This window comes from Lissotriton vulgaris, chromosome 8, assembly GCF_964263255.1.
Source record: "Lissotriton vulgaris chromosome 8, aLisVul1.2, whole genome shotgun sequence".
In the NCBI taxonomy this organism is placed as follows: Eukaryota; Metazoa; Chordata; class Amphibia; order Caudata; family Salamandridae; genus Lissotriton; species Lissotriton vulgaris.
This window is the reverse complement of record NC_141696.1, coordinates 1,553,975,261-1,554,119,439: the sequence shown is the minus strand read 5'-3', so window position 1 is coordinate 1,554,119,439 and position 144,179 is coordinate 1,553,975,261. Positions and strand designations below refer to the sequence as shown.

Genomic DNA, 144,179 nt, shown 5'->3' with positions numbered 1-144,179 from the left:
CGGCGGCAAAACAGACGTCGAGGTGCTGGATGGTGCCTGTGTTCACAAGGTGGCCCCTCCTAGGCCACAAGGGAGATGCTCTTCAGTCATCTGTTCATCAGAATGTCGAAGTCCAGTCGTCTTCTTAGTTTAAAGGTGATTTCAGAATGATTTGCTGTGCTAGGGCACTGCTTCCACTCTTATTCCAATCTGAGGGGTGGATCTCCTGCTAGGTCCCTCCCTATGGGTGGGACCAGGAAGGGGGGCGGTTACACCCCCTTTCCTTTGTCCAGGTCGCCCTGGAGCTGGGGCTGGTGTGCCCCAGAACCGGTTTGACCGGATTATGCAAGGGGAAGCCTTGTGCTCCCCAGGCACTGTCTGGTTTCTTTCAAACCTCCCTGCTACAATCCACTATCTCCTGTCTGGGGTGGTGTGACACCTCCCTGTGACAGGAAAGCCTTTGTCCAGGCCTCCTCTGCTGAGTTTCGGTCAGCAGCAGGAGGTCAGACAGGTGTCTGTGGCAGAAGCATCCATTTTGTGGATCTGAGGCTCTTTTAAAAATCAACCGCGTTTTAGCAAAGTAACATGTCGTCTCCCTCTAGAGGGGTGGAATGCTACCCCCATCGCCAGAACTGGCGAGGGGGTAGTATTCCAATTCGTATGACACCTTACACGACATATTTTGATAAAGCCAAATCAAAGTTGCTATATAACTGCGAGGATTATAATGCACTTAATAGTATATGGTATGGCATTATCCCGGAACAGCTTAGGGAGTTGTTCCTGACAGCTGCAGACAGGCTCAGCTCATGCTAGAGCTCCATCTCACATTAAACCACGCACTCTGCCTCCTGGATTGATAAGGCCTTCTATAGGAGTGGCTCACAGGTTTATATGTGTCCAGATATAGGTTTAGATATAGGTATACTATATCTAAGCAAGGGGTGATTACACCACCTTGCCCCAGCTGAGTGATCAGCCAGTTGTGTCAATTTGAGATAGCCAGCCAGGGGTGGCAAAAGATATGCTGCAGCCCCTGGTAGGCCTTGGATGCACCTATGCCCTGGGCACCTATAGTGCTCTGTACAGGGGCTGATAAGGTGACCCAAGCCAATCTAGTTATGCACCTAGGGTACATGGAATCCATTTTACAGAGAGAGAAGATAGTTGGCCTGGTTCCCTGCTAATCAGGGCCTAGGCTAAGTCGAAAACCAACTAAACACAAGGCAAAAAATCAGGGGTAACCATAGTCACCAGGTCCTACATTTACTACCCCAAATTTACCTTGTGACAATGGCCTGCAAGTAGCAAAAAAAGGCTGACTGGAAGATGCAGGGATAATTCTGCAGGATGGACCGAAAACTAATATAAAGCCATCCTTCTCCCCATATGGGTAAGGAGGACCATATTGCCATATTCCCACAAGAACCTTTCAGCACAGTACCATGATTAAGGTCCCAGGCCCTTTGCTGGTCCAGGGTGACTGATGTACTCATGTATTGAAACTGATCTTCTGATACTCAGTTGGGACGAGTGTTTCTAGTTATGGAAATAGCAATAAAACTCAAAGCCATGGCAGAGTCTGCAAAGTGGTCAGTCCCACTAAGACAATCCAAGTCCACGAAGCAGACTACATGGCATCCTTGGACCTTCAGGACGCATATTTGCCACCTTTCAACTGTCTTTAAGAGTAATTTGCTGCACTTCATTATCCTAATTACTTCAACGAGCCTCCACAGAAAGAACCTAAAAACCCTTGAATACATGTGCCTCTTCATTTGTTTTGTTAACTGCTTATTTCCCCAACGCCTGGCTCCTCTTCATCTGGTGCTTCCCTTCCTGCATCTGTAAGAAGCTGTAGTTCCTGTGAGAGAGGCACAACACAGAAGGTGACTAGTGGTTATCCCATGCTCTGCACGCAGACTGCAGACTTCTTTCCTCACATGATTATGGTAACAGATTTAACCTCAGAATATATTACAAGTATTCCTGCAGTGTTTAGCCTAGCCTGGAGAGGAACATATATGGAAAGGAAGTCCATTCCATGCCTTGGTCGTGCAGGTAACAAAACTTCTTCCACCCCAGTTAGCTCTTCTGAATTTGGGCACTACCATCATCTTTGTTCATAGGGAGCGGAGAGTTCCAGTAGGGATATACCATATAAAACACTGCCTGAGATTGGATGGTCCGCAATCATGAAGAGCCTTGAAGGCAGTACAAAGGGCTGTAAATCTAACACTGTGCCTGATTGGCAGCCAGTGGAGCTTTCTGATTTCAATTGAATTCAAAAAGCTTTATTCGACAGTAAGTCATAAAAGCACGTATAATACTAACAACTATCACAATACACGATAAATAATACATATACAATACACATAGTTAAAAAGGTATTAAATTCCATTTAGTTACTGTCGTATAAAAAGAACGGATACAATTCATTTATGGTATACTAAAATTAATTCATGAGTAAAAACAATTCTTGAATACAAATGAGACCTTATAGCTAGCTGGCAACAATTGGCAATAAAGTGCGTGGGCGGATGATCCAAGCCCAACTTAAAAATTTGGCTAATGCAATAGCTATATGGGGAGAACAATCAGATCCTAAAACCCTAAAGCATCAGTACACCCCCGAGTGCCCAGGGAGGAGCAGATAGGTCTCAATCATTTACGACGTGGAGCAGCATATAAAGGACATACAAAAAATAGATGAGATGTGGTCTCCGCCATGGCTGGACAGTTATGACATTTTTCATCTGAAAAAGGAGCCCATTTATAAGTAAAAGCTTTGATTGGTAGGGCTCCTATCCTAAATTGAAAATACAATTTTCGATCAGAAGGCCTCTCAATTATATCCCAGTATGCTTCACAGGACGGCCATGATTTATGATCTAAAAATCGGCCTGTCAGGTTAGTATTCATACCGGACAAGTAGGACCATTTCCCAGTTTTTTTGTTTCAATTGTTTTTTGTGGGAAAAACTGCAGTACCTGGTTCGTCCCACAATGATTTTAGATCCAGCTTTACCAACAGAGACCTTAGTTCATTTAGCCAATGTATTTTGTGAAAGCGATCTACAAGAATAACGTCCTTCAGACCCTGGGCATAATGTATAAGTTCAGGGGTGGTCCAGATTTGCCTCCAATACAATAGTGGGCGTAACCTTGCCATATCCACCACATTTTTCCTGCCTAGATCTAGTAAAAGAGGGGCCATGGAAGTACTTTGGGGGACACCTATTAAACCACGTAGAAATTTGTTTTCAGATTTTAAAAGGTGACTCAAGTTATTAAATCCCCATAACTCTGCTCCATAAAGAGCAGAGCTTATCACTTTGTGTTATATATTTCCAGAAATATGCAAACAGAAAATGGAAGGTGCACACAATTAGAGTCAAAAAAGGCAGTAATATGTTAAATATCTTCTTCTTTATTTAGTGGTATTCATTAGACATAGGCACAGCCAACGCGTTTCGTTCCATTAGCCTTTAAGGAACTTCGTCAAGGCTGTAAAAAGTGACAAACATATATATATACATAAATATACATTGATATAGACACAAAAAACAGAAATTATTAATTTCACACTAGACCATAAAAAACCTCAGGCCCAAATACACATATTTACAACACTTATTTATAGAGACAAAAAGGAGACAAAAGACGGTATTAAATCACAACAAGTCCTAATTAAAAATATACAGCAACTAAGCTAGCTGTATAAAGTTTACTACATATGTTAAAAAAGTGTACAAACACTTATATGAAAATAGCATTCTTAATGAGTTTATTTCCAAGCATCGCCACCTATAGTGGATCATCGTTAACAACAAGACCATCCCCATTGATTAAAAGGAAGTTCAGTAAGAAAGGAGTGCCCCTAGGATGAGGTAGTCTTCTACAAAGGATGGAAGGTCACATTGCCAAGTCTACGCGCATCGGAGTCAATCAGGGAGAATTGGCGTGGACCAGAGCTCAAAAGTTAGTAGCTATCAAGTGCCATCAATTCAGATGGACAGGAGTTCATAGTTACTCAGTAAGGGTGGAGAACTTACCAAAGAGATATGATGTATAATTCAGTGCTGTCATCAAAATTGGACAAGGATATGAGGATCAAAAAGAACAGCTACCAGTTGTGGGTCAAAATAATGTGACCTGAAGTGAGAGAGCAAGCGTAGCTTAAATTTATGAAGTAATATGAAGATAATTTTTTGCACTATTTTATTTGCTATAGGTTTTAATGAAAAATGCGTCTATAGGGGTACCTGTAGAGACTGTGTCATCACTGAGTGAGAAGAGTCCAGTTGCGATCCTATAGATGTATTCCAAGTACGCCAAGGCTGACTGGTGTTAAATAAAGGATCAGATGCAGAGTATAGCTGAATTGTCACTCCATGGGAGGTCTATAACGTTAAAAGAATGAGACCAATGGGTGGTTTGTGAAATATAACAAGATCTGAGGTATAAGGCAGGATCATTGTGTATCCGCTCTACAAATCAAAGCGCGAAAATAACCTCTTTTTGTTTCATCAGGGGATGCCTAGTGCTTACTGTATCTAGGTCTTTTGAAAGTCATTCCAGGCAGACAAGGTGGTGAAATAAGTTCTGCAAGCATTTTTATGACAAACCTCGAGTAACTATTGAGTCACCATCTAATGATCCTGATTCTTAATTGTAATATATCGAAAATATGTAAAACATCTCAAAAACTCATAAGTCATGAACTCTCTATCCTTTTATATTACAATAGACAAGGTAAATTCAAGTCCTCGTTTCCGGGTTGCTGCTCACCATTTCAAACATTAGTACCAGAGAAAATTCATGTGTCTCCTAAAGCACAAATTCACTTCCATAGAATGCCCAGTTTTACTCCGGGACGCCACGAAAAACGGATTTACGGGACTGAAGCACCTTATCAGAGGTAAGAGCGATACAGGCAACATGAAGGGAGGGTTGCTACTATGCAGAATATTTAATTATTTATCTCCAGTATGATGGCTCGCCCAAACATTTGGCATAGTATACGAGTGTGCTCAGTTAATGGGAGAGCGGCTTGTTGTACGGCCATTGCATACCACATTAAATACTTACTTGCTATTAAAGAAATGGGTACCACTGAGGACCAATACTTCTAAATGCCGGCACCTTGTTTTATTTTACTTTAAACGGCTCACCCTAACTTTGGACTTTATACACGATGTTGCCTAAGATTTGCAACACACGTGAATGTGCATAGTGAATGGATGCATTCGGCGATATTCTTAACTATCGATGTGAATTAATGGGTTACCAAGGCTCGTCGCACTACAATGTTGGATTTAATATATGATAGCGCCGAATTAAGAATATGTTTCGGAGTTTGGTTACATTCATTCATAATGCACACAAAGAAGTGAAATAGGGGGTTTTACGCTCTTCTATAGACACTATCATGGATGCTTTTTTTCTATTTTTTGAGTCAAAAAAATATAGGATAGAGTGCGCTCTATATTAATTAACATATGTCTATCTCTGTTCTCAGGTGCTCCGTGGTTATTGCCACGAACACCGTACTACTATACAGAGTGGTGGCGGACACGCCTCTACATTTGGCCCTTCCCGGAGAACAAGGTTTAGAGAAATAAAGAAAAGTTCCCAATGGGACCCACTAGGTAACTTTCTGATTTATGCCGATATTTGTTTCTCTTGCTGGAGTTTTGTGATTTTGAGGAGGGAATAGGAAGGATGGAAGAGGAGTCACCTTTTTCTTGATTTGCGTGCATATTAATGGAATAAGGGATAACGCTGTTTGGGGCTACATCCTGAGTGGGTGGACTGACCACAAAAATAACTAACTAAATAAATAAATAAATAAAGATAAGCTACACCCTTGTGTGGAAACACCTGCGAAACCTGGCCCTTCGGCATAGCTATCTGTCCAGGGAGCTCCTGTTGTACTGGGGCTATAATTAAGGGATGATCATTCGAGAGAACCGAGCCACTAGTTTTCTCGAGTACTGTAACCCTTTCCTCAATAGAAGTTAGTCTGCTCGTACTAGGAGCCAAAATTAATTCTAGATTCTCTATTACAGTTGCCCAAAGAGAATTGGATATGTCCTCCATAGATGACTGGTTATTAGGGACAGTTTGTTTAATCAATTTGGGCTTTGGTTTCGGGTGCCTTGCCACATTCTGCTGCTTAGTTTTAATAGGAGGTACCAGACCACCAGCTCTAAAACATCTCTTCGAGATCGGAGCAAGCAGCAGGGAATCACAAAATGAAGCGACTTCAGTAAGACCTAATGGAGAAGTATTTTGGGGACGATCATAACAGCTTGTAGAAGGGGGAGGCGTCGGTTCCAAATCTATCAGATCCCGTGGTACCCCTGGAGTAAGTATTAATGGCTGTGAGACAGTCTTCTGGATCAACATGTACGATAGCAGTAATAGAATGACCTGGGTCCATGGAAAGACGCCTTTCAGTTCTTTCAATCTCCTCAGTTAGCATGCTGGCTACTCTCACTAAATAAGAGTCTAGAGTGGCCCCTACCCCTCCATTTGATTTAGATCCGGTGGTTTTCTTTTTTACCATTGTCGGGAAGCAAGTAAAGTGACACAGTACCTTTCCTCAGGGCAAATGTCAGAGGGGGGCTCTGCCCAGCCTTCTTCGGCCTCTGACGACCTAAGATGGTCCCGCCCTTGTATTGGGCTTCTCCCGGCGCCGCCCGCGTGCGTCCCGCGACGCGGGAGCTTAACCTGCCTTTTGAGCGCCGCTGGGCGCGGAAGTGGGTGTGTGCACCACGTATGGGCGCAGGGAGTCCTGGTGCCCGTAGTCTCTCTCTCTCAGCGGCCGCACGGATGTCAGGAGCAGCGGCGGCGGGTGAGACCAACAGGCGATGTCATCAGGTGACAGGTGAGTTTAGGCGAAATGAAGTGCCCCACAGTAATGGCTGTTGCTTCGGTAGAGCCCCCCTTTCTGATTTCATTTTGTACTGTCTTTAACTTAGGTATGCCTTTTAGTAGCCTAGCTGCCGCATTTTGCAATAATTGCAATTTATTCAAATGTTGCTGCCACATGTTCATATATAAACCATTGCAGTCATCAAGTTTTGGCAGGATGAAGGAGGTTATTACTATTTTTTGACAGTCATGAGGCAGTAGATGTAATATCTTTTTCATCATCCTTACAGTCAGAAAGGTGGAAGAAGTCACAGCATTCACCTGATCCCCAAAGGTGAGATTACGATCGATTACTACTTCTAGGTTTTTTGCTTTCTTAACTAGAATTGGTAGAGTACCTTACTCATCTGGCAACCATCTAGGTGACCAAAAGGTGGCGTTATTGCCATAAATAACCACTTTGGTTTTACCGAAATTCAACTTTAGACAGTTTTCACTCAGTAAGTTTTTACTGACTGCATACATTCATGGAATTTGCCGCCTGTATCTGTTTCCTGGTTTGGCAGCCGTGACATCACTATTTCTGTTTCATCTGTACAAGATGTTAATTGAAATCCAAATGTTCTTATCAATTGCGCCAGAGATGACACATACACATTAAATAGAGTAGGGCTAAGCAATGAGGTACCCCGCACAGAAAAGAGAAGGGTTTGGAGACAAAAGTGTCTAAGGCCACCGTTTGCTTCCTTTCCATGAGAAAGGAGTGTAGAAGTTTCCAGGCCCTGCCCTGAATACCACGAGCATTCAATTGGTCCATTAGCAAGCCATGGAGGAGCCTGCCGAAGGCTGCTGAGAGATCTAGCATTATTAAAGCAGCGTTGTCCGCAACATCCAAAGCCTCTCTGATTTCTTCAACAGACTTGATAAGGGCTGATTCTGTGCTATGGCCTCCTCTGAGGCCATATTGTGTTGGATCAAATGAGTTGTTATCCTGTATAACTCTGGTTAGCTGGGAATTCATGGCCTTTTCTACCAGTATTGTTGGGAAAGGAAGCTGTGAGATGAGTCAAAAATAGATTGATATCCTTTGGTTCATAGTTTTGTTTTTTCAGAAGGGGGAGAGTAGATGACTCCTTCCATGCTTTAGGAAGGAGCCCTGATTTGAACATAGCATTGAATGGGGAGGTAAGTATTTCAACTATTGGTTCAGGAGTCAACCTAATCACTACTACCAGACAGGGATCGAGGGGACATCCTGATTTAACAGATAGAAAGAAGTCTAATGGTGGTTTTTGTGAGAGTGGGCGAATTCTGTAAAGAGTGTCATGGCACTGAAGGACCAGAGCCAATATGCGTGTTCTGGCTGTCAGAGATCGATGAGACCTCTCGTCACCACCGAAGAGCAACTGAAGGTGTGAAAAATGTGTTTCACTTTATTTAAACACCTTCTATGCTCATGACGAGCTGAGCTCGTCATGAGCCTTGAAACGCTCACACGCGGGGATAATTCTCCTGCTGTGCTGAACGTTCCACGGAAACGGGTGTGGCCGTGACGAGCTCAGCTCGTCATGAGCACACGAGCACTGTGACTCATGACGAGCTGAGCTTGTCGTGAGCACGGGGGCGTTGTGCGCGCCCCCCGCCCCCCAGCACAGCGGGGGAATTACCCCCGCTGCAAAGGGGTTAAAAATAACAATTCAATTTAATCACAAAGAGTATGGGTACTAGACATTTTTGAGTGCAGAGAGGCTAGTTTGGATACTGTTCTAAAAAAGTTCTTTGGTAGCGTGTTTTGCAGCAGTTAGCGGACTGGCAAAGAAGTCTCTTTTAGTTATTATTAACAATGTCTTATATAAAGACAACTTTTGTCTTATATTTTTCTCTTTCTGAGCTGTTATAGCTCTTTATCCAATTGTGTTCTTGGTGCTAGCAAATTCGCTTTTGCTCCCTAAGTTCCTATGAATACCAAGGTGCGGTAGGATAAGAATGCTTAGGTTTGGATGTTTTTTTCAGGTGCTAAAATCCTGCAGGCTGATTGGACCCAATCAGTATACTAGGCCGTAGATGCCTCTATATCCTTGGGCAGTGGTGATATGGAAGTGGAGAGCTGTTCTTCTGATAGGGGCCAGCTGATTGCGTTCCATGCCTGAATGGTAAGTGGGCTATTGGGGGCAAAGCGATCGTGATAACGAGAAGGGGATGCTAAATCAAATAGAAACGCTGAGTGATCAGACCATGAGAGAGGTAATAAACCTGTATAAGCTAAATGCAGATGATTGCATAAGATGCCGTCCCAGGTGTGGACTGCATTGTGGGTAGGGTCTTACACTAATTGTACTAAACCAGTGATCCTCATGATGTCCTGAAGGACAGCGGTGTCTGAATACTAAGTGCATTCTGGATGGAAGTTAAAATCACCAGGTATTGTGACATTATTTGAGCAAAGACCCATCTTCTAATAGGGTACCTAGGTTTGCCACAAAAGCACTTTTGGGACCAGAGGTCCAGAGAGTAATATTCCCTTGGAAGAGTGATGGCTCGAATATTGGAAGCAGAAGTACAGGGCTTCGCAGGTAGTAGCAGTGACCGTAGCGAAAGAAGCTGACAATCAGTTATGGTAAATACCTGCCAGGCCCCCACTCCTCCTAAAGGCCCATTCAAGTTGTGACAAATGAACCCTCTGTAGCATTGACCATTCGGGGCCCGCAGTCGCATCCATCCAAGATTCTGTAACAAATGCAATCTTTATATTATGACTTTGAATTAGTTCGGCACGCTCTAAATTATGTTTCACTAGAGATCTAGCGTTTAAAGGGTTAAGAGCAATAGTTAGTTGCTTTGCTTGGAGCTATAATAAGGATTGGCGAGTGTATTTGGGTTAATTCCTATGAACATGATCTTGGGTAGGCTGGCCTTACACTTGTGACAGGTTATTTGAGACTGATTCGGTGCTGTATAAAAGTTTAAGCATATGCGGGCAAAGTTCTTACCTCTGGTGATTAAGGCATGTAACTCCGCCCCAGTATACATTCTTATTTGCATTGTCTCGATCATTGGCGATGCAAGGGGGCTGGCCATGAGCTCAGTCCGAGCGCAGACGGGATTGTCATGTGCGCGCCAGCAGTGCGACCGCTAAGCGGATGTGCTTTAGCTGGATTTAAATAAGCCCCCATGTGAGGTTAGGGGGGCCAGGTGGACGTGTCCTGATTAGCGCGGATAGCATGAAATTCAAATAAATGTGGGCAAAGAAATGGGCTTTCCGACCAGGGTCCACCAATCCCAGACTCTGAGGAGAGGCTTCCCTGCTCCCAGAGTCGTACTGGTAAAGAAAATCCAAACAAACTAAAAAGGGTGCAATAAGGAGCACATGAAAGAATAAAAATACTGCAAGTGGGCGCCTTTGCAATAAGGCGCCCACTTAGTAGGAGCCAGGCACCTCCCAGAGAACACAGCAGGCCCTGCTCCAGGATTTGGGATCTGGGTAGGCCATGAAGAAGAATGGGTGGGCCATAAAGATAAGTCGGCTTGTCCAGTGTCTCCTTGGTGTCCGAGAGCTGGGTGTGTGCATGTTGGGTGGTCTTGCACGGATGTGAGCTGCATACCATATGTATTGCCGGGTTCTGACTGCTAGTTTTAACTAAGTATTGTAGAGGTTTAAACCCATAGGTTTGATCTCTTTTGCTCTCGGCATCTCGCCCTCTTGTCTCTCCATGTCACCCTCCTCTCTTCCGCCTTCACCCTCCTTTCTCTCCAGTTTACCTTGCTGTCCTGTTCACTTCACCCTCTACTTCTTGTCACCCCACTCCTTTCTCTCTTTACTTCATCCTTCTCTCTCTCCACCTTAACCACATGTGTCCGGACATCCCTTCACATTCTCCACTTCTCTTTCATATTTCTCTCACCTCACCCTCTCTCTCTTTCCGCACAACATGCTGGACAAGCAAATAAAATGCTTTCACAAGGCAGGTCAATAACCCTGCGTCCATCTGTGTGAGCTGGCCCACTAAGACAATACAAGACAAGACAAGACAATACAAGTCCCTGTTAGGCCTGATGTCATCCTGTTTGCAGGTTTGGTATGAGATTTGTCCAAAACAAACTGGGTATTGAATGTAAACACATTGACAGCTCATGGGGCAACATAGTGCAAGTCACAAAAAACTGAAGCAAACACTGTTGCAGTGTAGCAGCCCAACAAATTAAAAACCATGACTCTTTCCAAATTTTAACAGAAAGATTTGTACTGAAAACCGATGCGTCCATGGATTGCTTGAGACAGCATCTCCAAACAGAGGTCTTTGTTCGGATGCAGAAAAGATGTTTCACATTACATCTGGGCCATGCAATTAGGCCTAGAGGCGTTCCTACTAAGACTAGCAGGCAGATACCAGGATTCCTGCATGTGGACCCGTTAGTCCTGCATCCTCGGAGCTGCAAATCACAACTACAGCCAGTGTGCTAACTCTCCATTCACTGTAATAAAACAACCCCAGAAGGGGAACCTTCCAGTTTCTCTCTTGGTGACAATTGGTTGCTGGCTGCTGTTATCCAACAAGTCCTGGAGTTTGCATAGCGACCCAGACATATTTTTAAACCAATTTATGCTAATCTAGCTAAAGGAAGTTTGGAGGGGGGTTTCACCTGCATAAAAGGGTAACGCTTCCCTCAAAATAACAGTGTTCCCCAAGTAAAACACCAGCAGGGACACTAACAGTAAAATCATGAGGGGTGTGGCCTGATCGGCCAAGATGGCGGACGCGCCTTGAAAAAGCTCTGATCCAGGCTCCGTTAATCTGTCACAATCCTGCTGTGCGCCGCACTACCAGACTGCCTGGGTAAATCCCCCTGCCACCCGAGTCCAGTGCATGGTTGAGGCATATGTGTTGAGCCCAAAAACGACTTGGCTCTCATCCTGTAGGTGCCATAATGAGTAACGCTGGACTGGGCCTACCTCTGTGGTGTGGCGTGCCCCTACCCATAGGGCGAGTCTCCGAAATGAGTTCTCCGGAGGCCGCGGTGAAGAACAGCCAAGAGACCTGTCAAGGCGCCTCGGTAGACAAGACTATGGTGGTGAGGTCTACAGGTGTGAAGTCTGCGGGCCCACGACGGGGCCATCAGAGACAGGAGGGGGCGTGCATTGGCCGGCGACACTGCTACGAAGACTGTTGGGAGCTGTGCCATGACGATTCCTGAGCATCTTGAGTAGCCCACTGGCCTGACAGTTGATCGGGCGGAGGCCTCAGAGCTGAGGGGTTTATGCTGCAGCAGCGCCGGACAGGCATGAGACGACATCCCAACACTGGGAAGCTGTGGCGGACTACCTGATCCTTGGGCAAACGCTGATGGTTGCATGAGGGAAACACGACCTGCAGTCTGGTCGGAGGTCCCAGAGGACGGACTGCGAGGCGGATGGTAGGCAGTGGGGGCTGGGAGTCCCGGTGCCGATCCCGGGGAGCCCTTGAAAGTGTGAGCCTGGTGGGGGGTGGCTGCTGATATAGTGAGGCGGCAGCTCATTTGAGGGCCGTTAGATGCTCCCTGGGTCTGAGTACGGTGCCCCTCGCTGTTTGGGAAGCAGAGAGCAGAGCCTTCAGTCTACAGAGCGCTGCGTGAGCTAACAGGGATCTGGCATCGTGGTGGTTGCGCTGTGGCGGCCCCGGCCTGACTGTGGTTACCTGCTACCCCTTAACACACTTAGCAGACCCATGTGGCTTTCCATTGCCAGAGCACCTGAGGACTGTGGAGATGCTTGGAGGCAAGGGAAGAGTGCGATGAGACTTCTGACTCTGTACATAGCCTGGCTTGGCTGGACCGAGCTGCATTGGGTCTCAGTGGACGAGTGGAAAAGACTCTACCCTTGCTTGACGCTATCTGTGAACCTGAAGACAACATCCTTCTGGCAGGGTACTGTGGGTCAGTAATTGTAATTGTGCCTGAAGGGTGAATTTGACAGTACACAGAGGGGCCCTGAACTTGGCCAACGACAGGGCCACCATGGGGAAAGATAAGACCACCAAGACTACACAATTCAACAAAATTGACAATTATACCCAGGCCGTTGCACGGGAGGGAAGCACTGCTGAGGTGCATACTGACTGTCGAGCACTCACCTGTGACAGTCCCACCAAAGGAGCCCACATTATTTGACCTCTTGGCGGATATCCAGAGCACACGCATGGAGCTAGTTACTAAAATAGACTCTGTGGCCATCGATGTCACCTTGCTGTGGGCGGACCTGCAGGGTTGGCGGACCTAGTGAGCACTGCAGAGGAAGACGTGGCGGACCAGCAGTCAGAGGTGGTGACTCTTCGCGAAATGGTATTTACCAACCGCCTGGAAGTCCGAGTCAAAGATGCAGAGGGCTGGTCTCAGAGGAACAACCTCCGCTTTGTGGGATTTCCTGAAAAGGCAGGAGAGCAGTCGGGGAAGCTGGTCCTCGGGGAGTGGATCAAAGAGATCAAGCACCCACAGACATTATCAACATTCTTCACAGTGGAACAAACACATAGGGCGCTGGGCCATGCCCCCGTCCTGGTGCGCCGCCAGGGGCCATTATCACCTGGATGTTTAATTACAGAGATAGGGACGCTGCAGCGCATGTGAGTGAAGGGCCCCCGATCTCTGTGTTCCCGGAAAACACCATGAAGGTCCAAGAGCAGCGGCAAACTTTTCCAGCAGTCAAGGGGAGGCTCCGCAACCATAATCTACACAATAAGTTTGATGTTCCCGGCAAAGTTCCGGGTCCTACATCAGGGAAAGGTGCATTTCTTCTGCTCAGCGGCTGAAGCTTCAGACTCGGTGGACATGGTCCTGGGGCCCCCTTTTCCGTGTTCGGGGAGATCAAGGCCACATACCTTAATAACTAAATGCAGATCATCACGACAGACGGTGAGCAGCGAAAACTGTACGGCTTGGCTCGCAAACTGGACAGGGACGCATAGAAGTTTGCTCTGATGGAACTCTGCGTGAAATAAATGCCCAGCTGGCAACTCCAAAACTTCATTTGGATAGACGGGATGGCCCTGAGTACTACACTGACAGCACAGACGACGGTCATCCATGATTTTCTCCTGACAAAATATGGTCATTTCTACAGACCAGAGGTTGTGATGGGTGGTGGCACAGACAGGAACTTCTGCAAGGCCCCTACTAATTAAACTTCCTTTACTACATCCTGGACTTGCAGAATCCGTTTGTATGCTTCTGCTGTTGTGGAACCGGGGAGGGAGTTGCTATCTGGATCTGGGCCCCCACATACTTCAATTCCAAAGTTTGTGTGTACTTTCTAGTAAGCATTGGGGCTTGGGCGAGAATTTCTTCTAGATAATACTGTATTAAGGTGCACAGCTTTCACATGTAGGGACAAGGAGTCGTTTGGCTGCGGCAGGGTAGCGAGAGGGGGAGTTTTTTCTTCTAGTCCTTCCTTACCTTGGTGCCGGTCGTGGGGCACCGACCCCTAGTATTGCACAGCAGTTATCTCAAGTTTTCGATTTGATATACTCATGAGTACAGAATTGGGTATGGGGTGGGACCAGCAGTTTTTAGTGAGCCAGACCGGCTTGGTGGTACTACCCAGGGGATGGGGGGAGTTGTGGGCATGGGAAGTTCTTTTCTTGTTTCAACACAGGGTCGGGGTAACTTAGAAGGATGAAAGGGTAAGGGTGTGACGAGGCGCTACCTGGAACTTTGTTCAAATATAGACCAGCTTCTGCAGATAAACCAGAATGGTAGATAAGACATTTGCATTCCTGATGTGGAATGTCAGGGGATTAGCACAGCCCAGGAAAAGTCAAAGAGTGAATGCATACCTTAAGAGATATCCTAACTTGTTTGCCTTTCTACAGGAGACGCATGTCAGGGGGAACTGTCTCCTGGCGCTTTGTAAGCGATGGAGGAGTCAGCTGTATGCAACATCGTACTCGCGGTTACGCACGGGATACCTTCATCTGGGTGGCTCCGGGGTGCCGTTTCAGCACAGGGGCCATGTAGTGGACACTGACCGCCGTTCCGTGATCTTGTTTGGAGTTCTAGATGACAAGATCTCTGTCTAATTTTGGTATATGCTCCAAATGCAGATCACACTCGGTTCTTTACTGAGTTGTTAACAGCAGCGACTCCATACCTAACCAATGACATATAGCTCGCAGGCGACTAATATTATACTAGACCCAGCGCTGGACCGAGAGCCTCCCAGAATACACACAAAACCCCACATGATGTCATAATTGCAGACATTGATGCCAGACTTAGGGTTAAAAGATGTATGGAGGGAAAGGCACCAGACTGCTAGAATATTCTCTTGCTACACACTGGCAGCGGGTACATATAGCAGACTAGACTATTATCTATCGACTCCAGGCCTCGCAATTCTGACTTGCGAAGTGACATATCTGGCGAGGTATCTTTCTGACCATACCCCCTCTTGCTCTCCCTGGCTTGGTAAGTACCGCGCCTAGTGGTGCCGCAATGGCACCTACGTGCGGAGGCACTGGCAGACCTGCCAGTTTTGGCCACGGTCTAGAATGCAATAGGACATTATTTCCACAAAAGCTGGGGCAGTTCTACAAGTAGGGCTCATGACTCGGAAGCAATGAAAGTGGTACTCCGAGGAGTGTGTACTAACACCTCATATGGGGTGCGGAAACAATTGATAGGTGACCTGGAACGAGATGAATCCAAATTATTACAGATAGAAAAGATGCTCCCAACTCAACCTTCCAGGCTAGAAGAGTGGTGACGCTTGTGTAGCGCCGTACTCGATGACTGGCGTAAACTGGAAAAATACACTTATATGGCCCACAGGCAGAGACTACATGCTGAGAGGGAACAAGATGGGGGCTCGCTTAGTCAGATTGGTGAGGCAGCAGAACTCCTGAGTTCCCATCTTGCCGTTGAGCGACCCAGGGGTCACATTACTTACAACACAGGGGGGTACAAATAAGCTGATATGACCATAACTAACTGACTTGTATGCACTGGAAAAGACAACGCCAGACCCCAGTAGGATGTTCTATTTAGCGGGACTCGTCTTAGGCCGGAAGATAGGACTATAATAGAGGCAGTCCTGACTCAGGATGAGATTCTTGCCTCGTTGAAAAATCAAAAGCGGCAGGTGACGGCTTTCCTTCAAAATGTTATCATAAATCTGCAGACTTAATTGTATGTAGATAGGCTGTTGAAGATATACAGCGAGGCTTACCAAGTGTGGTGCCTCCTGGATGCTATGCGAGAAGCACTTGTGGTGTTAGTGCCCAAACCGGGCAAACCAGAAGATGAGGTGAAGTCTTACAGAGCTCTCTCGATGCTTAATGTGGATACCAAAATACTGAGTGATCTTTTGGCATCCCGAATGCTTCCCTACCTACCTACACTTCCACATGAAGATCAATGTGGGTTCATCCCTACGAGGAGCACCATGTTAAATCTTCAAAGACTCTTTAACGTCCTCCAGGCCCCTGAAATACAAGATGGCCCATATGCGGTTGCATTCCTCGATATAGAACGAGCCTTTGATTTGGTAGTGGGGGCATACATATGGCAGGTCATGAGGAAAATGGTGTTTGGGCCCAAATTTATAGCGTAGATAATACTACTGTATACTGCACCGACCGCCAGAGGCCGAACTGGTGGCTATGTGCCGGAGTCCTTCCCTCTATGCCCGGAACGATGCAAGGGTGCCCTCTATTGCCGCTATTATTTGCGGTGGCAATAGAACTGCTCGCAATGTGGCTACGACACAGGCTTATGCAATGGGGAATCAAGGTGAGGAGAACTGTGCATATAATATCGCTCTACTCCGATGACGCCATGGGGTATCTGCAGGACCCGGCAGAGGCACTGCCGATACGGCAGACAGGACTGTCTGAATTTGCGTAGGTATCCGGCCTCTCGATGAATGCCCAGAAGTCACAACTCATGCCGCTAGGGACACTGACGGATATGGACCCCATACTACTCTCGCAACTTCCACTGCTGTGGCGTCTAGAAGGAGTCCACTACTTGGGCATTAGGATAACCACAGAGAGGTAGAGATTCCTGGATTTGAATTTAGGTAGGGTCTTGACAGGAGTACGTGCGTCGGTCCAACTTTGGAAGGACCTTCCTCTAACACTGATGGGGAGATCGGCCCTATTTAAGATGGTGATATTGCTTTGCTGCCTGTATGTCATGCAGGGTTGTTTGCATGAGATCGCCTGACTGTACTTTCGAGAGTTGGACAGCCTCCTCGTGGATCTATTATGGTCCACAAAGCGGAAAAGAATTGGACTACATATGTTGAAAAAACCCTGGGAAAGAAAGTGTATTGAACACCCCAATCTAGAGTTCTATTATAGGGCAGCAAACCTCTAGCATGCGATACATTGGTTTGATGAATGGGATAATTGGGAGAGCTACTGGATGGGAGTTTGAAGGTACTACCCGCGAAATGTTGTTAGGCCTTCTCCCGGCTCCTGCCAAAAGAAAACATAGCCGTAAATTTCTGAGCCTGGGACTAGTGCTTGCCAAGCGACAAATTGCTATTAAATGGCTGCATGCATGCCCACCGAGTCATGGGAAATGGTTGCGGGACATGCTGAAGTGGGTAACTGCGGAAGAAATCAGAATGAGGCATGTTAGGCGGGACGAGAAGCTAGAAGATAATCTAAGGGCGTGAAGACAGATGCTCTTGGATCTGCTTATGGGGGAGGGTACACCGGTTCGGTATGACATAGTCGAATATCCAATAGCAAAGATACATGGCATATGCACTGTAATCCTGGGAGGCCCAAGAACCACTCAAGGCACAAAAAGTGTTGTTTTGCAAACTGTTCATTGTATACTGTGATCCCGCCTTGTTACATACCTATATCTATACTAAAATGTTGCTAATATGTTATCACACCATAGTTCCTCCAGTGGGGGTTAGTGGGAGGGAAACTAGTTGGTATAGTCTAATCACAATGTATCAGCACATTGATGCAAGTTGCATGATGTATCTGCCAGTTGATGATTTCAATTTAATAAAATGTTTTTTTAATCTGTGAAATCATGATGGCCCCCTCCAGTGACTCTACACAGAGTGAACAGACTGTCATCTAAATGAGACTTCAAGTTCATTATTTTACTTTCCACAGGAGAATTAACTGACATGACCCTCAGGTCTAAATGGTTGAGCATGTACCTTTGGTGTCTCATTAATCTTCTAATCTTAATGTAATAATAAAATAAAAAATGAAGGTATTGAATGAGAATGTTACTGTGAATAAATACTGTTAATGAATGGAATTAGCCCATCTGCAAAGTTTATATTATTGTCAATTCTGCCAGTGGTTATAGTTACCAGAGGGGAGCAACTCTTGAACTCTAATTAAAACACTCTACTTTGCCTGAAAGTTTAGGTTTTGTACATATGGATTTGGCGTTCGTCATGAGAAAGAAGAACACGTCCACACTGATAACTAGGCACTAGTATTGTGGATAAGCTTAACTGAGAATTATGTGGTTACATTTGAAAGTGGTGTACATATTAATCCTCGTTTTCAGCCTTTAAAAGTTCCCATTATTATTGTGACACATTTGCCGGGGATGCAGGTTTGCTATCCCAGTCCTGAGCTCACACCCTTTCAAACCTGCAAAATGCAAAAACGATGACAACATTAAATTGAAAAAGGAAACTTCAAGGGCAAGTTCCAAGTTGTGAATGTCCTCTGTTTGAGAACAAAAGCGCCCTTGCACATTTGATTATAATAATGATTAAAAAAGTCTAATAAGCTACAGAGAACCGTTGGATCTAACGTTAAAAGGTTAATCTCCCAACCTCTTCCAAAGCAGTCTCTGTGAGTTTGGGCAGCAATGCACTGGCCTCCGTCATAGTACATAAATGACTAAGGTCTTTGAAACAGCGCGTACACAGGATGACAGACAGCTGATGGTTCCGCATATGGTCCAGACATTTCGCACAAACTTGAGCTTGCTCATACACAGCAAGCCCTAATGTGATAGCCAATGAATTTATAGCAGCTTTAACTCGAATAATGAGGAATAACATTCACCTACAAGCGAGTGGGTGGACAATCACCAGCCAAGAGGCAACACTGGGGATAATACTCAGCCAGTAATGCATGCTCTAATAAAATGTTTTATTGTTGGGGGTTGCCGTAGGAGAGAGCATGATATATACAGCAGGCCAAAGGGTGCCAGTGACCCAGCAATCAATCAGTACCACTGCAAGTGTACAGCATTCTTCAGAGGCTTGTTTTAGATCACATAATTGAGTCCAGAGAACCATATGATGAGTTGTACAGGGGATAATATTTTAAAGATTATTCTTTTATGTCACGATTTGAAGCATTCAAAAGATATGGAGTCATTGGGTTCAAAGCGGTTCTAAGAAATGGCCAATGCATCAAGAGGCATGGCCTGGGACACCAAAGAGGACAATTTAGTTAATTTTCCTGTATTTGTATTTGCAGTGTTTCCTTAAGCTAGTCATTGCTGTCTGTCACGAGTTATCTACTGCCTTGTGATCAATAACACTTGTAATGTCATACATGCAGTGAGAATCATAACACTCATACCTCCCCATCTCAAGTTCATGTCCTCAAACCTTTAACTCATTTTCTCTTGATCCTCATTCGGGGCTTCAACAAAGATGTGTTTAGGAGGACACCAGATACAAAGCTGTTCTCCACTATGTAGCAGCTATTAATAGGGCACAAGTACAGGGTTACCAGCCAAGGACTTAAAGGGTTCCCGTTACACCAAGGCGTTTGGCACCAAGACCTAAAGAGTGGAGTTTCTCTATTCTTGACCTAGCTGATAGCTGAAGAGATAGGTTTCCTTCATGAGGTGAACTAATCAGTAAAATAATATGTCTCCTTTGTTTACTGGGTTGGGGTTAATGTACCTAATTATATAACCCAGTAAAGAAACTACAGTGGACCATTTTCATAATCCCGAATCATGTTACTGTATTCAGTACTATGTACAGGACTGCCACCAGACCAGTGAATTAACCAGGATGACCAGTTTTATCATTTCAAAGCCAGTAAAAAAACTTTGAAATGTGTAAAATCAGTAGTTTCCCTCTTTCAGAAATGTAAAACGGTGAATAAAAAATTAAATTCCTTCAAAAAGTTATTCTAAACTGCTCTTTTTACAAACGGAGCGAATAGAGGCAGAATTCAGCTCTTTCTAGACTCAGCCCCAGCTCGGGGGCCTTAAATCAGCCCCAGCACAGGGTCAGCCTTGAATCAGCCCCAGCTCAGGGTCGGCCTTGAATCAGCCCCAGCCCAGGGTCCGCCTTGAATCAGCCCCAGCACAGGTTCGGCCTTGAATCAGCCCCAGCTCAGGGTCGGCCTTGAATCAGCCCCAGCTCAGGGTCGGCCTTGAATCAGCCCCAGCTCAGGGTCGGCCTTGAATCAGCCCCAGCTCAGGGTCGGCCTTGAATCAGCCCCAGCTCAGGGTCGGCCTTGAATCAGCCCCAGCACAGGGTCGGCCTTGAATCAGCCCCAGCACAGGGTCGGCCTTGAATCAGCCCCAGCACAGGGTCAGCCTTGAATCAGCCCAGGGTCATAAGGAGCTGGAGAAGGCCAGGCGGCCATTTTGAAGTCATGCAAATGTAAATTTATTGGCATTTATATAGCGCACTACTTACCCGTAGGGTCCCAAGGCGCTTCGACCGCTGCGAAACCCTTCTTGGCTTCCCTGAGAGATGGTCCCTTAATGGGTATCTCCAGGGTGAGACCAGGCATCCCCGGCAGTCTGGTGGGGCCGTTAGTGAAGATGAGGCAAGCTAATGCCCAGAGTTGCCGAGTGTGATCGCTGATCAGAGTGGGAACCGAGGCGAGAGAATTATCGAGTCCGCTGACCCTGGTCCAGAAACCTGCCGCGCCGGGAATCGAACCCTGGTCCCGGGCCGTCCTCTGCTTTCGGGTCTGCCGCCTCTAACCAGTGAGCCACACTACTTCACAACACAACACAACTGCAACACAAAAAAAGGCCCAAAAAAGAAGAATAAAGGAGAAATAAAGAGAAATTACAAGAAAGAAAGGAAATCAAGTACAGCAAAAGAAGAAACTACACACAGAGTAAGGAGAAGAAGGTCTGCACAACAACAAAATGACAGAAGACGCAAACTACAGGAATAGCGCAAACACAATTTTCCGCAGACCACTACCGTTCTGCTTGTCAGAACAACAAACAATACATGCGTGCCAACTGCAAGGCATACACAGATGACCAGAACATAGACTTGTTCCTAAACTTTGTAGGTGATGAGGTTGAGGACCCGCTAATTACATTGCCCCGAGATCAAACAGCAACATACAAGGTAATAATAAAGTGTCTCGCAGACTAATGTAGATTATCAGAGGTGCACGTTCAACACCACATGTCACCTAGCAGATGAGTCATTCGACGATTTCGCAACCAGACTGTGGAAATTAGTAACCTATTGCGAATTCGACAAGTTTGACAAAAAACAAGCGATACGACTGTGCATCATTGAAGGCTGTCAGTCAGTGGAATTCCGCGCACAAATTCTGAAGGAACCATCCTCGCTCGAGAAAATACTGACCATGGCTCAAGGGAAGGCCAGAGCAACAACTCATGCAAGACAGATGGAACTGGGAGAGGCAAGAAGAGTGGAACAAGCAAACCGCGTAACTGGAAATGTCAAGAAGAGAGACAATACACCACCAACAAGAAAGAAGCAAGAAAGAACATGCTATTGATGCCACATACCGGCGCATGCCTGGCAATGGGCCACAGATGCAGAAATTGCAACACAGAAAACCATTTTGCAGCACCGGCATGAGTAAACAATTTAAAAGAGAGCGAGGAAGACCACTAATGCACCCTTCTTGGGCATGGTTGGTGCTTCACAAACTTAAATATGTTTCTTAACGAGTTGCCTCAAGTCAGCCCTGTATAGACTCTAGCAAACAACAACCTGAAACTGGAACCTAATTAAAGGTAAGACATCTGCATGTCTCAGAAATGCTTGACTCTCAACTGGTCTCATGTCAACTAAAGTTGTGAATACGTGTCTTGAAGAATACCGTGGGTCTTCTAAGCAAGCTGGTGACTGTTATTTCCACACTTCTGCGGCCGGCAAACAGGCCTTCCTATCAGCATGTGTAAATGGCAACACTGGCTTACTAACTGGGAATACCAGAAAGAATGCAAACATGAGAGTTGCTTTAAACAGCAGAGTCTCAAATTCTGCATATTTTTTATGGCCTGGTTTAGCAATGCAGCTGTCGCCAGAAAATTATGTGAGAACTCCAGGAGAGGGGCTTTGGCCCCGCCCACATGTAGGGAACCAGGAGTATATGTTTTGATTAGGCAAAATTAGTGCACTTCCACAAAAAGAGCTTGCTCTCAACACAACTGTGATCACTGTGTTTATCCAGCTGCCTGAGGTTGAACTTTCAAGAGCACGCACATGCATTTAAATTGTCTTAGATAACTAGATACTTTATGGTGTTTTTCTCTAACAGCAGCACAGACGGGAGGAGAGCAATCATAAAACTACATGGATTTTTAGGTCTGGCTTGACAGTCCAACTGGCAACTGACCTTTTAACCTCCATGAATATTATTCTACAATTATTTGCTGCTAAATTATTACATATCCAATCCCATATTATCTACTTGTAATGCTTCACATTACCGTACGCAAAAAGAACAATTGATGGACAAAATGCTGAACAATTTCAAACATTCACCCCACTACAGAGATCTGGATCTAAATCCATAGTTTTTTTACTCGCCATTCCGTTTTGGACCCAGCCATAAGTAAATCAGTCTCGACCCTGTTCCCCATGGGAACAGTGCATCCGGAACTGCCAGGCCAGGTCATCCCTGGGGAGGAAACAAGCATGCTGGTTTTCTGAGTGGCTAATCTGGCTGATGAGGGGTGATACCCTGAAACCGGTCCCAGGATGCTTGTGGAGCAGTGACAATGCTGATTTGCATATGGCTGGGTCCAAACTGGAATGGCACGGTGAGCGAAAAACTATGGCTTCAGGCCAAGATCTCGGTACTGGAGGTGAATATTTGACATTGTTCAGCATCTGTCCATCAATTGTTCTTTTTGCATTTGTCACCCCAAGTGGGACGGGTATGCCCAGACGTGGGTCCCATGCTCTCCATGCCACTGGAGTCAAGCTATCCTGGCTGATGAGGGATGAAAGCCCAAAACCAGTCCTAGGATGCATGTTTCCAGGCCAGGGAGGACCTGACCTGGCAGTTCGGGCTGGACTGGTCCCATTGGGCACAGGGTCAAGACTGATTTAACCCAGATCTATTGACTGGGGAGAATGTTTGATTTTCTCAGCATTCTGTCCACCATCTGTATGTCTTTTGCTTTCTCGCCATAAGTGCACCGGGAATACCCAGACGTGGGCCCCAGGCTTATTGTGCCACTGGATTCAAGCTAGCCTGGCTGATGAGGAGTGTTGCCCTGAAACCTGTCACAGGAGGCTTGTTTTCAGGCCAGGGAAGAACTGGCTTGGCAGTTCGGGCTAAACTGTTCCGATGAGGCACAGGGTCAAGACTGATTTGCATATAGCTGGGTCTGAACTGGGGTGGCGAAGTGAGCTAAAGAACGATGATGGATGGGTTCAACCCAGATCTGTGACTGGGGGTGAGTGTCTGAAAAGTTTCAGCGCTCCGTCCATCATCTCCTTGTGTTTGCTTTGTTCGCATTAAGTTGCCAGGGTATGCCCAGACCCTTTACTCACTTTGCCACTAGATTCAAGCAAGCCTGGCTGATGAGGTGTGCTAACCCGAAACTGGCCCCAGGATGCTTGTTTCCGGTCAAGGGAAGACCTGGCTTGGCAGTTCGGACTGGACTGTTCCCATGAGGCACAAGGTCAAGAATGATTTGCATATAGCTGGGTCTGAACTGGGGTGGTGAAGTGAGCTAAAGAACGATGATGGATTCAACCCAGAGCTGTGACAGGGGGTGAGTGAAAAGTTTCAGCGCTCCGTCCATCATCCCCTTGTGTTTGCTTTCTTTTAAGATAAGGGCATGAATTGCTGTCTTGATGGCTGTAACATAAAAGCGATCTTGACAATGATTCTCTTAGATGGAGGAGGAAAGAGATTTCAACAGTTGCAGCCTTCCTCTACTACTTCCAGAATCCAAGAATCTCAAATAGATTCCTCCTATTGTTGAAATGCTTTATCCTTCCTCCAACTGGCTGCTTTGGGCCAATTTCAGCATAATCTGGAGTGCTGAGAATTCGTTAGGGAAGCAGGCCTTCTGTATGGTTTAATACTTAAATCTTCTTCCTCTTTGTTTCTTCGAGTTGTAATTAGATTCCATTATAGGGAATTGTCTAAATGAAGATTTAGATCCACTTAGCCTAAAAAGAAGAGGAATGGACTGATGGGTGGAAGAAGAGTGTTTCTTTTCCTTGAATATTTTATGTAGTCTTTCTTCAAGCTCAAGAACAAAAATATTGTTTTCTTTGAAAGGTAGATGCAGGGCTGTATTCTTTTGTGCTTAAACAGTTTGCCAGTCTCTCAGAAATATGTTTCTACAGGCACTACCATAGCTGCATCAGAAAGAACTGCTGCTCTAACCACATGGAAGGAGATATCCAAAAGAAAATCATACGGTCCTTCCAGGTTTTCTAAAACAGCTGTACTTTCAGATCCTCCTTGAACAGTTCTTTAACCCATTGGCTGCTTTGAACGTTCTGCGCCAGTTGAACGTTTGAAGAAACGGGTGGGGCCGCGTCGGCCAACAGATGGGCGCAGCACTACCAAGGTAGTGCTCGCGACGACCGTTGGCCGACGGCAGCAGCCAACAGGTTAAAGCCTGATGTATAACTTTGGCTCATGCAGTCAAGTCCTGCATCATGCCCCTGAACACAGTGTGCATAATGCCCCCGATGATACCCCTGAACGCTGTGTGCATCATGCCCCTGATCATGTGCCTCTGAACATAGAGACTCACATCTCACTCCAGTACAATGTTGCTTCTGCTCCCTAAACACTCTCTTCACTAAGTGCTAGATAATATCCCCTCAAAGCACTACCGAATACCCCCGAGCACGGCGTGAATGCACTCTTCGCTAACAATGTAAGTATGCCTTTGGGTGCAGTGTGAGGGTGCTCCATTGTTTTATATTTTTTTGTACCTTTGGTATGATTGGTAACATGCTCCTTCTGTTATTGCAGAGCACGGGATGCTTCCTTTGTTTACATGCCGCTCTATGTACCGATCAAGCTGAGGGGCCGATTCACAGAATTAACTTAAGACAAAATCCTAAACTTACTACTTTTGGTATTCACAGAAGGCATTTAGTAGTAGTAGAGTTAGGATTTTGTCTTAAGTTTGACTTAAGACAAACTTAAGACAGACTTAAGACAGACTTAAGACAGACTTAAGACAGACTTAAGACAGACTTAAGACAGACTTAAGACAGACTTAAGGCAGACTTAAGACAGACTTAAGGCAGACTTAAGACAGACTTAAGACAGACTTAAGACAGACTTAAGACAAAATCCTAACTTAAGTCTGTCTTAAGTTTGTCTTAAGTCAAACTTATGACAAAATCCTAACTTTACTACTACTAAATGCCTTCTGTGAATACCAAAAGTAGTAAGTTTAGGATTTTGTCTTAAGTTAGTTCTGTGAATCAGGCACTGAGATCTTGCGAGATCTTGGTGGCCATTTTGAGTGAGGCTGGGTGCTGTCACTGGTGTTCGCATTCTCACAAGGAGGATGTTTTACCTCAAGGGCACCCGCCTGAGCTGAACTCAACGTTGGAGCCCAAGCCTACCAGAGAACAAGTATCATCATTAGTGTAGCATCCCCCCTAGACTGGTAGCATGCAATGAATCACGCCACACACAGAGCTGGTTATTACACGTCTTCATTCTTCAGAGTGTAACCGTAAACTGAAACGTAATGCGTCATGAATTTATCAACCCCACCCAAACACTTACGTCATTGAGCTAAGGAGTCCATTTGAAACAGTAAGGGTCCCGCGCTCTATAATGCACAAGACACTACACTTACCTGACCATGGAAATGCACCGTTCACCCCACAACATCCAGATAACTATTTTGCTAGAATCTGAAAGATAAAAAGACAACCAATTAAAGTCAGGTAAGGTACCACGCACCGCGCATACATGCACACTAAATTAAGTTGCAAAAAACTATAAAAGCAATCAAATCATCAAGATGGTAGCCAGTGTCAGATCAAGGACAGTGTTTCTTTGTATTTTAATGTTTTTCTGTCACCAAAAACATATTCCGCTACCAGAGGCTAACGCTGCAAATAGAGACTAACACTGCTTCCAGCTGCTACCAGTGACTAATAATACCACTTACTTCGTTGTGCACCAGTGTGCTTAACGGTCTATTTGTTTACAAATATCACAGACATTCCTAAATCAACAAGTGGAACTTCGTGAGATAATAGGTGATTGATCTGTTAATGGTTGTTCGGTATTTGGCATAACCACCTATTGTATTAGTGGAAGGTTATGCATATGACATACCTCTGTTTCCTTTTGTGCAGACATTGTGTACAATAACATGAGGAAACAAAGATCCTAGAGTCCCCGGGTGAGAAGTAGCACCGTATCCACATACGTGCACGACGCACCACTTCAGAAGACAAGACTAGCTGATCACAGGTATCTACAGTTGACATAATGATTTCCTCAAACAGGGTAGAGAGAAAGACATTCAGAATGGAAGATATAAGGTATTCATGACTGTCTTATTGGGCTTTCGGAGTTGATCCTCATCATCAACATGGGGCAATTCAAGGGCTTCTCAAGTAGGTCAATAGCTCTGCGAGGCCTTGGGCTTCTAAGGTAAGTCCACATCATCTGATACATACATGCTGCATAGATGCCAGCCCTCAAGTCAGGATTCGACACAGAATATAACTTCTTTAGAGCTGAGTCTACTCTTATATCTGTGGAATCTGAATCCTTCAACATTTTCATCTCTACATAAGCATTCGTAAAAGTTATCTCTGGATCGCAGACAGCAATACCTCTCCAAAAGAAAGATTCTCAGTTATTCTTGATCAACTACCGTCATATTTCTCTTCTGGATGCATCAGGAAGGATCTTCGCAGCCAGCATATTAGAACATCTTTAGGACTGAGCTTTGTCTAAAGGAATTAGACCATGCGAACAGGCTGTATTCCGACCAAACCACTCTGTAATGGTTACCATCGCAATTGTACAGACCTTAATATGTACAATGTGTGGTTAGAAAATCGCAAATTCTATAGCGCTTTTATTGACTTCTTGAACGTTTTTTGCAAAGTCGACACGGCGACCCTCTGTGAGAAACAGATCTCACTGGGCATACCGTCGGATTTATTAAAACAATTTTTAGGATTGCATTACTCCACTACTGCAGGGCATTAATGGAAAGGAGTAAGGGACTAACACGAACAATTCAGACAAATAACCGCCTAAAAGAGAGCTGTCTGTTGGCCTCACATTCTTTTTTTATATATCTTCATGATCTTCCCACTCAATTTGTAAATATTAGGAATATTCCTCCACGGTTTACATTTTATGATCTACTAGTATTACTGTATGCAGGTGATGATGTTTTATTTGCTCTTACATCAGCAGGCTTAAAAATAAATTAAAGCTTTGAATGAATATGCAGGAAAAAACTGTTTACAAATTAACATCACTAAGGCCAAAATAAGGGATTTTAAGGGAAGAAAGTTGGTACATAGGTAGAACACCAATTGAAATGGTAAAATCATACATGTATTCAGGAAAAGACTCCCAGAGCCTCGATAATATTCATTTTAAACATTTAGGAAACAAGGTCTTAGGGTATATGGCAGCATTAAATCTGTTTATAAATTTTCTGGAGGGAGACATTTTAAACACTTAGTAGAATTTACAGAGTAAATATCCCTCTGGTTCTTGCACTGAAGTATATAACCATTTAGCAATGGTACTTTTTAAACCAATACAAAGGCACAATTCTTCGTAACCTGGCTATGATAAGCCCAGGAGTCCCTTTGCCGGTGTTTCTTTTGATAGTCAATATTATCGATTTTGTGAAAAGACAATAATAGAACCAGAGTATAAACAGCACAGCATTTCAGCCAGCATAATTACAGATGACATTAGGCGAGTAAAAGATTATTATGTTGGTAGACATTGCCGTATCTATGCCCGCCGAATTATACATAAGAATGGACCCAGAAAAGACGGGGGGGCTGATTAACCCACCATTCCCAACCATTTGCCCCAAATTTTCTGATGCTTGGCCGGGCATCCACTGGCCTCGTACAGTGGAAGTTCTTGTGTGGCGCACCAGTCTACACCTTTGCGCCATTTGGTTATGTTAGGCGGGAGGGGATTCTTCCATGCCATTGCAATGTATCGCTTGGCCACCACAAGGGCGGTGCCTAAGAATAACGTGTCTGCTCTAGGTCCATCCAGCCCGTCTGTGACCCCTAGCAGTATATTCAAGGGGTTGTGAGGTACGTCCCAGTAGGAAGCTATGAGGGGGCAAGACCATACCATATGGAAAAAATCAGCATACTCAGCCCCACATCGTGTACAAGATGGGTGTGGCATTAGGCCTGCACTATGTACGCGGACAGGGTGAGATAGGTGAGATAATAGATATGTAGGTAGTATAGGTTGACCAAGCAGAGTCTGGCTGAGACAGTGATGGTCTTGGGGGCCATCAAGGCATCTCTCCAGTCATCGTCTTCCAGAGTACCTAGCCAGGCCTCCCATCTAGTTCTCAGTGGGTCAAGGGAGGTGGGACCATTGTTAGTTAAGGAACGATAAATGGGTGATAACCCCCTCTCCCCAAGTCCCCCATTGTGATTTGAGCCTCTAAGGGGCTGTGCTCTGGAAGCAAAGTGGCTGTTACTATATGTACGCTGAGTGCGTGGTGGAGTTGTAAGTAGTTATAAAACTGTGACGGGTGGAGTGAGTGTCTGGTTTGAAAGTCCGAGAAGGTACGTATATGGTCGCCGATCCAAAAGTCGCTGAGTTGCGAGATACCAATAAGATCCCGGCCCTGGAAACCCTCTAGGCCCACCACTTCATGTAGCCATGTGCCTTGCCAGAGGTGTTTACTGGGTCAGCCTATTCCCCCATTGGGTATGACGCAGGGAGGCACGCCAGGCTAGCAGATCTGCGTGGGTTACTGTGGGTAAGGTCTTGGGGATGGGTCCCCCGTAAATCACGTTTTTCTCCTTCTTTCTCGTCTGCCTTAACACAATCCCCCCTCTGGTTCCCTCCTCTCCCCTCACCTTCTCAAAGAACACTATTCCTGTCCCCCTCTACCTTCTCTCCCCCCCTATGATTTTTCCATTTATGTTGTAATGACTGTGCAACAAATGTTTAAAATATTGTACCTTGTAACGCGCTATTTATGTTCCTTATGAAAAGTTCTCTGATACCTCCGGGTTTAGCGCTATATAAAACTCAAATAAAAATAAACAAACATCATAGTCTGGACCCAAGAGAGTCCCAGATCCCTCAACCCGGTCCTATAGGCGAGGTCAGACCAGCCCCCATTGAACCAATTGTGCAGTAATAGGAGGCAGATTGCTATGTAGTATGGATACAAGTTTATCATACCCATGCCTCTGTCGATGAGTGGAATTTGGCAGCGGAAGAGGGCCATGCGTGGTGTGAACCACTCCAGAGGAACCTTGCTATCAAACTGCCCAACTCCCTGAACCAGTGCCGGGGAATATAGAATGGGGTATTTTGAATGACGTAGAGAAATCGGGGACGAATCATCATTTTAAAAAGTGCTACTCTACCTAATGGGTTGAGCGGTAGGGTTTGTCACTTCTGGAGGTCTTTTGGCTTTTGTGACTAGTGGGGTGATATTACACACCCAGGCCAGCTCAGGGAGCAGGGCGACCCAGATTCCTGAATATTTAAACGATTTTCGTCTGATGGGGATGGTAGACTGCCAATCGTAGCACTCCCTAGATAGATGCAGGGGCACCAGGGTTGATTTTACGGAGTTCCAGCATAAGCCGGAGACTCGCTCGAAGGTACGGAGTATTTGTAAATATCTGGGGCCAGATTGGGCTGGCTCTGCGAGGAAGAGTAGGTCATCGTCTGCGTATAAGGCAATTTTGTCCTCATGAGAGCCTTTCCACTTCCAGCCCTGGACCCGGTCATCAGAACGAATGAGGGTGGCAAGGGGCTCCATTGCCAGAGCAAAAAGGAGAGTCGAGAGGGGACATCCCTGTCTCGTCCCTCTCCTGATTGGGAACGTGTCTGAGAGCGCTTCATTGACAAGGACCCTTGCGGTCGATTTGGAGAACAGGATTTGAACCAGAGGGCAGAAGTTGGGCCCATGCCCATCGCTGCCAGGACATCGTCCAGGTATCGCCAGTTGACCGAGTCAAGGGCTTTCTTGAAGTCTACTAGGAGAAGTGCCAAATAGGGTGTCAGTGACTGTCGGTTGGCCAAGGCTAGGTGGAGGCGCCTAAGGCAGTGTCTGGGACTTCGTGCCGGCATGAAGCCACACTGGTTGGGGTGGACCAGCCTGTTTAGGTATGACCTGAGACGCTGGGCTAGGACTGTGGTGTAAATTTTTACCTCTGTATTAATTAGGGATATGGGGCGGTTGTCGGTGTAGGCTGGTGATGGCAGCTGTGTTTTGGAAATAATGACTATCGTTGCCGTGTCGGTCTCTAAAGGGAGTGAGCCCCTTTCTACGGCTTCTGTATAGAGGGTCTTGAGGTGTGGGACCAGTATGTCACAGTAGGCGGAGTAGTACTCCTGTGGGTAGCCGCCGGGGCCAGGAGTTTTCCCAGCTGCTACGTGCGAGAGGGCGTCTTGTATTTATACGTGTTTGATTGGGACATCCATTCTAGCTGATTTAACTGCATTAAGTTTAGGAAGATGGAGGTTTTCTAGGGTGATAAGGTCTGATAGTGAGAGTTCAGGCCTCTGGGCCGAGTAAAGATTGGAGTAAGCGAAGGATTGGGCCATAGCTCTGGGTAAATGGTGGGTAATCCCTTCAGAATCTCAGATTTCTAGAATTATCCGGTTCGTAAGGGGTATGACACTAACCTATGCAGTATTCTCCCATTTTGTCATCCCATCCATACACGCGAGCATTGGAGGGCCTCCATAGGAGCTTTGCCGAATCCAGTTAGATCTGTTTAATTTAACCAATCACCAGTGCCAGCTGGCGCAACTGGGGCTCATTTGTTGCTCCGGATGAGCTCCTTTCAAGTCAGGACCTTGGGCCTCAAGGAAGGCGAGCCTGCTATCCTGGGCTGCTCGTTGGGCTTTAAGGTGACCATTGGCGAAACCACGGATGGTGGAGTTACCTGCCTCCCACAGGGTACCCGGAGAGGAGACAGAGTCTTTATTAGTGAGAAAGTACTGTTTAAGTTCCCCTTCAATTGCTTCTTTGTATTTCCAGTCTTGGAGAAACCAGGCATTCATCCTCCACAACGGGCTGAGTGTACCAAGGGGGTCACCTATGGTTAGGAGCAGAGGTAAGTGATCCGAGATACCTCGGGGAAAGATACGTATTTCTCTGACCTTGCGTCATTCGGGGGCCGGCATAAACATCATGTTGATGCTGGCCTGAGTGTGGTGCGCTGCTGAGGTGTGGGTGTACTGGGTGTCTTGTGGGCTCCACGACCCCCATACGTCACAGATACCCATGCCATCGGTCCAGATTCCCAATTACCTGGCATGTAGGATGCAGGAGACAGAGGGGTCCCTTTGGTATGAAGTCTGTGTTGCATGACAGCATTGAAGTCTCCTCCCAACATCATTGTTCCCAGCGGTAAGGAGCTAATCACCTCCCCAATGTTGCTTAAAGTGTGTATAGGCATGGCACCATGAATATAATTGGAGAGGACGTTGAAGGTGTTGTCGCCCATTGTTAAGGAGAGAGCAACAAAGCGACCGTGGGGATCCCTGGTGATTTGAGTAGGTACGAAGGGCAAGTTGTGCTTCAGGAGGATCACCACCCCGCGTGAACCCCTTGTGAAGCCTGAGTGCCAGGATCTGTTGAACCCGTATCTTGCGAGGAAGGGACAGAGATTACCCATGAGATGTGTTTCTTGGAGCAGGAGTATGTCGGGGTGTATCTTTGGGCATGCCGCAGAACAGCGGTTAGCTTGATTCTGTCCAGCAGGCCGTTGACATTCCATGACATTCCCCGGAGAGAGTCTCCTCTATGTATCGCCTGTGCCCACGGGAATTCCGGGAACCCGACATGTGGTGGGAGTGTTTGGGTGACGGGTAGTGTTGGTTGGAGGCCTTGTCTGTTGGTATGTAGTTGTTGTGTAAGGTTGTGCTGGTGTAAGGCTGAAGTGCTGTGAACTTTGAACTATCATAATAGTGTGGTTTTGGTAGGATAGGGTTTTCTGAATGCAGGCCTGCCGTAGGCGGGATTCAGTTTCAGTAATGCGTGCTGACGCATTACGGAGATCCTGGCGAAGCAGAGCCTTATGGACCTGGACCACCCCAATCTTGTTTTGAACCGAAGCCTGTGAAGCACTGATGGCTTGCAAGATCGTATTAAGGTCGCATCCCGCCGGTGTGGGTCCCCCCATGGTCCCGAACAGGGCTCCAGCATCCCTGACAGCGTACTCTTACTAATTGATTTTGGTCTGTGTTGCAGGCGGTTTCGGACCATGGTCTTTTGCCATGGTTGGTGGAGACGAAAGGTAGGCAGTGGATGTTGGTGGCGCTGTTGAGAGTTGGGCGGTTTTACAGTGATTCTCGCAGTCGGCTTTGTACAGACATCCCAGGTTCACGTGGGCATTTGCTGATCTCTTGGGGCGGCGGGGGGTGGGTGGGAGTCTCGGTATCTCTCTGATCAGGTCGATTACTTGTGTCGAGATAGGATTGCGACTTCATGCAGAGCAGGGCTCCACCGTCAATGCATCAGAGCCACAGTAGTGATGAGGGTAGGCAAGTCTCTGGGACACGGCCACTTCAGCCTGAAGTTTGTTCGACTCCCTGATACGTTGTGTGCAGGGCAGATCGGGTTGGTAGCGGAGTGGGGCTAAGTCAGGTGATCACCCTGTAGTCCGTTTTCCTTGGTAGTTGTTGTCCGTAGGATGTAGGGTTAAGGTCTACCACCTATGCGGCGCAGAAGGGATGCACTCGGTCTCCCTCAGGCGTCTAGAGTCCAGTTGGGGTTTTCCGATGGAGTAACTGAGTGGGATAGCAAGTGCACCCCATAGCTCAGTGAGGAGGCCATAGAGTGGAATCCGGGGGGCCCAGCAGGGAAGGGAGGAGGGACAGAAACCCACCGCTGCGTGAATTCACAACCGATCACCCTACCTGTAGGCATTCAGTGTCAATCCGCGTTGCTGCTCAGAACTATGGTGAATTTGGATCTCTTCCTTCAGTGGAGTCAAAGCTATGCACTCCACTCCTAGGTCTCACCAGTCCCCCAGGCCTAGGGTGAGCGCCTCTGCATCCAGGGCTCCTGCGATTCAGGAAGCGAGCCACCACCAGGCTCCGAACCGCCTCAGAGGCTCAATAGTCAGGAGGGAGGGAGGGGGTTTAGGCCTTCATTGGGTGCGGGATAAGCACGCACTGAGATCCACTCTCCTTCAGGGTCAGCCCCAGTGATTGAACAGGCATCCAGGGCCCAGATGCAGGCCGGTCCACACAGGCCTTCAGTTGTGCTCGCCTCAGATGTATGAGAGGCTGTGCCAGGCGGGGTGGAGAACGGGTCCAGGGCTAATCATCGCGTTGTTGTGTTGGTGGCACCCTTGGACCTCTGATTGCTGCCACAACCCGACGCGGGTTTCACAGGAACGTGGCAGGCACCGCCAGGTTGTTTTGAAGTGGGAGGGTGAGATCAGGCCCCTATGCTCCTGTGCGATGGGTGTGGCCTGCCATTTTATCCGAGGTGCAGCCGGAAGGCCCAGGCCCACCGGGGAAGGGAGGGGGGACCGTGGCCCGCTGCTGTGCAAACCTGCCGCCAAACTCCCCACCCGAGGTCAGCCAGGCGCCGCCCGAGCCGCCGGATGACAAAGCCATTTCCTCTCCCTCTGCGGTGTCAGGGCTCCGGCTCTCCCTCCCAAGACTTGCCAGTCCACCAGGTCCAGGGCGGGTGCTCCGCACCAGAGGCTCCCACGGCCCAGAGAAGGGGCTCTCCCCACGATCCACGCCCCTTCGGAGCAGGAGGTGGACACAGAATAGTCCTGCAGAGACTTAATGATCAGGATGGAAGGGAGTGGAGGAGAACTCCAACAGAGGCCCCCACTACGAAACCACCGCAGCCGATCCCCGCCGGCACGGGTTCCGGCTGTCGTCAGGGGTGGGATAGGCACGCCTTCGGTCTCCACCCTCTCTCAGGGACAGCTCCGGTGCGTGACTCAACACCCAGGGCCCAGATGCACGCCAACCCACGCGGACCTTCAGCTGCGTCCACTCCAGGCCCCGGTGGCTCCTTGACGGAGAGCTCTCCCCAACCCCCTCTGGGGTACGCAAAAGTCTTCGTCACTCACTGGTCCGCGCGGGAGACGCCGCCAAGCAGGTGGCTCCCACGCCACACCAGACCAGGACACCGGGTAAGTCTGCAGGCCAGAGTGTGGTTTCAGGGCCAGGCGCCGCGTCTTTACATTTATGGTTTTCCCGGGCCCTCTGATTGCTAGTCTTACTTGATGTGAGTGTCCCAGGAATGCAGCGGGCCGCCTTTACACCATTACAAGGTGGGAGGATGATCTCTGGTCCTTATGCTGTTCTGTGGACCCACGGGTAGTTTAACCATGCGTTTTATAAATGGAACTGAACTGAGGCGAGCGCAAGCTGCCATTTTGTCTTGGATGAAGTCGGGAGTCCCGGGGCGGATCTGATCGATGCACTTCGCGCCTCATGGTTCTGCTTCACGCCAATGTCCACCCCTGGCTGCAGCGGAGTGGATGCCAGTGCTGGAGGGGAAGATTAGCTGCCGATGGTGGCGGATGACAGAGGGGTCCAGAGCACTCTCAGAGTGCATCCGCCATCTTGATGCTCCAAGCCACGCCCCCCTGCTGGTTTTATGACCAGAACTTGATCTTACTAGTTCATATGCCGTGGCAATGGCAACAATAGTTTGATGGGTATATAACTGTAACGGGGAGGTCCCGGATCCGCCAGGCTTACCTGTTTCACCTCTTTCTAACCAACACACAGGGGCCTGGAGAAACACGGATGTCCTCGGCGACAAGGAGCCCGAAGAGAGTGGTGAGCCCTGTTTCTTTAATTGGGCGGAGCTAGACCAGGACTACGTCAACTGGCACGCCCCCGTGCCACAGGTAAAGACAGCACCAGAAAGCACACAGGTGTGTGTTACACCTGGAGGCGACGGAGGTGAGAGCGACGGAAGGCGAGGCGGAGAAGAGGAAGAGTGCGGAGCAGAGCGGAGATCAGAGAAGAAGTCGGAGGAGAGGCGGAAGCAGACGGGTGGAGACGAAAGCGGACCGGAGCGGAGTCTGGAGGCGGAGTGGAGACCAGAGGAGGAGAGAGACCATCGGAGGAAGGAGGTGACGGCCGGAGAAGGGGACGGAGAGAAGGGCGGCGGGATCAGAAGATCCGGAAGAGGCGAACCAGACAAGCCAGGAGGCCAACCGGAAGGCGCTTCGCCCAGCCACACTTCATGGGAAGTGTGGCTACCTGAGGTACGATCAAGGCTTTCAAGTTGGGCGGGATTCAAGAGGGCTAAACCCCCGTAGAGGCACCAGAGACGCCTCCTGTGCACTACCCCTCCTTCACTACCCCGGCACTGTGGTCCATAGCTGATTTTCGTGCACGTGTGTTCCCTCACTCCCTTCCCTGTGCCTTTCGGCAGTACACCCGTCTAAAGCTGTGCTATCCTTTTTTTCATTCGGATCAGCGAGACTTCACGACATCGTGGAGGAAGAAGCACGGACCACAAGTCCCAGAAGACACCGGGACGACCGCCAGACCGCTGTGGAGAAGCGCCAGCATAGACAGACTGAGGAGACCGAAAGCCCCCTGCCCTACTACAGAAAGACGATACACAGGAAAAAGACATTCAAGTTAATAAAGCCTGCGTTACCTAAAGTTCCTGTGTCCGTAAGTCTATTTGAGGAGCAATTGGCAGCGCTTACACCGACCCCATTGAGCAGGGGCGAACCACAATAACTTATTTCATGCAAAAGAAGGTTCTCTCAAAGATATATTGAGGCAGGAATCGCTAGAAGTACACAAAAAGAACATACTTGTATGGAAAATCTAAAATTGGTGTTAAATCAACTGGAATGTAAGATGGAATGTGTGTGTGTCTAGACCGTGCACAACTTACATTTTTCTTAAAACCTTGATTCCAAGATGAATTCTCCCTTTAATGATGTGTGAACTCTGGAAGTGCATACTGTTACTGTGTAGCGATGTCCTTTTTTAACAACGATGGAATATCTCTTGCTGCTCAGAATATTACAGTGTTACTGCTCTCCCTTTCACGATGTGTGCTCTCTGGCAGCTCAGCCTGTAGTCGTGTATTGATGTCACTTTCACAATATGTGATCTGTGGCAGCTTAGAATATTTTAGTGTTACTGCTCGCCCTTTTCATGAAGAGTGACCTCTGGCAGCTCAGAATGTTACTGTTACTGATATCCCTTTCACAATGTGTGATCTCTGGCAGCTCTAAATGTTACTGATGTCCCGTTCACGATGTGTGAGAATGCTACAGTGTTACTGCTCACCCTTTTCATGATGTGTGTTCTCTGGCAGCTCAGTCTCCTAATATCTTGATGATGTCCAGCTCTGGATGCTACTGGTCTCCCCTTTCACAATGGGCGATTTCCTGCCTCTCAGAAATATAAAATGCCCATAACACAACAGTTACAAGGCTGTGTTGGCTGGTTTTAAGAAAACGGGTTGCCGTTCATGCCTCTGCCCTCTGAAGGCTGGCCCTAGGCTTTGCACATCAGAGATGGACGAAGCTCGCAGGTGTAATGCTGCAGAGGGATCTCAGCCTGGCTGTCAAACCCCTGGTGGCTCGAGCTAAGACCCGGTAAAAGCCTCTGGTCTGCTGAGGTCTTGGCGCCCCTCATCCTGAGAGATCAAACTTGATGGCCCGAGGTCCCCCGCCCCTTGGCCCAGCAGGCTCTTTTTAATGTTATTTAATGCACCCGACAGATAGGTTCAAGGGCCCCAGAGAGGTTCAGTGACACCAACCCGGAACAGCTTCCGGTACATGAAGGACCAACCAACCCTGGAGAAATCCTGCACTCTTGGGACAGCAGAACTGTACACATGTACATTGGTGGTCACACACTGGAGCAGGAAGAGGTGCAAACGTATAACTCTGAGTGAACTATACTGCACTAACATCCAAATGCGCATTAAAATGTGCCTTTAAATGCACATTTTAATAATATCCTTTTTACCCTATTATGAATGCATGTAAAAGGATGCCTTTTAAGAAAACCTTGATCTCAGATCCTACAAGTGACCACACATCACAACCTATAAACAATGATGACCTGTAAACAAAGCCCCCCACCCCCAATAAAAATCACACTCAAGATCTATAATCAATATAACCTTTCACAGGTGTACTTGACCCCTAATGTTTTCCTAAATCTCAATTTTGTGCATCTTCCTGTGATTTAACAATATTTGTTTCTGTTAGGTTAACATTACGCTTCAGTGATGTCAGTTTGTGTTATATCTTGAGGGTTACGATCAGGTGACATACTTCCTAGGATACAGGGTCGAAGATCATATACCACTTCCTATGATGTCAAAGGGTCTGTGATGTCACTTCCGTTACCTCTGGCAATTTAGTGAATTGTCCTCTGCCTCTTCCCTCCCTCCTTTCCTACGAATGACAATGTCCTGCTGACATGATAAAATTTCGTTATTTTACCAAAGGCCAGGGGTATGTGGGCCCAGCTCTTTCGTCCTTCTTCACGATCATAGAAGGTTTTCATGTCCCTGATATAATCAGGGGAGTAGTTTCAGGGGGTGTTTGGGATGTTACACCCCCCTAAGAAATGGATTATGTAGTAAATAGTTGGGTAAATGTGCATACTCGGGTATGTCGAGGTGTTTGTCGCGTTTCACTTGAAACTTTGACATACACAAGCAGACAAAAACACACACACATTGTCACCTTTGATTTAAAGGTCTTAAAAATTGTTATTATACAAAAAAAAAAAAAATTAAGAGCCCCTCTCAATCCGCCCTCCTCTTCCTTCCTACTGCTCCTTAACTCCCCCCCCCCTCGCCCCCACCTGCCCTGCTTCTCATATAATGTCCAGTGTGATTGTTGTCAAATCTGAAGCTCTCACCCCCTCAAACATACTGACCAAGCTACACCCTGCATACAAGGCATAAACATGCCACACTTTTATACACAAACGTACAGCTGTGTCACATTAGCATTATCAGCATAAAGACGTATGTACCTCACCTGCAGAAGCATGTCTGGTGGCGCTGTACCAGCGAGAGACTGCACCGTCCAACTGTGACAGAGCAGGGATGATGGCAGACATTACAGCAGCACGACGCATGCGCAGACACAGGACTCGGTGGATGATATGCTGTTACTAGGCAAACTGCAGTGTGTGGCGTCTCATACATGCGCATGCGCAGGCCGTCTCCCTAAGAATGCACCAATGAGCAGTGTCTCATCCCTGCGCGCACTTTCGTAAGCAACTGACAGGTGTTATGTGCGCATGCGTATATAACACATGTCACACTGTTATCCCCGTCGTGAGTTCGCCTTTTCAAACCTTCTATATGAAAAAACTATGAACAAATTAAACTGTAATCTGGAAATTTCAAGGGCAGTCACAAGATGTGCAAGTCTTCCGGGAATAAAAGCGCCCTTGCACATTTGATTAAAATAAATGTGCTGTCCCAACATTCTTCCTCTCTTGAACCTAGAATATTTATATACATATAACACTGATTTAGAACAAAAAAAGACTAATAACCTACAGAGAGCAGCTGGGACTAATATACAAAAAAAATCTTAAACCTAAACTCCCAACCTATTCCAAAGCAGTCTCTTTCAGTTTGGACAGCAATGCACTGGCCTCTATAGTAGTACTTGAAATAGCTCCTACACAGGATGGCAGTACATTGGATGGCTCCACATATGGTCCAGCTATTTCACATTAACTTGGGCTTGCATTGTCTAATACAAAGCAAGCAATAAGGTGATATCCAATTAACTTATATCCACTTTTTAGGTCTCGCTCTCGAGACCTATTGTTCTTGAGATGCCTCTCAAGGGAGACAGACCGGGGCACGCGCTGATTCTGTTATGTGGACGGGCTTCCCAGAAACTGTGCACAGCAAGTCAGCCTCTCGACTCTCAATCACGCGCGCACACACACACAGCCACACTCACGCATGCACACACACGCAGGCAATCACACCCCCTACTAAGCCCTACCCGCCCCACTGACCGGGCTACAGGCTCCGTCACATGGGGCTTCCCTCCCTTGCATCGGCGGCCTCTGCTCCTCCTACGTGCCTACAGCGTTTCACAGCCTCCCCTGGGGCGGGACTTCCTCCTTTCTGCCCTTCTCGTCCAATCACTTAGTGGGCGCGGGCCTCCCTCAGAAGGCGGAAGGCCCTCCCTTGGGGAGGCTGTGAAACGCTGTAGCGCCCTCACTGATGCATGCTGTCGCTAGCTGCCGTGATTCACTGGAGTGCCGGTGAGTTTTAGCAATGTGCGTGAGAAGGAGAAGTGGGCAAGCTTAACATCCCCTTGTTGTCTTTGTTCCGTGCCCACTACGAACTCAGCCCTCTCTGGGAACAGCCTCCCTCTACATCTTTTCCAAATGCTGTCTATATCCGCCCGCGTGCCAGGGTGGAAGCGGCCACTGCCTAAAGTGCTTTAATCTGGATTGTTCCTCCCTAAATACAGCCTCTCAGCGTGGGCTAGCGCTGCTCCTGGCCATCATTAGGCTGCCAGCAGTGGCGCGGCCGGCGCGCGCCGAGCGCCTACCTTATTGTGTAATGGTGGCATTAGCAAAACAAAGTAGCCGGCTCGGCCAGCGGCTCATACTACCGGACTGCTGCAGTAGTGTGGGAACCTGCTAATTATGCACAAACAACCACAGCATTCTGCTGAGTGTAAAGTTACTGGAATGTGTGTGCTGTATTTTTTCTTATGTTTTTTTTTATCACAGTTGAGTGGAAATGCGATGTGGACGGCGGCGGGTATGATTCCTCGTGGAGTCACAGTGACCCAGTTTTGTCTGATAATCCCTTTCAGTGATGCAGGTTTTGACGGCGTATCTCCGCCTGCCTTTCACCTTGCCTGGTTTCTTTTGGTTTTAAAATGCGCAGTTATTTATATAATATATGGCAGCAAATAGCCGAGCGTTCTCATCTGCGAGACAACATGAGTGATCGCCCCGGCTTTCGCCATGATAGGAAGACCACCATATTTTGGCTTATATCCGGATGTTAGCATCACTGAGGAGCGCTTTCTCCAGGCCCACTGTAGGCTCCAGCGGTTCAGCCTCTGTGACCCACACAAAAAAGTACCCGTATTCAGACACAGCACATGGCGCAGCATGACAACCGTTCCAACTCCAGCTTAAAAAACAGATATTTTGTATTTATTTTATTTTGGGGTGCTCTATGTGTGTGGCCTACTCCTCACATAGTATGGCACACTCTACATGGTCTACAGGGGAAACAGCATTGTCATTAGGTGTACAGTATGAGGACAATTCAGCAATTCTGTATGAATGCATGTGTTGAGTAGGGGTGATCAAGAGGGTAAGGGTCGTAAGGATGGAGAATCAATTATTTCTCATGACCTTCTCATCACTTCCGCCTCCCAGCTCTTACAAAATGAGATGTTTCACAGGCACCCAGTTACCTATCTAAAAGAAATATATATTTAAATTCTTACCCCTCCGTATAAAGGTAAATTTCTACTCACAAACCTCTTGTTTTGTCTATCGCCTTTAGGAGGCAGCTGCCCTGTTCCTCATTTCTCCCAAAGGAAGCTCTTGCTTACCTTTTGGGCACTATTTGAACTTTTCTATGCTCTCTGTGGATCGTGTTCTTGACTTTTGCTGGGATTGTGCCCTAATGTGTGTACATCCACATATCTGTGCTGGGTGGTACTTCCCCTGTGCTTGGCCTACCCTTCACTAGCTCATTGTGAAGCCTGAGGCCTGGGTTGTTGTTTCTTTTCTACCTGTTGGTGTCAGGCTCCCTTTATTCACATGGACTCCCTCGCCCCCTCCCGGGCTATTGGGGTTGGGTAACTAAACCACCCCGTTGCCTACTCCCTACCAAGCTTACACAAGGTGGTAACAAGACAGGCAGTCATGGTATTTGGCTATGGACTCTAGCTTGTCTATTTATTGACAACATTACATTTTAGCTATTGCCCTTTTAAATCACAATGCATTTTTATTTATGTTTTACAAAAGCAAAACAAAATCAAAACACAATGTCATTTACAATGTTAATAGCTCAAAATAATGTCATTGCGAGACCTATTGCATTGTAAATGCTTGTTATCGAATATCGAGCAACATTATTCACCTACAACAGAGTGGGGTACATGCCAAGAAGCAACAAACTACTAGGCCAATAATACACGCTCTAATATAATTTTTCCAACACCTCGTCATGGGGTAGGGAGCTGTTTGCCCAGAGGGGTTAGCATCTGCTGAACACTCTTTTGGGATTATTTTCAGGCTCTAAATTGTACAGCCTGTAAGGAACAACAGAGGACAAACCAAATTTTACATTGCCTGAATACAATTTTAATAGTCCACCCTCCAGTCCCTTACTTTTCCCCTATGATTACCGCATAGCAAACCCTTACTATTCTTGATCCCGTACACCAGGACTTTAAGTGGGCCGGGTCTCACCGGGTCTGAGCATCAGCAGTTTTTTAAAGAGGGCCTCGAAAAGGGTCTCTATCGGGCTCTGTTTTGTGCCCTGGCACAGGCGATCCTGCAGTGACAGCGGGCACATCGATGTGCGTGTGGTGAGTGTTGTAGGGGAAGGGAAATCCTTTAAAGAGAGTCATTTTCTCTCTGGATTTCCCTTCTCTTTTTGAAACTCAGGAGCAGCAACATTGTTGTGGTGTTACTAGGGCTTCAAGTGGAAGTGTTTTCAATATTATATACAAGCCATAGTTGCTGCTTATTTATCTTATGACACTGGCAAACATTGACAAAGCCAATAGTCCTGACTTGTAGGTGTGATGTGACTTGTTGTATCATATATCTGAACGCAATTACAGGAACAGCAAAATACAAGTCGGGCGGCACACTATGCTAAGCACAGATTTTTAGTTTACGTGGTTTTAAGCCACGCCCTTAATTACATTGACCACGCCTCTTTAAGATTCTGTATGAATGCATGTGTTGAGTAGGGGTGATCAAGAGGGTAAGGGTCGTAAGGATGGAGAATCAATTATTTCTCATGACCTTCTCATCACTTCCGCCTCCCAGCTCTTACAAAATGAGATGTTTCACAGGCACCCAGTTACCTATCTAAAAGAAATATATATTTAAATTCTTACCCCTCCGTATAAAGGTAAATTTCTACTCACAAACCTCTTGTTTTGTCTATCGCCTTTAGGAGGCAGCTGCCCTGTTCCTCATTTCTCCCAAAGGAAGCTCTTGCTTACCTTTTGGGCACTATTTGAACTTTTCTATGCTCTCTGTGGATCGTGTTCTTGACTTTTGCTGGGATTGTGCCCTAATGTGTGTACATCCACATATCTGTGCTGGGTGGTACTTCCCCTGTGCTTGGCCTACCCTTCACTAGCTCATTGTGAAGCCTGAGGCCTGGGTTGTTGTTTCTTTTCTACCTGTTGGTGTCAGGCTCCCTTTATTCACATGGACTCCCTCGCCCCCTCCCGGGCTATTGGGGTTGGGTAACTAAACCACCCCGTTGCCTACTCCCTACCAAGCTTACACAAGGTGGTAACAAGACAGGCAGTCATGGTATTTGGCTATGGACTCTAGCTTGTCTATTTATTGACAACATTACATTTTAGCTATTGCCCTTTTAAATCACAATGCATTTTTATTTATGTTTTACAAAAGCAAAACAAAATCAAAACACAATGTCATTTACAATGTTAATAGCTCAAAATAATGTCATTGCGAGACCTATTGCATTGTAAATGCTTGTTATCGAATATCGAGCAACATTATTCACCTACAACAGAGTGGGGTACATGCCAAGAAGCAACAAACTACTAGGCCAATAATACACGCTCTAATATAATTTTTCCAACACCTCGTCATGGGGTAGGGAGCTGTTTGCCCAGAGGGGTTAGCATCTGCTGAACACTCTTTTGGGATTATTTTCAGGCTCTAAATTGTACAGCCTGTAAGGAACAACAGAGGACAAACCAAATTTTACATTGCCTGAATACAATTTTAATAGTCCACCCTCCAGTCCCTTACTTTTCCCCTATGATTACCGCATAGCAAACCCTTACTATTCTTGATCCCGTACACCAGGACTTTAAGTGGGCCGGGTCTCACCGGGTCTGAGCATCAGCAGTTTTTTAAAGAGGGCCTGGAAAAGGGTCTCTATCGGGCTCTGTTTTGTGCCCTGGCACAGGCGATCCTGCAGTGACAGCGGGCACATCGATGTGCGTGTGGTGAGTGTTGTAGGGGAAGGGAAATCCTTTAAAGAGAGTCATTTTCTCTCTGGATTTCCCTTCTCTTTTTGAAACTCAGGAGCAGCAACATTGTTGTGGTGTTACTAGGGCTTCAAGTGGAAGTGTTTTCAATATTATATACAAGCCATAGTTGCTGCTTATTTATCTTATGACACTGGCAAACATTGACAAAGCCAATAGTCCTGACTTGTAGGTGTGATGTGACTTGTTGTATCATATATCTGAACGCAATTACAGGAACAGCAAAATACAAGTCGGGCGGCACACTATGCTAAGCACAGATTTTTAGTTTACGTGGTTTTAAGCCACGCCCTTAATTACATTGACCACGCCTCTTTAAGAGACCCCCCCCCCCAGTTTTTTTCATCCCACTTAAAGCCCTGCAGATCACAGCTAAGAAAAGTTCACCAAAAAGCCTCAGGAAGAGTTAACTCTGGGAGGGAGGGACGCAGAACGTTAGTTACTGTGAGTTAGAAGAAAGGTACAAAGGCATTGAGAAGTATGGTTTAAAATGTTAGAATACAAGAAGTCCAAGAAAAGTATGGATGCTACATTATAATGGTTTTGATAATTCAGTCAGATAGCTCAATCTACCTATGTGGATGGATTTGAATGTCTGATTAAAAATGTTTTATTAGATTTTAGCCTCAAGTGGTAGCCAATGGTAGACATGGTAAAGTGTTCTTTTCTCTCAGACAGTCCATGCTGTAGAGTGTATGGCTGCTTTTGGGGGTTGCAAGGTTATTGGCATTAGGCCAGATAGGATGATATTTTCTGCGTCTAATCCAGATATTATCTTTGAATAAATGGCTGACTTGAGTCTATTGTTACAGAGCTGAGATGTTATTCTTTGTAATTGATGATGGAGGATATTTGTGGTTTGGGCAAGTTTATTTACATGATGCTCAGATGAAAGTATATTGCCTGTATAAAGGCCTGTAATCTTGCTGATGTTGATGGGGTGGGATGGCAACCATTTTCAGTTTAAACATTGATTAAGGTGTCCAGGTGCTTTTGTTAGAGTTTCGAGATAGTGCATTGAGCTTTAAGAAGTTTTCTAATGCCCTTTAGAAGATCTTTTCCATGCAGCTTTGGGAGGTAGGCTCACTTTCAATCTGACAGAGATATTTCATAGCTCGGGAATTAATTTATGTAAGTTGCTCCTAAATTATATATAGCAATATTAGCTAATAGACAAATGATCTGGACAGGACGTCAATCCTCATACCTTTCTGCCACTGTAGAAGTCAAATGTTCTCCTGGAATGTTGTTAACCCCATAGTTGTGATCTTGACAATGCCAACACCCAAGAAAGTCTCGCAAGAGTCCCAGGTTGAGGAAGTCATCAACAACAAAGTGAGCCAGATTTTCCCCCACCGCAGGTGAGCACAAATACTAGAGAGAAAAAATGAAGTGTGTTTTTATAGATTCACATCTTAGCTTGTAGCATAACTATATTGGAGAGAAGTTGTGATTTTCTTTTGGCTGTAAAAGTGGTAATCAACAAGAGAGTTTAAAGTCTGCATACCTTTTTTTAGTAATGAATGCATATAGAAATCCCAGTAGTCCTTTTGGAAAACCTCATTATGTGAATTTGCTACTATTATGTGTCTTATTATTTGTAAATTCAATCTTTGGGGTCTAATCCCAATTTGAGTGATGAATGTATCAATACAGTGGAGTGGTGTGGCTCACTGATTAGAGGCGGCAGACCCGGAAGCAGAGAACAGCCCGGGACCAGGGTTCAATTCCCGACGCGGCAGGGTCGTGAACCAGGGTCAGCGGACTCGATAATTCTCGCCTCGGTGCCTAATCTAACCAGGGATCACACTCGGCAACTCTGGCCATTAGCTTGCCTTATCTCCACAACGGCCCCCCACTAACGCCAGGGATGCCTGGTTTCACCTTGGAGATACCCAGGAGGGAACATCTCACAGGGAAAGCCAGGACGGGTTCCCCAGCGGTCTATAGCGCCACGACGCCTACGGGTAGCAGTGCGCTTTACAAGACACACTCATTTACAAGACACACACATGCCCACATCCCATGACGCTTTCAAACCAGCCCCATCTGAAGAAAATAGAATTCCTCCTTATAAGCGGCCAGCTGAAGACCACAGCTGGATTGATTATTCATTATTATAGATTGATGATCTGTAGAATTGAAAGAGAGAACACCATCCTCTCTGCTCTACCAGCTAACTCCATCCTACCCCAGTCCGTTGGTCTCTGCGAAAGCAGACAGTTGTTGATTTACTGCTTTCTTCGCGATTTTAGCAAAGTAGGGGAGGAGGGAAATAGGTCGCAAGTTGTCTAGTTTTGCAAGGCTGATGTTGGGTTTTTTCCTCAAAGGGAGGACTATTGCTCTCTTCCAGGCAGCAGGTACTTGGCCTGATGCAAATGAGAGAGTGAGTAAGTGGCTAATGTATGGTTCCAGAGTGGTTAAGCTACCATAACGTTTTTTAGGTGGAGCTGGGTCATTAGGTGATCCTGATTTAATGCTGCCTGCTATATGGCATATTGATTCCCGTGAGGGCACTAAAAATGCCGAGAGGCAGTTGTTATTTTGTATAGTAGGGGTGGTTTCCGTTCTCCCACACCCTACTTTAGCTGCCTCTGGAAACGCCATATATATTTTGTCCACTTTGCTGGCGAAAAACTCTGCTATTTGATTGCAAGCTCTGACTGATCCATCTATCGGGGCTGTCAGTGGGGTGAGATCAGATAGTTCCTTGTATACTAGGAACATTTCTGTCATGGAATTGCTCGCATTCTTAATTCTGAGACAGTAATAGGTTCTCTTTGTTTTCCGGATGGTGGCATGATATTCTTTTAAGCCTTTCTTATATTCGGCTTTGTCTGTCTCAGAATATGACCTACGCCATTTCCTCTCTAAATTTTTGCATGAGGCTTTTAGTTCTCGTAGTTCAGAATCGAACCAGGGGGCAGATTTAGATTTCCTTACTGGCGCATTCAGAGTCCATGGGGCTGTGCGATCTAGCGCTTTTTGGATTCGTAGGTCTAGGATTTCGCAGGCAGAATCAATTTCCTCGACCTCGAGCGGGCCTTCAGATTTGACTATTTTATTAAATTCCTCTGGGCAAAATTTGGCCCATTTCCTGCGTTTGTTAGTAGTGGTGTTCCCATTCTGAAGTCCGCTTTCCGGGACCGCTACCCGAAATGGGACTAGAGAATGGTCAGACCAAATGACAAGCGTTGGAGGTGCTACGGTCAGAGTATTCCAGTTGGCGTAGATAGGGTACAAGAGATGGCCCTGGCAATGAGTGGGCATATCTGATTTTAGCAGCATCTGTATGCCTTCTAGTTCCTGTCTGAGTTCCTGCTCTTCGTTGTTTAGGGGATCGTCAAAATGATAGTTTAAAACCCCTAAGAGGAGGAGTCTCTCATGAGTGAGAGCAGAGAGTGTGAGAGTGTCCATCAGTTGCGTGGGAAAGCTGGCTCCAGGTCCCGGTGGGCGATATATTAAAAATCCCTGGAGACCGTATCCATGAGGCACTGCTAGGGAGAAGAAACCAGTCTCGCTTTTTCCAATGTATCTCTCTTCTAGAGTGCAAGTCAGCTCTTGTTTATGTATAATCGCAATCCCCCCCCCCTTTCCCCTTCTTCCTATCAACTCTCTTGATATCATATCCTGGTGGAAGCACGGCCAGTACATTTGGTGCAGACGCGGAGTGTAACCCTGTCTCCGTGAGGAATAGTGCGTCTGCCTGGTGATCCGTCAGATGCTCGTATATTTCCAGCTTGTGTTTCTCTAAAGACCGGCAGTTTAGCATGGCAAGATTTAATATTCTACCCTTGTGTCTCGATCCTAGTTGTCTGTTGAGAGTGAAAGGGCAATGTGCGCATGTTTTGTCTCCATAGTTAATATTTAAGCTGTGCCGGCATATATTGTCAATGGGTGGACACAGGTTTCTAAGTTCCAGGGAACTATAGTGTTTCCGGAACGTAAGGCCCCCAGGGGTTGCTGCCCCTGGCCCCGGTCGGTCACAGACGGGCTTGCCTTTGGCGCGCTTCCGGCGAGCCCGCTGTGCCCGTCCGCTGCGCCTCCGGCAGAGGTCAGGCATTTGTAGCGGAAGTGGACGAGGGAGGGAGGGGCCAGGCAGCTGGAACGCTCCCCTTCCACCACCCCCAAGATGGCGTGTGTTGCTTCAATGCCGGGCCGTGTCAGCCCGTGAATCGGCTGTGGGGGACCAGCAGAGGTCTGTGGGCAGTGGGCGTCATTCGTGCATAGGTAAAATTCAAATTACAATTTTTAAAAGGCTTTCCGTCCAAAATCGACCTTCAGCCAGACACACACTTTAAAAAATAAAAACGTGCTCTGTACCTCCCGGCTATACGCCTCAAGAGGACAGTCTCAGCATTAAGAGCTACGGAGATTAAGTGGTGGTTTATGTACTCGCCAGAGGGAGGGAGGGGCCAGGCAGCTGGAACGCTCCCCTTCAACCACCCACAAGATGGCGTGTGTTGCTTCAATGCTGGCCCGTGTCAGCCCATGAATCGGCTGTGGGGGACCAGCAGAGGTCTGTGGGCAGTGGGCGTCACTCGTGCACAGGTAAAATTCAAATTACAATTTTTAAAAGGCTCTGCGTTTCAATTAGAAAACCTTCTTGGCTCTGTGTCACCAGGCAGAAGTCCAACATACGGCTAAGGACCTTCCTTTCTCAAGCTTGTTTCTGGCCATCACACTGATGATGAAATAGTAAAGATGAAAGAAAAAGCTGAACCTCTCAAGGCAGTAGAAGTAGATATACTTCAGACAGCTGCACAAGGTTAGGTACACCAGGCACTACCAATGGAGTTCAAACCCCATCCTGGCTCTCCCACCTACAGCAACAGTATCCCCAGAGCCAGAGATTTCCATACTAAAGAAAATCATCTAAACCCAATATAATGTGAAAGCCTACAACTTTCTAGAATTCTTGAGGGCGTAGGTCATGGGAACCTTGTAAACCCCCAACTCCGTTTCCCAATTCACTGGGGAAGCTGATACTTGGCGCCCAGAAGTATGGACTGCAATATTTAGCATAAATGGGTGCTACATATTGTATTTCTTGGAAGGCCATTCCTCTGCTAATTCTTCCAAAACCATTGTTAAAGTACCGACCCTGAGAAAACAAATGTCTGTCCTACTAGTAAAAAGGGCGATAGAGCAGGTACCACATGAACAAAAGGGCCTGGGAATATACACCAAATATTTTTTTGTGCATAAGAAAGGTCCAGTCGGAGAGGTCAGACTAATATAGATCTATGATTCACAAACAAATTCACTGATAAAAAGACATTTCATCAATAAAGAGAAATTTGGAATGCTCGTCCTATAGCAAACAATTCAGCATCTAACATGAGCCAATTGAACATGCATGATATAGCTTTAATAAGTAGGTTTTCACATACCAGTGGCTCCCTGACACAGGAAGTACTTGATAGTCATGGTAACAGAAAATCACTAACTACAGCCAGTATTGCCATTTAGTCTGAAATCTGCTCCTTGCTCCTTTTCTAAATATTTGAAAACATCAATTGAAACTAACCGCTGCATCGAAACAGTCTTTAGCACTGGGGGAGGGGTTGCGACAGTCAGAATCTTGTGCAAGGAGCTCCCTTCCAGAGAAGCTGTTACAAACAACAGTCACGGATTCATCCAGCGCAGGGTGGCGTGCTCCATTGGTACAAGGACAAATTACTAAACCACCTCCAGCTGAAAGCACTTTAGTGACCATTATAGCGTTCCTTCTATCCCTTCAAAAAAAGACAACAATCCCGATTAGGACTTGTAGGAAGGGGGAGGCTCTAGTTGGCGCAGTGCAACACTAGCGACAAGCAGGGACTCTCTCTTCCTCGTCAGGGCTGAGGGTTACCTTCCAGACAACCTCTGCTTACCCTCTAGGTAGTGTGGCTTAAGCAGTCGTAGGCTAATCTTTGGGGCACATAGGGTTAAACACTTGCAACAGTACACCTTCACGACCAACCCACCACACAACGAGACCAGACTGTATTCTTGTAAAAATAGATATCTTTATATAGATTTTACGCAGGCTTGGGAATACAGTCAATAACTTTACGGATACGGTTGCAGGATATTAGATTCAAGTTACCACAGTTCTTATCGTAGTTCTTGTGAGGCCCGTAGGCCGGCGTTAAACAAAGTTCCTCGTGGAGCCAGCGGCTTCCAGGGGATCTGTCCCACGTCGCGTTGCCTTCCCGGTGTCGCTGATCGTTGCGGCTCTTCGGCCGAGCAGGTCACTGGTCGTCCGGGGCAGCGGTGCTCTGTGGCGGCACGGTCCTTTCCTTGTTGCCTGCTCCGACCTCGGAGACGGCGGCTGTGCGGCGGTGACAAGTGGCAGTACGGTCCCCAAGTGCAGGACGTACCCAGCCAAATGTCGGTGCAGCTGTGGGCTCACAGCTGGGCTGTCGGGCAGACTACCGACCTTGTGGATTCTCGTAGGGCAACTGTCTGTCCTTGCAGGTGAGGGGCTGCTCGCTATGCAGTCCCCTCGATAGCTCGGACCGGACGGGTCCTCCTTTGCTTTGCTCTCGGGCTCCCGGTGCAGTGGCGGTCACGGTGTTCGGGCCAGCGGCTGCTGGTCCTCACTTTGCTTCCGCTGTCGCTTTGGGCCCCGGTCACGGTGGTCGGGAGGGTGTGGATGCCTTAGAGGAGATTCCTCTCTGTCGGTGCTGCGGCGATGGTCAGCACCCGCAGTCGCTTTCTTCCAAGGGGGGTAGCGTCCACTGGTCCTGGGACGCTGGTCAGGGGGCAAGTTCAGTTCCAAGCCCTTGGAGATCTCTTTGCAGAGTTTGGCACAAGTAGCACAAAAGTCTTTTCGTAGTCGTTTTGTCTTCCTCTCCTTCAGCAGCAAGGCACCAGACACAGGCAAGAGTCAACACCCTTCCTTGTCTCTCACGGTCCTTCTCGTAGGGCAGAGTCGTTCTGTGGCCCAAACTGGATCTAACTTTCAAGGAGCAGGGCTCCATCTTTTATAGGCCAATTCTTTTGTTCTCGCAGGCCAGGGGGGCCTTTGCATAGCCACTCTCAGTTCTGGAGTACCCCGGCGGGTGTACTCCGGCTTCTGCTTTCAGTGTGAGGAGCAGGCGCATCAGACGCCCCACAGGAGGTGGAGCCAGCATTGTCCGGACAGGGGTGGCCAGAGTACCTTGTTGATGGGGCTTCGCCCTTCCTGGGCCAGGTGCCGGCAGAGTCATCCGCCGCTCCCCAGGAGGGTGGAGCCAGCATTGTGGTGGCCGAGCACAGTGACAGTTCGAGTCAAGAGGCACTCCTACCTCCCACTAAGGGTTAATCTGCGCATTCACCACCTGTCATCCCTCCAGCCCTGTCACTCACACATCCCAGACAGTCGGATACACATACTGGCAGAGGCAACTGAAATGGTTAAGCAAGCAAATGCTAACTTTCTAAAAGTAGCATTTGCAAACACAGGACACTAAAATAAACTTGACTACAAGAAATATCTCATTATCCTGAGTTCAGGCATACTAAACAGGACTCACTACCATGCTCCTTGAGCCTGCGGGGGTTATAGGTTGTAATAATCCTCGCAGCTCAGTCTGGCCTAATGGAGCCGGTAGCCTTCAGTAGTGAAATACGGTCTTCGTTGTAAGTCACTACCAGGACATGCCACGCACATCAGGGCTTGTCCTACCTTGTACCTACAATGCACCCTGCCCGCAGGCCTACCATAGGGGTGTCTAATATGTAGTCAAGGGAAGGGTCGGTGCTGGCAAGTGGGGACACTTGCCCAGCTAGCGCGACAGTACGAGACCGCACGCGGGTTCTGCGGTCGCAGTTCCCAGACACATCTTTACGGCTGCTTGGGTGGGTGGCGCAACCAGCGCTGCAGGCCCACCAGCAGTATTGGCATCTACAAGCCCCGGCACTCTCTAGTGCACTTTACTAGGGACTAACAGTAAATCCAATGCACCAATCATGGATACCAATCGTATGTACAGTTTACAGTAGGGAGCACTTGCACTGCGGCACGGATCAGCCGTGGCGCAGTGCCCTGAGTATCGGAAAACCAGCAAAACATCGGAGGCACATCAGCAAAAAAGTGGCAGGGAGACTCAAGCCAAGGTGCCAGGTCTAACATGTGTCCCCTCCAGCTGAAATGTGGGGGGAACTACCCTTCCCCAGGGAGTTCCACATCACTAAGGCGGAAAAATCTGGACAGACCGTCAGCGTTGGCGTGATCGGTGCCAGGGCGGTGTTCCACCGTAAAGTCCATACTCTGTAGAGAAATGGACCACCTCAACAGTTTCGGGTTCTCACCCCTCATTTGCATCAACCATCTGAGGGGCCTGTGGTCCGTCTGAACTCGGAAGTGAGACCCAAACAAGTAGGGTCTTAGCTTCTTCAGCGCCCAGACCACAGCAAATGCTTCACGCTCTATTGCACTCCACCTACTTTCCCGTGGAAGTAACCTCCGACTTATGAAGGCTACGGGTTGGTCAAAGCCCTCCTCAGTCATCTGTGAAAGAACAGCCCCTACACCATGCTCTGAAGCGTCTGTTTGCACAATGAACTCCTTGGAGAAATCTGGTGCCAGGAGCACGGGCGCCGTGCACATGGCAGTCTTCAGGGTGTCGAAAGCTTTCTGACAGGTGTCAGTCCAAATCACATTCCTGGGCTGCTTTTTCGAAGTCAGCTCTGTCAAGGGGGTCACAATCGTGCCATAGCCCTTGACAAACCTCCTGTAATACCCAGTGAGCCCCAGGAAGGCTCTCACTGCAGTCTGGGTCTTGGGGGGTTCCCAAGCCAGGATGGTTTCGATCTTGGGCTGCAAGGGGGCTACCTTGCCACTCCCAACTTGGTGTCCCAAGTACACCACGGAACCCTGCCCAATCTGGCACTTGCTTGCCTTGATTGTGAGGCCTGCTCTGCGCAGGGCCATCAACACTTCCCAGAGGTGTCGCAGGTGTTCGGGCCAGGTGCCGCTGAACACCGCGATGTCATCCAGGTAGGCGGCACTGAACTCGTCCAGTCCAGCCAACACCTGGTTGACCAATCTCTGAAAGGTGGCAGGGGCATTCTTCATTCCAAATGGCATGACCCGGAACTGGAAATGCCCATCTGGTGTAGAGAATGCCGACCTCTCCTTTGCCCCATTGGTCAAGGCGATCTGCCAGTACCCAGACGTTAAATCAAACGTGCTGAGGAACCGGGCAGCCCCTAGCCGATCAATGAGCTCGTCAGCTCGGGGGATGGGGTGCGCGTCAGTCTTCGTGACTGAATTGAGTCCTCTGTAGTCCACACAGAACCGGAGTTCGGGTGTGGCTCCCGGCGCAGCAGCCTTCGGAACCAAGACCACGGGGCTGGACCAAGGACTGCTGGAAGACTCAACCACCCCGAGGGCAAGCATCTTGGAGACCTCCTCCTTGATGCAGGCCCGTACCCTGTCAGTTACCCGGTAAGCCTTATGCTTCACCGGTAAGCTGTCTCCAGTGTCCACATCATGGACGCACCAATCCGTGACACTCGGAACCAGGGAAAACAGGTCTGGAAACTGCCCCAGCAACTGGCGGCAATCCTCCTGTTGTTCGGCGGTCAGGGAGGGTGAGAGGTTAACTCCATCCACTGACCCATCCTTCTCACAGGCCACCAAGAGGTCCGGGAGAGGCTCTGACTCCTCCTCCATTCCGTCATCGGTTGCCAACAACATGCCCACTTCGGACCTTCGTAAGTGGGGCTTGAGGCGGTTGACATGTAGGACCCGCAAAGGGTTCCTGGGCGTCTTCATGTCCACCAAGTATGTCACGGGGCTCTTCCGCTCCACAACCTCAAAGGGTCCTGTCCACTTATCTTGAAGGGCACAGGGCTCCACTGGGGCCAGGACATACACCTCTTGTCCAGGCTGAAGCTCGACCAGAGTGGCATTCTGATCGTACCACCGCTTCATTTCTTCCTGGCTCGCTTCCAGATTTGCCTCGGCAAGTTGTCTGAAGCGTCTGGTTTGATTTCTGAAGGCCAGCATGTAGCTATATACATTCTGGGGAGGTTTCCTGGGAGATTGCTCCCAGCCTTCCTTTACCAAACTCAGTGGTCCTCTCACGGGGTGACCGTACAGCAGTTCAAAGGGGCTGAACCCTAGGGACTTCTGTGGTACCTCGCGATATGCAAACAGCAGGCATGGTAAGAGGACGTCCCACTTACGCCTCATCGGACCGTCCAGGCCCATGATCATGCCTTTGAGGGTTCGGTTGAATCTTTCAACCAACCCGTTACCTTGGGGATGGTAGGGTGTGGTGAACTTGTACGTTACGCCACACTCCTGCCAAAGGGATTTCATATATTTCGATATGAAATTGGTCCCCCTGTCGCTCACTACCTCTAGAGGGAATCCTACTCGTGAGAAAATTCCCATCAGTGCACGCCCCACCACGGGAGCCGTCACTGTCCTCAGAGGAATGGCTTCAGGGTACCGGGTGGCATGGTCCACCAAGACCAGGATGAACCTGTTGCCCATGGCTGTCTTGGGGTCCAGAGGCCCAACGATGTCAATACCCACTCGCTGGAATGGCGTACCGACCACAGGGAAGGGTTGGAAGGGAGCCTTGTTCTTCCCTCCAGTCTTCCCACTTGCCTGGCAAGTCGAACAGGTTCTGCAATAAGCATCTGAACTCTTATGCATTTGGGGCCAGTAAAAGTGGGTGACAAGCCTGTCATAGGTCTTGTCCATCCCCAAATGTCCTGCTAAAGGCACATCATGAGCCAGACCCAGTAGGAAGGCTCTGAACTTCTGGGGTACCACCAGCACACGGGCTGACCCAGGTTCAGCAGCCTTAGGCTCCGAATACAGGAGGTCGTTCTCCCAGTATACGTAATGTGTTTTGGCCTGAACACCATTGGCCTGGTCTGCAGCCTGCTGCCGCATACCCACGAGAGAAGGGCATTCTTTCTGCTCCCTGCAGAATTCCTCCCTGGAGGGTCCTCCTTCTTGCTGCCAATGGGTCAGCTCAGGCAGGTCCCCCAGTTCGGCGATCTGTTCCCCTGTAGGCTCCAGGGCATCCCCCTCAAGGTCTGCCTCCTCCTGGACCGTAGGAACTTCAGGGGCCGGCTTCCCGCGCCCCCTGCGCCTTCTCCCTAAGGCCGGTTCCTGGGCCTCTCCATCAGGCCCCAGGACCTCTCGATCCCCCTTACTGGCTGCCATCGACCGGGTGGTCACGCACGCCCAGTCAGGCAGACCCACCATCCGCAGGTGAGTCGTTTTCTCCACCTTTTCCCAAGGGGAGTGCTCCAAGTCGTTCCCTAGCAAACAGTCAACAGGCATGGTTTTTCTCACACAGACCTGCAGAGTACCAGAGACCCCCCCCCCACTCGAAGGGAACTTGAGCCATCGGACACTGACTCTCAGAATTATCAGCGTTGATAACCCTACAGTAGGCATGGGGTACAACCTGCTCCTGAGACACCAGGTGCTGCCTCACTGCAGTCACACTGGCTCCTGTGTCTCTAAGAGCCTCAGCTTCCTTGCCATTGATGATCACCACCTGCCCATATTTCTTAGTGTTAGAGGGCAGGTAGTTCGTAGGGATCATCTCACTGTCTCCTAACGAGACCAGGGTCATGTGAACGGGATCTCCACCCCCCGGGACCATCATTTCTTCTCCCAGGTGAACGCTAGTCACCTGTCGGGGCGGAGCACCAGTGGGTGCGGGTTTTCCAAATAGGCGACACTTGGGGTCACTGGATATGTGCCCAGGCTCGCCACATTTGAAACAATTGAAGGGCCCCTTTGGAACAGGTTTACCTGTCGGGGCCCCATTCTGCTTCGGGGGTGGGGGAGGCTGAGAACCCTGCTGCGGATTCCCTTGGGAACTACTTTGGGGGCCTTTTTGGAACCCCTTCTGTTTTCCCCCCTTGTCCCCCCCACTCTTCTGCTGGGGACCCTGCCCACTCTTGGCGGAATCTCCCACGGGACCCTTGTGGACCCTGGTGCTGAGCCAGCGGTCCGCCTCCTCAGCAAGCTTCCTCGGGTTGGACAGCTTGCTATCGATCAGGTGTTGGCGTAACTCAGGAAAACAGTGATCAGACAAGTGCTCCCATGCAATTAAATCAAAGAGACCTTGAAAATCATTCACTTTGTTACCTTTCACCCAACCATCCAGTGCTCTGCAAAAGTAAGTCACATACTCCACATACGTATTCCCAGGCCGCTTAGTACATCCCCTAAACTTCTGTCTATACATTTCAGGGGTAAGCCCGTACCTGTTCAACAAAGCTTCTTTCATGTGGGTATAGGACCTCTGATTCTCAACGGGCAAATCTAGCAAGGTATCTCTCCCTTCGCTAAGGAACCATCCCCACAACCCCGCTCCCCAATCCTTGTCAGGGACCCGGTGGGAGGACATGGCTACCTCATATGCCCTAAACCATTGTCCTATGTCATCCCCCTTAAAGAACTCCTTGACTACGTCCTTCGGGATATGCACTCTTGACTCTACCTGCACTGGCGATGTGCTGCCACCAGAGGGAGGCCGATCCAAGTCTCTCTCCTTGAGACTTATCTCCCTCATCTTGATTTCGTAATTCATCTGGTGCTTTCGTTCTTCCAGCGCCATTCTTTTTGTTTCCAGCTCCAGCTGGATTTTCAATTCTGCCAACTTTCTTTCGTGATTCCGGGTTTCCTTCCTGTCCGCCAGCTCCTCTGGCGACAGGCCTTTTCCAAAGCTGTGCTCGCTGTCTCGTCGCTCGAGATCGATCAGATCTCCAAGCGCATTCTGCTCCTCCGTTGCATTCTGCTCCTCCGTTGCATTCTGCTCGGCGAGGACGTCTTGCTCTTCCGGGGTCTTTCGGGACTCTATCCAGGCTTTCAGGGCCTTGTAGAGCTCCGGCTTGTTCTTGCAGCCAGCGTGCGGAACTTTGAGTTTCCTACAGAAAAATTTCAGTTCCACTCTGGTGTATTTATCCAGCTTTGCGGCGTCCCACTCCACCTCCAACACCTCGGAGGTCGTGGACTCTGCTCCATCCAGGCTCTTGGTGCCCGGCATGGTTTCTGCACTCGGAATCTTTTTCCAAAAAGCAAAGCCTGTGGTTTAGTAACTGTACCGTAATCCTTGTGTAGCGGTCAGAAGCTCAGGTATAACTATCGCAAGTGTAAATTCGAAATCCTCACCGCTGCGTCCAATGTAGGAAGGGGGAGGCTCTAGTTGGCGCAGTGCAACACTAGCGACAAGCAGGGACTCTCTCTTCCTCGTCAGGGCTGAGGGTTACCTTCCAGACAACCTCTGCTTACCCTCTAGGTAGTGTGGCTTAAGCAGTCGTAGGCTAATCTTTGGGGCACATAGGGTTAAACACTTGCAACAGTACACCTTCACGACCAACCCACCACACAACGAGACCAGACTGTATTCTTGTAAAAATAGATATCTTTATATAGATTTTACGCAGGCTTGGGAATACAGTCAATAACTTTACGGATACGGTTGCAGGATATTAGATTCAAGTTACCACAGTTCTTATCGTAGTTCTTGTGAGGCCCGTAGGCCGGCGTTAAACAAAGTTCCTCGTGGAGCCAGCGGCTTCCAGGGGATCTGTCCCACGTCGCGTTGCCTTCCCGGTGTCGCTGATCGTTGCGGCTCTTCGGCCGAGCAGGTCACTGGTCGTCCGGGGCAGCGGTGCTCTGTGGCGGCACGGTCCTTTCCTTGTTGCCTGCTCCGACCTCGGAGACGGCGGCTGTGCGGCGGTGACAAGTGGCAGTACGGTCCCCAAGTGCAGGACGTACCCAGCCAAATGTCGGTGCAGCTGTGGGCTCACAGCTGGGCTGTCGGGCAGACTACCGACCTTGTGGATTCTCGTAGGGCAACTGTCTGTCCTTGCAGGTGAGGGGCTGCTCGCTATGCAGTCCCCTCGATAGCTCGGACCGGACGGGTCCTCCTTTGCTTTGCTCTCGGGCTCCCGGTGCAGTGGCGGTCACGGTGTTCGGGCCAGCGGCTGCTGGTCCTCACTTTGCTTCCGCTGTCGCTTTGGGCCCCGGTCACGGTGGTCGGGAGGGTGTGGATGCCTTAGAGGAGATTCCTCTCTGTCGGTGCTGCGGCGATGGTCAGCACCCGCAGTCGCTTTCTTCCAAGGGGGGGTAGCGTCCACTGGTCCTGGGACGCTGGTCAGGGGGCAAGTTCAGTTCCAAGCCCTTGGAGATCTCTTTGCAGAGTTTGGCACAAGTAGCACAAAAGTCTTTTCGTAGTCGTTTTGTCTTCCTCTCCTTCAGCAGCAAGGCACCAGACACAGGCAAGAGTCAACACCCTTCCTTGTCTCTCACGGTCCTTCTCGTAGGGCAGAGTCGTTCTGTGGCCCAAACTGGATCTAACTTTCAAGGAGCAGGGCTCCATCTTTTATAGGCCAATTCTTTTGTTCTCGCAGGCCAGGGGGGCCTTTGCATAGCCACTCTCAGTTCTGGAGTACCCCGGCGGGTGTACTCCGGCTTCTGCTTTCAGTGTGAGGAGCAGGCGCATCAGACGCCCCACAGGAGGTGGAGCCAGCATTGTCCGGACAGGGGTGGCCAGAGTACCTTGTTGATGGGGCTTCGCCCTTCCTGGGCCAGGTGCCGGCAGAGTCATCCGCCGCTCCCCAGGAGGGTGGAGCCAGCATTGTGGTGGCCGAGCACAGTGACAGTTCGAGTCAAGAGGCACTCCTACCTCCCACTAAGGTGTAATCTGCGCATTCACCACCTGTCATCCCTCCAGCCCTGTCACTCACACATCCCAGACAGTCGGATACACATACTGGCAGAGGCAACTGAAATGGTTAAGCAAGCAAATGCTAACTTTCTAAAAGTAGCATTTGCAAACCCAGGACACTAAAATAAACTTGACTACAAGAAATATCTCATTATCCTGAGTTCAGGCATACTAAACAGGACTCACTACCATGCTCCTTGAGCCTGCGGGGGTTATAGGTTGTAATAATCCTCGCAGCTCAGTCTGGCCTAATGGAGCCGGTAGCCTTCAGTAGTGAAATACGGTCTTCGTTGTAAGTCACTACCAGGACATGCCACGCACATCAGGGCTTGTCCTACCTTGTACCTACAATGCACCCTGCCCGCAGGCCTACCATAGGGGTGTCTAATATGTAGTCAAGGGAAGGGTCGGTGCTGGCAAGTGGGGACACTTGCCCAGCTAGCGCGACAGTACGAGACCGCACGCGGGTTCTGCGGTCGCAGTTCCCAGACACATCTTTACGGCTGCTTGGGTGGGTGGCGCAACCAGCGCTGCAGGCCCACCAGCAGTATTGGCATCTACAAGCCCCGGCACTCTCTAGTGCACTTTACTAGGGACTAACAGTAAATCCAATGCACCAATCATGGATACCAATCGTATGTACAGTTTACAGTAGGGAGCACTTGCACTGCGGCACGGATCAGCCGTGGCGCAGTGCCCTGAGTATCGGAAAACCAGCAAAACATCGGAGGCACATCAGCAAAAAAGTGGCAGGGAGACTCACGCCAAGGTGCCAGGTCTAACAGGACTGAAAAAAAACACCACCATCCAAGAAGACACCAGAGAAAAACCACCATCAACAGAAGCTCAGTTACTTTGGTAGTGGGCTCTGGTCGAAACGTATCACGAACAAGTGATCTGCATTCCAAGGGAAATGAATCAACAAGTTGACTTTTTCAGTCTCTATTACAAGGAAAACAACAAGTGTGTTCTGGATGAAGAAGTTTTAGACAACATACCTTCAGCAGGTAACAGGGATGCTGTGTCAAGGAGAGTTTCCCTGACCTACTAAGATGCTGCAAAGCAGGCTTGAAATGGGCTATTTACAATAATACATATTTGACCATTGATGGGATTGGGAAGTTGGACCCCAGCCTTCCATGCAGTCTCAGACCAGCTCTCCTTGTAGACTCAGAAGGTCAACCTTTTGTTGCCCTCCCATACCTTTATTGGTCTTTAGATATTGGTCAGAACGTATTTATCTGAATAGACTTGAGGTGGTGCAGGTCGCCTCCTCAGGTTTCAAAACCTTATCCAATGAAGTATCCTCCTTCCACAAGAACATGCTGTAGTGCCGAGGGTCCTGAGAAGAAGCAGGGGGAGCACTCCGATACGCTCTGCCATCTTGCACTCACTTGTTAGAGTTGTGCACTACCTCGGGCATGCAGTTTTCAGTGGTCAATCAAGCTGGAGGGTGCACACCGTGGAGTCTATAAGATGTCCGGCTTTTTTATAATACAACACTTAAATAGCTAAGTGAACTTAGCTATTTAAGACACATTATTGTAATTCTGTGGTGAAATAAATATTTTTATAGGCTTAAAATAAATTAGAACACTTTACTTGATGAAGTGCAAACTTTAAATATTTTTGCTGAAACCCAATTTCCAAATATTTTTATGCGCTATCCTCACGTAAGACTGTTCTGATGCCAACCTAAATGTCGAGGCAATAGACTGTTGTTTATCACATATCATGTCTATTAATCTGAAAAGTTTTCGAGCAGAGTTTGCCAACTGCACTATATCAAGGTGGACTGTTGAAATTTTGTGTGTTTCATTTCTTCATGTTTTAGGAGGAATGTTGTGTTCCTGGTTCTGGCACGCCTGTGACGCCACGGGCGTGCAACGTTGGGTCATGTGGCCTCCTATAATAAAGAGGGGCCCGCACGCACGTACGCCAGTCAGGCGCGAAGGCGGAGAGCCATAACGAGATCCCAGTTGTCAGACACTCTTATTTCCAAGGCCACGTGTTAGGCCTAAATCTCATTAGGTGCCCCCGAGTGTAGGGTCCGAGCTGCTGTCCCTAGGGCTGTCACTAACCCCTAACGACACAACAGGTATCGAGCAGTCTTCGGTGTGTACACCTAAATCAGATGGATTAAGCTGTATTTCTTTTTGTGAACTTAGCAATACTGATTAAAATTGTGCCTACATTTGTACACTGAGTGGTGGGAGGTAACCTATCCCTCGCAGTAGTTGTTGGGTGGCGTCTTGCTCAGTAAAGCCGTTTTGGGGAATGGTCGGTGGGGGTGATGGGGCTTCCTAATTAGTGAGGAAACCTCACCTTGAATGTGGACTCTGGCAAGAGTCTGCTGTGTGCAGATTATGTTAGAGAATGAAAGCATGCTCCAACTAGGGGGCACTAGTGACTGATTTACTGGCTGGGCACGAGAGACCTGAGTTACCAGGTTACCATTTCTGCTTCATCACATTGTGTGATCTTCGGCAAAACAGTTAGACTACTAAAGCTTCATTGATACCTTAAAACAAATAAACTGCAGGTAAGATACCTGCATGTTTCACTATCACGTCCCAGCTCCCCCTCCGGTGCCAACTTTGGTTGGTCCTGCTGTCTCTATGAGTTATTGAGCTAGTTGGCTCAATGGAGGGAGCGCTCTCTTAACATTCCCTGAATTTAACGACATCTCTTGTAGGGGGCAGCAGCCACCGGCATGGAACTGCGGCGCTATGGGTGGTTTAGGTATGCGTGTGGTGAGGGGTGATTGTTAGATGTGTCCTTCTGACATCCTCTGCCTTCCTCGACATCTCCGGGGGGGGGGGGGTTAAATAGTGCTGTGCACTCGCTCTCCCTGAGCATCCACTACTCTGGGCGCTATCTACACATTGGGTACTGCCTCCTCGGATGCTAGGGTTGCATTTCTGTCCCCTCGCTGTACCAGAGAGTACTCACCCACCCTACCCTGCTTCAGCCTCTCACATCGCCTGCTCTCTGCTTCGATGAACACCGCATTGGGCGCTATTCCGAATATATGCGTTGTGTCCGCGGGAGACACCCAGAGTCACTGCTTGCCCGAGAGTGACCACACACCGGCAGCAATCTCTGCTGTGTGCCCTGCAGTGGGTACTGGTTCACTTCCCCTAACCCCGGATATCCCTGCACACAAATTGCCGTGTTACCCTCCCCTACAACTTCTCTTGGCTCTGGTAGGGCGCAGCCCTCTAGGTGCTATTCCTAGACAGCAAAGACTCCGAGGATCTCTCCACTAACCATGCCGCGCCACCGCCTGCTCCCACCCTGCTCGGAGCACAGTTGATGAGCGTAGCTCGCTATGTGACCCTGGAAAGGGCACGAATTGGGCACACATGCCAGGGATAAGATGCATTATCAGTAGAGCACCTCTAGAGTCGCCCACGCCAGGTGTGTGCTGTGGGTGAGAGTGGCAAGCACTTTGTTCCTGGATAGGGCACGGACTCAGGGCGCCCGTGCCGTGGACAGGCTGCTGTCTCAGTAGTCGCCCCACGCCCACTCCTGCTCCATGAGATCGGATGGCAGAGGTCCATGTTCGCCACTTAGAAGGTTAATCCCGGGTTAATCCCGGCGCACTCAGCTTGCCATCACTTGTACACAGGGGAGTAAGGTCCGCTGCCGGCTGCTGCACCAGGAGAGCCATCTATTCTAGGAGGGCACTGGCAGGTGTGTCTGTCCTCACCACGATGGCACCGGCCAATGTGAAATGAATGAATGAAATGAAATGAAAATAACTCTTTTAGCGCATGGCTACCCGGAGGCATCCCAGCGCTTGTTCGTGCCCCGTACAGGCGGATGTGTGGGTGCCCGGTCTTCACTGCGAGTACAGCGTCATGTGCCCCATACTGACAGATGCGTGCGTGCCTTCGTGCGCACCAGTAGACCTTTCCAGCATCTCGGTGTGCCACAGTCAGATCCCTGCACGGGCCCTATGTGCCACCGGTTGATCGCTGCACCCGCTTTGTGTACCACTGTCAGATCTCAGCACCAGGTGTGTGCCGTCAGATCGCTGCACTGGCTCTGTATGCCACCATCTGCTCCAAGGAGGGGTGCACGTGTTCAGAACCACCAAGAATATGTTGTTAATAGTGAAGCCGTACCCCTGGGATCCACCGTGTCTGCATTCTTCCTGGCATCACTGCCCCAAGCAGTCCAGCAGCAGCGCTTTCTTTGGGCCAGACTAAAAAATCTCGATACGAGGCGCGGGAGCTATTCCTAGTAATCGGTGCACAGAATAGTGATGCGATCAATTACTGGTTGGGGGCTGGGTGGAAAACTGCCAAGTAGTATCGCCATGCAGCCGCTGTTTATTTTTGCATTGCGCTTTCACTTTAAAGTGAAAGCACGATGCAAAAATAAACTTGCTGCTCCCTGGGACGGCCCATCCGATTGGATCGCACGGCTTGTATACATAACACGCCTCCTTGCAATAAGAAACTGCTTCACAACAGCCGTGAAGCAGGCGATCCAGTCCGGATGGGCCGGACAAAAAAGCGAAAAGGAGGCACCCCAGAAAGCTTTTTTCCAATGGCAGGCCATAGTTTATCAAAAACATGATGCAAGCCGATGGAAATGAGGGGCGGGGCTTCAAGCCCTTTTCTCAAACTCATCATTAACAAAAATTTCGCCGAGCAAGCTTTCCATGAGCGCAGCAATGCTAGGCGAGACCTAAAAGCTACATTCCAAACTGGACTGCATAGTACGACGATTAATGTCAGAGATAAAATTAGTCCAAAAAGACGTGACCTTTTTAACAGACCTGGTATCAGGATTAAGATCGTCCATAAATTTGAGTATGCCTATTACAAGCGATAACCCACCAATAAAGTCAAAGAAGATTCTGATACCCCTATAGCAGTTGCACAATTTAAAAAAAGAATGACTTCCTCCATGCCATCTACAATGGATTGCACTCATTTACAAACTATCGGAGATCAAAGGGATGTTAAAGAACATAGGGCCAGATGTAGGTCGACATTTACTGACCGGTAAATGGCTATTCGAGATGTAGGTGGCATATTTTACAGATTCGGTAAATTTACCGAATCGGTAAATTTACCGAATCTGTAAAATACAGATTCGGTATTATTACCGATTCGGTAATTTTGAGATGTAGGTGGGACTCTTCAGAGTCCCACAGGCCTTACCGAATCGGTATTTTACCACCCAATCCAATTGGGTGGTAAAATACCGATTCTAGGTGTGCATGCACATGTGCATGCACACCTATGGCATGTGACAGACAGACATGCCCTTAGGGCATGTCTGTGTGCCACATGTCACACATGCCTTAAATCAGGGTGCTAGAGGGTGTCAAAGTGACACCCCCTGCACCCTTGCAAAAATCGGTATTATACCGATTCGGTAATGTCCATTAATTCCTATGGGCATTGAAGCGCATAGGAATCAATGGGCATTACCGAATCGGCATTTACTGATTCTGTAAATACCGATTCTTACAGAATCGGTAATTCAATTACCGATTCTTTCTACATCTCCCCCCTCCTATTTTACCGATTCATAAATACCGAATCGGTAAAATTCGGTATTTATGAATCGGTAAAATTACCTTACCTACATCTGGGCCATAAAGCCTCTCCTCTAAGACTAGAAGAAAAAGGCGAAAAACTCGAGTAAGACTATGCAACCTGGTAACAATACAGAGGAGCCACTACATCTCCCCCCAGGCAACTCCATACGTTATTGTTCTTAAAAATGTGCCTAGATTGGAAGATAAAAACCGTGAATCATATGAGTCTCTAAAAAATCAAGTGATACATTGGATTGCTGTAAAAACCAATACTGATATTAATGTATTACAACAACATATAATAATGTTAAGGAGAGTGAACTGGGTGGGTAGCTCCAGAAACAATGTCCAGGAGATTGTGTAGGGGTGAACTTCCGTAGCATGGAGTTGGTAGGGAATCTGATGGAGGGTTTCCTAAATAACCCTACAGTGACAAATCTTAACATGAATGATTACATAACTGCTGTCCCTCTAGGTTTTTTCTATAGACCTAGTTATAGAAATGTAAACATGTTTTTTTTATAGAACCGCAGAGTGTATTTCTACTGCTAATAAGTTAGATGGGGGTCCCTGTGGACAAACTCCTAGGGAGGCCCGACGCAATTTAAGGGCTAACAACAAGAATAACAGCTTTAATAGCTCACCAGTGAATTGGAAGAAGCGGTATTAAGTACTCAAACTCATGAGTCTATAAATATTATGTATATGCAAAGATTGCCGTGCTGTTCCTAAGAGAAAGAGGAGATTGATACAGTCTGTGATGCGAATGATAATGGTAGGGTGACTCGAGGTTAACCCTGGGGATCCATTTTGTTGGATTTAATGCCCTCACACACCCTTTCAGGTGTCATGCTTCATCATTTGCGCCTGCTCCTCGTTGGGTCGGCGGTGCAATACCCAACGGGCAACACCTCATAGAGGGGCTCTTTGGCGGAGATCTTTTTCCAACAGCCGTATGGATGAAGTGCGGGTATGGGGCCAGAATAGTAGGCAGACGTTGAGGAGTGAGTTAAAATAAAGCTAGGGGTACCGGGAATGATTTATTCAGAAGGTCCGCTGCTTTAATTAAAAACGGGTTTCTAGAGGAGAGTGCTGGAATATTATGTTTCCAGAGATCCTCCATATCTTGTTATTGTCCGGTCAACATGTTTCTCGCTGGCGTTAATTTAACAAGCGATTCTTCAGGACCTATGTGACTATTTAGCAAGTATCTAAAAGTGAACTGTCTACTCTAATTCCCTAATGTGTGGTGTGTGTACGCTAGTGTGTACGCATATAAATATTATGTCGTGGAATGTGGCAGGTTTTAAAAACAAGCATTGGCATAGCCAATAGGTCTCTCCTTTGAGGCCTAATAAGTGTTTAGAGAGAGATATTGGCTTAGTTAACGTTTGTAATATGTGTTGCAGAGCATTGTGAATGTTGTGCAGCATGTTTAAATGTTATAATTAAAAAAAGTGTTATAACCATTTGTCACCTTATATATAACCTAGAAAACATTATATACAACTGAAGTATCCTAATAAAAACCAGAAATAACACCAAAAATGTGTTCTAGTTTTTTTGTTTATGCAAGGAAGAGGGCAGTGGGGGGAGGTGGAGGGAGAGAGGAGGAGTGGAGTGGAGGTGCAGGGAGGGAGGGGGTGGGGTGAGGAGAGAGTGGAGGTGACAGCACTAAACATGCGAGATATTTGAAAAGCAGAACCCGTCCTATACCTCGCTGAACGTGACACGTGGTATTCCAAAGGACCAGATAATACCAAGGGTTAGTTGAAAACAAACAATGGCACAAGTTGCGGTTGGCAAAATAGCTGGATATTCCACTGCATAATACTGTTAATAAATGTAAAAATAGTTTTATGCTTATTTCCTTGGCTAATGCTCTCGCCACAGCTGGGAAGCGGCCTCTTGTTATTAGGACCCTGGCAGAAGGGGAGCAGCATACTGTCGGACACTGGCTGATAGTCATTGTGAAGGGGGCACTGCTGCCTGCGTGGGGTTTCCTGAACTGTTCCTGAAAGAGCAGGCATGAGAGGGGGTTCTGCTTTCCTTTTTCCCCGCAGTGCCTTGTTGTAAAACAAAGTCTGTTTTCGTCATTGCTCCGATCTGAGGACAAATGCCTACTCTTTTCCTGGCACTTACTTCAAACATTAAAGAACGCATTACAACCTCTGAGATGAGTAGAAACATTTTAATTTTCTCCTAAGGAGAACGTGAGGGCCCCTTTGAAACATGCTTTTCCTACTCCACAAAACCTAACAAATCTTTGCCCTTCTTTCCTAAGGCAGGCCTGAGGCACAGCAGGGCTTGCGGACTCTAAGCTTGATTACTCCCCTTGGCCCGATGAGGGACTGCCCAACTGATCGCTTCACCCCTGTAGCTGGCAAGGAATGAGGCAAGTAAAGCTGGGAGGTGTCTGGGTTGAGACAAAACCCTCAAATGTAGGTTTGTCAAAAACTTTTCTACAAGCTGAAAATCTGACTAGGACGGTTAATTCAGAAAGGCTGCATGAATCTGCCTCGATATAGGAAAGCTTAAATGGTTACCCCACACTGGCCCTTTCACCAGCCAGAGGCGCTGCGGAGCTACACTGAACGAGTAGCTTATTCAGGTCATTTTATTTTGGGCAGTAGGCCAAGTGCAAAAATGTAAATAAAATGCGTTGTAGAATGATGGCGCAGCTATGGCGTGCATCACATGATAATGGTCAAACATTTACAGTTAACTGGAACAATTTTGCTTGCTAGCTGGCTCTGTTGCACAGCCCAATGAGAACCTCCGGGGCCTACAGCCCCACTACTCCTGTGGCCGGTCAGCAGTGGAAGTGGAGTGGGTCTGCAGCAGCATGCACCTTTGTGCTGGGGAGCTGTGCACAGTTTTCAGAATGAGGTAATTGAAATTTTTATGGTCAAGTATGTCCCCTAACGTGTACCCCAACGTCTCCATGTACGAGTCTAATGTGCATGTAACTTCCCTCCGCGACCGAATCTGAAGACGCAAACTCATTTGCGTTCAACGTTAACATGTCCTCTATCAGATCCACCATGAATGGATTGATAATTCAGTTCCTAAGTATGCCATGCCAACGTCTTTACATAGTGCACTTTCACGTTTTTCCTGGCTCTGCCGAGCTAGGCCCTGATTTCTGCCCTCGAACCATTTCTGTCTCTGCCTCTGAAAGCTGCAGCGTGAAGATGCATCCCTGACCTCTGCCTTACTTCCTGCCACGCGAAGCGGTGCCTGGCTCGGCCTGGCCTGCCTGCCAAAGCAGTATTTTACCTTCAAGTTATCAGCGTAGCCAGTTCAGCCTCCTCGAAAACACATTCCTGTCTAGTGATATAGGTAAACAGCTCCCCGGCTGCAGAGCAAAGGGCCAAGCCTTCCTGTCTCCTTCATGTAATTCATTGCTCCCGTTACCATGGTAGGCCCATGGCTCCGCGCATTGCACTCAGACACATATACATTCAGTATAGAATAGCCTCTGCCCGAGAGACCTTTTACTTCAGACTAGACATTCCCCAAAACACAAGATATCAGACATGTTATAGGAACAGGTCGCTCTGACATGCCCGACTTATGTCTCCTCTACTAGTGCTAAAAGTCAGATCCCAGCTTTCTCCAGTCCTACGTCAATCATACGTCATACTAACTGCGCGCGCACCCAGGTCATAGGTTTCAGCTGACTCTGCAAAATCCTCTACGCACCCACCCACTTATGACACTTTTCTGTGACGTTTCAGCACATGCCTCCGTGCACACCCCTGTACACGCCTTTTTGCTACGCACATGTGTTCTTATCTCACTCTTCGCTTGTCACGCCTACTGTATTCATCGCCACTGTACAGTTTTACTATATATGTCATGTACTGTTAATAAATCATTGACATCTTTTTGCCATCATTGCTTATACCCCCGAACCCTTGTATTGATGGAACTGATTTCCATGGCTCGAGCCATCCCGATTAAAGCCCGTATGACTCAGATACCACAGACTCTGCCTCTCATTTGATTGAGCTATTCTTTTACTTGTCAGTAATTATACGGAAAAATAGACCGGTAAATTATATTTACCACATAATTTGGCGCCCAAACAGGGACCCTCCCCCACCCCACGCGCCGGCGATGCGTCGCAGGCCTGGCCCCCTACTACAGCCGTGACGGACTCCTATGCGCATCTGCAGGTTTTCCTGTATCTCCCTCAGGCCTACGGTGGAGACGGAGACTGCGGGACAGCATCCAGACGAGGCGGTGAGGTGTGCGGAGGATCCCGACCAGAGCCCAGCCGAGAGAGCAGTGTCCGAGGTATCCAGAGGCCCACCTGTTCGGAGGCGCATGCGTAGTGCGCAGCAGCAGTGACGTCGTAGCAGTCCAGTCGAGTCGAGTTTCCGAGGCCTTCCGTTCCGTGCTTCCCGGTGAGTACCGTTGCTGGGGACGCATCAAGACGGGTGCATTAATTTGTGCCCGGTCAAGACGGGTTTGGGTACACAGATCCGGTCTGTACTGTTTTAGCAGTGCATCTGTACTGTTTAGCAGTAATCTAGTAATTCAGTTATCCAGTCATTCAGTATTTCTGTTATAGAACGTATAAGTCAGTAACTGTTCGAAATGTTTCAGTGTGTTTAATGTCGTGGTATGAGTGATTGTTTGCATTTCATTATTGTGTTCGTGTCCAGAGTAAAGGAACCATGCCGTTATTCTCAAAGTTACGACAGATAGGAACTAGGAAAGGGATACTTGAAGAAGCAGTTCCCGTCCCACCTAGGGACACTCCAGGTCATTTTATGTACCACAAACACGGCTTAGATGCCATACTGTACCTAGATTTATGGGTGGATTATACGAAAGACCTAGAAGAGAAACAGAGATGGCCCGTTACAGGGACATGGGATGCCGAGTGCATCATGAGGGTAGAAGAAGCATTATGGAAAAAGAAAGCCAGACAATCACAGAAAGATGCCATAGAATTGTGGCGTAAAGAATCGCATAGACGGACAGAAAAAGAACCCAGAAAAGCAGAGAAAAGTAGAGAGGATTCCGAAAAAGCTAAAGAAAAAGAACTACTAGAAGAAGGAGAGCGAGTCAGGATAGAACAACATGACCGACAGAGAAATGCCCTTATTACAGGACTGTATCCAGTTCTGGCCGAGGGCCTGCCCAAGGCGACCCCGGAAAAGCCAAATGATCTGCCACCTCCATTGGTTCCGACTAAAGTACGTCACAATAAGACTGCAGCAGATATTTTCCTTTCTTCCTATTTAGATGATGTAGCTCCAGCTTATACTAATGTGCCCGTACCACCCGTTAACAATGCACAACAGCATGCTCCGGCTGATCAAGCCACGACCCCTCCGCGTCAACAACTTCCCGCACCTATTGTCGTTTCCCCTACTGGCCCCCCTGCTACTGTTCCCCCTACTATTGGTCCTCTTAATCCTTTTGCGACAGATGCAACCCAGGGTCCAACCCCATTACATATACCCGCCATACAGTCAGGTTATGCCCATGCTTCCGTTTCAGGAGGTGCTTCAGGAGGTCCCTTACACACCCCGCCACAGTTACATCGGGTGACAATGAGAGAATTAGCTACACAGCATACTCCGGCAGCGATGCCATATGAAAAGCTTAAACAGTATATTACGGATTGTAGATATGATCCAGTACCAGGCAAGACAGGAGACATGATGTTAGCCTCGTTACGTCTACGCCGTGTTACAGATTATCTGATGTTATTACCAGGAATGACAGAACATTTAGACAAAATATATCATTTTATTCGAACGGGGGAGGGTCCAGAATGTGTTCGTGAGGCCATGGCATATCAGAAAGTTGAGACACAAGGTTTACTATTACGATTCTTGATTAATTGTTTGATAAGGGAACAAGATCAGACAGGTGTTTTTAAAGAAGAGATGAAAGTACTGACAAAATGGGGTCAAAATATTGCGGAAGGTAAACATGACAGACAGAAGTATATAGACGCTATGGCCAGAAAGGTCCGTAAAGAAATAGTAGCGATACATACTAGACAGAAAGCCGAAAAAGAAGCAGAGTCAGACAAGAATGACTCCTCGGAGGAGGAGGAGGAGGTAGACGCAGAGACTCCCGTAGAGACAGAAGATAGAATAGCTTACGTAGGTAGAGCGAAACTCCCTAAACAGTATTTTCTTGACAGACCCTTCGACAGACCTATTCGTCCAGAAAACAAGAAGCGTTACCTTTCCCCGATACCAGAACAATGTTCCCTTGAACATATTTTCCAAGTTACTGATAAAATCCTGAGAGAAAGAATAGGTTATCATGAACTCACTACCTTACGTGATCAGGAACTAGCCCGGTCAGCAGTCCAGTGGGCCGGGGATGATAGTATATATAAAGATGATTTAGTAGTGCAAACGTTTTTAAGTCTTACTCCAGAAGAACAGCGACTAGCTGGTATATACATGACCCAACATCTTATTGTACAGTATGAAAACCAACAATCTGACCCAGGTCCACTGTATAATCTATTGCAAGACTTACTCCTGAGAAGATGGAGAGGTCTAGGTACCGATTTAATTGACATTATTCTAGAACAACGACACAAATAAAGAACTTTCCTGACTCCACGTCTTGTTTCCGTTCCACCCCCAGTAAGACAACCATATCACCTAGACAGACAGAACCCTTTACGAGAAGTACATCCAATCCGGAAACCAGATGATACACTTGAACGCGTGTTCGTATACACGCCCATAACTAAAATGGAATTATTGGAAATGAAGAAAATAGTGCCTAGTCATGATAAAGATCCAGCAGGGTTTCACCGTGAAATAAAAGACATGTTACTCATGGGAGATTATACATATCCCGATATTATGAAAATATTAAAGGTATTATTGCCTGCCGGTATTTACGAGAAACTCAAAGAAAAAGAATGGGAGGTGGGAGATAAAAAGATCACTTGGACTGAATTAGAGAACGAAGAAACAGGACGAACCCCAGGTTTAGGTCTTGGGGAGAAAACTAAAGCATTACCAGGATTATTAGTACAGGTTCTGCCAAGATTGTTGACAACCAAAAAGGAGGACTGGGACGCAATCTCAGCCTGCAAACAGAAACACGACGAAGACACTAGTGATTTTTATTCCAGATTTGAGAAATGTTTTATTATTAATAGCGGCCTGAAAACCAGTAGTGAGTCATACCCACATTTATTTGTGTCTAAATTAGTCGAGAATTCTTTGCCCCAGGTTAAGAACCGTGTATTGAAAGTCGAAAGCACATGGCAAGCAAATACGCCTTCCCAAATGTTACAAATGTTACAGTACCACCAGAACAGAATCAGGGAGGAACATGATCATGAACAAAGACTTATGAAAGATACCAAAATGAAAGTGCTAGTTGCTCAGTCAGTTCCAGCTGATGGTCAGAAAAGGGGTGCGACACAGTCCAACAATTCAGCAACTCCTGTTAAAGGGACATGCAACTATTGTAAACAGCCAGGTCACTATGTTAATGATTGTGCAGTTCTGAAACACAATATAGCCACAGGTAAAACGAAAGAGAGACCGCGTCCACCTAGACAGGACCAGGTCCAACAACGTATACCGCAGAACGTGCAGCCTATGCAGATTCCACAACAGACCGTAGCGGTTCCACAGCCTCAGCCCATTGCCGCAACACAACATGTCACACAGCAGATGTACGAGTATGCACAGTCCGATTATCCCGATTATCAGCAGTATACATGAAACAGCCTAGAGAGGGAGGTTGGCTTGCCTCTTATTGAGGTTCCTGTAGATCAAGAGGGTCCTTATGTACATAGTCAGGTATTAGGTAAGGATAGAAAATTTTTGATTGACACAGGGGCAAGCAGGACTACCATCAGTCATGACGAGGTTCCAGGGGCACCCCTCTCAGGCTCACAGAATGTTTCCCTTGGATTTTCAGGAAAGCCTATTGTTAATGAAGTATCGAAACCAGTTCCCCTAGCAGTTGGTCCATTATCCCGTACTACAGATTTGTTACTCACGAAATCATGTCCAGAAAACTTGCTTGGTATTAAAACGCTGAAGGCTCTAGGAGCTGTAATTTGTTGTTCTCCGGAAGGAGTAAGGCTGTTCCTTCGTGATTTTAAGGGACATTATGTATTGAGAGATTTTGATCCCAGGTTACAGAATGTTCCTGCACATTTGTGGGCAAAAGGCCCCACTGATGTAGGTTGTATGCACATTACACCATACCATGTCACACTCAAGCCAGGAGTTGTACTACCACGAATCCGACAATACAAGTTACCACCTGATGCTGTAGTGGCTTTACTGAAAATCATTGACAAGCTCATTGCACAAGGAGTGGTTGTAGAAACCGACTCCAATGTCTGTAATTCCCCTATCTTTCCGATTCTTAAACGCACTGATCCGAATGCACCTCCAGAGTATCGATTAGTGATCGATTTGCGAGAGTTAAATAAATGCATTGTACCACAGTATCCAGTGGTCCCAGACATTTCGTCATTATTGACAGCTATTGATTCAGAGGCGACGTTCTTTACTGTAATCGATCTCAAGAACGCCTTCTTTAGTGTCCCCATTGATCCGGAGAGCCAATACCTTTTCGGATTCTGTTTAAATGGCCGTAGCTTCAAATTTGCACGCGCCCCTCAAGGATTCACAGAAAGCCCCAGCATCTACAGCCAAGCATTAAAACGACAACTTGACAGTATTCACATGCCTGCTAACACTGCCTTACTCCAGTACGTCGATGATCTATTGATCACCGCCCGAAGTGAACCAGAATGTGAACATGCATCACTGACAGTCTTGTATTTCCTGGCAGACAAGGGACACAAGGTGTCTCCTTCGAAGTTACAATTCTGTGCCCAGCAAGTGGTGTACCTTGGGCACTTGCTGTCCAAGTGGGGTAGGCAGCTGACACCTGATCGTATCCAGTTAATTGCACAATTACCGCAACCCAAGACACAGAAGGAAGTACGAGCCTTTATTGGACTCACTTCGTACTGCAGACAATGGATTCCTCAATATGCATTTCTAGCTAAACCACTCATACAGTTGACAACACAGGAGGCAGCATCTTCGACTGTTCTCCCTTGGACTCAGGAACATACACAAGCTTTTGACGAATTAAAGAAAGCCTTATGTCAAGCACCTGTTTTAGCAACACCTTGTTACAGCAAACCTTTTACACTTTTTGTCACAGAACGCGATGGCACAGCGTTATCGGTCCTCACTCAGGTTCAAGCAGACAAACACAGACCGTGTGCTTATTTTTCGAGTACGTTAGATCCAGTAGCACAGGCCTTGCCTGCATGCTTAAAATCAGTTGCAGCAACAGCTCTAGCAATCAGACAAAGCGATTCCATTGTATTGGGACATCAATTGACAGTACAGGTTCCACACTCTGTGGAAGTTCTCCTAAACAGAACACAGACTCAGCACTTGACTATAGCACGACTGACAGGTTATGAATTGACATTGTTTCAACCACACATAGAGATCAGACGCTGCAATACACTGAATCCTGCTACACTTTTACCATCAAACACAACAGATCCTACTCCACATGATTGCGTGGATGTCATTAACACAATCACGAAGCCCAGACAAGACTTGACAGATGTTGCATTATCCGATCCAGACCTGACACTTTATGTGGACGGTTCATGTATGAGAACAAGTACAGGAGAATTAGTGGCCGCATATGCAGTGACCACTGAAACTGAAGTCATAGAAACGCATCGCATTGACACCCTGTCAGCTCAAGCAGCAGAGCTCATTGCTCTGACCCAAGCCTGTATACGAGCCAAGAATCTTAAAGTGAACATATACACAGATTCACGTTACGCATTTGGAGTCGTACACGACTTCGGTGTTCTCTGGCAAGAAAGAGGTTTCTTGACCTCTCACGGAGCCAAGATCCAGCATGGTCCCCTCATTCAAGGTCTATTAGAGGCAATACATTTGCCTACCGCCATAGCCATCATGAAGTGCAAAGCACATACAAAGGTGACAGACACTATTTCCCAGGGTAACGACCTGGCAGATCGAACAGCGAAACATACAGCACTGACTCATACTCATACGACTGATATGACAAAGACTGATGTAACTTCACTGACACATTGCATGACAGTTAGGGATCCCACACAAGATGTCATCGACATACAGACACATGCTACTCCAGATGAAATAAAGAAATGGGCTGAACAAGGAGGGGTCCAGACAGAGCAGGGATGGATGACGAGGGGAAAGACCACATGGTCTCTCCCCGACGCTATGGTTCAAGTTATCATCAACACAGCACATAGTCCAGCACATTTAGGAGAGAAAGCCATGTTAGACAGTTTACAGAACCTCTGGTTCAACAAGCATTTACGAGCAGCAGCAAAACAGAAAGTGCGTACCTGCATGATCTGTTGTCAGTTCAATCCAGGCAAAGGTATTCCCGTGGAACGAGGTGGATTTCATCCTCCCGATCATCCTTTTGAAGTCCTCCAGATGGATTATATCCAGATGGACAGATGCCGAGGATTCAAGTATGTCCTTGTAGTTGTATGTGCCCTATCCAGATGGACAGAAGCATATCCCGTCCCAGATTACACTGCCCCGACCACTGCCAAGCAGTTGGTTCATGAGTTCTTCCCACTGTACGGTTTGCCCCATGTCGTGTATTCAGATAACGGTCAGCCATTCTCGTCCGAACTCATGAAGCAGGTTTCACTTCTGTTAGGTTATCAATGGAAGTTCCACTGTGTTCGACATCCCGAGGCAGCAGGCCTCGTGGAGAGACACAATCGGACTCTGAAAACACGTCTTGCCAAAGTATGTAAAGAGAAAGGTGTAGATTGGGTAGTAGCCTTACCAGTTGCCCTCTTTTATATGCGAATGGTAGCCCATTCTAGGACAGGGCTATCCCCATATGAGGTGGTCTTCGGTAGGCCTCCTAATATGTGGGGGACGCCTATGTCACGCAAAATAACCGATGTTGACAGTACCATGCTGACAGATTACCTTGCCTCCTTGATGTCTGCACTACTATCTTGTCGTTCACAGGTCGCGGCAGCCTTCCCAGACAACACCGAGGTGAAACCGCATGAACTGGTCCCAGGAGATGTTGTCGTGGTCCGCAATTTTGATCGGTCAAGCCCTCTGGAACCCCGCTGGAAAGAGCCGAAGATCGTTTTGTTGACTACAAGGACTGCGGTGAAACTGGAAGGACGAAAAGGCTGGCTCCACTCGAGCCATGTCCAGCACATTTAGGAGAGAAAGCCATGTTAGACAGTTTACAGAACCTCTGGTTCAACAAGCATTTACGAGCAGCAGCAAAACAGAAAGTGCGTACCTGCATGATCTGTTGTCAGTTCAATCCAGGCAAAGGTATTCCCGTGGAACGAGGTGGATTTCATCCTCCCGATCATGCTTTCGAAGTCCTCCAGATGGATTATATCCAGATGGACAGATGCCGAGGATTCAAGTATGTCCTTGTAGTTGTATGTGCCCTATCCAGATGGACAGAAGCATATCCCGTCCCAGATTACACTGCCCCGACCACTGCCAAGCAGTTGGTTCGTGAGTTCTTCCCACGGTACGGTTTGCCCCGTGTCGTGTATTCAGATAACGGTCAGCCATTCTCGTCCGAACTCATGAAGCAGGTTTCACTTCTGTTAGGTTATCAATGGAAGTTCCACTGTGTTCGACATCCCGAGGCAGCAGGCCTCGTGGAGAGACACAATCAGACTCTGAAAACACGTCTTGCCAAAGTATGTAAAGAGAAAGGTGTAGATTGGGTAGTAGCCTTACCAGTTGCCCTCTTTTATATGCGAATGGTAGCCCATTCTAGGACAGGGCTATCCCCATATGAGGTGGTCTTCGGTAGGCCTCCTAATATGTGGGGGACGCCTATGCCACGCAAAATAACCGATGTTGACAGTACCATGCTGACAGATTACCTTGCCTCCTTGATGTCTGCACTACTATCTTGTCGTTCACAGGTCGCGGCAGCCTTCCCAGACAACACTGAGGTGAAACCGCATGAACTGGTCCCAGGAGATGTTGTCGTGGTCCGCAATTTTGATTGGTCAAGCCCTCTGGAACCCCGCTGGAAAGAGCCGAAGATCGTTTTGTTGACTACAAGGACTGCGGTGAAACTGGAAGGACGAAAAGGCTGGCTCCACTCGAGCCATGTGAAAAAATGTTATGGACTTCCGCCAAAGACCGATTTTCAGGACTATCGCATTCCAGACACTGATACTAATCTCCCCCTGTTAGAGAAAACTCCTCAGCAGGAGTACAGATTGAAATTGAGGTCTAGTAAGTCAGACAGTTTAATTGTTTAAGTCCCCTCCTGGGTGAAGCGGTGTTAGACGGACCGGGAGGGTCGGCCGAGAATAAGGGGAGAGGTCTCCGGGGAGAGCCGTCTCCAGCGATCGTACAGACGAGTAACTTCCCCCCCACAGATGTACACCACACAAAGATAAGGTTTAACGTTCTTTATAAGCAATCTTTAGGTACGGTGGAATGGAACAAGGAGGTCTGGACTCAGGGGTCCCCTCGGTTCTAGTCTCTTGGTTGGGAAAAGGGGTAGCGGGACAGTCTTGTTACCAATCTGGTAAATGCGATGATAAGATGGATAGCTCACAATCCTCGAGCTCGGCGTTCTAGATGGTCGGGCCGCGGCGGAGCCAGCAGGTCCCGAGATGGTCGAAGGTAGCGACGGTCCGCGGCGAAGCCAGCAGGTCCCGATGAAGGTGGTAGTTACAAACGGTCCGCGGCTGCGCCAGCAGGTCCCGACGAGGATGAAGGTTTCAGAAGGTTGCGGCAGCGCCAGCAGGCAGGACAATAGTTCGCAAGGCAGGGCTACGGCAGCGCCAGTAGTCCGTCAAGGATGAGTTCTTCACTGCGTCTCTCGACTCCAGGATACAACTGCCTTCCTGCTCTGGAGCTGCCCCAGTTATAGGTCTGGCGCCCTTTGATGTCCGGACCCTCGCGGTTGGAGGTCGGGAGGTCCCGGATGAGAGAGTCCAGACACCCAGCAGGGGGGTGGAGCCAGCGCCCGGGGGAGCTGGGGGCGATCGGCACCTGGCGGGGGAGAGCCATCGACACTTCTTTCTCCCATTGACCTGCCAAGTGGTCCGTTCACCTCCTGGGTGGATGGTGGTGCCGGGATGTCGGGGCCTGGCCAGGCCCAGGGTTAGGGTCGATCTGAGGCCACGCGGCCGCGTGGTGCAGTGTTCAAGATGGCGTCCAGGCCGGGCGAGGGGGCCGGTAGTGATGCGGCCCCATGATGCAGAGAGGTCCGGGGGCAGGAGCCCCGTACGAGACGGGGAGCGGGTGGCTTTTCGTGGATAACACCTGGAGGGCCGGGCTCGGGCCCTGTCATGCGGGGAGGGAGCAAGTCCTTCACGTGGCCTGTCCAACATGCGTCCCCCCCAGCTGAAGGCGGGGAGAGTCACCCATCCTCTTGGGGACTCTCCTCGTCGAGGCGGAAAAAGCGTGACAGGCCATCCGCGTTGGCGTGGTCTTGCCCAGGTCGATGTTCCACAGTGAAGTCCATCGCCTGCAGGGAGATGGACCAACGCAATAGTTTTGGGTTTCCCCCCCCGCATCTGCATTAGCCACTGCAGGGGCCGATGGTCTGTCTGCACCCGGAAGTGGGTACCGAAGAGATAAGGCCGGAGCTTTTTGAGGGCCCATACCACTGCAAAGGCCTCCCTCTCGATGGTGCTCCAGCGTTGCTCTCGGGCCAGGAGACGTCTGCTGATGAAAGCCACTGGTTGGTCAAGTCCTTCGGGGTTCAACTGGGAAAGGACTGCCCCAATGCCATGGTCGGAGGCATCCGTTTGGACGATGAATTCCCGGCTGTAGTCGGGAGCCTGGAGCACAGGGGCGGAGCACATGGCGGCCTTCAGCTTCTCGAAGGCCGTTTGACAGTCGGGGGTCCAGTTGACCTTCTTTGGGTGGTTTTTGGATGTGAGTTCCGTGAGGGGCCCCACAATGCTGCCGTAGTCCCTCACGAACCGCCGGTAGTAGCCTGTGAGCCCCAAGAAGGCGCGGACCTCGGTCTGGGTGATGGGGGGCTGCCAAGACTGGATGGCAGCGATCTTGAGTTGAAGAGGGGCCACCAGACCGCTTCCCACCTGGTGTCCGAGATAGGTCACGGACCCCTGGCCAATTTGGCATTTGCTTGCCTTGATCGTGAGGTCAGCTCGTTGGAGGGCCTGCAGGACCTCTCGGAGGTGGTGGAGGTGGTCGGACCAGTGGCGGCTGTACACAGCGATATCGTCCAGGTAGGCGGCGCTGAATTCCTCGAGTCCCGCCAGGACCTGGTTCACTAGCCGCTGAAAAGTTGCTGGGGCATTCTTCATGCCGAATGGCATGACCTTGAAGTGGTAGTGGCCATCAGGGGTGGAGAAGGCGGAGCGTTCTTGGGCCCGGGGTGTGAGACCGATCTGCCAGTAGCCCGCTGTCAGGTCGAAGATGCTGAGGTAGCGGGCAGCCCCCATGCGATCGATGAGTTCATCTGCTCGGGGGATGGGATGTGCGTCGGTTCTGGTGACAGCGTTCAAGCCCCGGTAGTCGACGCAGAATCGGAGCTCAGGAGTTGTGCCGGGGGCGGCAGCTTTGGGAACCAGTACCACTGGGCTGGCCCAGGGGCTGTCTGAGGGCTCGATGACCCCGAGCAGGAGCATTTTGGACACCTCCTCTTGGATGCAGGCCCGTACCCGATCTGGTACGCGGTAGGCCAGATGTCGAATAGGGGGACTGTCTCCAGTGTCCACGTCGTGCAAGCACCAGGGGGTGACCCCGGGGGTGAGGGAAAACAGGGTTGCGAACTGCAGTAGGAGGTCTCGGCAGCTTTGGCGCTGTTCCGGGGTGAGGGCCTCTGAGAGTCGGACCCCGTCCACGGATCCATCCTTCTCCCGAGTCCGTAGGAGATCAGGTAGTGGTTCGGAGTCCTCTTCGGCTCCGCTGTCTGTAGCCATCAGGAGGCTGAGCTCCGAACGCACAAAGTGGGGTTTTAGTCTATTGGCGTGGAGGACCCGGAGGGGGTTCCGTGAAGATTCCATATCGATGAGATAGGTGACAGGGCTCTTGCGCTCGACCACTTTGAAGGGCCCTGTCCATTTGTCTTGCAAGACGCATGGTTCGGTGGGGGACATCACCCACACTTGTTGGCCGGGTTCGAATTCGATGGAGGAGGCATTTTGATCGTACCACCTTTTCATGTCTTCCTGACTGGCCTCAAGGTTCGCTTTTGCCATTTCCCTGAATCGCCGGGTCTGATTTCGTAGGGTCAGGAGGTACTTGAAGACATCTGGAGGGTTCTTTAGGGGCGGCATCTCCCAACCTTCTTTGACTAGGCTGAGTGGCCCTCGCACAGGGTGTCCGTATAAGAGTTCGAACGGGCTGAAGCCAAGGGACTTCTGTGGGACTTCTCGATATGCAAAGAGGAGGCACGGCAGTAGCACATCCCACTGGCGACGGAGGGGCTCTTCCAACCCCCCAATCATCCCTTTGAGCGTGCGGTTGAACCGCTCGACTAGTCCGTTTCCTTGAGGGTGATAGGGGGTCGTGAATCGGTAGGTGACCCCGCACTGTTGCCAGAGGGACTTCATGTATTTGGAAATAAAGTTTGTGCCTCGGTCGCTGACGACTTCCCGGGGAAAGCCCACCCGGGAGAAGATCCCCATCAAGGCCCGGCCGACTACCGGGGCTGTCACAGTTCGCAGGGGAACAGCCTCAGGGTAGCGGGTGGCGTGGTCCACCAGTACCAGGATGAACCGATGTCCTTGTGCTGTACGGGGGTCCAGGGGCCCCACAATGTCTATTCCCACCCTCTCGAACGGGGTGGTGACAACTGGGAAAGGTTGCAGAGGTGCTTTAAGTTTGCGGCCACTCTTCCCGCTGGCCTGGCACGTGGGGCACGACCGGCAGTGATTGAGTACGTCGTTTCTCATCTTGGGCCAGAAAAGGTGGGTCACCAGGCGACTGTAGGTTTTGTCCTGACCCAGGTGACCAGCCAGGGGGACATCGTGGGCCAGGTTTAGCAAGAAGTCTCTAAAGCGGAGGGGCACCACTAGCACTCGACTGGCCCCTAACTCCGCGATTCTCTGTTCACTGTACAACAGGTCGTTGTCCCAATAGATCCAATGGGCTCCGGAGGTATCCCCTGCGCTCTGGGCGAGGGCTTGCTGGCGGAGTCCCTCGAGGGAGGGACAGGTCTTCTGCTCCTGACGGAACTGTTCCTGGGTGGGCCCCCCTTCCTGACACCACTGAGCCAGGTCGGGAAGGTCCTGGGGCTGAGCGAGCCCTTCGGGGGTTTGCTCTGGAGGGTCGGCACGGTCGGTGTCTTCTACTGGAGCGACCGGGGGAGGAGGTGCCGGCCCTTCAGGTTCTTCGGGTTGGGGGATGGTACGGGCAGCCATGGACCGGGTGGTTACGCACGCCCAGTCCGGGAGGCCCAACATTCCCAGGTGCTCTCTTCTCTCTACGGCGGCCCACGGGGAACTCTCAAGATCATTCCCCAGGAGACAGTCCACGGGGGCATCATCTCGGACCGTCACCTTCAACATGCCGGAAACTCCTCCCCACTCGAAGGGGACGCAGGCCATCCGGCATAGACTCTCGGAATTGTCGGCTGAACGGACAGGGCAGAGAATGTTCGGCAGGATCTGTTCTGGGGTCACCAGGTGACAGCGGACGGCTGTCACACTGGCCCCTGTGTCACGTAGGGCTTCGGCCCTGCGCCCATTAATGTTCACCCACTGACTGTATTTCCTGGTTTTGGCGGGTAGGGGGGCCCGCGGGACCATGTCTCTTCCCCCTAGGCACGCTAGAACCATGGCGGCTGGTTCCCACTCCTGGTGTTCTTGCTCGCACTCCTCTTGTTCTTCGGATATTTGTTCTTCCCCCAGGGCGGCGGCAGCCATCTGGCGGGGTCGCGGAGTCTGGTTCTGTGGACAATTCGGGTCATTTGCGTAGTGGCCGACTCGCTGGCATCGATGACACGTGACATTGGCTTTGTACCCCGGGCGCGCCGGGGGGTTGCCCCGGTTGGCTGGGGGTGGTGTGCTGGCAGCGGGAGCGGCCGGGGCGGTGTCTCTTCCTCGTCCCTGGCCTCCTCCTCCTCGGGGACGGTGCTGACCTTGGTTGTTCCGGTTCCGTTCATGTGGCCCATTCCGGCCTACTCGGGTAATTTCCCACCGGTCAGCCTCGGCGGCGAGCTGCCGTGGATCAGTCAATTTACTGTCGAGGAGGTGCTGCCTGAGCTCGACGAAGCAGTTGTTAGAGAGGTGCTCCCACACCATGAGATTAAAGAGTTGCTCGTAGGTCGTTACATTGCTTCCCTTGATCCAGCCCTTGAAGGCTCGGCTGAAATAGTGCACATACTCCACCCAAGTTGTACCCGGGATCCGGGTGCAGTCTCGGAACCGCTGGCGGTACATTTCGGGTGTGAGCCCATAGCGGGTGAGGAGGGTAGCCTTCATGTGGTCATAGGAGGTCATCAGGTGGTCTGGGAGCTGTAACAGGGCATCGCGGCCCTCATTGACGAACCTCCCCCATAAACCGGCTCCCCAGTCACTTCGATCGATCCGGTGGGAGGTCATGGCGATCTCGTAGGCCTTGAACCACTGTTGTATATCGTCATCTCGGAAATACTCTCGAACGACATCCTTGGGGATGTGTACTTTCTTTTCTGTCGCTCCTGGGGTGCGCGGTTGCTCGGGCACCCCTAATTCTTTGTTCTGCTTACGTAGGTCTATTTCTGCTAGCTTGCGCTCGTGTTCATATGCTAGTCTCTTTTCTTCGAGCTCTCTTTGTCTCTGTTTTTCTTCCCGTTCTTCTCGGAGCCGCAGATGCTCTAGGTTCAGTTTTTGTTCGGCTAACTTGAGTTCGCCGTCCATTTTGAGCCGGGCCATTTCTAATTCATGTAGTCTGCTTCTTTCTCGCTCTTGGATCTCTTCCTGCGAGAGACCCGTTCTTCGTTCCTTAGGAGCCGTGGAGTTCCTCTCTGATGCTGCGACATTTTGGTCCGGGGGTCTGACGGCCCCGGTTTCTGCCCATGACTCAATGGCGTGCTTGAAATCGTCTTTAGTACTCAGACCGGTGGTAGCGATACCTAGTTCAATGCAGAATTGTTTCAACTCACGATGGCTGTATTCTTCCAATTTCTCCATCGGGAATTTCTCGGTGGATCCGCTTTCTTTGGTCGTCCTTGTGGTTTCGTCGTGGGGTGAGCTACTCTCTGTACGATTACGCGTTGATTCGGATCGCGCCGCTGCCACCAATGTTAGACGGACCGGGAGGGTCGGCCGAGAATAAGGGGAGAGGTCTCCGGGGAGAGCCGTCTCCAGCGATCGTACAGACGAGTAACTTCCCCCCCACAGATGTACACCACACAAAGATAAGGTTTAACGTTCTTTATAAGCAATCTTTAGGTACGGTGGAATGGAACAAGGAGGTCTGGACTTCGGGGTCCCCTTGGTTCTAGTCTCTTGGTTGGGAAAAGGGGTAGCGGGACAGTCTTGTTACCAATCTGGTAGATGCGATGATAAGATGGATAGCTCACAATCCTCGAGCTCGGCGTTCTAGATGGTCGGGCCGCGGCGGAGCCAGCAGGTCCCGAGATGGTCGAAGGTAGCGACGGTCCGCGGCGAAGCCAGCAGGTCCCGATGAAGGTGGTAGTTACAAACGGTCCGCGGCCGCGTCAGCAGGTCCCGACGAGGATGAAGGTTTCAGAAGGTTGCGGCAGCGCCAGCAGGCAGGACAATAGTTCGCAAGGCAGGGCTACGGCAGCGCCAGTAGTCCGTCAAGGATGAGTTCTTCACTGCGTCTCTCGACTCCAGGATACAACTGCCTTCCTGCTCTGGAGCTGCCCCAGTTATAGGTCTGGCGCCCTTTGATGTCCGGACCCTCGCGCTTGGAGGTCGGGAGGTCCGGGATGAGGGAGTCCAGACACCCAGCAGGGGGGTGGAGCCAGCGCCCGGGGAAGCTGGGGGCGATCGGCACCTGGCGGGGGAGAGCCATCGACACTTCTTTCTCCCATTGACCTGCCAAGTGGTCCGTTCACCTCCTGGGTGGATGGTGGTGCCGGGATGTCGGGGCCTGGCCAGGCCCAGGGTTAGGGTCGATCTGAGGCCACGCGGCCGCGTGGTGCAGTGTTCAAGATGGCGGCCAGGCCGGGCGAGGGGGCCGGTAGTGATGCGGCCCCATGATGCACAGAGGTCCGGGGGCAGGAGTCCCGTACGAGACGGGGAGCGGGTGGCTTTTCGTGGATAACACCTGGAGGGCCGGGCTCGGGCCCTGTCATGCGGGGAGGGAGCAAGTTTTTCACGTGGCCTGTCCAACAAGCGGTTAGACAGGTTCCTGACATGTATAAGATAGACCCCAATAGAGAGAGAGATAGACAGGAGATCAAGAAACAGAAATATTGTAAGAATCTCCGAAGCCGTTGCATCTGCACATTACTCATTATGTTTTTTCTGAGTCTTACGATTATTGTTATGAGTTGGTTGTGATATATGTTCTTTCTTATTGCACATTCTTTTCCTAATGACACTGCAGAACACACGTTTAGTGCTTTACCTCCACACGAATTGTCTTATCGACTTGCGCTGCGCAACAATACATTCATCCGTATGTTACACCATTCACACCAGATCAACAACGCTACTAATTGTTGGATATGTGGCCGACTCCCTCCCTATCAGAACTACAAGGGAGCTCTGCCCCTCTTTCCCTACCCGTTTACACATAATGGTTCCTGTGGTGCATGGTTTAGTTTAATATCCTCTTTAGACACTGAATCTCGAGTTTCCCAAGGCAAATGGATATGGGGAAACCTGAACACAGTTATGAACAAAGCATGTTTCCCAAATGAAGAAGGTCTGCCACAAATGACAGGGACCGACCTAGAAAATGAAGTGTATGGATTAGGTAATTTTACACTTGACCTCATGATCCTAAATGTTCAGTCAGAGACTAGTCCCGACTTGCCTTCTATATCAGTTTTACCAGCAAAAGGTGTATTATGCGTCAGAAAGAATGGTTCAGTACATCTAGGTCATAGTGACTTTATTACTGTAGTCGAGTTCAGTGATGAAGGCAAGTCTACTTTCAAAGCTTCCCGACACTCCTATTTCATTTGTGGTCAGACAGCTTATGTACGCTTACCTCTAGATTGGGATGGTACTTGTTTCATTGCATTCCTATTGCCACCAGTTTTTCTAGCCCCATCTGATTATCACAGGAATTCCCGTCTTACTCAGGTTAGACATAAGAGAGATCTCCCAATAGTTGATCAGACTGAAACTGCATGGGAACAATATACAGATTTCAATAAAGGATTCTTTACTTATCTAGGCACTGTCTCAAATAGTAAACTGATACGCAAATTAACCAGAATCCTCGAAGCGGTAGTGAATGAGACTACTTCCGCTTTGGGTAACTTAACAGAGGAACAGTCTGCTATGAGACTTGTTGTTCTTCAGAACCGCCTTGTCCTTGACGTCATCCTGGCCGATAGGGGCGGAGCTTGTAGAGTCATCGGATCCAGTTGTTGCGTGTTTATTCCTAATAACGCGCCATCGGTATACAAAGCTATCACCAGACTTCACGAAATAGCCCATCTGATACACCAGAATCCAGGCTCCTGGACTTGGTCCGGTTGGCTCTGGAGTGTAATATCCGCCTGGGGATGGAAGCTACTGTCATTCCTAGGAATTATATTGGCCATAGTATTCAGTTGTTGTCTATGTTTACAATGTGGGCCAGCGATTTGCGGCTTGTGCGCCACAGCTTGTATTCCCCGCTCAAGTTCACGTTCTCATTCCCGAATTAAGAAAGAAGCACAAATGATGTTATATGAACAGATAGATGGTCTCATGAAAATAGATATATCTTGATGGGTCCGTAGGGGACAAGGAGGGAATGAGGTAATTGAAATTTTTATGGTCAAGTATGTCCCCTAACGTGTACCCCAACGTCTCCATGTACGAGTCTAATGTGCATGTAACTTCCCTCCGCGACCGAATCTGAAGCCGCAAATACATTTGCGTTCAACGTTAACATGTCCTCTATCAGATCCACCATGAATGGATTGATAATTCAGTTCCTAAGTATGCCTTGCCAACGTCTTTACATAGTGCACTTTCACGTTTTTCCTGGCTCTGCCGAGCTAGGCCCTGATTTCTGCCCTCGAACCATTTCTGTCTCTGCCTCTGAAAGCTGCAGCGTGAAGATGCATCCCTGACCTCTGCCTTACTTCCTGCCACGCGAAGCGGTGCCTGGCTCGGCCTGGCCTGCCTGCCAAAGCAGTATTTTACCTTCAAGTTATCAGCGTAGCCAGTTCAGCCTCCTCGAAAACACATTCCTGTCTAGTGATATAGGTAAACAGCTCCCCGGCTGCAGAGCAAAGGGCCAAGCCGTCCTGTCTCCTTCATGTAATTAATGGCTCCCGTTACCATGGTAGGCCCATGGCTCCGCGCATTGCACTCAGACACATATACATTCAGTATAGAATAGCCTCTGCCCGAGAGACCTTTTACTTCAGACTAGACATTCCCCAAAACACAAGATATCAGACATGTTATAGGAACAGGTCGCTCTGACATGCTCGACTTATGTCTCCTCTACTAGTGCTAAAAGTCAGACCCCCAGCTTTCTCCAGTCCTACGTCAATCATACGTCATACTAACTGCACGCGCACCCAGGTCATAGGTTTCAGCTGACTCTGCAAAATCCTCTACGCACCCACCCACTTATGACACTTTTCTGTGACGTTTCAGCACACGCCTCCGTGCACACCCCTGTACACGCCTTTTTGCTACGCACATGTGTTCTTATCTCACTCTTCGCTTGTCACGCCTACTGTATTCATCGCCACTGTACAGTTTTACTATATATGTCATGTACTGTTATTAAATCATAGACATCTTTTTGCCATCATTGCATATACCCCCGAACCCTTGTATTGATGGAACTGATTTCCATGGCTCGAGCCATCCCGATTAAAGCCCGTATGACTCAGATACCACGGACTCTGCCTCTCATTTGATTGAGCTATTCTTTTACTTGTCAGTAATTATACGGAAAAATAGACCGGTAAATTATATTTACCACAAGAACATGAAGCTGCCAGTCTGCGGCCACTCTACAACGCCTGTTCTTTTTCAGAAAGAAGAGTATTGTTTTGTGCAAATTTTACACAAAGAGAAACAGGATGAAAAACCTCACATTGCAAAGAAAAAATCGGTGTGATGAGCTACTGGAATTGAGGTACTTCACAGTTCTATGGTTGTGAGAGTCACAGACGGAAAGGCTAATTAATGGTTTACATAAATTAAAATAATCATGAATAGAGTCTGCACTGAGCACCTCCCCTACCACCTCCTTCCTTCTGGTGCAACGAGAACAATGCAGGAGGTTGGGCAACCCATTCATTTCAAACCCAGAGGCAAGTGATTGGAACGCATGCAGCGAAACCATGCCATTCTACATTAAAAGAAGCTAAGTGGGTCTTTAAAATAAAAGTGGGTGCCTGCTGTGAAGGACAAGTAACCTGAGACTAGAATGCAGCCTGCCCTCCACCTGGCACACTACGTGCCACCACTGCTAATTAAAAACAGATGGCACCCGACCGCGCTGCTGCTCGCTCCTGAGCTCCCTAGGCAGGGGAAAGAGGGAAGGCGGGACATGGACCCACCTTTGGTCAATTGCATGCTGTCTTTCTTAGAAAGACGCATGCAAAGGCCAATAGCGGGTGATAAAAAAAAAGCACAAGCGTGTGTTCAGAGTTCAAAGCCCTTACTAAAAGTCACGCAGAGCAGCACATGCATGCTGGCTCAGATGAGACTTAACAAGATAAATAACAAAGAATGGCTAAAAATGATAGAGAGGTGCGCACTAATCGTGATCCAGGAAACTTGGGATACTGAGCCCTTTTTTTTAATGGTTTTCTGACAATTTGTAGAATGGGGAGAGCAAAAGGAGGCCTAGCGACTTTAATTGCTGTTACATCGCCTTTAATACTGAAGAAAGTTAATGTCAAGTCACAGTACTATCAGCTGTTACATTTATATTCGGAAAGGAAACAGACTATTGTTCCGATTCATTTTTATAATAAAATTTTTGATAGCAAAAGATACAGGGTTATTAAGGCATAATAAGAATACCTGGACCATTTTACAAAGGAATTGGGTGGGGAGTACATACTTATATGGGCAGGTGATTTTAATTGTGAAATCTCCAATACTGTAGCGGGAGAACAATGTGGATTCTGTGATTCTTTTGGTGACCGAATTTCCCGTATTCCACATGACTGTTATGGGGGAGCAATTACCACTTGTATTCATAAGTATAACCTAGCAGTCATGAAACCAGAAAATTCAGACAAACAGCTATACATACCTATGTAGGGGTGAGGTCATCCTCGAATATTGACCATTTCAATGTGTCAGCTAAGTGTAAGTTTGGTGGAAAAAATCTTAATTTGTGTAAATTTGTTTAGTGATCATTATCCACTAACTCGGACTATGATGCTTAGCCTGAGCCAACAAGTTAGGGGCAAGCAGTGGTTCCTGGGACCCCTGACTGCTCTTTTAGGTTTAAATTTGTTTTATTGATTTTATAGAAGAACAAAAACATTGCAGTGCTGTAGTAAGTCCACAAGAGCATGCTAATGGCAAACTGTAATAACCACTTTACATGAAGCTGCACGTAACATCAAGGAGCCTTCCGGCACCGCAAATGTCCCCGATTAGTGCCGTTATGATGATTGATGTATATAGACATGAGACTCTCGGGAACACAAGCAAAGAACAACATCGCAAACAGTCCCCCACTTCCCCCGAAATCCCTCCCCACCCAGCCAGTGTGCCGAAATATGCGATTAGACAAAGCTCATGTGTGGAACACTCACGATGCCGCCAGCTTGGATTCTGCATCAGGACTGCATCTGTAAGACGTAAAAGGTGGAGGTATCTGGGGCAAGCTATTTAGTTGAATTCTTTGGATAAGAGTGTTATCAGTGCCTGCCAGGTCATTTGGAAGGAGGCCGTGGACTGCGTGAGGTAGCCTGAATGCGTTCCATCCCCATTGTGTACCAGAGTTTGTGCAACCAGCTCGTGTGCGCGGTTCTCGTGCTAGTCCCCCAAAGAGACAGGATGTGTTGGGAGGCTGCTTGTAATGCCAGACCCGTTTGTCGCCCGCTGATGGATTTCAGTGGGAAGGTGAGCGTATTCGGGAGTCCCAGAATGGTGTATGTTGAAAACTGTGGAATTTCAGTGTCGAAGTAGGTATCTATGTCATTAAGAACAGACGACCAGTAGGCCGTGACCTCTTTGAAGTCCCATAAAAGGTGCGTCATGGTACCTTTCTCACCCTCTCCAACAGGCCGAGTTGCCCCTGTGTAATCTAACTGGAGTGAGGTACCAGTATGTTGCTAGCTTCACAGCTGTCTCCCTACCCACCGTAGTCCTCGCCGTGTGGTTGGCCCTATAATATATCGATTGCCACTCCCATGTCGCAAGCGTCCTTCCCAGTTCCTCCTCCCAACGCCGCTGGCCGGCCAAACGATGTATCTCGGAGGATGGAAAGAGCATCTTATAGAGATCTGTAATTAAACAGCGGTCCGACTCTTTGGTAACTAAATATTTTTCAAATCTTGTCATTCGCCTACCACCCGGGGGACTAATCTCTGGCTGTGTCAACCAGTACTGGATTTGGAAATATTGAAAGAGTTGCAGCGACACTATGTCGTAGTCCTGTGACAGCTAGAGCAGAGGTATTCAAACTTTTCCAGGTTGAGCCCCCCCAGCTGAATTCCCCTAGATGTTGGGCCCCCCCACCACCCGGCCGAAACCTCGGGAATCCGGCACACCACATGATCGACTGCAACGCGCACACCGCGGTCCATATCCGGCAAACAATAATCAACACAACAGGAGTGCCTAGCAAACTGCAGGCCTGTGAGTGGGTGTGGCGAAACGACAGAGGCGTACCACACAGCTCAAAACACAATCCTCCAAGGCAAAGGAAGTCATCACAACAACCCCCATCCATCATGTACACCTTGTCATCCACCAACTCCCCCACCATTCATTCCGTCCCTCCAACTGTGCCCCATCCACATCCAAACCCCTTCAATGACTTGCAAACCCATCCACCATCCATCCATCATCTCACCCATCCATCCCTCCATCCACCCCCTCACCCATCCATCCATCATCCATCCCTTCACCCAATCCATCCCCTCACCAATCCATCCACTCTTCCACCCATCCACCCATCCATCCACCCACTCATCCATCCAACCACTCACCCCTTCACCCATCCATCCACTCCTCCATTCATCCATCCACTCTTCCACCCATCCATCCACTCCTCCACCCATCCATCCACTCACTCATCCATCCACCCACCCACCCACCCTCTCACCCATCCAGCCATCCCCCCACCCACTCATCCATCCACCCAGTCACTCATCCGTCCACCCCCTCAACCCCCCACTCATCCATCCACCCACCCACCCATCCATCCCTCCCGCTCTCCACCCTCCCCCCACTCATGCATGCACTCTCTGACCCATCCATCTCCATGCTCCTCTCCTCACCCATCCATGCATACACCTGCCCATCCACTCTGCCAATCATTCATCCATGTCCTCACTCATCCATCCATCCATCCTCCCTCTCTCTCTCCATTCCCCCCTCACCCAGCCACCCATCCCTCCATCCACCCTTCACCCATCCACCCACTCATCCATCCACTCATGAATCCATCCATTGACCTCTCACCCACCCTTTCACTCCTCCATCCATCCCCCCGCCAATCCACCCTCCTCAATCACCCATCCACCCCTTTACTCATCCATCCATCCATTCATTCATCCCTTCACCCATCAATACATCAATCCATCCATCACATCTCTCATCCATCCACCCACTGACTCATCCACCATCCACCCCCCATCGATTCATCCACCATTTCACTGATCCATCCATCCCTCCACCCATCCATCTACCCTTCCAACCATACACACATCCATCCACTCCCATCCATCCCTCCACTCATGCATCCATCCTCTTTCCCACCATACATCCACCCCTTCACCCATCCATCCATCCCCTCGCTCATCCATCCACCTCCCCACCCATACATCCACCATGTCACCCACACATCCACCATTCCATCCATCACTCCACCCATACATCCACCACTCCACCCATACATCTATTCACCCACATGGCAACATAACGGACGTCTGGTGGCCGGCTCCACCCGACATCCCTCACACATTTGATGATTCAAATTCGAATCTGCAGACCAACATCCCTGAACACAGACACTTTGGTGCCCCACACAAAGATCCTCATGAGTTGATGACCGCAGACCAGAGCGGATGCTTAAATATTGCTTCATAAACCTTCTAGCTTTTCCATGAAATTCTTTATATAAAATGCATCATTTTCACCACTTTTTTCAAAATGTTCTCTGTGTGAGAAAACCCCTGAACCCTTCTTATGTTAGTCGGGATTGGTCACTTCGTTTCCTCACTACATAAAAACTCAGCATCAACTTTTACGACCCACCACTTTAAAACGACATCAGCCACCAATCTATTTCTACGTGGCTCTTCTGGAAGTTGCAAGAAGTGCTTGATGCTCACTTGACCTCTGCTCTGCCTGTGTTTGGCTATTTTGGTGAGCAGCTCGAGAAATCTTAAACCCTGGACATTGTGAACTATACAACTCAGACACGCCCGGGCACAAAAAATCAACTAAATACAAGGGGCGGGATTCTGTGTTAAAAAGCTCGTGCTCCCCTGCCCCTAGACCAGGGTTCTTCAAACTGTGGGTTGCTTCATGGGCCAAACCCGGATTGCAACCTCTCCCTCCCTTCCCAAAATAACTGAAGGACTCCCGCCCCCCCCCCCCTCACTCCCACCCCCCTTGAAAGGCTGGGGCCCTGGGCCAGAGCCCACCCTGCTCGTGCCTCAAACCCTCTCCGGAAACATTCTCTCCCTTCTGGGAAGAGCTAACTCTCCCAGGAGGGGGCCAATTCACGGAGTCGACAGCTTCAGCTGCAGTGGGAGGCAAGGGGTCTCCTCTGCTAAAGCTGAAAGCGTGTCTTTGTTTGCTTTCGTTTTTAGCAGAGGAGACTCCTTGCCTGCACTGCAGCCGAAGCTGTCGACTCCATGAATTGGCCCCCTCCTGGGAGAATCACCCAAACAAAGGAACGGGCACAAAGGGAAGATCGGAGTGGAGCGAGCGCCCCCCCCTGGGATGGTGCCACGCCCCCCCAGGGGGGCGCGCCCCACAGTTTGAAGAACCCTGGCTTAGAGAATAGAAGAAAGCCCTCCAAGTCAAAAAGATGCCCCGCCGATCTGCAGCTGGAACCACGCCATTGTGGAAACATGTGGGCGTCCATTCCTGGGGCGAAGTCAGGATTATCTAGTAGGGGAGTTAGAGGGGACGGGAATGTTGTGAGTTCTCGTTTAGTATCCACCGAGTCCCACACACCCAGCAACGTGCGCGTAATTGGTGATTTCAGGAGGTATCCATCCACCATTTCACTGATCCATCCATCCCTCCACCCATCCATCTACCCTTCCAACCATACACACATCCATCCACTCCCATCCATCCCTCCACTCATGCATCCATCCTCTCTCCCACCATACATCCACCCCTTCACCCATCCATCCATCCCCTCACTCATCCATCCACCTCCCCACCCATACATCCACCATGTCACCCACACATTCACCATTCCATCCATCACTCCACCCATACATCCAACACTCCACCCATACATCTATTCACCCACATGGAAACATAACGGACGTCTGGTGGCCGGCTCCACCCGACATCCCTCACACATTTGATGATTCAAATTCGAATCTGCAGACCAACATCCCTGAACACAGACACTTCGGTGCCCCACACAAAGATCCTCATGAGTTGATGACCGCAGACCAGAGCGGATGCTTAAATATTGCTTCATAAACCTTCTAGCTTTTCCATGAAATTCTTTATATAAAATGCATCATTTTCACCACTTTTTTCAAAATGTTCTCTGTGTGAGAAAACCCCTGAACCCTTCTTATGTTAGTCGGGATTGGTCACTTTGTTTCCTCACTACATAAAAACTCAGCCTCAACTTTTACGCCCCACCACTTTAAAACGACATCAGCCACAAATCTATTTCTACGTGGCTCTTCTGGAAGTTGCAAGAAGTGCTTGATGCTCACTTGACCTCTGCTCTGCCTGTGTTTGGCTCTTTTGGTGAGCAGCTCGAGAAATCTTAAACCCTGGACATGGTGAACTATGCAACTCAGCTTCGCCCGGGCACAGAAAATCAACTAAATACAAGGGGCGGGATTCTGTGTTAAAAAGCTCGTGATCCCCTGCCCCTAGACCAGGGTTCTTCAAACTGTGGGACGCTTCATGGGCCAAACCCGGATTGCAACCTCTCCCTCCCTTCCCAAAATAACTGAAGGACTCCCGTTTCCCCCCCCTCCCCCTCACTCCCACCCGCTTGAAAGGCTGGGGCCCTGGGCCAGAGCCCACCCCGCTCGTGCCTCAAACCCTCTCTGGAAACATTCTCTCCCTTCTGGGAAGAGCTAACTCTCCCAGGAGGGGGCCAATTCACGGAGTCGACAGCTTCAGCTGCAGTAGCGTGTCTGTTTGTTTGCTTTCGTTTTTAGCAGAGGAGACTCCTTGCCTGCACTGCAGCCGGAGGTTTTGACTCCATGAATTGGCCCCCTCCTGGGAGAATCACCCAGACAAAGGAACAGGCACAAAGGGAAGATCGGAGTGGAGCGAGCGCCCCCCCCTGGGATGGTGCCACGCCCCCCACAGGGGGGCGTGCCTCACAGTTTGAAGAACCCTGGCTTAGAGAATAGAAGAAACCCCTCCAAGTCAAAAAGATGCCCCACCGATCTGCAGCTGGAACCACTCCATTGTGGAAACATGTGGGCGTCCATTCCTGGGGCGAAGTCAGGATTGTCTAGTAGGGGAGTTAGAGGGGACGGGAATGTTGTGAGTTCCCGTTTAGTAGCCACCGAGTCCCACACACCCAGCAACGTGCGCGTAATTGGTGATTTCAGGAGGTATCGCGGTCTGTGAGCGAGACGGAAAAGTGGTATTTTCCATAAGGAGGTCTGGGCCATAGCCCTGTCTTGGAAGACCCATCTTTTCTCCGACTCAGGCCTGTACCATTCCACCAGATATCTCATTTGCCTGAAAGTATTGTTGCAAGTTAGGGATCCCCAGGCCCCCCTCGTCCAATGCTTGAAAAGCTAGATTTCTGTGCATATGCAGTCTTTTTCCCGCCCAGACAAAGTGCTGTATTGCCTCTTGCAGAGTCCTGATAGTCCCTGTGGGGTGTAGCACAGGAATAGTCTGAAAAATGTACAGTATCTTGGGGAGTGCCGACATTTTCACAGCCGCACTACGCCCCAGCAAGGACAATGGTTGTTTTCGCCACTTCCTAAGATCGCATTGGATCTGCAATGTTACTGTAGTGTAGTTGAGTGCAACCATTTATTCCGTGGACGGCGTGAGAATGATTCCAAAATAGGGAAGTTGCGTTTGGACCAACAGTCCTCCTCCATATATGGATGCTTTGTGTGTTGCATGGGAGTTTCTGCCAAGTGGCAGCACCATCGACTTCCCTTTGTTCACTTTTAGGCCTGACACCATACCGAATGTCTCCACCTCCTCTATGAAGTCCGGCACAGACTGCCTAGGATTATCGAGCGCCGCCAAGATATCGTGGGCGTATAAGCTAATTGAGTGCGGTTCGCAGCCGAAGGTCGTACCATGAATATTTGGGTTGTCGAGCACCCTTTGCGCTAGCGGTTTGATATATAGCGAGAAGAGAAGGGGGGAGAGCGGGCACCCCTGCCTAGTGTCGCGTTGGATTTCGAATGGACGTGCGCCCAATCCATTGATGCAGATCCGTGCTTGTGGGTGGTGGTAGCAGCTTGCAACCCATGCTCTGAAGCGTTCCCCAATGCCAAAGTGTACCAGAACCTTCTCTAGAAAGCCCCAATCCACACGATCGAACGACTTCTCTGCGTCTATGGCTAGGAGCACAGAGTCCGATTGTTGGTAATGGGCTTTGTCAATTAAGTGGAGAATAAGTTTGGTATTATCACTACACTGTCTACCAGGGATAAAGCCCTACTGGTCTGGTTCTATAATCCCTGGGAGACGTGGACCGAGCCCGGAGGCTAGCAACCCCGTGAAAAGTTTGAGGTCAAGATTGAGTAAGGAGATTGGCCGGTAGGCAGCGCAGTGAGTGGTATCTTTGCCCGGTTTAGGCAACACTATGATGTCAAACTCTAGCATGTAAGGCGGGATGGAGCAGGGCCCTGGAACAAATTAAAAAGATTGGTGAGAATCGGAGCGACCACTGGGCAGAAAACTTTGTAAAAACCCGAGAAGAAGCCATCAGGGCCTAGCGATTTCAGGGGTTTGAGACGGGAGATTACACTAACCACCTCCTCAATTCTGATAGGTGCATTCAGCGATTTGGCACCCTCTGCGTTAAGCGCAGTGGTGGCCACTCCGTGCAGATAAGTCGACCGGTGGGGGGTCCGTCCTGTACAGAGATGCATAGTATTCCCTAAACGCCTCCGTGACTTGTACCTCATCATGGATCTTCTCTCCTTGCACATTGTGTAGGGTTGAGATTTTAGAGCGCTGGACTTTGGCCCGTAATGCACTTGCCAGGAGACGTCCCATTCTGTTCCCACCCACGTAGTATGTATGCCGAAGCCTGAGGGCAGCATATTCAGCCCTATCTGTGTCTAGACTCGCCAGCTGGGCCCTGGGGACTTTTAGCTGTTTCCAAATTCTTGGGGCTCCCGTGCGACTGTGCACTCTTTCCAGTTCAACCACTTTGGTTGCCAGGGAGTCCCGCTTGGTTTTGCGGTCCTTGGTCTCCGCCGCTGAGATGGCTATTATTTCTCCTCTCACCACCGCCTTCAGGGCCCCCCACACAGCCGTCAAAGGTGTGTCCGGGCGGTCGTTAAGCTCGATAATGAGTGATGTGTTTGGGCAGTTGTTTGACTACCTACGATTCAGAAAAGGGGGTGGTGATGAACAGAGTGTCTGAATTAAGCAGACCACTCTTACCCAGTCCAAAGATCAGGGCTTGATCCATCACCGTTATTTATCTCACTGCACCATCCCAGCTCAGAACCTGGCTATATGCAAATCAGTCTGTCCCTGGCCCAGTGCATCATGGGAACAGGGCAGACTAAACTACCAAGCCAATTCTTCACCAGAAAGGAGACAAGCTACCGGGGACCGGTTTCTGGCATTTCAGCCGTCTTCGGCCCGGCTTGCTTGAATCCTGATGGTGCAGTGAGAAAGGGACTCATGTCTGAGTATACCCTGCCACACCTATCGTGGCCAAAAACGATTCAGAAAAGGGGGTGGTGATGAACAGAGTGTCTGAATTAAGCAGACCACTCTTACCCAGTCCAAAGATCAGGGCTTGATCCATCACCGTTATTTATCTCACTGCACCATCCCAGCTCAGAACCTGGCTATATGCAAATCAGTCTGTCCCTGGCCCAGTGCATCATGGGAACAGGGCAGACTAAACTTCTGAGCTGGGATGGTGCAGTGAGCTAAAAAACGGTGTTGGATCTAGCCCTGATCTCTTGACTGGGTGAGAGTATTCTGCTTAATACAGAAACTCTGTCCATCACCACCCCTTGTTGTTAAATATTTTGTCCACCCTAAGCGTGGAAGGGTATACTCCAGAGGTCTTCAAACTTTTGGATGCCGAGACCCCCCTGTCAACATTTTCAAGCGTAAGGACCCCCTCCTGACAAAAATTTCGAAACGTCTAGGTTATGAGGATGGTGAGGACCAAATTATGCGACAGGCTTGACTAAATTGTGTGAGTAGAAAATGTAAATAATGTTCTGTGATGCTGCATATTTTGGGGTAGCATTGCTTTATTTAGAATTTTTTTAAACACAGTAATACTGAGGAAAGATTTCACCCCACCAGTACCAGTTTATAACCAAAATACAGCAATTAACATCAGAAAGATGTCTAGTCAACCTCTGTGAAGGGCCTCCCAATCCGCAGGAATACGCGCTGCCACATTAGAAGCTCACCTGGCCATGGCCGGGAGCAGCAAGGGTGCATTCAAACCGTGGCGGTCTTGTGCAGAGTTAAGCAGTTTACCCATGCCCCTTTCCTCTCACCCCCTTCCTTCCACTTCCTTCCATCCCTCTCTTTTCTCCTCTCCCGGCCCCGGATCCCTCTCTCACATTGCAGGCAGGTGGTTATTAGCCCCAGGACACCTTTTGGTAACAGTAGCGCACAACAATGTAAATAATAAGCAGAAGCAGGGGATCCACTAGACCCGAAATTCGGGGGGGGGGGGCTTAACACTCCCAGCCAGGGCTTGTCCAAGCACTGTTAGCATACGGTGCAACAGTCTTTCCACCTTCTCCATGAATTCCCTCACTACCACTCACCAACAATACACCTCATCTCTCTATAGCACCTGTCTGATAAACATTTCATTTTTTTATAGCGCTACTCATAGTTTGCTCACACTCAGTTCTCTGATGTGCATGGTACATCTTCTTTGTACCAGGCACTTTAACCTTCTGCACTGTGTGGGTGACAAGAGTGCCCATGTGACTGCATGGTAAGCAATGCAACAGTGTGAGAGTAGGGTAAAAGGAGTGACTGCAGGGTGAGTGAGGTGACCATATGAATTTGGGTTCAGCGGTAAGTGCAGAGTGGGACAAATTAGTGCATGGTTAGTGATGGCCTTGTTTGAGTTAGCTACAGATTGAGCAGTAAGGGGGGGACAGGTGAGTGAAGTGTCACATGAGTGCAGGGTAAGAAGTGTGCTCGTGTGACTGCAGGGTGAGGTACAGAGTGAACAATGGAAGCAAATTTCTAGTGCAAAGTGATCACTGTGAGAGCAGGGTGAGCGGGTGATTGGTGTGAGGGCATGGTGATTGGTGTGAGTGCAGGGTGAGCGAGTGAATGATGTGAGTGCATGGCGATCAGTGTGAGTGCATTGTGATCAGTGTGAGTGTATTGTGATCACTGGGAGTGCAGGGTGAACGTGAAAGTGAAGGCGAGAATGGAAGTGAGTAGTCTAAAAGCAGGGTGCATTCCCAGAAACTTGAAGCGTAGGGTTTCAGATATAAATTAAACTATTGCTATAATGGCATTAATCAGGGTTCGGGGGTGGAGGAAATAAAGAATGTGCTGATCCTGCAACAAACTTCCAGTCTAATGATTATGGTTACCAGCTCATTATTTTGATGGCCCAGAAGTAAACAGTCACCTACAGCTGTATTTTTTTCACTTATCTGTGAATACTTAGAACAGCAAATATAAATAGAAAGCACTTTTAATTGTGTTCTAGGGATGCCTCAATGATCCATGACTAATAATTAAAGAGAATAAAGACAGAAAAGTCACATAACTAATTAATACATACTTTTTATTTATAACTCAATTTAGTGTCAAGAGCAGGTCTCTGCAGGATCTTTAAACAACACATAGCAGGGATGTTTCTTTTGGCAACCCAACTTTATATTTCTTTTCATTAAATGCATTCTCACACTACAGCAGTAAGTGTAAAAATACAAATGTAAGGAATAGGCAGAGTGGGGGACCAGGGGGATCACATTTAATGAGTAAATGCCGTCTTAAAAGCGATCATGATATAACTTAATTCCCAATGCAGGTGAGGCACTTTTCAGCTCTCAGATAAGAGCGGTCGCTGCACAGCTGGAGTCAATGTGTGCCACTCATTTATTAACACTTCGCCCCCACGCATGCAGGCTGTGGATGGCTCCAATGCAGGATTCAATCAACAAGCATTAGTGGTACATAAACAGACTGTGATATCACTTCCTGAGTTTCCACTCATAGATCATGTGCACTTTTGTTCATCTTCATTTAGAATGCAGAAATACATGCAGTCATTTCTTCTTTAAAAAACTATCCCCCGAAATCGCATTTCTTTGTCTGCTCCTAGCCATCCCCTCACCACCACTTCCTGCTGGTCAATTTAACTCCATCTCCCCTAAAGCATAGTTTAATGTGAGCGTGTTTAGCTTCGGCGCCTCGCTATGCCTTCCCCACCCATCACTGCTTGTAAGGTGGCTGTTCTGTGTTTAAAAAAAAGAAAGGCGCTGCTCTTCAACCGCTTCAGCAGGTCTTTAAAGACCATTAGCATATTTACATGCCTTTGTTAACTGATTACCAAAGCTTAGTTTTTTTATGGTTCCAGTACCCCCTGGGCCCTGGAACCATAAAAAAACTAACCTTTGGTAATCAGTTAACAAAGGCATGTAAATATGCTAATGGTCTTTAAAGACCTGTGAAAAACTCGGGCCTGCCCAGCCGAGGCCCCAGGAGCGCGAGCTGCACTGCAGCAGCCCGGGCTGAGACACAGGATGGGGGAGGAGGGGGGCTGAAGCCCTGGAGGCCAGGGCAGAAGTGACACTGTGAAGGCGCGACCCCCTTTGCATCGCTCCACGGCCCCCCTGGGGGTCGCGCCCCACAGTTTGAAGACCCCTGGTATACTCAGATGTGAGTCCCTTGCTCATTGCACCATCAGGATTCAAGCAAGCCGGGCCGACGACGGCTGAAATGCCAGAAACCGGTCCCCGGAAGCTTGTTTACTTCCCAGTGTAAGAATTGGCTTGGTAGTTTGGTTTGCCCTGTTCCCATCATGCACTGGGACAGGAACAGACTAATTTGCATATAGCCAGGTTCTGAGCTGGGATGGTGCAGTGAGCTAAAAAACGGTGTTGGATCTAGCCTTGATCTCTTGACTGGGTGAGAGTATTTTGCTTAATTCTGAAACTCTGTCCATCACCACCCCTTGTTGTTAAATATTTTGTCCACCCTAAGCGTGGAAGGGTATACTCAGATGTGAGTCCCTTGCTCATTGCACCATCAGGATTCAAGCAAGCCGGGCCGACGACGGCTGAAATGCCAGAAACCGGTCCCCGGAAGCTTGTTTCCTTCCCAGTGTAAGAATTGGCTTGGTAGTATGGTTTGCCCTGTTCCCATCATGCACTGGGACAGGAACAGACTAATTTGCATATAGCCAGGTTCTGAGCTGGGATGATGCAGTGAGCTAAAAAACGGTGTTGCATCTAGCCCTGATCTCTTGACTGGGTGAGAGTATTCTGCTTAATTCAGAAACTCTGTCCATCACCACCCCTTGTTGTTAAATAGTTGTTTGACTACCTCCCTGCGTTGGAGGAGGGCTTCCCTCAGCCTCCACCGGCCTGGTGATGGCTTGATGCACGGGACCCTAATCGCCAACTCCAGGGCATCATGATCTGAGATGGCAGCCAGGGTGATATCTACATCCTCTACCTGAGACTACAGCTCAGAGGAACCTATGAAGTGGTCCAGTCTAGCGTACGTGTGGTGCACATGAGAGTAGAATGTGTGGTGCGTGGTCGCAGGGGTGCCTAACCCACCATAAGTCCACCAGCCCCCTGCCTGCTCTTTTAAAATATTTTTGCACCCATTCACAAAGGGGAGGGGGTCCTCAGGGGACCCCGTCTGTTTGCGAGAGGCTTACCACTTACTGGAAGTCTGTGGTAAACGTACCATTCTGACTCGCTATTAGGAAGGGACACCCTTGGCACGACCCTTCCTAATAGCGACTCGCAAACATTATTTTGCAAGTCACCTACTCACAAAATACCACCACCCTTTTGTGCGATCGCAAACTGTCAGATTTCCCGTTTGTTACTGCAAAAAATGATCATACATCTGGCCAAAAGAGAGGCAAGCCAGGGATCGTGCGCACCCTATATATGGGCTTGATTAAAAATAGTGAACTTGCATATTTGAAGGTGCTCTTTTATGTGATAATAAAGAAAAATGTGGCTCCATATGACAAAATATTTTCCTAGGATCATACAATTTGAGACCAGTTCAAAAAGCAAGTACCTTACAGTTAGGTTGAGTAGATTATTCAAATTACTAGACCTGCAAGTCTAGTAACTTTTTTATGATTTTTCGAGCCCTGTTAGTAGTTGTGTTGTTATGGTCATTGGCAGTGGCAATAGGCTGAGAAAGCTACAGTGGCCTCCTGATAGGGGCCCTGGCAAATATTTTTTCACAATTAAGCACTGAATACAACAACACCTCCCTGTATACTATATCGACAAAGCGATACATCTCCACATAGCACATCCCTTTCAAATCAATTCCAATAAGGGGATTATCTTGCATATACTCCACCCGGGTTGCCCCCTGCTCTTAGTCTTCAAAGACCTGAGATTGCCATGACAACAATGGGGGTGGTACATGGATTTCCCCTGTGAACATTCCAGTTGCCCTACACCCTTTCTCACTTCCAGGGCAACCTCTGCCCTCATAGACTGCACCATACACCAATCCATGTCTCTCTTCCAGTCCAGGAGAGTCGGTGCAGCCTCTGCCCCCCAAAGACAAGCAATGTTGCGTTTGGCAATCATCAAGCCGAATGTTATCCATGTCTGATTAAGGTTGTTTAAGGTTTAGAGTGTGTTGTATGTTGTCCCTCCATCTCCCACCAGTTGAGCTTCCAAGCCCAAAATGTCCTGCTCCAGCATTTCCACTGCTGCTCTCTTGTCCCGCCGGTGTCCCACTAATAAGGAGAGGGCCTGATCACTGCCTTATACGCCTCCCACACCTCCAAAGTAACTGAGTGTTTATTTCCCTAAAGTACAGGTCTGTGGCCCTGACAAGCCCCTTTTTAATTCCTGGGACCTTGACATACCAAGGGTTTACGATGACTGTCTTATTGGTGTGCAGATTCCCGACGATGTATATTGCCCAAGGTGGGGAATGATCTGAGATACCCCTCGCCAGGTGTCGCACTTCTATAAAATGAGAAAGGCGTGAAACCAAGGAAGTAAATTCGCGAGACACTCCTGTGTGCCCCGGAGTGAAATGTATTTTGCTGTGTGGTGGGGTTAAACGTTCTCCAAATGTCAACTAGCCCCAGTGCAGAAAAATATTCTGTCAGTCCGGTCTGCGAGGAAACTGGCTGCCTTGGGGACAGGCGGTCATTATTGCCACATAATGCCATATTAAAATCTCCCCCCTTCAAGAGCCTCCCTGTTGGACTTGGCCCGCAGGGCAGGTTCACCCCTAGACTTTTTGCCTTATTTGTGACCCTGTGTTAGTGATTTTTGGGTCTCTGCGCACTTTCCCCTGGGTCCCAGAGTGAAAGTGCGTGCGTGTAGTATGGCTGGCCTGCCCTCCCATAGGAATGCATGGGGAATGTGTGTGTCCCTGGTAGTTCCTGATGCGTGGGGAGTGCAGGCTCGAGTTTGGTATGCCTGAACTCGTGAGAGTGAATGCTGCAAGATGGTGTCTGCGGCATGTGTGTGTCTAGTTGGGAAGTGCTACTTCTGGACATTGAGATATGTGTACAGTGAGGGTGCTGGAGCGTGATTGGCTGGAGCTGGCTGGCTGGCATGCCAGGCTCCAGGAAGTCTGGATGGGTCTGCCCGGTGGTGAGTGGGAGATTAGCATGAGTGATGTGTGGGAGGAGTGTACCTGTGTCCTGGATGGGCTGGGTTTTCCCCACACAATGCTGGCTCCGCCCCCCTGTGGTGTGTCTAATGACCCTGGCCTCCCCAGTGAAAGGAATGGGTGGTTGGGCCATCAAGAGTGCTCCAGAACCAGCTGCGACTGGTTTTCCCCCCACCCTGCACATTGTAACAAAGGATTTGTTGGTATAAGAAGGGGCTGTGTCCCCACTGAAAATGTTCTACTTGGGAATCCTGCCAGAGGGGGCTTTTGCCGCTGCTGGGGCCAGAAGGACCGCCACTTGGGGAGTCTCCCTGCCTGGAGACCCAGTGTGCTGGCTCTGGCCCAGCCTTGCCCCCCCTGCCTGCCTCCAGCCCTGCTGGAGCCCTGTCCTGTCCTCCAGTGCTGGGGAGCACTGAGGACTTCTTTCCTGCAGCCTGAGAGCGCTGCTCTCTGCCCTTCAGCGCTGGGAGCGTGGAGATCGCCTGCCTAGCGCTTGGAGAGCGCTGGATTTTACCCCTAGCGCCTGGGAGCGCTTTTGTTGCTGTTTTGCGCTTACGAGCGCTTATTGGTGCCTGCAGCGCTTGGGAGCGCTGTGGTCTGCGAAGGCCGGTGCCCACCCGGCCTCCGATCGCCCCGTGTGGTGGTTTGGCGGCGCGGGTGCCACCCCGCTTATTGCCACAGTGTTTTGGCCGATTTATTGATCTACGAGGGAGCCCACTCCTCGGATCATCTGGGAGCCCGCCTGCCTGCCTAAAACGGGCCGCCGCGCTGCCCGCGACGACCCGGAAGTGTTCCGGCCGGCCGGCCAGCCAATCAGAGCGCGGCCCCGGGAGAAGCAACCGGAAGTCCCGCCTCGCCGCCGGGAGAGAGAAGAGCCCAGCAGCGAGGAGAACGGAGATAAGGTGCCGGCAAGGCTCCGCCGCCCAGGAGAGCCCCGGGACCAGCGGGAGAGACCCGCCTCCGCTGGAGAGACCAGCGCGAACCCGGTAGGTGCCTGCAGAGGAGGGGGGGAGCGTCGGGACACATTGCCGGTGTCCGCCCCGCCCCCTCTCTGTAGCGCGACCTCGCGCCTTTGTGTTTTGAGCCTGAGGGCTCGGGGGCATTGTGTATTGAAGAGCCCAGAGAGGCTCCAACGTCCAGCACATTCCTTGTTTGGCGAGCCCGAGAGGCTCTTGAGGAGCATTTATCCTTACCCCGGGTCCCCAGAGAGAGGGACCCCACAGCCCAGCGAGGCTGCACCATTGGCTTGGAGTCCAGAGAGGCTCCAGCCTGCCTTTTGCTTTGCGAGCCCTGAGAGGCTCGAGTGCCCCCCTTGTCTGAGAGTCTGAGAGAGGCTCTGAGGGGGTCATTTCTTGTCTGGGAGTCCAGTGAGGCTCCGCAGTGCCACAGTGGTGGTTCTTTGAGCCCAGAGAGGCTCCAACTTTGCGCTAACTTTCCCTGCTCCAGTTGCCCAACACTTAGTGGGCAACTGCCACGTTTAGGCCCTGACATTGGGACACCGGGACAAGTCACAGGTGGTGACTGGTGAGTTTGGGGAAATAGTTAGTGATTTTTACACCTCTGAATGTTACGGCATCATGTGTTTTGCTTACACCTCTGAATGGGTAGATTATTCATCATGTGTTCTCTTTGTCCTTTTACACCTCTGAATGTTACGACATCATGTGTGTTGCTTTTGCACCCCTACAGGTAGTGTGACGTGTAGGTGGTTGTTTTCTCCCTAAGTACAGGTGGTGCTAGGGAGGCCCTGTTACCAGTAATTACTGGTTGTATGCTTCAGATTCAGAACAAAAAATTACAGTTCCCGGACAAGTGAAGAACGTCCAACAGGAAATCATTGCCCAAGAGGAACTGGTACCACTGACAACGATCAAACACCTAACCGCATTAATAAGGAAAATGAAAGCGGAAGGAGCAGCTGGCCCAAATGGAATTCCAAACGCCTTGTTCAAATATGATTCCGAGTTCTGGGCAAAATATTTGACCCCACTATTTAACTACATTTACAAAGAAAAAAAGACTCCACCATCCTGGCAAGGAAACATCTTCCACCCGATTCATAAGAGTGGATGTAGAACGGAACCTGGAAATTACAGACTAATAGCATTAATCGATGTGGAGGCAAAGCTCTTCTCATCCTGTATATTGTCCCTACTTCAACAATGGATAAAAGACAATAACATAATACCTAAATTTCAAACCGGTTTCAGGGAAGGTATGGGCTGCTTAACGAACCTGTCAGCACTGTCGCTATTAATTGAAGGAGCAGGGAAAAGAAAGACGGGATTAATAGCCTGTTACATAGACCTGAAAGCCGCCTTCGACCGAGTCCCCAGAAAACGCCTATGGGAAAAACTGGACCTCTGGAATCTACCACCGGCATTAATGGAAACAATAATGGCACTATATAGCGAAACGTGGGCAAAAATAAAACTGGGAGACGGAAGAAGAATATCCGCAGAAGTAAAAATAACAAATGGCCTTAAACAGGGCTGCGTGCTCTCCCCAAGCCTTTTTAATATATATCTGGCCGACCTAAAAGACCACCTTCAGAATGCTAACGGACATCCACCAAAATTAGCAAACGAAAGCATTCAGTTTCTTCAATATGCCGACGACATAGTAGTCTTAAGTCAAACACCAATAGGCTTACAAAGAACAATATCAGAACTAACAGATTATTTTGAAAGAGAAGGCCTAGAACTAAACATCAAAAAAACAAAAGTGGTGAGACTAGCGGGCAACAGTAGAAGACCCTTCAAATGGTATACAAAAGGCAGACAAATTGAGGAAACAACTGCTTATAAATATCTGGGATTAAGAATAAGGGGTCCCAGTGAACAAGAACATATGATTACACACAAGATAATAAAGCTAGTAAACAAAGATTCAATGCCTCTATAATGTTTTAATCACATTATAGGAAAAAATGCATGATTGTATATTCAACAAAGCATATACACTTATAACGGTATTGGTGCCCCTGAGGGTGGAGGGGAAGTGGTATGGTGAAGGTATAGTGAGGGGAAGGATAGGTGACAGTAAAAACGTGATATTGATCAGGTAATAAAAGCGAAAAATCAAATGTTCAGTAGTACACAAGATAAACCATAAATCATTGTTATAATTTCAACATAACACATGCCCCAATGTCCAGTTAATGCAAAATTGGTGGGTTGATTAGGGCTGTTGTAGGGTAAGGGTGGGTGTCGACGTTTCGACCCTGGAAAGCAGGATTGATTCACATTCCTTGCACACGGGTCTTCTTCAGGACGGGCAGTAAATAAGGGGCAGCCAACCTGATATTTAAAAATGGAGATTTGTTTAGTTAATGATATATACTCTCCCTAAAATACATAAGGACATGGTCAACCCTCCTGGACGTCCGATTGTATCGGGTTGTGGCTCTATTCTAGAACCATTAGGAAGGTATATTGACTTTTTCTTAAAACCACTGGCGGAGGCTACCCAGACATACCTAAGAGATACTCCTCAAACCATCAACTTAGTCGAAGGGCTACCCTTTGACCCGACGCAGCAATTACTAGTTACCTGTGACGTGGTATCTCTGTATACTTCCATCCCCCAAGAGGAAGCATTAACAGTCATCATGAGGTACCTGGAATCTAGACCAGCACCCAAGCAGGTGCCTTCTGAATTCATCATTTCCTTACTTCGGGTCGCAATGACTAAGAACTTTTTCACCTTTAAAAATGATTTTTTTCTTCAAACACAGGGTGTGGCAATGGGGGCTCCCTTTGCCCCGGATGTAGCCATTTTATATATGGCGGCTTTCGAGGTAAACAACATACTCAATGCCTACAATCCTTTCAACAACCATCTTAATATCTGGGTTCGTTATATAGACGACATTTTAATACTTTGGAATGGTGATTCGACCACCCTAAATGAGTTTCACCTATGGCTAAATCAGCAATCACCTTATCTAAAATTTACTATACAATCCAATAATCAAAGTATTGACTTTCTGGACATCACCATTTATCACCATCAGGGCCAACTTCAAACCACATTGTACAGAAAACCGGCGGAGAGGAACTCCCTACTTCAATATAGTAGTCACCATCCACGTGCCCTCCGTGACAACCTCCCATTCGGTCAATTTTTACGGGTCCGAAGAAACTGTTCCTCCAAAGAACATTACTTCCAACAGTCGGAGGAACTAGCAGAACGTTTGAAAATCCGTGGCTACCCAAAACGACTGGTGACTAAAGCTAAGAAACGTGCGTGGTTCTACCCCCGGGAGGAACTCTTAAAGACCAAAGACCCAATGGATAATCAGCAGGATAGGATTGTCTGTGTGACGACCTTCTCTACCAAGAGCAACCTAATTAAGAAGATTGTAAATCACCATTGGCAACTGGTTGCAGACGACATACAGCATCCCGACACCCCACTACATGCCTTCAAAAAATCCAGAAGTGTGAAAGACTATGTAGTACGCTCGCTTCTTCCATCCAAGGCAGATCCTACCATCAGATCTCTGTGGAATCTCCAGCCGATCATTGGCCATTTCAAATGCGGCCAGTGTAAAGCCTGTGATAACTGCATGCAAACCAAAGAATTCACACACAACCAAAAGAAAATCCAACTGAAATCTCTCAGTAATTGTAATACCTCGACAGTGATTTATGCGATTGTATGCCCTTGCAACCTCATCTATATTGGACAAACCCAACAGAAAATCAAGCAAAGGGTCTTGCAACATATGAGCCGCATCAGATGTGAGGTGTCTGGTGCTCCTTTAGTTGACCACTTCAGATCAGCACAACATCCACCTGATAGTCTTAAGTGGCTAGTAATTGAGAAAATTAACCTTGGCCCCAGGGGTGGGAATATATCCAACATACTTAACATAAGGGAACTTAAATGGATGTTCTTCTTTGACTCTATAAATACAGGTCTCAATGAACACGATAGTTCTTTTTCGCAACTTGCCACCTTAACGTAATGTATGCTACTGATTTCCACATGAGACTACAGAATAACTCGAATATAACCATCCATTGTGGTCTATTATTAACCAACTGCAACTGCCTATACCGTCATGGGACAGGTACGCAGAACATTGAGTATGGGCTATCTGTTGCCTACTGGCTGACATACTATCTTGGTTGATACTGATACGATGTGTACATATCTATCATCTAGCGAAATGTGAATATATACTGCTTTACCATCATGGCATAGGTACGCAGTTATGTGTTAAGAATGATGATACCATCTTATTTCATGTTGTAAATATGTGAACTGATACCTACATTAATCACGGACTGGTCTACCAACATTACATTGCATTTCCAACCCGAGACTAATGGCATAGTGTATGGTTATTAATTATGGTTGGTCGTTGATACCAACATCTAGCGAAATGTGAATATATACTGCTTTACCATCATGGCATAGGTACGCAGTTATGTGTTAACAATGATGATACCATCTTATTTCATGTTGTATTTATACCTACATTAATCACGGACTGGTTTACCAACATTACATTGCATCTCCAACCCGAGAATAATGCCATAGTGAATGGTTATTAAGTATGGTTGGTCGTTGACACCAATATCTAGCGAAATGTGAATATATACTGCTTTACCATCATGGCATAGGTACGCAGTTATGTGTTAACAATGATGATACCATCCTATTTCATGTTGTATTTATACCTACATTAATCACGGACTGGTATACCAACATTACATTGCATCTCCAACCCGAGAATAATGCCATAGTGAATGGTTATTAATTATGGTTGGTCGTTGACACCAACATCACCCATTCGATCGGCTCCGTTTTAACCTTATGATTCCAGAGTTACCCTCTTAGGTGTGCATTGCCCAAATTGTCGATTCAATTAGGTGGTTTTATTCACCCTCTTATGAGACACGCGGAACATTCAACTACGAAACCCGATTACGCTACTATGGCAACGGGCGACTCTCGTAGTCTTTCTTTGCTGACTATCCCATGTGACTAGGTTACCATAACAACCTGAGTATCAGGAAGCTCTCTCGCCGCGAGGAACCCGAGTCAGACGCCGAGCGTAAAGCCGACCGGTAAGCTTACAAACCCTCCGGTTGCTCGCGTCACTCTGCTCCACTCTCCCGCGCTAACTTTTGAATTTAATATTTTGACACTCGATTGCGGTCTTTTTTACTTTGTAGACACCGCAATTGGATCTAATCAGCAATTCTGCCTCAAGCAAAGACGGGCGGATTCTTAAGCCATTCGGTAAGCTCCGCTTTAACTCTGATCCACAGTTTACCCTTCTTCCTTAAAAATCGAGGGCCAATCCTAAGTGGTGTTTCTCCTTTTGATAGATGGTTCGAGTGGTTCTTCATCCAGCAATTTTTGACCTTTCAAGGAACCCGAACTTTACTTTAGTAAGTCTATTGGCTTTTCCTTAATTGGCCTTGGTAATTCGAGTATATAATTTATTCTAAAAAGTTTATGTTTGGTTTTTCTTAGGCCTTTGAACTAATATTAAGGACCTTTCTTTTGGATCAACTCCATTATCCCACTGGACATACTCAGGTATGTCTGCATACCCTACCCACTTAGTCAAGTTTGGAATATATTTCGAATTCAGAATTAACTAAACAAATCTCCATTTTTAAATATCAGGTTGGCTGCCCCTTATTTACTGCCCGTCCTGAAGAAGACCCGTGTGCAAGGAATGTGAATCAATCCTGCTTTCCAGGGTCGAAACGTCGACACCCACCCTTACCCTACAACAGCCCTAATCAACCCACCAATTTTGCATTAACTGGACATTGGGGCATGTGTTATGTTGAAATTATAACAATGATTTATGGTTTATCTTGTGTACTACTGAACATTTGATTTTTCGCTTTTATTACCTGATCAATATCACGTTTTTACTGTCACCTATCCTTCCCCTCACTATACCTTCACCATACCACTCCCCCTCCACCCTCAGGGGCACCAATACCGTTATAAGTGTATATGCTTTGTTGAATATACAATCATGCATTTTTTCCTATAATGTGATTAAAACATTATAGAGGCATTGAATCTTTGTTTACTAGCTTTATTATCTTGTGTGTAATCATATGTTCTTGTTCACTGGGACCCCTTATTCTTAACGCTAGCTACCCAGGTCCCAGCGACTTTTTGGGTCAACCCTGTTCTTATAAATATCTGGGAGTCACAATAAGCAAAAACATGTCATTTTCAGACCAAAAAAGAATCATTACTGCAAAAACACAATCCCTGAGCTTTGCGTACAAAGTTCTTCAGGATAAACTGCAATGCCCTTCTTATGATCACCTGCTAAAGGTAATGGCAGCCCAAGTGTTACCATCACTCTCATATGGCCTAGAAATATGGCATGGAAAAGAAGCATAAATTGATTTGGATGAGATGTATGCACTGCTCGTTTTTCACTTGTTTTTGCTATAGGTTACTTAATTTTGTTGGTGCACTAGAAGGTAATGCCGAGGGTCCAACGGCATTTGGTAAACTGGCTAAGTTGTGGGTCTAAAGATACTCTAGATCCATCCCTTCGTAGGCACTCAAAGTTTCGTCTCCATAACATAAGAAGACTTCCACACTGAAAGTTCATTTCATTGTTCAATCATATTTATTGTTGAATTCATTCGGTATCATTCAAATATGTTTCCTTTTATAATGCAATGATTTTTGGCATTTTCATCATCGTACCAAACATTGTCATTTCAATCAGTCCAATGCATTTCGGGCATGCAAACGTGCCCTTCATCAGGGAAAATGACACTGTCAAAAAATCATAATAATGACATTAATCAAACATAAATTCTCTAGTGTATAATGTATAAGTGCTTGTTTGTCAATAAAAATGTGCTTAAAACGGAAGTTTAATAAATGAGTGGAAAAAAGCATGATAACGTGAAGTGCATGCAGGGTATATTTAAGAAATTGATGTGGTTCATGCAAGCTGTTCGTTAAGACTCACATGTCAGAAGTTTCCAAAGGTAGGGAAACCTGTAGAAAAGATACAAAAATAGAACAAAGATCTAGCATCTCTATGTCATATCTATGGCCTTTCTAACGTTCACGCTATCTCAAAGGCAACCGTCTCTGCAACTAACCTGTTGTGGCGTGTAAATGCCGATCCACGCGGGTCCTCTCGTCGGTACGAGCTGGTACATCAAACAGCTGTACGAGTATGTTTTTATAATGAGTTCCGGTCATGTGACTCATGACGCTATGAGCTCATGGAAGAAAGACTATGCGATCGAACGGTCGTCGGTGGTCGCGTGCAAACCGAAGTGCACATTGATATATAGTTCTGGCCAGAACCGTGTATAACGGAAAGCTTATTATAACGCTAGTGATAACCTGAACTCTCTAAAGATTGTAAAAATCATAATAAAAAATTATATTAAGAAAAAAGTTAATGGGGAAAACTCGGGATTCGAACCAAGGAAGATCACATGAGGGGTGTGGGAATTAGTGTTGTGAGCCATCAGAAAGGATGATAAAGGTGGTGTCAAAAAAGTGAGTGTGTGAACACACGCAGTATACACAGGATACAGTCAAAATACAAGCAATTCATATATGTCTTCATAGGTAACAAGCGAATTCGATTCTGTCGTTTAGCCCCATTGGTTTCTGGGTAGATAATTTTTGTATCCAGTAATTCTCTCTCATCAATAAGAAGTTATTATTGTTTCTCCCTTCAATTTTTTGAACTGTTTCCAATATTATGAATTTGATCTGTGAAACGTTGTGGTTTGCTTCTGTAAAATGTTGTGATAATGCTGATTTTGTATTCTTTAGTCTTATGTTCGATCTGTGTTCCGTTAGGCGCACTTTAATGCGTCTCTCTGTTTTTCCCACGTACATTTTGCCACAGGGGCATCTGATTCCATAAATCAAATTGTTTGATTCGCAAGTTGCATTCACTCTTAGTTTAATTGGATAACCTTTGGAGGGGTGATTGATGGTGTTTCCATGTATTATACTGTTACAGTTCCCGCAATTTAAACAGGGTTTTGTCCCAGTGAATGTAATGTTGACTGGAGTTTTTTGTTGTAAAATTTCTCCTAGATTTTTGGCTCTAGTGTATGCAAAGATCGGAGGTTCTCTGAAAGATTGGTTAAAATCAGGTTCCATGTTGAGAATTGACCAGTGTTTCATAATGGCTTGTTTGTATTTCTTGCTCACCGTGGAGTATTTTGATACTACAACCATTCTTGTTTGTTGAGGTTTGGTTTTGCTGGTTAGTAGCTGTTTTCTTTCTATTTGCTCAATCCTCTTTTTAGATTCATCTAATAGCGGTTGTGGATAACCTCTCGTTTTGAATTTTTGAATCATTTCATCCAGTCTGATATTCAGTGTATTTTTGTTCGAAGTGATTCGTTTCACTCTAGCCATCTGTGAGAATGGTAAATTATTAATCAGATTAGGTTGATGGAAGCTGGAGTGTAGCAACATGTTGTTTCGGTCTGTTGGTTTCGTGTACAGATCGGTCACAAATCCCTCAGGTGTTATGGTTATCTTTACATCTAGAAAATTGACAGATATATCAGAAATGTTCCATGTAAGTTGTATTCTTTGGTCATGCTCATTAAATTTCATTAGTTCCATGAGAAGTAGCTCTTGGGTGTTTGTCCATATGATGAAGTAGTCATCGATATATCTAATCAGTAGTTTCAAGTTTTTAGTCCATTCATTATTGGAGAGTATATGACGATTTTCATACCATTCCATGAAAATGTTCGCATACACTGGGGCTGCTGAATTGCCCATGGCCATGCCAGATAGTTGTTGGTACCATGATTCCTCTGCTTTGAAGTAACTATGATATAGAGTGTAGTGCATTAGTTCCATCAAAAAGATTTGAAAGTCATGATCTAATTCTGACTTCAAAAGAGCCGCTTCCATTGCTTCAATGCCCATATCATGGGGGATACTAGTATATAGGCTGCAGACATCTGCTGTACATAGAATTATTTTTTGTGTTGGGTCCCATTGCACTTGTTCAAGGATTTGTAAAAATTGAGTAGTGTCTTTAACATACGTGCGCATGGACTGTACTATAGGTTGACAATACCGGTCTATAAGTTGACCAACTGGTTCATGCAAACTTCCTCTCGTAGACACAATCGGTCGCATGGGAGGGTCATGGATGTTTTTATGTATTTTCGGTTGCATTCTCAATGTAGGACTTTTTGGATCACTGGTGATTAAAAAGTTTTTTGTTCTTTCTTCAATGATACCCTGTTGTAATGCTCCTTGAACGATTTGCTTCAGAATTTTTGCATATTCCAATGTAGGATTTCTATCCAATTTGCAATATGTTTTCTCGTCTGAAATGTGTTCTATGACCTTTTGTTTATACATTTCTGTATTCATGATGACGATGGCGCCACCTTTATCCGCTTTGGTATATGTGATTTTCTCATTTCTGGCCAATTTGTGTAAGGTGTCAAGATCTTTTTGTGTGATGTTTTTATTTTTTGGTTTTACGTGTTTGATTTTCTTCAAATCCTGTTTCACTAAATTTTCGAATAGGTCCAATGTTTTGTGAGTGGTTGGAGCTTGGAAGGTACTGTGAGGTCTTAATCCTACTAATTGATCTTTTTGTTGTGGTGGTTTCTCAGGTATTGTATTATCAAAAAAATGTCTCAGTTTGAGTTTTCTCATTAATTTAAAAAAACTCACTTCTAATTCCAAATTGTCAGATGTAGTTGTCGGTATAAATGATGTGCCTTTTTGTAGTAAATCCAGTTCATATGGGCTAAGTTGATGATCACTGATGTTAATAACTAGGTGTTTTGTGGAAGGTTCTTTTTGGTTTTCTTCTCCTTCTCCTTCTCTTTGGCAATCACGGTCATACTTCTGGTGTTTGGTGGATCCCTGTCTTTGTCCTTTGCCGGACCCTCGCCTGGGTCTCCTTCTTGTGTTTGGCCTTGGTCTAAAAAAGGACTTGTTTCAGTGACTTTACTGGTAGTTGGTTCTTCTGCAGATGTTTTGTCTTGGGTGACTGGTGTAGGTTGTGACTTACGTGCTCTTTGGCTCGTATCGCTGTCCGATGAAGATGTCTCAGTGTTGGAATTATATGGACGACTTCGACGTTTTTGTGCATATACTTCTGCCCATGTATATACTTCTCCTAAACGATAATCTAAAGTATCTCTTTTGAATTTGCGAATTTTTCGCTCATTTATTTCTTTATGATGGCGATCTATTTGGCTCTTAATGTCGTTTAGGGTAGTTGTTAATTCTTCATCTGACATCATTTTAGATAGTTCTGTAGTAGTTTCCTCTATTTCTGCAGTGAGTTCCTCTAAGATGGTGGATAATTCTTGAATGATTAAGAGAATTAAGTCCAAGGAACATTTGTTCAAAATTTCGTACCAGCGTTCCTGAAACTTTTTTGAATGTTTGCATAGGGACGGTTTTAATGCAATTCGGAGTCCGCGTGGTATGCGTAAGTTCCGGTGATATTTGATGAGAGTGCTAGCATGTAGCTGTTGGTTAGTTCTCCTTTTGGATAAATATAATAATTGTCTGATGTTTTGTTCCTTTGACCGCCCTGTGGTTTCCTGGGTGAGTTCCTCCCTGATTAAAGAGTAGATTTGGTCTGCATCTTTAGATTCAAATGCAAAGGTTGAGGCTCTGGCTTCTGTACTTTTGGAGATCTCCTCGTAGTTACTCATCTTGAAAGCTGAAGTGTGTTAGTTTAATTGATTGCGTGCTATACATCCGCAGGACACTGTGAGTACATAAATTGATTTGGATGAGATGTATGCACTGCTCGTTTTTCACTTGTTTTTGCTATAGGTTACTTAATTTTGTTGGTGCACTAGAAGGTAATGCCGAGGGTCCAACGGCATTTGGTAAACTGGCTAAGTTGTGGGTCTAAAGATACTCTAGATCCATCCCTTCGTAGGCACTCAAAGTTTCATATGGACAAACACCCAAGAGCTACTTCTCATGGAACTAATGAAATTTAATGAGCATGACCAAAGAATACAACTTACATGGAACATTTCTGATATATCTGTCAATTTTCTAGATGTAAAGATAACCATAACACCTGAGGGATTTGTGACCGATCTGTACACGAAACCAACAGACCGAAACAACATGTTGCTACACTCCAGCTTCCATCAACCTAATCTGATTAATAATTTACCATTCTCACAGATGGCTAGAGTGAAACGAATCACTTCGAACAAAAATACACTGAATATCAGACTGGATGAAATGATTCAAAAATTCAAAACGAGAGGTTATCCACAACCGCTATTAGATGAATCTAAAAAGAGGATTGAGCAAATAGAAAGAAAACAGCTACTAACCAGCAAAACCAAACCTCAACAAACAAGAATGGTTGTAGTATCAAAATACTCCACGGTGAGCAAGAAATACAAACAAGCCATTATGAAACACTGGTCAATTCTCAACATGGAACCTGATTTTAACCAATCTTTCAGAGAACCTCCGATCTTTGCATACACTAGAGCCAAAAATCTAGGAGAAATTTTACAACAAAAAACTCCAGTCAACATTACATTCACTGGGACAAAACCCTGTTTAAATTGCGGGAACTGTAACAGTATAATACATGGAAACACCATCAATCACCCCTCCAAAGGTTATCCAATTAAACTAAGAGTGAATGCAACTTGCGAATCAAACAATTTGATTTATGGAATCAGATGCCCCTGTGGCAAAATGTACGTGGGAAAAACAGAGAGACGCATTAAAGTGCGCCTAACGGAACACAGATCGAACATAAGACTAAAGAATACAAAATCAGCATTATCACAACATTTTACAGAAGCAAACCACAACGTTTCACAGATCAAATTCATAATATTGGAAACAGTTCAAAAAATTGAAGGGAGAAACAATAATAACTTCTTATTGATGAGAGAGAATTACTGGATACAAAAATTATCTACCCAGAAACCAATGGGGCTAAACGACAGAATCGAATTCGCTTGTTACCTATGAAGACATATATGAATTGCTTGTATTTTGACTGTATCCTGTGTATACTGCGTGTGTTCACACACTCACTTTTTTGACACCACCTTTATCATCCTTTCTGATGGCTCACAACACTAATTCCCACACCCCTCATGTGATCTTCCTTGGTTCGAATCCCGAGTTTTCCCCATTAACTTTTTTCTTAATATAATTTTTTATTATGATTTTTACAATCTTTAGAGAGTTCAGGTTATCACTAGCGTTATAATAAGCTTTCCGTTATACACGGTTCTGGCCAGAACTATATATCAATGTGCACTTCGGTTTGCACGCGACCACCGACGACCGTTCGATCGCATAGTCTTTCTTCCATGAGCTCATAGCGTCATGAGTCACATGACCGGAACTCATTATAAAAACATACTCGTACAGCTGTTTGATGTACCAGCTCGTACCGACGAGAGGACCCGCGTGGATCGGCATTTACACGCCACAACAGGTTAGTTGCAGAGACGGTTGCCTTTGAGATAGCGTGAACGTTAGAAAGGCCATAGATATGACATAGAGATGCTAGATCTTTGTTCTATTTTTGTATCTTTTCTACAGGTTTCCCTACCTTTGGAAACTTCTGACATGTGAGTCTTAACGAACAGCTTGCATGAACCACATCAATTTCTTAAATATACCCTGCATGCACTTCACGTTATCATGCTTTTTTCCACTCATTTATTAAACTTCCGTTTTAAGCACATTTTTATTGACAAACAAGCACTTATACATTATACACTAGAGAATTTATGTTTGATTAATGTCATTATTATGATTTTTTGACAGTGTCATTTTCCCTGATGAAGGGCACGTTTGCATGCCCGAAATGCATTGGACTGATTGAAATGACAATGTTTGGTACGATGATGAAAATGCCAAAAATCATTGCATTATAAAAGGAAACATATTTGAATGATACCGAATGAATTCAACAATAAATATGATTGAACAATGAAATGAACTTTCAGTGTGGAAGTCTTCTTATGTTATGGAGACGAAACTTTGAGTGCCTACGAAGGGATGGATCTAGAGTATCTTTAGACCCACAACTTAGCCATGGAAAAGAAGCAGCCATTTTAAATACTCTCCAGACAAAAATATACAAATCTGTATTCAAACTATACAAAGGATCAGCCCCGGCACAAATAAGACTGGAATTTGGTTTACAAAATCAAATATATCAACGGAAAGCTGCCCTAGTAAAATGGTGCTGGAAATTAAGATCGGCAGAAATTGGCTCTTTAAACAACTTATGCTGGCAAGAAATTAAAAAACAATATGACCGACATGAAGCAAACTCATGGGGCCATGACCTGCGAGTATCACTAGAAACCCTCAAAATAGAGGAGATCTGGAAAAATCCACCGGAAGAATCTTCTCTCAAAAAGATTTGCAATTTAAATGCAAAAGCCTTATCTTTGGCAGAAGATAAAAAGACTTTGGCCAAACGGCGCCATGCATGGACCATTTTAAATTCCTACAAACAATTGAAACCTCAAGCCTACCTCATAGCGCACTTCCGGCTATCTTTAAAGACAAAATTTTTGGCCCTTAGAATGGGAGACCACTGCTCCAAAGACTTGATTCCATCATGGAAAGTCACGCACCAGGGACAAAGATGCAGGCTATGTAACTACCACAGTGAGACCTTGTGTCATCTCCTGTGTACATGTGAATCCTCCACAGAAAAAAGGAAGAATTTATTGAAACCTATTTTTAATATGCTACAGATCCGCACCTGCAGGCAAGCTGTGACCAGCTGGTTGGGAGCAGGCTCAAACATTCTAATATGCCGCGGGGTAAAATTCATGAACTCTGTAGAGAATTTGCTCTCAAAAAAAGAAACAGACAACAGATATAGCCTGGGAGGAAATATTTTTTAACTACATGAGTTTTTAACTTGTTGCTATTTTAACAGAATTTTTATACATGTATGCTTTATGGTTATGATAAACCAAATAAAGTAAATTTTTGACTGACTGACTACTGGTTGTATGCTATTACTGAAAGTATTGCTTTATTACTGAAGGTATTGCTAAAGTGCTATTACTGAAAGTATTGCTTTATTACTGAAGGTATTGCTAAAGTGCTATTACTGAAAGTATTGCTTTATTACTGAAGGTATTGCTAAAGTGCTATTACTGAAAGTATTGCTTTATTACTGAAGGTATTGCTAAGGTGCTATTACTGAAAGTATTGCTTTATTACTGAAGGTATTGCTAAAGTGCTATTACTGAAAGTATTGCTTTATTACGGAAGGTATTGCTTTATTACGGAAAGTATTGCTGCTAAAAGTGTTGATACCCTTGACAGTGGTCCAAGTGGTCCTGTCCTGTACAAATATCCCTTGTAAATTCCGCCCGTGCCTGTTGGCACAGTGTAATAAGATGTGTGTTTTATCTGATGTATATTTATTCTAATACAAAGGCTATTTTTACATAACCTTGTGTGGAGTGTTTCTTTGTGGTGGGCCTTGGGTGTTGTTGCTGGGGTGCGTGCGCAAATACTTAACTTACATCGCCTCCAAGTTTAGCCTTGACTGCTCGTGCCACGTTACCTAGAGGGCGAGTGAGGGGTTATCTTGGCGTGTAACTCCCTTGCCCTGACACCTAGAAGTGGCGATCCCTGACTGACCTCGACGCAAGTCTTGGCCGGCCAGGGTCCCGGTTCTAACACTCCCCATTGGAAATCCAAGCATAACGGCACCCAAGTCAGAAAGAGTAGCGCTATGTAGAGTAGGTGGGACATATATTGATATGATGTTGATTGCTTCCCCTTCCCATGTGCACGAGAGGTCCGAATACCTACCTAATGTATCTCACCATACGCTGTCAATGTTGAGGGAAAGCCGTTTCCTGAGGCGTAATCCTGTGCCCCAGGAACCATAGGTGTACCCTGAATGTACCACCATTTTTTTGATCCCAAACGGTCTGGGGGCTTGCAACTGTTCTGCAGGAGGTTGGTTTTCTGTAACAGGAGAACGTCAGAGGAGGGCCTTTTGATAAATTGGAACACTATTCCATGTTTGACCTTATACCCCAGGCCTTTGCATTGCAAGACATTAATCAAATTTCAGGTATGGACTTTCGTGCCATGGTGCACACTGTTCTCTAGGCTTCACGACGAATGAGTGCCCCAGTGTGGTGCGCCAAAGTCAACCGAGCATCATTAGACATGCTAAGTGGATTAATGTGGTGTGTGACAAGTGTATGTCTTGCATTGTTGTACCTAATATGGAAAAAGCTTGTCCTGGCAATCCTAAAAAGGAGAAATTGTACTCCAGACTGTCAGCTTTAAATAGAGCAGATTCGTTGATGTACATACACCAATTGACCTCAAGTCCATTGGTGTAATTAACTACCAGCAGGGGCACCAACAGTGAAATCATGATTGTGTCCCCCGTCCTTCCCCCCGCCTGACTCTAAATAGAGTGAAAAGACCATATGTTTTGGTGGACACTTATGGCAGAGTACCCTGTCCACCAAATTCTAAATGAGACTTCAAGTTAATTATTTTACTGTCCAAATAGTTGACTGTCAACTAAAAAACCTCTAATAAGCTACAAAGAACAATTGGGTTTAACATAAAAAAATTATTGAACATAATCTCACAACTTATTCCAAAGCAGACTCTTTCAGTTTGAGCAGCAATGCACTGACCTCCACGATAGGTAAACGATTAGGCTATTTGAAATAGTTCCTACCCAGGATGACAGTAGACATCTGCTTGTTCCACATATGGTCCTGATAAATCGGGCTTGCCATTGTCTCATACAAACCAAGCTGCAAGGTGTTAGCCAATTAAATGATATCTGCTTTCAGAGCAACACTGGTGATAATACTTAGCCACTAATAGGCGTTCTCATATAATATCTTTATTGTTGGTGGTTGCCATTGGAAAGAGCATGCCCTACAGCAAGCCAGAGACTGCCAGGGACCACCACGACCAGTCAGTGCCACTACAAGTGCTGGCCTTTTTTCAGAGGCTTGTTTTAGATCACATATACGAGTCCAGAGAGCCTTATGATGAGTTGAACAGGGGGAAACATTTTTAAACGTATTCATTAATGTCACGATTTGAAACATTCAAGAGATATGGAGTCACTGGGATTCAAAGCTGTTGTACCAGAAATGGCCATTGCATCAACAGACATGTCCTGGGACACCAAAGAATTCAACGTAGTTATTTTATTATTTGCAGTGTGTTCTTAAAGCAGCCATTGCTGCCTGAAACGAGTTATCTGGTGCTTTGTGATCAATAACATTCGCAATGCCATGCAAGGAGCAACACCACATCCTCTCCCCACTTGTGGCTGTTGTGTGTTTGCGGAAGTGCCACTAAAATCCTGAACTCAGCAGTACAGCCCTGAGAGTCTCTGCACACACTAGCACTCACTCACTTGTTCTGGTTTCCTGCCCCTCATTCCTCCGGTTCTTTCTTCCTCATTTTTTCCGCGTGAACTGAGGCCCGAGAGCGGCTCCGAGGAAGGAGGAGGAACAGCACCGACAGCAGAGCAGGATGGAGACGGGGCCAGTGCTAGGGTGACCAACTGGCATTGGTGCAAATTCAGGACGGTGAGTGTAAAAATTCAGGACAAAGGGTCAAAATTCAGGACACAAATTCAGGACAGGAGGTCAAAATTCAGGACAAAACTTCAGGACAATAGGTACGTTTTACAGACACATCAGAGGTCACGCAATAGTATATAAGTAAGCCCAGCCATTTCCAAACATATTCAACCATTTGCAAACCTATCCATCATGTATCCTTCCATCTATCATGTCACTCATCCATCCCTTCATCCATCCCCTCATCCATCCTTTCACTCATCCTCCATTATCCATTCATCCACCCTTTCACCCTATCCATCTGTACACTTATCCATCCACTCTTCATCCCATCCATCCATTCACTCATTCATTCAGCCATTTACCCTTTCACCAATCCAGCCATCCTTTCACTTACTAATCCTTCCACCCATCCACTCTTTTAGTCATCCATCCATCCTCCCTTTCTCTCTCCATCGACCCTTTCACTTAGCCTTCCTTCCATCCATCCATCCACCCACCCATCCATCCATCCATCCATCCATCTACTCATCCACTCATGAATCCATCCATTGCCCCTATCACTCATCCATCTATCATTTCACTCCTTCACACATCTATTCATCCTTTTGTCCATCTACCCTCCCTTTCACTCACTCATCCATCCTTACACCCACCCTTTCACTCATATGTCCATTCATTCACCCTTGCACTTATCAATCCATCAATCCATCCATCCATTCATCATTTCACTCATCCACCTACCCACCCACCATCCACCCACCCACCCACTCATCCATCCTTTCACCCACCCACTCATCATCCATCCATCCTTTCACCCACCCACTTATCCATCCATCCATCCATCCTGTTACCCACCCATCATCCATCTGTCCTTCCCCTCATCATCCATCCATCCCCTCATCATCCATCCATCCTTCCCCTCATCATCCATCCATCCTTTTGCCTCATTATCCATCCACCCTTTTCCCTCATCATCCATCAATCCTTCCCCTCATCATCCATCCATCCTTTTCCCTCATCATCCATCCATCCATCCATCCATCCATCTGTCTTTCCCCTCATCATCCATCCATCCTTTTCCCTCATCATCCATCCATCCTTTTCCCTCATCATCCATCCATCCATCCTTCCCCTCATCATCCATCCATCCTTCCCCTCATCATCCATCCATCCTTCCCCTCATCATCCATCCATCCTTTCACCCACCCCCTCATCATCCATCCTTCCCCTCATCATCCATCCATCCATCCTTCCCCTCATCATCCATCCATCCATCCTTCCCCTCATCATCCATCCTTTCTCGTCATCCATCCATTCTTCCCCTCATCCATCCTTCCCCTCATCCATCCTTCCCCTCACCCATCCATCCCCTCACCCATCCATCCCATCGATTTATCCTGCCTCATCCATCCATCCTTCCCCTCCATACTTCCATCCTTCCCCTCCATCCATCCATTCATCCTTCTCCTCATCCATCATCCTTCCCCTCCATCCATCATCCTTCCCCTCATCCATCCTTCCTTTCATCCATCCTTCCCCTCACCCATCCATCCATCCCATCCATTTATCCTGCCCCTCATCCATCCATCCTTCCCCTCCATCCATCCATTCATCCTTCCCCTCATCCATTTATCCTTCCCCTCATCCATCCATCCTTCCCCTCCATCCATCCATCCATCCATCCTTCTCCTCATCCATCTTCCTTCCCCTCACCCATCCATCCATCCCATCCATTTATCCTGCCCCTCATCCATCCATCCTTCCCCTCCATCCATCATCCTTCCCCTCATCCATCCTTCCTTTCATCCATCCTTCCCCTCACTCATCCATCCATCCCATCCATTTATCCTGCCCCTCATCCATCCATCCTTCCCCTCCATCCATCATCCTTCCCCTCCATCCATCATCCTTCCCCTCATCCATCCTTCCTTTCATCCATCCTTCCCCTCACCCATCCATCCATCCATCCCATCCATTTATCCTGCCCCTCATCCATCCATCCTTCCCCTCCATCCATCCATCCATCCTTCCCCTCATCCATTTAGTCTTCCCCTCATCCATCCATCCTTCCCCTCCATCCATCCATCCTTCTCCTCACCCATCATCCTTCCCCTCACCCATCCATCCATCCCATCCATTTATCCTGCACCTCATCCATCCATCCTTCCCCTCATCCATCCTTCCTTTCATCCATCCTTCCCCCTCACCCATCCATCCATCCATCCCATCCATTTATCCTGCCCCTCATCCATCCATCCTTCCCCTCCATCCATCCATCCATCCCCTCATCCATTTAGTCTTCCCCTCATCCATCCATCCTTCCCCTCCATCCATCCATCTCCTCATCCATCATCCTTCCCCTCATCCATCCTTCCTTTCATCCATCCTTCCCCCTCACCCATCCATCCATCCATCCCATCCATTTATCCTGCCCCTCATCCATCCATCCTTCCCCTCCATCCATCCATCAATCCCCTCATCCATTTAGTCTTCCCCTCATCCATCCATCCTTCCCCTCCATCCATCCATCCATCCTTCTCCTCATCCATCATCCTTCCCCTCACCCATCCATCCATCCCATCCATTTATCCTGCACCTCATCCATCCATCCTTCCCCTCCATCCATCATCCTTCCCCTCCATCCATCCTTCCTTTCATCCATCCTTCCCCTCACCCATCCATCCCATTCACTTATCCTGCCCCTCATCCATCCATCCTTACCCTCCATCCACCCATCCATCCCCTCATCCATTTATCCTTCCCCTCATCCATCCATCCTTCCCCTCCATCCATCATCCTTCCCCTCATCCATCATCCTTCCCCTCATCCATCTTTCCCCTCATCAATCATCCAGCTACCCTTCCACCCATACATCCAGCTATTTACATTTTCTCTCCATCCTTCCCCTCACTCATCAATCCATCTATCCTCTCTCATTATCCATGTATTCAATCTTTCATTCATCCATTCACCCTTTCACTAATTCATCCAGCCATTCACACATCCCTTCACTTACTTACTCGCCCACCTTTCCATATTAATTTTGAGCCGAGCCCTTTTGAGAAGAGGCCCATCAAGAACTTCACCCTCGCTGCAGGGGCCGTTCCAGGACTGGGACAGAAGCCACCCAGGGCGGAGACAGGATCCACCACAGGGGGACAGGAGCCATCACAGCCGGGGGTGGACTGGAGCCACAACATGGGGGACAGGAGCCATCACAGGCGGGGGGGGGGGGGGGGTGGACTGGAGCCACCACATGGGGGGACAGGAGCAGGAGTCATCACAGGAGAGGGAACGTGATCCACCAGGGTGGGCACAGGGGTGGGCATGCAGTATTCTAGTATCATCTTGGGCTTCTCGCCCCCTCCTGCACAAGACAACGAGAAGACAGGCTCTCTGTCCAAAATGCCATCCCCCACTGTGATATACAGTACTTACAGGAGATACTCTTAGAGAACTGATCGAACTGATTGTCCTCCATACTTTGTTAATCAGTGTGGGTGCGATTGTGCCATTTCTTTATTGTATTACATTATGCATGTTTGAAGAACCGAGGTTTGCTTACAAATTAGTGACAGTAATTAAGCTCGGTGAAGAGAAGCAGGTGCTGCCTCGGTGTAATCAGGGGTGTAATCTGGCCGAGTCTAGGATGTTTGGGCCCCTGGGTAGAAATGGAATGTGTGAGGCGGCGGCCCCTCTAAATAGCAGAGACATGACACATTCAGGGCTGCTTGCATGTGAATAGATGTCGCTGCTCCTGAACCTGCAGCCCCTCCCTCTCAGTCACCTTCGAAGCACCTCTTAACAGCTCATCGAGGGCTGGAGGTGTGAGGGTTGCCATCCCGCTGTGCCTCTACAGTGCTGCTGGGGGTCGGAGCTTTCATACAGCATCGGAGTCAAGAAGGGAGGTGGGTGGAAGCTGTGCCCAGTTAAAATTACGGACAAATGGCGTCCGTTAAAGGATCCTTCACGGACAACGGACAGACGGCCGAAATTACGGACTGTCCGTGAAATTTACGGACGGTTGGTCACCCTAGGCCCAGTGCGCAAACAAGGGATATCAGTACTGCGCATGCTCGGAGAAGAAATAGCACCTTCCACACATGCTCAGACGGAGGCTACCTTCCTTGTGTCATGCGCAGTAGGAGGCGTTTCTCCCCCGGGCCATCTGTGAGCGGCGATGAAGGAGGAGGAACAACACCGACAGCGGAGCAGGATGGAGACTGGACGAGTGCGCAGGCGCGGACAAGGGATATTATAAGTGCGCATGCTCGGAGAAGAAGTACTGCCTTCCGCGCATGCTCAGACGGATACTACTTTCCCTGTGTCATGCGCAGTGGGAGGCGGCCTCTCACCTGGCTATTTGTGTGTTTATTTGTTGTTTGTAGCTTCTCGATCTGGACCCGGTAGAATCGGGCGCTTTTACACGAGCATCAGGTGAATTTGGGGGGACCCGACTCACACTGTGATTACTGACACAGGATCCACTCAGCTTCTGTGGATTCAATAGCATTGTAGCTGCATGATCGGGGCCTGCTGACAAACTCATCTCCTGACTCTAGGGAAATCGGAGAAGGCCTCCTGCTGGCAGAGCAGAGTAGGGCAGCACTTGATGGGAGCCAGACTGAGGAGAGGAGGTAGTGCTAGTGATGCTGAGCATAGCCGGTGGGAATCAAGGTTTAGTAATGTGGGCTGAGCCAAAAGGGAGTGTCTGTAAAGCACGTGCAGTCCTGCCAAGTACCACACATCAGACATTAGACTATCGCATTTCAGTGCGGTGATCCTCATCACCGCACTGAAATGCAAAGTCACGAATTATAGCGCCTCCTCACCTGTCAAACTGGAGCGCTGCTATAATGCACAATGCTGACTGAAAGCTGCAGTGGCAGTGCGCTGCTGTCGTTAGGTTTGGGGGATAGCAGAGCTGCTCACAGCTCTAGCTTCTACTCAGCTACAGTATAATATTAGGACACCCCACACCACGTGGCATTACATTCACTGACATCGGGGTCAAACACAGTTTAATAGGCGGGCACATATTGCCCCGGAGCCCGAGCAGGCGTCAGTTCATGAGAGTGAATAAAGTTTGGGCTGGAGCTCGAAATGTCGGCTGTAAAGGATCCGGGAAGGAAAGCTATCAGCAACCTGTGAGTACAGCCACAGATGACAAGAAATGGTGTCAGCAGCCTGAGAGTACAGTCACAGTCCGGGGGAGGTGCCCTGTCAGCAGCCTGTGAGCACAGTCACAGACAGGGGTAGGTGCGCTGTCAGCAGCCTGTGAGCACAGTCACAGACTGGGGTAGGTGTGCTGTCAGCAGCCTGTGAGTACGTTCACAGTCAGGGGGAGGTGCGCTGTCAGCAGCCTGTGAGCAGCCTCTCCCCCTCCCACCTCTCATGTGCAGCCTCTCCCCTCGCTCCTCTCCTGTGCAGCCTCTCCCCTTCCCACCTCTCCTGTGCAGCCTCTACCCTCGCTCCTCTCCTGTGCAGCCTCTCCCCTCCCCACCTCTCCTCTGCAACCTCTCCCGTGCCCACCTCTCCTGTGCAGCCTCTCCTGTGCAGCCTCTCCCCTCCCACCTCTCCTATGCAGCCTCTCCCCTCCCACCTCTCCTGTGCAGCCTCTCCTGTGCAGCCTCTCCCCTCCCACCTCTCCTATGCAGCCTCTCCCCTCCCACCTCTCCTGTGCAGCCTCTCCTCTCCACCTCCCACCTCCCACCTCTCCCCTCCCACCTCTCCCCTTCACCTCTCCTGTGCAGCTCTCCCACCTCTCCTGTGCAGCCTCTCCCTCCCCACCTCTCCTGTGCAGCCTCTCCCCGCCCACCTCTCCTGTGCAGCCTCTCCCCCTCCCACCTCTCATGTGCAGCCTCTCCCCTCGCTCCTCTCCTGTGCAGCCTCTCCCCTTCCCACCTCTCCTGTGCAGCCTCTCCCCCTCCCACCTCTCATGTGCAGCCTCTCCCCTCGCTCCTCTCCTGTGCAGCCTCTCCCCTTCCCACCTCTCCTGTGCAGCCTCTACCCTCGCTCCTCTCCTGTGCAGCCTCTCCTCCCAACTCTCATGTGCAGCCTCTCCCCCTCCACCTCTCCTGTGCAGCCTCTCCACTCCACCTCTCCTGTGCAACCTCTCCCGTGCCCACCTCTCCTGTGCAGCCTCTCCTGTGCAGCCTCTCCCCTCCCACCTCTCCTATGCAGCCTCTCCCCTCCCACCTCTCCTGTGCAGCCTCTCCCCTCCCACCTCTCCTATGCAGCCTCTCCCCTCCCTCCTCTCCTGTGCAGCCTCTCCTCTCCACCTCCCACCTCTCCCCTCCCACCTCTCCCCTTCACCTCTCCTGTGCAGCTCTCCCACCTCTCCTGTGCAGCCTCTCCCTCCCCACCTCTCCTGTGCAGCCTCTCCCCCTCCACCTCCCCTGTGCAGCCTCTCACCTCCACCTCTTCTGTGCAGCCTCTCCCCTCCCACCTCTCCTGTGCAGGCAGCCTCTCTCTCCTCCCACCTCTCCTGTGCAGCCTCTCTCCCCTCCCACCTCTCCTGTACAGCCTCTCCCCCCTCCACCTCTCCTGTGCAGCCTCTCCCCTCCACCTCTCATGTGCAGCCTCTCCCCCTCCCACCTCTCCCCCTCCCCCTCCCACCTCTCCTGTGCAGCCTCTCCCCTCCACCTCTCCTATGCAACCTCTCCCCTCCCACCTTTCCCCCTCTCCCCTCCCACCTCTCCTGTGCAGCCTTCCCCCCTCTCCTCTCCCACCTCTCCTGTCCAGCCCCTCCCCCTCTGTCCTACTTCTCCCCTCCCAGTGCAAAGAGTGGGATGCCGGCAACAGTTTCGTTATTTCCTTGCTCCCCCTCAACCATCAGAGGAGGGTGTGTTATTCGCGAGGAAATCTCAGCTAACATAAGCCAGTCTAAAGCTATAGTGTTCAGCTTGTGCCTGCTCTCTCTGTTTTTACTTTCTTTGCTTTGTGGTGTTTTTAATTTCCAGTCCAGGCCACTGCACACAGGGATTCCAGATTGCTTCATCTCTTTGTGGCGACAAGCAGAGAAGCTCTGAGAAGGTGTCAGGGGCTTCCACTTCTGACCTCAGTGTCGTGTCACTCCCGCAGCCCTCACAAGCAGCTTCTAAAGCATTTGCAAAGTGGGCAGTTGTGGAGGGGCTTCTGAGAGGGTGAACTGTGTCTGTGGACACGTGTTCTGCTGCTTTTGCATGATCGGAACGTGCTGACAGGAAATTCAACTTTCCTTGTCCTCATAATAGAGAAATGCCGCAAATTTAAACATGTCAAGCTCATTAAACAATTTAGTAACATAGTAACATTGCTAAAAGATCTTCGGCTTTACCTGTCCCAGGATGAAAGTTCATGCAGTAAACAAAGAGAGACTCAAGCCGCTATGTGAACAGGACAAGAGCATCGAATGCTGGATCTGCTGAAAGTGAAAGAAAGGATCAAAAAAAGTCACTCACTGGGGGCATGGCTAGACAGGCCATCATGGCGGACGTGTGCTAGATAGCTCCGTCCAGCCCAACGTTGATCCGTCGATTATCCTAGCTCCCTCGGATGCCACAGTGGTCCTTGAGGGGATATCCTGTTTCTGGTGGCCTGCGGGGTCGGTCCTGTGACCTTGTTGTGTGGCTGCGGGGCCGGTGGACGTAGGCGACCGGCCCGGCGTGCTGAGGCCCAGAGGAAGTCAGTGACGCCGGGGCTTCGATTTTGGAGTGCCTGGGTCAGCGCGGCTGCCTGCGACTGCTACCTACGCAGCGGGGAGCGCCGGCCGGAATCGGGCCGTGGGCAAGGCAGGCAGGCACAGAAAGGTCACTGGCGGTGGTCCCCGGATGAGGAGACGGCGGGGGGAGTGCTCTGGCCAGGTTCCCGGGCAGCTTCTGACTCGACTGCAGCGCGGGTGATTACTCCCGCGGCCTGGGGCCTCGGCGTGGTGGCAGTGGCACCCGGAGGGGTGAACGAGGCATTACTTTGCCCGAAGAGGGCCCCCCTGGCCGGTAAGAAGCCGACAGCAGCATCCCCCCCTCCCCCTGGCTGCCGGGGATCGGCGGTCGAACCGGGCCTCGTTGGGGGAGTAGCGGCGCAGTCGTCACACATTGGGCAGCGGTGGCCCCGCGGGGACCTACTGGGGGTGGCCCGCCCCCCCCTGGTGGCAGTAGCCAGACATCGGCAGTGTGGCAGTATTGAGGTGGCCCTGTGTGGCGGGGACCACTGCCCCTCCCCCGGTGACCTGTGGGCCCCCTCTTCTTTGAAGGCGATTGGACGGTGCAGGAAGTGGTTGGGGGGCCTCCCCTTCCTCCGGAGGGATCGGCGGTTGGGCCGGACCGCGCAAAAGGAGAGACGGCGTGGCGTGCCCTGGCCGGACATTGGGGGAGCTTGTGTGGCAGCTGGGGCGGGCCCGGACCTGTGCAGTGGCCTGAGTGGGGACGGCCCGCATCCTTGGATGTGGCGGTTGGGCCCTCGGCGGTGAGGGGCGAGGGACACGGGCCCGTGCCTGTCGACTGTGCCCCACTGTTGGTGCATGCCCACCGGGATTCAACTTGCTCCGAAGCCTGGGAGCCCACTGCTGAAGACGACCACCCGCCGGCGCTTGTGACAGTATAACCGGTGGAGATCCCTCGCACAGGTACGGCTTGTGGAGCCCCCCCTTTTTCCCGGGGGGTACAGTGAGGAACGCGCCAGCGCTAGCAATGACTAGAGGTAGGGGGGGTGGCGCCCCCGCTACGCACGAGCCCATCAACAAATTTACTGGCCCCAGGGCAGCAGGTGGTGCGGCCGCACACTCGCAGGAGGACCCACCAGATAATGCGGCGCTGTTGCCCGCCATCACCCAATTTAAGGACATGCTTGATGCCAAGATTCGGGCCGTTGGATCCGACGTGATGTTACTGCGGCAGGACTTACGGAATGCGGTCCCTCGCATAACGGAGGCGGAAACGCGCGTATCAGGGGTGGAAGATGATGTTGTGACCCTCAAACAAAAGGTGGCGAAGTTGGAAAGTACTCAGAAAGGCCTGGCGCTGCGTGTGGAGGATGCCGAAGGGCGGGCCCGACGCAACAATCTGCGCTTCTTAGGCTTCCCCAAAGTGTGCGAGTCGGGTGGCATGGAGCGTTTCCTCACGCAGTGGCTCGAGGGTTGGATGCCTCCAGACGCCCTCTCCCGCTGCTTAATCATTGAACGGGCACACAAAAGTGCAGAAGCCGCCGGCCTCGCCCGGCCTCGCCCAGTGATCGCGAGGCTGCTGAACTATTTTGATCGCGACGCCATCCTGAAGCAGGCCAGAGCAAGAGACTCTCTCATGTTTGAGAATCATTGTTTCATGGTGTTTCCAGACTACACACACATGGTACAACAGCAGCGCCAGTGTGTTCCAGGCAGCCAAGGCCCGGCTGAGAGAACTTAAACTCCAGTATGCCCTGTTGTTCCCGGCACGCCTTCGCGTGGTGTTTCAGTCACAAACTTTCTTCTTTGACTCTCCGGAAGACGTCTTCAAATGGACAGATGAAACTATGCGGGTGAGGGCCCATACCCCCCCCCCAGGTCGGCATTCTCATTCATCGTTGAGTGAGGGGGCGCAGCAGAAACAACACCGGCAGAACCCTCGAAGGTCCAGATCGCGGAGGCGGTCACAATCATGCAACTCAGGGTTCGAGGAAGACAGCGCCCCGGTCACAGAAGACTGGATCCTCAGTTCCAGTTGGCGGGGATAGTATTGGAGACCCCTCGTAATTTGACCAGATGCAATGATGTTTGTTGTATTACAGTGGGTGCCCTGTGTGGGCTCGGACCCTGCAGCTCACATACCTGTAGGTAGCGAGAGGGACTGTTATGGGTGGTGAGTTAGGGATCCATTGGTGGGAGAGGCCAGGGTCCCCCGGTTGGGGGCCCGGGTTCAATCCGACTGCGACAGGTACTTCAAGGTTCCGTGAGGTACGGGGTGGGGGGTTCGTTGGGGGTTGGGGTTGTTTGGTTCGAGAACTGGGTTGCGCTTTCACACCAACCGTCACATGCAGTGCATGCACTTTGCTACAGTTATTGCTCTGGGCCCACACACACCACACACCTAGATGGCAAGTGAGTTGACAGTGGTCCGGGGACCCTTAGGCACCCTGCGGGTTGTAAGCTGGAATGTTTGTGAGCTTTTAGATAAAATTAAGCGGGGCGGTCTTGCGGCAGGCCAAGCGGATAGGGGCTGATGTTCTCCTTTTGCAGGAAACCCATCTGATGGGCTCCAAGGTACTCTGCCTACAGCGCTATGAGTATCAGCAGGTGTTTCATGTTGGCTTCACACAGGGATCTCGGGGCGTGGCTATCCTTGTTCACCGTAGAGTTCCTTATGTGCATGCTCAACAGTGGCTGGATGGACAGGGGTGCTATGTCTTTGTCCGTGGTATGATTGGAATGGAGCCGGTGGTGATGGGATGTGTATATTACCCCCCTCCTTTGCAATGGTCACTGGTAGAGGGGTTGTTGGCGCTGTGGTCGGATATGCCGGATGTGGTGTCTGTGGTGGGGGGTGATTTGAATGATGTAATGGACCCCAGTAAGGACAGGTCTAGAACGGGCGGGGTACGAATAGGTTCCCCACCTTCCAAGTAGGCATGAGCGGGAAATCCGTTACGCCCGTGGATTTTGCGGATTTTTGGGAAATCTGCAATCCGCGAATTTTGCGGATTTCCCACAAAATCCGCAAAACAAAATCCGCGGACGTAACGGGTTCAAAAGTTGAACCCCCACTCATGTAACTATTTTACAATGGCGCCAGCAAGCTGCCAGCGCCGTTGTAAAATAGTTACAAAGTTAGCTTGCACAGGAACCACTAGATAAAACGAAGCAGGTGCTGCTTTATTTTATCTAAGTGCTTCCTGTGCAAGCTAACTTTGTAACTATTTTACAACGGCGCTGGCAGCTTGCTGGCGCCATTGTAAAATAGTTACATGAGTAAGATGGGCACAGGTATGCTTTCTCCCCACATCTACCTCCTTCGAAAATCCGCTGTGATGCTGGACAGAGCCACTTGCATCCTTGACTTTCACGAGCGCAATACCCATGCTGTTCCTGTGACCAGGGGCTTCTTTCTATTCATCTGCTGAGCTGATCTTTCTCTGACCTTTTATACACACAAGAGGCATGTGAACTCGCATTGAAGCCATGCCTGACCATACACATAAAAGGCACGTGAACTGGCACAGAAGACCCCCCCCACCACAAAATCCGCAAATCCGCGGATTCGCAAAATCCGCGGATTTTGTGAATTCGCAAATCCGCGGATTGCAAATCCGCAAAATCCGCTCATGCCTACTTCCATGTTGCACGCATGGGTGTCGGGTCTAGATTGGGTATGACACGTGGCGACTTCACCATGGCACCAGGAGGGAATACAACTTTTTGTCGGCAGTGCATGAGTCCTTCTCCAGGATTGACTATGTGTTTTGTCCCTCGGGGGGTGGCCTCGAAGGTGGTGTCGGCTGGTATCCACCCCAGAGGGTTATCAGATCATTCCTCAGTGTACTTTGACTTGCAGCTGGGCGAGGTGCGGCCTAAGTTCCGATGGCGCCTCTCGGTGTGGCATCTGCAGAATACAGAATATGACAAGCATATGAGGGAGGCGATTGCCGACTATTTGACTGCGAACCTGGGCTCGGTCTCGGGCGCTGCGACCCTGTGGGAGGCGATGAAGCCTACCCTTCGTGGGGTAGACATCACCTGGTGCGCGGTGGCGCGCAGACGGCAGAGAGAGAGGCCTTGGTTGAGGCCGAAGCAGTGGTGGAGAGACTGGAACGCCAATGTCGAGAGGATGGTGAGGGCGTGGTGGTGCGACGCCTGTTGCAGGCTCAACAGTTGTGTGCCTCTCTTCTTCTAGATGAGGCGAGACAGGCATGGTTGGCAACGCCTAGCAGGGTCTGTCAATGGGGTGACAAATCTAGCAAACTGCTGCACAGGCTCTGTCAGGGGGCCCTTTGCCCCCAGGCCCTTCCTGGAATACTCGATGAGCGCGGTTCACCGTTGGTGAACCCCCAGCTGGTAGCGGATGGTTTCGCAGCATACTATGCTGACCTCTATGCCCCGCGGGAATGCCTAGCGGAGGAGTGGGTGGAGAGATTAATTTCTGATCTTCCGCCAAAGACTGTGTCAGATGAAATGCGACGGCAATTAGACCTCCCACTGACGTATGAAGAACTGGCAGGGGCCCTGGGAGGGCTCAATTCTCGGAAAGCGCCGGGCCCCAATGGGTTTCATAGCGAATTTTTCAAGCAATACCATCTTTAGCTGGCTTCACATTATCGTGCGGTAGTGGAGGAATCTAGGGAGGCTGGTAAGCTCCACGCAGACTGGCGCCATGTGGATGTAATAGTGTTTCTGAAGCCGGGTCGCCCCCCGGAGCAGCACGCCTCCTACTGTCCGATCTCGCTCTTAAATGTGGAGGTCAAGGTGTTGGCCAAGGCGTTGGCCAACTGCCTCTTGCCACGTATATCAGCCCTTGTACACCCTGACCAGGCGGGCTTTATGCCGCAGAGGGTGACGCGCCATAACATTAGGCGGGCGCATGTGGCACTGGCAGGGATTCGGCGGTCCGAGACTCCGGCTGCCCTTCTACTGGCAGACATTGATAGAGCATTCGACTCCCTCAGCTCGGTTTACCTCTTTGCCCTTTTGCGCAGACTCAATCTCGGCTCACGTTTCTTGTCAAATATTCATATCCTCTACACCGAGTTGTCGGCATCAGTGAGAGTGTCCGGGGCAGTGTCCTCCAGTTTCTCTGTGCGGCGTGGCATGAGGCAAGGCTGCCCCCTGTCCCCATACCTGTTCGCCCTGGCAATGGAGCCACTAGCGGCCTGCATTCACATGGATGCGCAGCTGAGGGGATTCGAGTGGGCCCCCGGGGCCTCGGACAGAATTGCGATGTACGTTGATGACGTATCTTCTTTCTAACGGACCTCAACCGGTCGGGCCGAGGATACTGGAAGTTATGAGGATCTCTGGCGAGTCCTCCGGACTATACATGAACCCTCGGAAATCTACCCTGTGGATACTAGGGAACCCCGCAGCGGTCGGGCCCTGAGCTGATGTGCCAAAAATGGCAGAGGGTGGGCTCAAATATCTGGGAGTGTTTCTCACGGGCGCACCCGCGGTGTCGTGGGAGAGGACCTTGGCACCGGTTTGTGAGCGCGCAAGATCGGACATGAAACTCTGTTCCTGTATGCCTCTCACGATATATGGCGATTTTCAAGATGGTTGCACTCCCGCGGCTGCTCTACCAGCTACAGAACCACCCGTATCCGATAGCGCCCAGATGGTTTTCACAGGTAAACTGCGCTGGGGCAGTTTCTGTGGGGGGGAGGGGCAGGCCGAGTAGCCATTCGTACGTGATTTCTATCCACGTACTGTGGGTGTCTGGCGACCTCTGACATCCTTTCCTATTATCAGGCCTCCCATCTCCTGATCTTGAATGAGTGGTGGTACGGTGCCAGGGGAGACCCAGCGTATGCGCTGGAGTGGCTCCTGATGGAACCCCACACCCTAAATACAATACTGTATTCAGCGCCGCTGCGACGGGATTTACCGCCGGCTACGAAGACGTTCTTTAGTGTCTGGCGTCACTCCTTGAAACGCATGGGGTGGTGGAATAAGTTGACGGAGGAGACCCCATTGTGGCATAACGGGCGATTGCCGGAGCTCGTGACCTTACGGGGCTTCCGGGATTGGGATGCCTTAGGGATCTCAACCCTGGGGGATGTGGTACAGAATGGGACACTTAAGTCCTTCACGGATCTGCAGAAGGAATTCCTTATGCCTCGTTCTCAGTTTTTTCCGTTACTTGCAGCTCCGCCATGCCCTTTCCCCTAGCTTGGTGGGCGTTGAGGCGCTCCCGGAGTTTAGTCCCCTGGAGGCCAAGGTCTTTATGGGAGACCTGGAGACCAAGAAAGTTTTGAGGATCTACCAACCCCTGGTCACTCATACTGCCCAGACGACTGACAAATTGCGAGGAGTGTGGGAGGAGGAAGTCCTTTATGTGTGTGTGGCTTTCAACGGGGGGCGATTAATTGGCAACCCATGTTTTGGACTCGATGGTCGATAAGCAATCTGGGGTGGGGTGGCGGGGAAGGGTAGGTTAATTGGCTCGTCTGACTGAGGTTTCTGGCAGCGGACTCTGCTTCTCTGTCCCACCCAATGCCTGCTGATGCTTCATAGGTTGCTGTTGCAGTAGTCTCTGGAGTACAGAGCCCTGCGCCTCTAGTTGGGCACTGTGGACAAGACACTCTATTGGCTAGGAATATATTCCATTTATTTTGGTTTTTACAGCATATGTATGCAGAGAAATAAGGTTGAACCTATCACATGGTATGCTGGGCCTGGATATGTTGGATGAGCCGGGGGGGGGGGGGGTGTTGGTTTTGTTCCCATTTAGGTTCCTTAAATTCAAGTGAAGACATGATATGTATTCGCAGTTCTCTTATTATTATTATTATTATTATTATATTTCTTATATAGCGCCAGAATCGACCCCCGAAGGGGTATCTCCGCGCTTGCCTTGGGAACCCGTCCTGGTTTTTCCCTGTGAAATAGCCCCTACAGGGCATCCCCAAGGTGAAAGCCAGGCATCCCGCCGCGGGGGGCCGTTGTGGAGATTAAGCAAGCTTAATGCCCAGAGTTGCAGAGTGTGAACCCATGATTAGGTCAGGCACCGAAGCGAGAATTATCGAGTCCGTGGACATTTGAGCTCAACACCCTGCCGCGTCGGGAATTGAACCCTGGTCCCGGGTCTGACCTCTGCTTCAGGGTCTGCCTGCTCTAACCAGTGAGCCACACTTCTCCACCTTAGACTGGGTGTTTGTTCTATCCTTGAGGTGATGCCACCGATAGGGAGATGTGCAGACACACTTCATAACTAGGCCTTTTTACAGAATTAGGTCATATCTGGTCATAATTTTGTCGGGGTGATGCATTGTTTAATTGTGAACTGCAATGCTTTTGCTTAATAAAATATGTTTAAAAGAAAAAAATCTCTCACTGAGCCCCAATTATGAAGCTACTGAGAAGTTCAGTGTATGTGCGTAGATGTCTAGGCAATCCACGCCTCATTCTGCCTTTTGCAGAAAAAGCTGCTGAGACGCCATCCCCAGAGAGAATCAAACACTTTCGATTTAGATGGGAAGCTTCCCTTTTTTTAAGCTAAAATTGATCTAGCTTTATGTTTTTCGCACACTTAGCAATTCATCAGTTCAAATGCAGATTAATGTTTTAAAGTACGAACCAGACTATTTTGCCCTGTTACAGTCCAAGCATAAAAGAAGTCTGTGGCAGGAAAGTTTTCCCTAATTTATATTTCAGAATTAGAGGTAGAAAAATCCCTGGGTTCAACTTATTTCACTTAAAGAATGAATGGTATTTGTCTTAATTGCCTTAAATGATGTTTGGTAACTTCCAGCTCCTTGCAGGTAAAAGCCAAGCTGCAGTCCCCCATATGCTGCTCAGATACCCTGCACTAAAGCTAGCCTTGATTATCTAGTGAAACTTAAACTGCAGCAGCTATAAGGCATGAATGGGCTTTAGCGCTGACTGCTTGAGCATCCAATGCAGTCTAGGTGTCGCTTCAAAACAAACAAGGAAAAAATATTCTATAACTACTTTGTTGGACTTTCATCATTAAGAAGCTACATACAAAATAAGAACAAAACTAAATGAAAGATGATAAACCACACAGAAATTGATGAGAAATGAGAAATGCATTATTTTATGTTACCATTATAAAACGTCACTTGGTTAATGCAATGACTGCAGAGATGTTGTGTGTAACAGAGAGAAACAGAATTGAGCCTTGGTTGGCACAGTGGGCTCTAGTGGCTTCTGTATTATGGAGATACAAGGTGGCAGCTTGCAACTGAAAGCACTGTGAAGATGCACTTTGTTTTAAAATTGTATTATACACAGTAAAAGATAGGCTACAGCAAAGTGTGCAGAGATTTAGTGCTGTAATGCAAGCATTAACCACCTATTTCTAGGTTTTTGCACCAGTTTAAATGTAGGTTTAGAGCTTTTTCATTCCTCCAAAGGGTTTCATTACTGACATTTATCTGTTTCTGTGAACTTTTTTACTTGGTTTTACTCATGAGAAAGTGTCATTCTTAAGTGTTATATATTGGGCAGTTGTGTCACTCACAAGTGCACTGCAACCATGGAAATGTCACACATAAGCAATCTGAAAACTTGGCAGCTATGCTATGGGAACCCGGAGTGGCCAATTCTGAGACTTACTACTTTGGGTCATTGTTTCTGCTGCAACTTCACATGGCAAAAACAAGTCTGGCTGAGCCCAGCCTCTATGAGAGACACATTGTAACACGTGGCTCTGGATCAGTTCCGCTGCAGGCTGCTTGGAGGAGCCTTTAAATACACAAACATCATGCTCTGGGTCCAACCTCTCATGGATCCCGACACCTTTTGCTGTTTTCCAGCTCCCTGAAACTAGTGATGTAGGCGCCTAAACACCGAGCTGCCATTAGACATACAGACCCCTGGCCCCCACTCACTCCTGTGCCCCTTGAACCTGGATCCAGGGGGTGCATTACATTCGTGCAGCGCAGCTAAGGTCAACCGCGGTGCTGAATTTGTGCTGGTGGGCACCACTGCCACTTATTCTTGGGGACCAGAGCTTCTTCCACACAAGCAGCAATCCTGACCATAATTTTGAGTGTTTTATATAATTTATTTTTTTAAACGTCTTTTCCGACACTCCAAGCATCATTTCGTATGTGTTATGTCATTATGTGACGTCAGCGTTGTGTCGTAAATATTTAATTTACCGTCTTAATTTCTATGCAGGTAAGTACTTAATCAATAATAACTCAATCGGAAGAAAAAAACCAGAGTCCGTGGTGTTAGAGTTTTTAGGGGTTTTATTCCTTAAAAAGGAATGGTCATGACTGGATATCGGATTCTTACCACCACAGGGGTGTAAGAAGGGATAGAGCAACATTTTATTGACAATACATAGCTTATATACTTAAGTTACATTATAGAAACCAATACAGTAGGCGTAACAGCTGAGAGAAACAAGATAACAGCATCCACGTGTTAGTAGTACGTAATCAGAAGGCGTGAACTAGGCGTGGACTAGGGGTGTGTGCTAGAAACGTCACAGGTAGGTGTCATAAGTGGGTGGCAACAATGAGCAGAATCTTGCAATGTCAGCAGAAATCTGAGGCCTGGATGCGCGCGCAGCTGCATGACGTATGATTGACGTGAAGCTGGAGGGTGCTGGGGACTTGACATTTAAACTAACGGAAAGAGACAGAAGTCTGGCATGTCAGATCAACTTGTGCTTCTATCATATCTGATATCTGGTGTTTAGGGACTGAGCTATCTGGGCGGAAAGGTCTCTGTGGCAGAAGCTATTCTATACTGGCTGAGAGTGCGTGTATAAGCGCCTAAGTGTCTGCATGAGAAGCGTGGGGGCATGGGCCTTCCATGGTAGCATGGTAACAGAAGCTATGAATTACTTGCATAGAGACAGTGTGGCCGGGCCCTTCTGCTCTGCAGCTGGGGGGATGTTTACTTAAACTAGTAGGCAGGAATGTATTTTCGAGGAGCGGAACAGATAATTCGAAGGTTGTAGTCAGTCTTGGCAGGCACCAGGCTGAGCTAAGCGCGGTGGGCCGCGCTGGAAGTAAGTCAGAGTTCACGGGTACAGAGGCAGCCTGGGCTGAGGCTTTCGGAGTCAGAAGCCAGAAAAAGGCTCGATGGCAGAAATTCAGGGCCTACTTTGCCAGAGCTGAAAAACGTGTAAAGTACACTACAAAAAGACGTTGGCATAGCATACTTAGGAACGGACTATTTAACCCATTCAGGGTGGGTCTGAAAGAGGACATGTTAACGTTGGACGCAAATGTATTTGCGTCTTCATAGCTGGCACAGGAGGGAAGTTACATGCACTTTAAACTGGTACATGGAGACGGTGGGGTACACGCTAGGGAACACAACTTGACCAAAAATTTATATTTCCTCATTCCCTCCTTGTTCCCTACGGACCCTTCATGATATATCGATCCTCATGAATCGATCAGTTTGTTCTTGTAACATCATTTGCTCGTCTTTCTTTCTTTGACGGTTTGAGAGGAAAGTGAAATGTTCAATGCATGATGTGGCACACAGTCCACAAATCGCTGGCCCACACTGTAGGCACAGGCAACAACTGAATACTATGACTAGGCCAATACCTAGGAAAGATAGGATCTTCCATCCCCAAGCAGTTAACGTTGTCCAGAACCAACCGGACCAAGTCCAGGTGCCTGGATTCTGATGTATCAGATTTGCAATTTTATGAAGACGTGTAATAGCTTTGTATACAGATGGCGCGTTTTCTGGAATGAAAACACAGCAACTTGACCCGATGACCTTACAGGCTCCACCTCTATCTGCCAAGATGACGTCAATAACAAGACGATTCTGAAGGACAACAACCCGCATGGCGGACTGCTCTTCGGTTAAGCTACCTAGGGCGGAGGCAGTTTCATTCACTACTGCTTCAAGTGTTCTAGTTAATTTGCGTATTAATTTACTATTTTGAACGGGGCCTAAAAAGAAAAAGAATCCTTTATTAAAATCTGTGTATTGTTCCCATGCCGTTTCTGTGTAGTCGACAAGCGGGAGATCTCTTCGGAGTCTAGTCTTTACTAGATTTGTATTTCTGTGATAATCAGGAGGAGCTAGGAAAACAGGTGGCAGAAGGAATGCAATATAACAGGTACCATCCCAATCTGGAGGTAAACGTATGTATGCGGTATGACCACAAACAAAATAAGAATGACGGGTAGCTTTAAAGGACGATCTACCTTGATCACTGAATTCGACCACAGTAGTACATTTACTATGACCTAAGTGTACTGAACCTTTCTTACTGACACATAATTCACCAGTGACTGGTAATACTGACATAGCGGGCAGAACTGGTGCATTTTCGGATTCAACAGTAAGAATCATAAGGTTAATTGTGTAATTGCCTAGTCCATATACTTCATTTTCTAGATCAGTTCCTATTCTAGTGGGGAGTCCCTTCTTATCAGGGTAACAGACATCGAGCAGAACTAAGTTCAAGTTTCCCCAAACCCAGCTCCCTTTGAAAACAGCAATATCAGGATCTAGTGAATTAATTATTTTAAACCATGCACCACAGGAGCCATTGTGAGTGAACGGGTACGGAAAAAGGGGCAGAGCTCCCTTGTAATTCTGGTAGGGAGGGAGTCGGCCACATATCCAGCAGTTTGTAGCATTATTAGTCTGATGGGAATGATGTAACATACTAATGAATGTGTTGTTGCGCAGCGCGAGTCTGTAAGAAAGTTCATGTGGAGGTAACTCACTAAAAGAATGTTCAGCAGAAACATTGTAAGCAGATTGTTCATGCTTGAAAATAGGGTAATAGATAGGAAGCAGTATACTTGCAACAATAATCAGAAGACTTAGAAAAAGCATAATTAATAATGTCACTATACAGTGACTACGCAGTGATTTACAATATGTACGTTTCTTGAATTGTCTCTCTCTCTCTCTATCTCGATCTAGGGGATACATGTCAGAAACTATTTAACCGATTCACCTAGGGGAGGACTTAAACAATTAAACTGTCTGACTTGCTAGATCGGAGTTTTAGTTTATACTCCTCTTGGGAAGTTTTCTCTCGTTCGGAAACTTTAAAGTCACTAGGCTCAATACAGTCTTTGGAGGGGGTGGACGAGTCTGGGTCTGGTTTCAGTTCATTGCATTGTTTAATATGACTCGTGTGGATCCACCCCTTTCTGCCCTCCACCTTTACTGCGGTCCTCGTAGTAAGAAGGACGGTCTTCGGCGCTTTCCAGCGGGGCTCCAGCGGACTTTTCCTGTCGAAGTTCCTAATTAAAACCAGGTCCCCAGGACGGACATCATGCGGCTTTACATCAGTGTTGTCAGGAAAGGCTGCGGCAACCTGTGAACGACATGATTGGAGTGCAGACATCAAGGAGGCAAGGTAATCTGTCAACATGTTACAATCGACATCAGTAATTTTCTTAGGCATGGGCGTCCCCCACATATTCGGTGGTCTGCCAAAGACCACTTCGTACGGCGATAGTCCTGATCTCGAGTGGGCAACCATTCTCATGTAGAACAGTGCAACTGGCAGGGCGACTATCCAGTCGACCCCTTTCTCCTGACATGTTTTAGCAAGGCAGGTCTTTAGTGTCTGGTTATGCCTCTCTACAAGGCCTGCGGCTTCGGGATGTCGGACACAATGGAATTTCCACTGATATCCTAGCAGCAAAGAAACTTGTTTCATTAACTCGGATGAGAATGGCTGTCCGTTATCTGAGTACACGACACGAGGCAAGCCGTACCGTGGGAAGAATTCTCGAACCAGCTGCTTGGCAGTGGTCGGAGCAGTGTAGTCTGAGACTGGGTATGCTTCGGTCCAACGGGAAAGTGCACAAACAATTACAAGGACATATTTGAATCCTCGACAACGGTCCATCTGGATATAATCCATCTGGACGACTTCAAAAGGGTGATCGGGAGGATGAAATCCACCTTGCTCTACAGGGACGCTTTTACCTGGATTGAACTGACAACAGATCATGCAAGTACGCACTTTCTGTTTTGCTGCTGCTCATAGGTGTTTATTGCTCCAGAGATTTTGTAAACTGTCTAACATCGCTTTCTCTCCTAGATGTGCTGGACTATGTGCTGTATTGATTATGACTTGAACCATAGAGTCAGGGAGAAACCATGTAGATTTTCCCTTCGTCATCCAACCTTGATCTGTCTGGATCCCTCCTAGTTCAGTCCATTTCTTTATTTCATCTGCAGTAGCATGTGTCTGAATATCGATTACATCTAGGGTGGGATCCCTGACTGTCATACAATTTGTCGGTACTATTGTCTTTGTCACGTCAGTTGTCTGGGTGTGAGTCAGTGCTGTATGTTTTGCTGTCTGGTCTGCCAGGTCATTACCCTGGGAAACAGAATCTGTAACTTTAGTATGTGCTTTACACTTCATAACGGATATGCCTGAAGGCAGATGTATTGCTTCTAACAGTGCTTGAATGAGGGGACCGTGTTGGATCTTGGCACCATGAGAGGTCAAGAAACCTCTTTCTTGCCATAACATGCCGAAGTCGTGTACGACTCCGAACGCATAACGGGAATCAGTATATATGTTGACATTTCTGTTCTTGGCTAGTATACAGGCTCGGGTCAGAGCAATAAGCTCTGCCGCTTGAGCGGACAGTGTGTCAATACGATGTGTTTCTTTAACTTCGGTTTCAGTGGTCACTGCATACGCGGCCACTAATTCTCCTGTACTTGTTCTCATACATGAACCATCCACATAAAGTGTCAGGTCTGGATTTGTCAATGGAACATCTGTTAAGTCTCGTCGGGGCTTTGTTACTGCATTAATGATCTCTATACAATCATGCGGTGCTGGATCTGTCATAATTGTAGGTAACAATGTTGCGGGGTTCAGAATGCTGCAGCGTCTGATTTCTATGTGTGGCTGGAATAGCGTTAATTCGTAACCTGTCAGTCGTGCTATAGTCAAGTGCTGAGTCTGGGTTCTGTTTAAAAGAACCTCTACAGAATGTGGAACTTGTACTGTTAATTGATGGCCTAAAACAATTGAATCGCTCTGTCTGATTGCTAATGCTGTTGCTGCTACTGACTTTAAGCACGCAGGGAGTGCCTGAGCTACTGAATCCAATGTACTTGAAAAATAAGCGCAAGGCTTATGTGAACCTGCTTGATCTTGAGTGAGGACAGACAATGCTGTGCCATCACGTTCTGTAACAAAAAGTGTAAACGGTTTGCTGTAACATGGTGTCGCTAAAACTGGTGCTTGGCATAAGGCTTTCTTTAGTTCTTCAAAAGCCTGTGTATGTTCCTGATTCCAAGGAAGGACAGTCGAAGTCGCTGCCTCCTGTGTCGTTAACTGAATGAGTGGTTTAGCTAGAAATGCATACTGGGGGATCCATTGTCTGCAGTACGAGGTGAGGCCTATGAAGGCCCGCACTTCCTTTTGTGTCTGGGGTTGTGGCATATTTACAATTAACTGAATGCGATCGGGAGTGAGCTGTCTCCCCACTTTGGACAGCAAGTGACCCAAGTACACAACTTGCTGAACATAGAATTGTAGCTTCGAAGGAGACACCTTGTGTCCCTTGTCGGCCAGGAAATGTAAAACTGTCAATGATGCTTGTTCACATTCGGGCTCACTTCGTGCTGTGATCAGCAGATCATCTACGTATTGCAGTAAAGCGGTATTAACTGGCATTTGAATACAATCTAGTTGTCTTTTCAGTGCTTGACTATAGATGCTGGGGCTTTCTGTGAATCCTTGAGGTGCGCGGGAAAATTTGAAACTTCGTCCATTTAAACTGAATCCGAAGAGGTATTGGCTCTCTGGATCAATGGGTACACTAAAGAAGGCGTTCTTGAGGTCAATTACAGTAAAGAACGTTGCTTCAGAATCAATAGCAGTCAATAGGGAAGAGATATCGGGGACCACAGGAAACTGTGGAATAATGCATTTATTCAGTTCTCTTAAGTCAATCACCAGCCGATATACTGGCGGTGCATTGGGATCAGTACGTTTAAGAATTGGAATGATGGGTGAATTACAGATATTGGAGTCGGTCTCTACGACCGCTCCTTGGGCAATGAGCTCTTCAATGATTTCCAGTAAAGCCACTACAGCATCAGGTGGTAACTTGTATTGTCTGATTCGGGGTAAAACAACTCCTGTCTTGAGTGTAACACGGTATGGTGTGATATGCATACAACCTACATCAGTTCGGCCTTTTGCCCACAAGTGATCTGGTACATTTTTCAATCTGACATCAAACTCTCGTAATACATAATGACCCTTGAAATCCCGCAGAAAGAGTCTAACTCCTTCCGGGGAACAGCATATTATGGCTCCTAGAGCCTTCAAAGTCTTTATTCCTAACAGATTTTCTGGACATGATTTCGTAAGTAACAAGTCTGTAACACGTGATAACGGACCCACAGCCAGGGGGACTGGTTCTGATACCTCATTTACAATAGGCTGTCCTGAAAAACCAAGGGAAACATTCTGCGAGCCTGAGAGGGGTGCCCCTGGGACTTCGTCATGGCTTATTGTGGTGCGGCTTGCCCCTGTGTCAATTAAAAACTTTTTGTCTTTTCCCAATACTTGACTGTGTACATAAGGACCTTCTTGATCTACAGGAATCTCAATAAGAGGCAAGCCACCTTCCCTCTCTAGGCTGTTTCATGTATATCATGGATAATCGGGGTAAGCGGACTGGGCATACTGGTACATCTGTTGTGAAACTTGCTGAGTTGCGGAAATGGGCTGTGGCTGTGGTACCGCTAGTCTGTGCTGCATGTGATGAAGCATGCATAGGCTGCGTATTCTGCATGGGCTGTACGTTCTGTGAAGTCTGTTGATGACCATGATCTTGTCTAGGTGGATGTGGTCTTTCTTTAGTTTTACCTGTCGCTATGTTATGTTTCAGAACTGGGCATTCGTGTACGTAGTGACCTGGCTGCTTGCAATAGTTGCATGTCCCTTTAACGGGAGCTGTGGCGTGACCTGTCTGGGTCGCACCCTTTCTCTGACCGTCGGCTGGAACCGACTGGGCTACTAACATTTTCATTTTTGTGTCTTTCATACGTTTCTGTTCCTGATCTTGTTCTTCTCTAATTCTGTTCTGATGGTATTGTAGCATCTGCAACATCTGTGATGGCGTATTTGCCTGCCATGTACTCTCAACCTTGTATACACGGTTTTTAACTGCTAACAGGGAATTCTCGACTAACTTTGATACAAAAAGATGCGGGTACGACTCGCTACTTGGTTTAAGGCCACTATTAATAATGAAACATTTCTCGAATCTTGAATAGAAGTCACTAGTATCTTCGTCGTGCTTCTGTTTACAGGACGAGATGGCGTCCCAATCTTCCTTTCTAGTTGTCAATAATCTTGGCAGAACCTGTACTATCAAACCTGGTAATGCTTTAGTTTTCTCCCCAAGGCCTACCCCTGGGACACGTTTGTTCTCTTCGTCTTCTATTTCTGCCCATACAATCTTTTTCTCTCCCACCTCCCATTCTTTTTCCTTGAGTTTCTCGTAGATGCCCGTGGGCAGCAGTACCTTTAACATTTTCATGATATCTTCATATGTGTAATCCCCCATCAGTAACATGTCTTTAAGTTCTCTGTGAAAACCTGCAGGGTCTTTATCATGACACGGTACTAGTTTCTTCATTTCTAACAGTTCTAACTTAGTCAGAGGCGTGTGTACATACACACGTTTCAAGGTATGATCCTCACCCATAACTGGATGCACTTCCCATAGGGGGTTCTGACTTTCAATGCCATGCAGACGTTCCATATGATACATTTTTCTTTCTGGGGGCGGAGCGGGAACATATTCGGAGCTTACGAAAGTGTTATATCTGTGTCGTTGTTCTAGAATTATTTGTATTAACTTTGTACTTAGACCTCTCCATCTATCCATGAGTAGTGCTTCTAATGTATCGTGTAAGGGACCTGGATCAGAATGTTGGTTTCTGTATAACGTGAGGAGGTGCTGAATCATGTATACACCTGCTAATTTCTGTTCGTCTGGGGAAAGGTTCAGAAAGGTCTGCGCTACTGTGTCATCATTATATATATCCGGATTGTCAGCCCATAATACTGCTGACCGAGCTAGTTCTTGTTCATCCATAGAATTGAGTACATGGTACCCTATTCGGTCTCGAAGCCTTTTATCGGTCTCCTGGAACTGATGTTCAGTAGAATTCGGATTGGTTAAGCCAGAGAGAAAAACTCTCTTGCTTTCTGGACGAATGCCTTTCCTAAGGTAAGTTCCCTTACCTACATATGCTATCGTGTCTGTAGTCGCTTCTTGTTCTTCGGGTTCTTCCTCCTCTTCAGAGGAGGCTTTTTCTTTCTCGTGTATGTCTATTACTGCTTTTCTTATTCTCTTGTACATACTGGCTATGCAACCCCCTTTATCATGCTTTCCGTCAGATATATTTTGGCCCCACTTGTTAAGTGCATCTAATTCATCCTGTTCTGTCCCAGACCTGTCTCGTTCTCTGATTAGGCAATTTATAAAAAAAACATAGTATATATGCTTGAATGTCAACTTTCTGATGCGCCATGGCATCCTTAATACTTTCAGGGTCTTGCCCAGTCTGAACAAAGTGATATATTCTATCTAGGTGCTCTTTCATTCCTGGTAATAATAGTAGGTAATCTGCAGCATGTCGTAAGCGTAATGATGCTAAAAACATCCTATCGTCTTTACCGGGTACTAGA

At 48.1% G+C, this 144,179-nt stretch overlaps 1 long non-coding RNA gene across 1 annotated transcript; it reads right to left on the bottom strand.

The window, feature by feature from the left end:
- Positions 1 to 25,871: 25,871 nt before the first annotated feature.
- Positions 25,872 to 122,909, bottom strand: LOC147700375 (uncharacterized). The gene is made up of 3 exons (XR_015299416.1): positions 122,651 to 122,909; positions 118,692 to 118,841; positions 25,872 to 25,929 (listed from the first exon to the last, which is right to left on the bottom strand). It is a non-coding gene; the product is annotated as an uncharacterized LOC147700375 (long non-coding RNA).
- Between the last annotated feature and the right edge of the window lie 21,270 nt (positions 122,910 to 144,179).